Source organism: Osmerus mordax, chromosome 6, assembly GCF_038355195.1.
Source record: "Osmerus mordax isolate fOsmMor3 chromosome 6, fOsmMor3.pri, whole genome shotgun sequence".
Taxonomy (NCBI): domain Eukaryota; kingdom Metazoa; phylum Chordata; class Actinopteri; order Osmeriformes; family Osmeridae; genus Osmerus; species Osmerus mordax.
Window position 1 is genome coordinate 5,140,424 of NC_090055.1, and position 117,246 is coordinate 5,257,669.

Genomic DNA, 117,246 nt, shown 5'->3' on the forward strand with positions numbered 1-117,246 from the left:
AGCCACCAAAGGTAAAGTTTCTTAACATGAGCATATAGAGAATGGCACATTGCAGTGCCAGAGCTGAATTTCTCCAACAGAACCAAGAATATGCAGCAGGGATTACAGGAAGAGATTATGATGCTGGTCTCACTATGCAGATATTCTTACCACTGCATTATGTGGACTCTATAGCAAGTAGTCTTCCCTTAACAATTGAAAAGATAAAGTTGCAATGTAGTCCATCATAGTTGTGTGCAATTAGACAATTTGTAATTCTGTACCTAACTTTCTTGTTTTCTTATGTACTGGAGATGTTTGTTGTGTGACAATAGATGTTTCCAGAACCGTTTACATTTTTACCATTGAAAATTCTGTTGATCTGTGCTATGAGCTACAGGAAACTACATAACAGTGAGACCGATTGAAAGCAAATGTTCTGTCATTCAAAGATTGATGTTTGTGTGTTAGACACAAATCATTAATCAAGCCTCCATCTTTCAGAACACCGGATGGGAAAGGCAATCGATTATCTCCATCACCAATACAGCAAAGTCAAGTAACTATGTTGAATCTGCCGAAATAGTGTAGTTGGTGATAGACGGCAGGCGTGCTTTAGTCTGTGTTTATGTGATAGCACCTACTGTTAAACTGACATTAATATAGAGCTATAGATACTAGATTAAAGGAGACAGGCTGTTTCATTGGTTATTTTAGGGGTCTGTTAATTCACTGAGCTTCAGCGCTCCTTCCTTCTGCAGAGGCGAGTTGGGACTTGTGACAAGGCTAATCTCGGTGGCAGGCCCAGAGCACAGCCTAATCATCAAGGGGAGCAGGCAGACAATGAGAACACCAAACAGACCAGCACCTTCTCTCTCTCTCTCTCTCTCTCTCCCACCCCCCCCACCCCCTTTGATGGCTAAGTGTGGAAGCTGAAGCAGTATTTAGGAGTGATGACACTTCATGTTTAAGGGAACTTTAGAACTGATTCGTTACTTGGTATCCCTTGTTGCTGCCACAAAGACATCTTGATCCTTCACAACCCCGTCATGAAAGGTGTTGGATGTTAATGATTGATTTGTGCCACTGTACAGTGCACGGTGTATTCCAATTTGAAGGTTAATGGTAGAATGGTAAATAACTTAATCAATGAAGATAATCAGCCATAGAGAAGAGTGTCTTGGCTATATCATGTCATTCACAATGTATTCAGTCTTTGTACACAACACTTGATACAGATGGTGTGTACTGTGCACAACACCTATAGTACACAATACACACCATATGATGAGTACACTCAAGGTTACACTACAAGGAGCAATATGGCACCATCAAAGTAGACAAATAGACTATGGACTGACAAAGAAGTATGTGCATGGTTAAAGAAAACATCCTCACGAAACACTGAATAACAAGGTGGTATTGCAACAGGGCAACAGCAAAAGCTACAGCAAGTGTCTGGGAAATATGTCTCCGCCTATTGGAAACATCAACGATACCTGTCTATTTGGGAGTCTTCTCGTGGCCTAAAAAGTGCAGAAACTAATGCAGAGGTATGGTTTATTATCAAATACATGTAACTTAATACTTGAAATGCTGTGGATAAGCACAGTCCAAGATTGCAATATACATTGTACATAAGTGGACTGGGTGTAGCTAATGAGCATAATTTGTTCAATATACCAATGCAAAAAGGTTGTCTTAATACGATAGCCTAACCGTTTTCAAATAAAAAGAAGCCTAGGTCATGGGCTGCGTACGCGGGTTGACTCCTTGTTTGAGCTCATAAACACAGGCCTATAAGAATCCCATTAAATCAACCCATCCGTAAATGGATTGTAGCTTTACTTTCCCGTGGCAAGGTCATTGTGACAGAACTACGGCACCAATAGTATAAAAAGAAAAAATGAAAATAAGAAATGTTCTCGTTGAGAAATAGCCTACGATTGTCAAATGTTGGCCTAACGTCGTATGTCCCTGGTGAGTGAGAGTTCTGCAAGGTCATTTTGGCGCGTTGAAATACGCAACACAATACGCGGTCAAAACCTTATGCCACTCTCCCATTCGATGAATGTAGACTACAAAAATACCGGTGTTCAACGGTCGTCTGAGGGGTGAATATATTAGAGCAGCAGTATGAGAAAGAAGGATGAGAGTAATTTTAAACAAACGGCAAATTCCCATCAATTGAATTACAGGATCTGTGTGTAACACCTCCACTCCAAATGGTCTATTATTGCTGTAGAATCTACAGTGTCATTTAATCAGGTTATCCCTGTTTTAGAATATGGTTGTAGACTAGCCTAATGGCTGTGATGTCACTTGATGTTTCTTACGCACGAGACCCCCGGGCCACAGAAAAAAAAGACAAGGATTGTATATTGGTATATTCAGTTAATTCTTCATGTCTGTGTTTAGTTTCGACGCAGATGTGTACAGCTGATGTGTAGCATGTCTTCAATTGACATTTGTTAGGTCGATTGGTTCATTTTGAAAGGAGGGTGGTGGTCCATATTGGACCGGTCGAAGATTGCTGTATTTGTACCGCTCATAAAAGGCTACTGTATCCTCTTAACTCTCTTTTAACACTCTTGAGAATTATAAGAGCTCATAATCACATTATGTTAAAAAGAGGTAGGCCTAGTTATACCTATTAACGCAGCATACAAGGTAGACAACATTATATGAAAACGACGAATTCAAATCCTTACCTTGAGTGAAAAGAGATCAAGGTGTTTCCGGTTTTAAACCTTGATTTATATATATATATCTTTTTTTAATAGAATGGCACTCCGTCAAAAAGCAAAAGATGTAAAATCCGGTTGACTGAAAATTGGTCCGTAGTTGTTCACCCAGTCCCTGTGATGTGCACCAGGATGGCTGACGTAGTAGGCTACGAGCGCAACCTTACTACACAGCATCCTTCTTCAAGCAACCCCCTCCTCTTTACTTCCATTTCTCTTCTCGCGCACACCATTCTGGGAGAGGGGACCAGTGTTTGCTTGACGTTGGACGTTTGAATATCAAAGGACTTAGACTTTGACTCTTAAATAAAGTGGTAGTATACCCTACTTTACTTTATTGCTTTAATATTTTGAAATGGATTGTAGGCTATATAACCTGTGCATTTCTATTGATGGCAAATGGATTCGACTGTCATTTTTGCCATATGCACCAAATGGTTGGTGCAATGAGCTGTGCACGAGATGCCTCTCCCCACACGTGCTGCAGCTCGTGTCTATAATTGGCCATGAACATTTCCTAGTGTGTGTGACATTGATTTGGATGATTCAAGTAAAGTAGCAATGGCTTCAATAAGATTCTGTATGCATTACATATTTTTTATACATCCTATCAATTGTTAATCCAGCAGATCATATTTGATTAGGATGATAATATTAGGATTCACCTCAGTGCCAGACACAACATTGCTAGAGCCACCACTCCAAGATTCTGTAATATGTTTTACCCCATAGTGCTATCTAAAAACACCAACCCAACAACATGTCCTATCACCTGTCACCAAGCCAACTGCCACTCTTCTATCATGATCTGGGTCCAGATGACCCCATGCCAATTTGTCTTTAGGCTTTTAACTGCCATTGTCTATTAGAGTGATATATTGACCAGCTGCAGTTTGGACCAGTCCTGAGGCCAGTATCTGTTGGTCACAGTACCCAATTCCTTCTGTAATCTAATGCCCTGTTTTTAAACAGGAAGGAAGATAAAAGAGTGATTTAGGTTGACAGATGATTTGATGGTGATGCAGGGCAAAACTTCCAACCACCCCACAGAAGGCTACTCCTGACCTAACCTCTTTGATGTTCTAAGTCAGTAGTTATCAGTACAAAGGGTCAGTCCCTGCCTGGCATCACTTTGTTCACCAACCCAGGCAGACGTGGACTGTCATCACTTGACTTCCAATTCAGCATGGTTAGTTGGTAAGAAGTTTGAAAGGCGGTGTCAAAAGTCAACAGACATAAGCTCTCTTCATAATGTTTCACAAATGACACTGAAGTGAAATGCATGCATTTGAGATTGAAATGTGAGTCCTCGCTCGAACTGCATCACAATCCAGCTTGTATAGTACGCATTTAACGTCAGAATAGAAGTAATGCTCTGTGAGTGCTTTGATTTTTCTCCTGTTTTCATCAGGGAGGTCATGCTGTTTTTTTTTAATGACTTGCATTAAAAGAAAGAGTCCTGCTGTGAGCCTATGGTGCCAGTTCCCGCAACACAAAGAGTCTGGTCTACTCAATCCTCATGGTAATAGAATAATTCTAATCCACTATTAAATAAAAGCATAACATATACAGATATTTACACACACACTTTATAGTTTGTTCAGTAAACAGCAGAAAATTTGTGTCTGATGCCAATTCATACTCTACATTCTGAACACACACTCTGCAATTAAAGGTGCTTTAGAACATGACTAACGGGGATGAGCCATCTTGAATCGCAGGAATTTCTACAGATGGCCCAAGCTCCAGTGGAGAGAGGAGGAGAAACATATATATATAATAACCCATTGCCCTGTGAGGAACCTGTTAGGAAACTGACAGACCTGATGAACACTCCCTCACAGCTGCACAAATTGCCCCCAAACCAGTCAGCAGATGGAACGGCTTGTGGGAGATCCACAGAACTGACAGAAAAGATTACCATTCTAACAAAGAAATAAAACAATCCAGACCAGTATCTTAAATATATTAGGGGGTATTTTAGTGTTATTTATACTTTATTTTAGAAATCACTGTCCTGTATTGTATTGTCTCTACAGCAATAATGATATCTCAGACATTTTTTGGTCTCTATAAAATAATATATTTTCTGGGTAAAAGGGGACAGACACAGGATTTACTAGATGTACCTCCATGATGTTCTTATTGTGTTCCTGATGAGACCATGTGTAATATGGATCTCATTCTACTATAAGGCTACAGTTCCATCGTTGTTAAAATATATGTTTGGACTTTGGCAGTAATCACAAAATAAAATAACAAATACAAATCTGAACATTTGAAGTAAAAAAAATTGAGCCCATCCTAATAGTCGTTAATAGGTGTATATCGCCACCCTGTGCTTTAGAAAATGTAATCTCCTCTCGTTATAGCCTACCATGACCAAAAATTCCACTTAAAATCACAAACGCTGAAACATGCATGCATGTTACATGTATTTTGTGTTATGCAGTTTGTGGGTTAATTTTGAAAATGTACATGAATTAGCCAATGACCAAAATTTATTCAAACCTTATATGATCAAACCGACATGCGTCGCGTGCACACTGATTGCTACAAAGTAATTACTCCAGCTGCAAGTGTTGTAGTTTCTGATCGTGGCCATGCCACGGATAGGTATCAGGTAGGGAACTCACACAATCGAAAGCAACTGGCTTTTCTTGTTCAATAGGCTAATTTTGTTAGCTGATACCGGCGCAAGGGGACAGTACATCGCCACCTTGATAGCGGATGGCACAGTTAGCGTGGTCGAAAATTCTGGTTTGGGTTTGATGATTAGCAGGAAATAATGTAGGCTATAATATGACCAACGCGAAGAAGATGTTAAACAAAATCCAGGTTGCTGAAATATTGGCACTACCATGAGAGGCACCGGGATGGACCTTTTCTGGAGAATTTTAACCGCTCTGAGCTTCGACTGTTTGAAAGATTCGACATCTTCAAGGTATGAAATTCCCAAAATGGTTGAATATAATTTGTAAGATAATTTATGCAAATCCAGTCTCACTTTCATATGCTACCATACATTTTTGAAAAAATGGCATTTCCTTTGTTATGTTATTTTTTATTTTGCTGTCATAGTATGCAAACTATTGAAGCCGACAATAAGCTCCAATCGCAAATCACCTATTGTAGGCTATGTTGTTATGACAACAGCGTTGTGAAGCATCTAGGCAATCTTCCTTTTTGGTTGTGAAATTTAATAGAAATTTCTGAATCTTGAAGTAGTTAAATGACCTTGTAGCTAAAGTTATTTATTTATCATGTTTTAGTTTCCTAGACTAAATAGTTGGGAATTATACTTTGTACGGCTACTATAATAAATAGTTAATGCAAAAAAGCGGCCTACAAAAAATCTGTAAGAAGTGGTTGTCCAGACAGTATTCCTAGAACTCCTGGGGATTTCCCTGAAAAACGTTTAGTAGTTGGATCCTACCCTGTAAAGCATCTCATACTGTTGAGTCCCTTAACCAATCCCTCCCCACCTCATTCCTCCAGGTCTCCCACCAAGCTGAGCACCAGCCAAGCAGGCAGTATAGAAAGTAGCTCACTGACAGGCTCGCTCTCCTTGGGACCTGACCTCCCCCACTGCCAGTGCTGCATCTCTTACGAGGCCCGTCTCAAGCGCCTATCCTGTGGCCATCTCTACTGCGACCCCTGCACTGACCAGATAGTCAACCTGGCCTTTGAAGACATAGAGGGCCTCTCCGACTACCCCTGTCCCATGTGCAAGTCCCTCCGTCAGCTAGGAGAACTGGATCCTTCCTCTTCAGGGTACTTCTGTGGCCCCTTTGGCATGCTGCAGCATCAGCAAGTGGTCAAGGAGCATGGGAGTTGGTGGGGGTAGTGTTGAGGTCACCTTTTATTACTAGCGAAGTCCTGACTATGTATTAGCCTTCTCTGAGGAGAAATACGCCAATTTTTGTGTAACAAGTTCAGGTTTATGAAAATAATAATATGTTTCTCATACAGCTAAATTGTGATCAATAACATTTGAGTGCAGCAAACAGCTATTTGTTCTGTTTCAGTTCTCTCGTTTGGTTAATCTATAAACATTTTAATTGCAATAGTGAAGATAGTGGAAAATGCATGCAACTTTACAATTTGTATTGATTTTGATCTTATTTGGGCGAAAACCTTCAGAGGAAAATGCCATACCATCATGTTTTTCTATAAAATATTATTAGATGTTTGTGTCAGACCGTTTAAAACTATTCATTTGTTGTGAAAGTAAACAAAGAAAAAAAAACTTATTTCGATGTTTCTTCATGTGCGTGTACATGGAGATTATGGATTTTATCGGATAGAAGATATATTGTACACTCCCATGTTATGTGTAAAGTGCTGTTAAATCTTAATGTAAATATTTATTTTGCAGAAAAAATAAAGATGGACAGTAAGGGTGCGTCTCTTAAATGGAAACTAAGTTTATTTTTACCAAATATAAAGATGGGTTTGGAGACTTGAGAATAAATCATACACTTTATTAATAAAGATATTATAGACAAAAGCATGCAGATACAAAAAATATGTACAACTGGCAAATGAACATTTAATACATACTAAAGTATTGCAATAATGTAGACCGTTGGACTACAAGTGGTAATTGGATGCTTGAACTAGGAAGGTTTTACCTAAAGTTTTGGAATCATAAACTAAGTATTCTTGTATCTCACTACTTGTAAAGGTGTTGTAAGCTTGTGTTTTTTCCATGGAAGAACAAGGCAAAATCACTGCTATCATGTACAAAAAAAGTACATGCATAAGAAAAATGTATGAGCTGTGTTAAAATGAAGATGCATTTTCACAACCTTATGGGATGCCAATGTATTTGCTGCGTAGTAATGATATAATGCAAAATACAAAATTCCCTGGACTAAAAGACTTCGTACCGATTCCTGTTTGTAATAAAAACCGAAATGGTATTTGCATTATAAAACTAGCGGTCAGAACAAAAGATGAAAGTATATTACATGTTATTTTCTTACAGTTTAAGACAATAATTATTCCCTTACTGATAATCGGTTTCCTAACAGTACCAAATGAAAAATACTGTAAGTATAAGTATCAACCATCATACAAGCATGATTTACAAAAAGATATCCTGGTCCAAACAATTTTAAAATCTTTTTTCTTCCTTATTATTACACTGTCAAAAGTCATATAAACAAAACAGGTCAATAATACTTTCTGCATAATACTCAATAAAGATGCCACATAGAACATCTAGAAATGTAAGTTGTGTTCACACCTCATCAGTCATGGATACCAACTCAGTCATTGTGTACATAGTGCCACACACACACACACACACACACACACCGGCTAATACATTGTAACAGTTAGAACTGAATTTAGGCCTCTAGCAGACATGCAAGTAGAAGGATATGAGAGCAGTACCAAAATAGCTTTCATGCCCCAAATTCTAGATCAGATTTGCTGGACACAATGCCAAGTTAAAAATGTTTGTGGGTGACACCAATGTCTCTTCTTAGCATTTGGCCATCAGCTTTTTTGTAACACTTATGGGTTGAACTGGTATTGGACATATGTGTCAATGTATCCTCTGATGCTAAAACAAAACTTCATTATTAAGCCATCTGGTCAAAAATCTGGATTTTTTATCAAAAGCTAATTCACATGGCCTTTAAACAAATTATTATGGTTTCTGTTTGTACTTTCTGTGGCTTTATTTTGGGTTGTAGCTTGCATTTCAAAACATTTCTCATGAAAATAGTAACTACATTATTCAGTAGCCAACAGTTGAACAAAAACTGGAAAATGTTGTCTTGTGCTTTGAGCTAAACACTGCCTTACAACTGCTGTCATCCTCCCTGCCTAAAACAGACACCCTGATCTTCTTCACCTAACAGTCACTTCACTATGCTGTGACAGGCAGAGAAATCACATCTTCAGTGTCGAGGGAAGGGGGTCGTGAGTTTCAGGGTGTTCCTGTGAACGAGCTAATAACAGTTCACAGCCAATAGAAATGCGTGAGACTGGGATAGGACTATAGGTGCTAACAGATGAGGGGAGCTCAAGAACCAAGTGAAGATCCATTGCTCTTGGGAAACTTGGCATTATTAGGTGCAGGAAAGTAGCGTTGGTCTGGGCGAGCGTCTGAGGGTTGACCAAAGAGGAAGGTGTGCTTGTGGCTGCTCTCCCTGTGACCAGGCCTCAACTGTGGGGCCGTGGAGGGAGGAGGCCCCCTGGTCTGGTGGTTGGAAGTTGGGGGCACTGGTCTGGTCGTGGCTGGGCCCGGCGGTCTTGAGGCTGGAAAAAGGAATGTGCCGTTGTTGGTGTTCTGGTTGAGGTTGGTATCTGTCCTTCGGGGCTCTGGTCTCTTATGAGGTTGGTTCTCCCCGGCGGTGGAGGCTAATGTTAGCTTGTCTTGGAGTTGCTGTACCTCCCAGGCCAGCTGCTCTACAGGGTGATGTGTGTTGGAAGAGATAGGGTGGGAGAATGCCTGGGAATTACACAGTAGGGTGGGATTTGAGTAAATTCATCCATCCACAAATTAATCAATGACTTCAGTTAGTATAGTTTCAAGTCTAGCAAGGAAACATGCATGCAATCAGTTTTTATGAAACCCATTATTGTTCTATTCTGTCTTTCAGCTACCATTGAACTCGGTTCTCAACAAAATAACGAAAACACCAAAATCACCATGGTAACAAGACTTCAAGGCTTTGTGGGACACAAAGCTTTTTAAGCATGATAAACATGAATAAATGCCAATCATTGGTTTCATAAGAGCCTGCTTTATAATCAGTGCTATAAAACACAATAGCTATCTATTTTTATTTCAACAGGCCTTGAAGCTATTATTCAGAACACTGCAGAAAGACAAGGCCCATCCAACAGCACACACTTCTTCTCTATTGAAATGTTTGGAACCCAACAACATAGAGAGAAAATGGACCTGTGCATGAAGTGCCCCTCGGAGGTAGCAGTCTCTCCACACCCCAACACAGGGTCCGAGGAGCAGAGGCAGCAGGGGCTCAAATGGGTCCAGGGGCCCGGTGGTGATGGTGCTGGGGAGACTGTGGGAGAACTCTGTGAGGGCCCAAGCCTTCAGCAGCCTCTCCAGGCCAGGCAGGTTCTCAGAGGAGGGGGCTCTTCGGTGGCTCTTCCGGTAAACACCTGAGCCGCCTCCACTACGCCAGGGAAGCAGGTTGGCAGGACAGGAGAAGGAGCCTCTGGAGAGCTGGAACACAGAGCCTGGGATGGTGTCACCGAGCTGAGGGAGAAATGGGGAGGGAGAAAGAATGAGAGGGGGAGAGAGGGTGTAGGACCGGAGGGAGAGAGCAAAAGAATGTATCAGTGACTTGGCACCACTTTGGCATGGCAGTGTTTGAGGCAGCATGCTCGTGTTTTGTCTATTATTAACACATTGCGGTACTGGGTGTCTACCAGAAGGGGGTGCAGTAATTCAAGGTGCACACGTTCAGTGAGATTTTAAGCAAGCCAATTGTGTAGGGGAAAAAAGTCTATGACATGCTCAAGTTTTAAAAGCCGTATATGCCGGAAGGTTATACTTTTGAGAGTTTGAAAAACCTCACCTTATAGACATTTCTGTTTAAGACAATCCATACAACTTCTATCTTAAGAGCTGCTAAGGCTCATTTCCAACGGATATGAGACATACGATGACTAATGTGCAATAGTGTGAACCAGGGACTAAGGGTCAAGTAGCTTGGATTTCTGAGAATCAGGATGCATTCTAAATCGTTCTATTCCATCCCTACCCTGTGTGCATCTGGGTTGGTGTTAAGGTTGCCATTCAGTATGGGCGGGGGCGGTGCGGGTGGGGACCCAGGCTGGGTGAAGCGTGCCCGCCTTTGGCTGCTGTACTGAAGGCCCCAGTCCCACACGGGGGGCAGAGGGGGGTCTGAGGTCTCCTGGGAAGAGCCTCTGGGAAGCACGTCTCTCCAGCCATTGACGAGGGTGTAACTCTGGGATAGGTTCTTTGAAGGCGGAGTGGAGAAATACAATTTAAAAAAAGAGAAGGGAATTATTTGGGAATTTTTGATTCATAGGTTTGAGACATTTACTACTGAAAAATCTTTACTGGTCTGTACGAAATTCCAGGTCTTCAAATTTCCCATCACACCCCAAAATACATGTGAATGTATAAAACTCAGATTTGTGACGAACAGATTTGCAGGGACTCGCTAGACTACCTGGGTGCGTTTGCACCTCTCCCTCTGGCAGTTGGCCAGGAAGCTGCTAAAGAGGGGCAGGTGGACGCTGTCGTGGAGGGCCAGCAAGAAGTCACTGGTCAGCTGGAAGCGGGAGGGGTACTGAGACCACAGCTGCCACACACAGTCCAAAAATAGCAGGAAAACTGGAGCCTGGTGAAGGGCGGAAAGAGAATTAGAATTCCAAAAATGTTATTCATTCAAATAACAGCCATTGAAAACATGGACTTTTCTCAGCAACCTCTTCCTTGTCGCTGTCCCGGTTGTAGTTGATGCGGCTGTAAAAACGATGTCCGGCCATGACCCACTCCTTCTGCACCAGGCCCTGGAAGCCTGCCCTGGTCCTGCTGTGGGGGTCGCACATCACCTGCACCAGGCTGGACACCACACAGTTCATGTCCCGGTCCTCCGCCTCTGTACACAGACAACAACAGCATAGAAAACAGACTGTCAGCAGTCAATTCACATGTGGCGGCAGCATGGGGTTTGGATGTGTGTTTACCATACCCAGCATGGAGTTGCTGTTGCTGCTTAAAGCCAGTATGCGAGTCTGTAGAATGCAGTTTTTATGGGTGATCAAATAAAATAAAAAAATCTATCCTGTGTATTGCTTTGGAGAAAGGCGCCTGCTTAATGAATACATTTTAATTGCTATTGTTATTATTCATTCTTAGGAATACACCCAAGTGTATGATAAAATACGTATACTATCCAAGTCCAACATCCAAGTTAAGCGTATTTCAAAACAAGAAGGAAAAGGCAGGACCAGGCTGGGCCTGACTGAAAAGGCCTTCAACTGCAATAACAATATCAAAGGGAAGTAGCTACCAGCTGTCATTTCATCATTTCAGTAACGCAATAAATACGTCTCAAACATCTTCTTTTGTTTGAGTATGTAGACAGACATATGCTCACTAAATTGTTGACAGCAAATACTAAACAACTGAAGTCATAATTTAAAAAGAAGATTAGTAATTCTTACACTACGTAGGCAACATTGTTCTTTCCTAAGGACATCTTATGCTTGGGAGAAAGTCGTTTTTTTTGGCAAACAAATGCAACCACACATTGTTGCCGTGTTTGGAACAACAATAGCTCACGAAGGACAAGCAACCAGCATTCCAGACATACTCTGAATTAGCGAAGGTGTTTTCCATCATTTCAGTACAGTAAGCCACAACTGCTTGAACCCCCCCCCCCTCATGTACTACATCAGCATCACACAACCACAACAATGCAAGCGGTTGTAACAGTGTCCTAGAAAGTGCTGTAGGTGTATAGGAGAGCACTGGTATGAGACTCCTTCAGGGTAAGCCCTAATACGCTTTTAATGAGGAGAAGGATGTGAATAATGAATGGGTTGAATAATCTGAGATGGCCCCCGACACATCACGTGACACCTACCTTGCAGCACCACGGTCAGGTGACCGCCTCGGAGCAGGCAGGCCACCTCGGCTGCTTTCCTCAGACAGCACCTGGGAGGAGAGGAAGAGGGGAGGGACAGAGATGGAGAAAGAGAGAATGACAATAGAGTTTATGTTAACACCATTAATGGGTTATATTACTCCTGTTCTTCCTAAACACCGAATACACTAGACTGCATTCAGTGTCTACATGTTTAAGCCTTTAACTGCATCAATGGTACAGTTATGTATTTCTTTTACCATTTCTTAATATTCATGTACATGTATTAAGATTACTATGAAGTGAATAATATGCAGGTGTCATAGACACAGATTAATCTGTAAGAGATCGGACATCAAGGTAGTCTGAATAATTATATTCAGACTACAGGCGGAGCGACATTCAACATCAATCAAATCAATGGAGGCTTGTGGCATTCACTATGGATGATTGGCCAGACTCCAGACCAATCAATCAGCCACAGTTACCTGGTGTAGTCCAGCCAATGAGTGCTCTCCAGGGTAGACAGCCATTTGTCATCAGGCACAGACACAGATGTGGAGATGTCTTAAGAAGCACCACAAAAAAAAGAGACAGCTCAATTAGACAGCCATTTTCTGTAGAAATGCAGTTCTACCTGCTCGCTTCAAAGTATACTGTCTTGAAATGTAAAAATATTAACCTTCCTGAAAATAAGATTAATGTATCTTTACAATTGTAATAGATTTGGGAGTTGTAAAACATATAGTGTATTCTCCTACTTTTGCTGTGGTGTTGATGTGATGTTGGTTATGACAATGGATGGTGTGTGTTCTGTGTTCTTCCTGTTTGTATGTGTGTGAGAGAGTGGGAGCCAGGAAGAGGACTGTCTTGTAAATTTGACGGACAGCAGTGGGACCGACTGTGGCCTTTGTTCTACAAAGGGTATTAACCAGCTATGGAATGTGCTGTGCGAAGCTACACACAACCACAATAAAACCATCTGTCAACGCTTGTTTTGAACTGTCAAAGTATGGGAGAAGAGTCGTTCAAAACATCCCCCTTTCACCCCAAAACCACATTCCACATCCTTAATTCAAACATTCTGATTTCAGATTTTTTAGAAAGTGTGCGATGGAGTCATTAGGGAACATTTCTTAATGATTACTTTTGTATGTTGTAATAAGTCATTCACATTTTGACCTGTCTTACTACAACCTAATCACAGATTCCTGTCTGTGTTAAGAGTGTAAAGCTGTTAAAGGTTCACATCCAGCCTCTCTCTTGTCTCTGTGTCAGTAGCATTGTAATTGAAAATACATGTAATTAGATGAACACCTGTTTACGTCGTCCATAAACACTGCCTGTCACCTAACACTCAGGGTTAAGGCCGCTGCTAATGCACCGGGATTTTATGAACAGATAAGGACAAAGCACAAGGCTGGACAGAGAACAGTTCAGCTATTGTTTTTGTTTTTTTACTCAACCCTTTAGTCTAATGTTTAACTGGTGGCATGAAGACAAATGATTTTTATGGACTTGACAGGATGAGTTAAACACTGGAGTGAGACTTGTTTTAGCTTGCCTCACACATTGTGGCAAGCTGGAGAAAACCCATTTGAAAGATTTTAATAATGCTATTTTCATAATGTGAAATATGTGTGGGCAGATTTCAAGCGTGCCACTGACCTCCCAGACACAGGGCACGCAAGCGAGTGTGAGACAGCTGGATGTCTGCAGGTGAAGGCATCTCTTCACCCAGCTCCACCACCACACACAGAGACTGTCCACCGAACAGGATCAACTCCAGGTTCCTGCACGGAGGAGACAAAGGGAATAGTGTTCAAACATCTAACTTTTTTTTTGTCACAGACAGGACAACAATTTAGCAATGCTTGAACAGTCTCTGATTGCAACTGAAGAGGTACAAACGACAGGACCTGATATCATCCTTCTCGTGATAGATGTTGTTCTGGAAGCTGGCCATCCGTAGCAGGTCGCTTCCCCGAGGGTGGCGCCAACACCAGCGCTGAAACACAGTATGCCCACAGTCCACATTCACGACCGAATATAATTTTTTAACACTTGTTTGGAGATATAAATGAGCACTTAAGACCATTTATTGAAGCATGTGATTTGTTGAAAGTGGATGGTTGAATTTTGGGGGAAATTGATGGAACTCACAGGTATGCGTCCCTCGTTGAAGTGTGCAAAGGTCTTCTTTAGCTCAGTGTCTAGAACCTTCTGAGGCACTATGTTAAACCTTGGCAGACTGAAGGGAAAATTGAGAAAAGATTGTCAGTGAGTTAAATCTGTCTAATGACCTAGGCTTGCTAATTCAGCATTGGAAGGTCCTTGAGAAAAACATTTACTGCTTGGTAGATGGTTTATTCATCATAACTACACCTAAGGTTTTGTGTGTTTTGAAGACAACACCATGACAAACAAAGTAAAGAGTTTCGAATGTGGTTGTCTCTATACCTGGTGGACATCTCAAAGCGGTCGTTGACGGAGCTGACCCTCCAGCCACAGGCCCCAGTTCTCTCCAGCTCCTGCTCCCAGTCAGACGAACACTCAAACCAGTTCATGGAGGCGTCGCGCCTGCGGTTGCTTAGAAACTGCTTCATCTCTAGAGGAGGAGACATGTGTGGGCATATTTAAAAAGTGTAAGTCCAAATAGAATAAAATAGCAAGTTGATGAATTAAGATCTAGCATGGGAAACAAAAACACAAAAAGAAGGGGAACTGGATAAGACTTCAGTGCCTTATATTATTTGACAATAATAATAAAAAAAAATAAAAAAAAAATCTAAAACGCCTCCTTTCCCCTATATGTTTACTTGTGAAACACCCTTCTACCGCCAAACCATAATAACTAGGTAATTACTGTTAGTGTGTAATTAATGTTGTCACTACAGGTATTACAATGAGGTTACAATAATACAAGAGCATTTAAGATAAAATGTTACCAAGGTGTCATCCTGTACTTGCCCTGACAGTAAATCTCACAACAGATCAAAAGATTGAGCGTTCGTGGTTGTACAGTCAGCAGAGCGATGCCTATGGCGCTGACTGCACACTGACCACATCTGAACCTTTGACAAGGTTCAGCAGGGGTGGACTGGTGACATGTTTCAGCTGGCTTTACATTATTCATCTGGCTGACTGGCATCTGTGTCCTGGTTGGCCTAACATACTGTATTGTCAGTATGGCAGTGTATACAGTATAGTACAGATGTATCAAGTTTCTGTAAACGATTAACTATGTGAAACTGTATATGTTTTTTTATAGGAGAGGAAATGGTTAAAAGGGTACCGTAGTGGCATTTCAAAGGGTGGGGTTGAAGTGTCTACAACTTTAAGTTAATGAATGTACTGTAGTTGTTATTACTAAATGTCACAATACCCAATTATACTCGGGGCTGGATATTATAAACCCTTAAAATAAAACTTTCAAACATCTGGTTGCACTTTTTGATGCAAGGGGGTCGTTAAGCTTCCATTATGACTCAGTCTGAGTATGTTTTCCTATTTTGAAGAGAAGAGAAGTCAGGTTGGATATCTTGAGATCTTTATCAAAGCTAGCCAGCACACCTCAAATGTTTTTGGTCCCATGGATTTTTTTATCACAAAATGTCCTACGCGCATGCGTAATGTGTGTGTTGGTGGCTTGTGAGGACGTCTACACCATACTCGTGACATTTCTCAGAACTGTTTACATTTTCGTCCACTCAAATTATTGCGCAGCTAATCAGTTCAAGTTAGAAAGCTAAAAAGTGTGTTGGCACGTGCGGAAGAGAGACTCACCAACACTCCCCAGGGCAGCATTCTGGAAGGAGAGGACTGTCCCTGGCTTTGTAGGCTGGTAGGTCTTGGCAATGGTGTAGGTTATCTGAGGAGCAGCCAAACAAGTCATACAGCTTCTCAGCCTGAGTAAGTGCATCAGCTTTCAGAATGGAGACCCTGTCTCATATCAATGACCCAGACTCAGATCACCAGACAGATCAGCTGGATCTCTGTAATTTCATGCTAATTGCCAGCTATGTGTTATATGAACCCCAAATCAGAACCTCAGCATACACAAAACACACACATACACGCAGAGATCAACCTGTAAACAGACTAAACGGCGCACGCACCTCTATAGCCTGTGTGTCGGGGGTAAGGCGGTCGAACAGGAAGCAGAGGACTCGAAGGTCCCTACAATACAACACCAGCTCTTCCGGTGTGAACTTTAGTGAGGAGTTTGGAGTCACAAGTTTGGTTCTGGATGGGCCCACTGCAGACAAAGACACACTCACGCGGTTAATGGGATCGAACAGCAATCTGCTACGAACAGTTCAGAAAATTGAAGAGGCCTAAGAGTATCTTACCAGCTACAACTTTATCTATGGAGGCCAAAGCCACATCGTGATCTCCCAGAAGCACTGGGTCTGCGTTGTCCTAGTAAAAGTAGGTCAAAGTTTTTAGGTACTGTAAAATGATTTGTGTACTCGAAAGCACACACACACACACACCAGGACGTTATACATGTACACAAGCACACATAGAACCTTACAAAAATGTGTCAGTAAAGCCACTCACGTCAGGTTTGGGACCATCCTGGGGTACAAACGCCACCCTAAAGTGGGTACAAAAGAGCGTGCCTGCCAACCAGCCACCCCCTTCCCTGGGCGTCAGCTTCTTCCTCACCAGCACTGCCCGCTGGAGGACACACTCTCCTGGGGGACACACACAGAGAAGGTTCAACGGTTCCGTTGAGAAGTTTACGGTTTACAGTGTGTGTGTAAATGGATCCTTCAAACGCAACGGTTCATAGGTTCAGTATGGAGTTTACTGTTTGCATGGTGTGTTACAGTGTGTGTTAACACAGCATGGAATTTTATTGGAATTTAGACAGGAGGAGGAGAGGCGTTCCAGCATCTGAAGGCCTTTCCACACACCTGTAATACATTGAGGATTTTGACTTACTATAAAAAGAACACGGATTGAAAATATATTTTAAAAGATTATCCTTGCTATTCCATAATGCATTAGAGTCAGTTATACATTCTATAAATATTTTAAAATAAGATGCCTTTATAATTACTATTGTTTTCTTTGTTTAGGTCAGATAAAGAACATCTGTTTTCTTTGAGTGTGGGAATAAGCTACACAATTAAAAATTCCTTAACATGCTTTTAAAAACAACCATTTTCCCCTATAAACATTCACACTTTCATACGAACACACACACACACACACAAAGGCTCTACTGCAACAAAGCAATTGCCGTCTAGATGTGTGTTGCCATGGCAACATACTCAAGGGTAGAGTTGGGGGAAAAATGGCCGCTTTGTCTCTAAAAAGGGAAGGGCTTGGCCAACGTTGTGAGAGGAGTGTTTTGATTCGCACTTTAAGAACCAATGAAGGTTTTGTGAGGGACTGACATTTTTCCTACTCAAAATAACAAAGTAAACCAGAAATGCTGCAGTGTCTTACAAAGTACATATAATCAAAATATTTGTTATCAACCCTTGCATAAAGAAAAATGTATACCCTGATTAACAGCATGTTTTTCTGAACATAGAAACTAAATTATTGGTTCTCTCACAGCAACTAACACACCAATACTGTTCCTACGCTTTAGAAAGAGAAAGCCGATTAAGCTTTGGAAAAGCTACAAAGACATCTTCAAAGAGTTCCTCAGAAATATTGTATGTTTACACTAAGTTCCTTCTCAAAGTATTGGATCAAAGAACCTTAGCTCTCTGCAAGTTCCTCATGCACTGGTCTTATCGTGAGATTTAAACCATACCTCGTAGCTCTAAAGACGGTAAAGTTGGCACAAATAAGTCCTTGTTTTCGAGGAGTGCTCATTTCTCTGAGGACAATTGGTCTCAGTAGGAATCGCTGCTCCATTTTATGCCTCCCCGGGGTGCAACAGGGCTGAAAACATTCCTAAGACATCATGGTCTACAGATGTGAGGCAAGGGACAGGAAGTCAACTACGTTTCTGGAGTTCTTTGCGTTCATTGAGAGAGTTCTTTAGAGTCTGCAGGTAGTTAATACAGCATGGGAAGTGCCTCTCCCACTGAAGGTGTTTACTGAACTAGACCGGTCATTATGTGGTTTTAAATAGTTTTAAGCTATCTTTACTGAACTTTGACCTTTGAACCCTCCCCCCTTTCCCCCTTGAAAGGCATACAAACTCAGTTTCAAAAGCCAATTTCACTCTTTGACATACACAAACACAGAATACCATACTGACTGACAATCGCACAACTGAATGGAACTACGATACCACACATTCACAAAACAAACCGGCTCACTCACTGGACAGGGAACACTTTACATTAAGGTTACATTAGCTACCCTATAACCACAGAGCAATACATATAGTAACAACATTGTACTTCCCATTTATTACAGCTAAGCGGTTATTGCACAAGTGAAACTTGGTATGGGGGAGGTTGGGCTTTCCAGGGTTAAGTGGATGATAACATTGATTTTGTTTTGGTAACAACCTTCAACTGCCCAGACCACCCCTCCCCCATACTGTGCCTTCTCACACTTTTGTGAGAAACTATCCGCTTACATATATAATTTAAATACATATCTATCTTGTACATACAATGTTTATACTATAGGTATTTATATGTAGTTTCATGGTAGTTAGTATATCCTTAATGTGAAGCGTCGCTGTAGTTTCTGTTTGGAATAGGACGATAAAACACCCTGAGATACAAACCAACACAGCTGAATTTTATATGAACCATCTGCCTAAATTATCTTTACATTTATTTTGCTCCAAATGGTCTTCATTTCAATCCAGTGTGCATGAAGAATTGATGCTTCTGGCTGTTAGCTAACCATTGGGGGTTAAGTTTGATCGACTCATGAACTCGGAACACACACAGTGCCGGGTGCACTCAGCCAATGACTATCATCTGGGCAATAATGTACATTTCTACGGCACTTCAATACATCAGCCCTCTTCAAATTAAGATCAATGCAAGAAACGGACTGCAAGTAACAATCAGACACTACTTTAATATTCAAAACGGAAACTTTATTGACAAACTGAACCTCCTCTTTCCTTGTCAACCACTCAACAAGGCTAACCATCACTATCGCATGATTGACAACCTCCAAATCCGGTGAAACATAAGAGCGAAGACAAAGGGGACAGTGTGTTGGCTCCGAGGAGGGTCCTCTCCCTTTGGCATTGTTTCTTGATCGACCGTATAGGGCCCCTCACATTCAAAAGGTACACGATCTATCCATCTATCTACCCGCCTGTTTGCTATTTGTGCTAGCCTGACCCATTCACCTCCCAGGGCCCGATTTGGTTTCGACTGTCCTGTGTCCGGGTGTCATCTGAGAATGTAGCGGGTGCCGATCTGGTGCGGTATACGCCCGGGGAACGGGTAGCATTCTGACTGTAGGTGTGTGTTTAGGAGATGCAGCCTGCAGGTGTGTGTGCGTGTGTGCTCAAATGTGTCAGGAGAACTGGATGGAGAAAGAGAACAGGAACAGAGAGAGAGAAATAGAAAGAAAGAGAGCGAGAGAAAGAGAGACAGATAGTCACAAAAGAGAGATAAAGACGTGGGGGAAATACTGAGAGCTTGTGAGGAAGAGAAATAGAGCAAAACTGTTTTTGACAGTGACACTACAACCAAAACAACTCAATGGGCCAGCTGTACTCATCAACAAGATACAGTGTAAGGCTGGGAACTATTTTACAAGCAGCTTCAGACACTAATTAGACTGGTACAGGTCAACAGTATACAGTGGAAGTCAGCGGAAAGTGAAAGGGACAAGGGCACACACTCCCCTTCACACCCAAACACTCCCTCCCGAACACAAACACGCACCCGAGTCCCACGGAGAACGCTGTGAATAGCTGCTGATATGAAATGTTAAAGATTAGCTTGGCATCAGCAAGCCCCCGGACAGCAACATTCCTGTGTAAAGCTCCTGGCGCTGCGTACTGCTGACACAGTGCTTACGACTAGGCCCGGCAGTGGCCAGCAGCAGCGCTGCACTCCCCAGCACACTGCCACACTGTTCTCACACATGCTACAGATTAGCAGCGCATAGGCTAGCTTCTTTCGGCAGTGCATCCGTCTATCTATTGGAAGCTGAATGTAAAAACTAGTAAGAGATACGTTTCGATTCAAAACTATTTGGACGGACGGATGTTAGCTTTTTTTTGTTTTACCTGTGTACTCTGCTACTGTGGGATTAATAAAGTAATATGGGACTGTACAGACTGTTGCTTTTACTCAAAGGTATTTTCATACACATCTGGAGAACTTTTACTATCTAGTCCTCCCATTTAAGGTGTGTGTGCATGTAACAGCTGTCAATGGCTTTTCTTGATTTGTAGCTTTGTCTGTTGAGGCTGACCTGAGAACTAAGACGATAGAACATTATAGGTTTTCTTTAGTCTTAAGGTCAAAGCTGTTGAAATAGATACTGTTACAACACAAACTGGCTTTTTCGTTTTCACTGACAATGTAACCAATGATAGCAGTAATCAAATTTCAAACCCAAAAGTACAGTTATTGATTACAGAGCCAACAAAAAGTCTATGCTATCTATGTTAACTTGCCCTGACCTTAGAACAAATGGTGTGTGAAAAATATCTGACTCTGGATCAATTAGTCCAACCATGAGGGGGCCAGTGAGATTGCGAGTCCTTGTTTCTCAAAGTAACATACTGTGGTTTGGGAACAGCAGAATTGACTTGGACAATTCATCACACACACATTTCTGTGGATCATGTCAGACAAAGATTGTATTTTCTGACATACAAGCAACCAAGTATTAAATGATAACCCTCCTCACCACCTCTCACATTTAAAAGTGTGTGTGTGTGTGTCTTACCTGGTAGGCAGCGTAGACCAAACATATCTCGACCCCGAGTATTAAGACCACTCTGACTCAGCATCCTCTCCTGCAGAGGAAAAAGCAGGTGTTGTGATCGTACACACTTCTTCCATCCTAGACATCACTTCAGAAACTACAGGGAAAACTGTCACTTTTTAACACAACAGTATGGATGATACATATAACGTAGCAACCACAGAGAGACATGCTGTGAAGCCTACACTACTGGAGACTCAGAGACAGAGAACGGCCAGTAGCGCTCAAGTGTGTTTAATTCACAAAAGAAAGTCAATGTTCAAACAAAAAAGACAAGTCTTCCGGGGAGCTTGGCTCCCCTCGGGTCGGCCACTCATGTCTGTTGGCTGCTGTCCCTGGTGCTAGGAAGGCTAGGTAGGCTTAGTCTCTCTGTGGACGCTACAATAAGTAATGACTGGTGGTATTCTACCAGATGGAGTAAATTTGGTTCCAAAACAAGTTGAATACCTTTAATATACCTTCATGTTGTTAGAGTAGGCCTACATATTGTATTGAACTGGCAGCTGTGGTAGGTAATTTAGCATGTGTGCTTCTCATTCATGCTCTTACTAAAAGACGACATCAACCACAAGATGTTCCATCTGCTTTAGTTTCCATGTTTTGTTTCCTTTTGGCGTTCTCTATAATGTGATAGAGTATAGTACCATCATCGGTTCTACTAGCTGCACTACTCAGTCTCACAAACCCACAAAGTCTAGAACCAGCTAGCACATACTGTACAAAATTGCACAGTATGCAAGGACAAAAGACTGAAAAAAGCTTGTGGTTTTATCAGATATAGTCAAATATTCTTGTCTAAGAATACTTCACAGCCTTTTGACCACCCTGTCAGTAAGTGTCCTTTTGCTATAAAGCCTGACGATAAGTACTTTCTCAACACCAGTTTGGTCAGTATTGGTAATCTGCTGACTCAAGGAGTGTTTGTATAGTAAAAACATTCCAAACCTTGTTTTAAAGTGTGTAGTCATAAAACAATTCTGTATTAGCTAACACGAGAATGCTGTTTGATGTTACTGTTGCATCAGCTAACATAGAAGAAAATCTTATTGCAACAAAAGTAACATAAATATGTTTAGTGATATTTCCTGTGAATATTTCCATTTAACAACCAAAACTAAATTGTTAACTAAAATATTAAAAATTAGGTCTACAAAACCAATAAAATATATTTTTACACTTCAAACTTCATTTGAAGACATGATGCCTAATATCGCTCTTTTGATCATACAATAGCCTACTGGTGCCAAGAAAAACTAATCTGTAAAAGCTGAGTATTGTAGTGAATCCAAATGCTACAGTATCTTGTGGTCTAAATATATGAGCTTTTGTCTCAAGTCAAAAGCTGGCAAATGCATTTTCAAAAATCACTTCATATGAGTCTCTCTATAGAGTGAAATAACATTTTATAGCCAACTATAACCAACCAAATCAAACTGCTGGAGTAGAGTAATTCAGGGTCTGCACTAATCTTTCACCCTTTAAAAACAAAAGATAAAGGTCCTGTGGCTCTACCAAAACAGCATAGAAAAGGCTTTTGTTTCAGAAATTTTATTCACTGAATCTCAGCACCAAGACCTGAGTCAACAAAAAAGACTTGTTAAAAACAAGTCTATTTTAAATTGAAGGGAACACTAAAACTTAAACCTCTTGGAGTCTGCTTGAAGACTCTTACTTTTCCATTTTCTGACTTGTTTTCCTTAAGGTTCAACACCAATGCCTTGTTTCTAACTAAAACTCCTCTAGCTAAATTCCTGGTTCTTTTTTGGTACATCCAAGGTTATTTTGATTTTGTTATTTTTTTTTGCTCTGAAGAGTTCCTTGTTCCATGCAACATACTTGGGACTTCCAAAACCTTGTCCTTGAGTTTTAAGGACTTGACACAAAATCTACTGAACATATTTAAATTTTGAAAGATGGCATAACATCAAAGTAGAACATCATTGATATATCAGGTACTTGAAGAAGGCATCATCTGAATCTAAAAGAGAATTAGAACATTTCCAGGTCAGAATGAAAAACCCGCTGTCACTGTCAATGATAACAATGACCAAAAAGACTGTGGACAGTTTGCACCCAGAGACCAGAGAACCACATTTCCTGGGTCTCTTTCTGCTGAGCTTACACTCTTCCACTTCAGTTTAATTGTGTGGCATCAGCATGTACTTTATCACTTTCACTACTTCTACTTCTCTGTGCCGCCTCTCTCCCTCGCTCCTGCCCTCCTTCCCTTTCTCCTCAGGGCCAGTAGCCAAGGCCTATTGCAGTTTCCATTGCTCATGGCTTCCCCTTGCTACTGTGACCAGACGTCTGCAGTCAGCATGTGTGAGTGTGTGTGAGTGTGTGCGTCATTGGAAGACATACCTGGACTTCCATATGAAATACACAAAATCACAGTTAGGGGAATTTGCAGGGGTAAACGTGGCGGGCTAATACGATAAAACGTTTATGTTGTAGAATTGTAATAAGCATAACCAAGAAATACCGGTTTAAAAGCGTCCATATTTGGGACCGGATAGTTACCATGGGGGGAATTGTTTTCAGTATGAGCCTGTGTATTGCTGGGGAAGATTGTGGCCCGTTTGTTTGAGCTACATTGTAAACAATGCAGCTCAAACAAATAGGTCTGTTTACTCGTAAACAGTCCCATATGCAACTGTGGCTCCTGGCAGTAAAAATGAAAACAATGACATTATCTGGGCTTCTTGTCCTCTTTAAAGCGACTACTAAAACACATTTCTTTTCAAGAGATGGACTGAAATACAAAACAGATTTCTGTCTAGCCATGACCTGTGGCTGTGCTTTAATATTGGGCCCTTTCTAATGCTGTTAGGACAGTGTGGCTGTGTACTATACTTCCTATGGCAAACTAGTAGAAATAAAACAACCAAGAAGCAAATATCCCATCCAAGCAAATGTATAAGACTTGAATAAAATGGCGATAAACAACAAAAAATTGCAACAAAGAGGGCCACATGCACAATTGCTGTCAGTGGATCAAAGGTAAATGATTAATTCCTGATTATTGTGTGTGCATAAGTGTGTGTGTGTGTGTGTTTGTTTGAGAGAGAGAGCTTTTCAGTTTAGCATATAACTGTTTACTCAGACTGTGTAACAACACCACGACACCATTACTCACTCTAGTCAAAAAGCTATTCTTAAACATTCATTGTTAAACTACTGCAACCACAGACATGACCAAGTACATTCAAAAACAACGGACCAAAAAAAACAAGCTACTAATCAAAAAATGGAAGACCAATCCAGACGTTTTCACAACCACAATTCTGGTCTAGTCATCAGAGGACACATTGTTTGACTGTAGGAAGCTCAGGCCACCTCAGGAACTGAGGACTGGGTCCTGAGGGACCGGGTGTGGGGGTGTGTGCCTTTCTAACCCTCTACTATCAGTCCTGGATCTCCAGCCACACTGAATGGAGCCACACTGAGTCTGAGCCTCCATTTGACATTTTCACTTCTGTGGGAGCATTGTGCTTATACTCTGAGCAAGCTGAAAGTAGAACGATATGAAAACACAAGGGAATAGAGAGGGAAAAGGGAATGCAACCAGTCCGTTACTCAAACTGAATTATATCCTCCATGGGGTATAACACTAACTAACTACCTGAACTGTAATTCTACTGTCAATTAGGGCAGCTCTAGCTTCCGCTATCATTGTAATTTGCAAACATTTTGCAAAAAACTGCAACAATAGCAACATCTAGTTGAAATCACTGTGAGAATGATTTCAGATGCATAATGCATTTGCAAAAAAAAACTCTTGCATTGTCATTTCAACACGGGACGATTCATACACTCTCGCATTTAGCTAGTGTGTGCCGACCTGGCCTTTCCTATATGGGAGTCAAATTCCTTTGAAGATGGATAGTGGGTTGAGGGAGCTGTGATTTTTTTGGCCAGACAGGCCCTCATGTTCAGATAATCAGATTCAAAACTCCTGCGCCTCCAACTGCTGTCTCCATGGCAACAGCCAGATGTTGTGCACATGCCCCCACTCTATATGTACTGTAGGCTGTGCCTGAGGGCGGGTTATGAGACATCTGGTAACGTTTCCCCCTGCGGACTGCGGTGGCTCCAAATAACCAAGGAGGAAGATGTAATAAGCACAAAGAGAGCACCATGGTATCCTGAAGAATGGGATACACACAGGGACATATATTATACATATATATATACACTGTATGTGTATTGCTCTTTGTCTGTCCATACATTTGTACATAGGAACCTTTTAGAAATGGTGTCCTTTTCTTTCATGGCTCACTGTCAGGTGAGTGCATGTAGAGAATGTTGAATGTGTTGAGAACAAATCCTCAGAACTCACTTAGCCTACAATAATGAGCAGATTGCAAGACTTAAGTGAGTGTGTGTGTTTGTGTGTAATTATACAGACAGAAGCACCACTTGTAAAGGCAATGTCCCTCCTGGTGCGGAACACAGTTGCATCACTGTTTAATTGCCAAAATATAGAGTAAAGACCAAAATAAAAATAATGATCTGATACAAAAACTGCTACTCTTTTATTTCAGGAACTGTCATATTATCTTTAGTGGTATGTGTTTTGTAAGGGCTCATGTGTGGTGCTGAAGAGTTTCTACAGAACCGAAGACGTGTTTAGCAAGCCTATAATTATCATAGTTTGGGTAGAAACATCAATCTCTTATTAACGCAATCTCTGAACAATATTTCGTTTAAAGCAGGAGGTGAATCGTGATCCTGCAACTCATAGTGCTGATTGCAATATAGTGCTTACATTTTTCGTAAAGAAATAGCCAAATGAAAACTTGATGCTCATCTGAGACAGGCATCTTTTCTGACAATATGGTCTCCATTCTAAATTTTCCATAAAATGTAACAATTGTAGCTCAATTGTAACCCTTCCACTTAAGTTCTATGCAATGTAACCACCGTATTCAATACAGATAGTGCACATCCAAGTCCAAAACGACATAGCCTAGGTTGACTACAGTTTAGTTTCATATTATTCCACCCCAAGCAGGAGGTTCATAATTTTATATTCTACGTGAAACATTGGGAAAGGGAAACCTACCTTCATATCTGGAACCATTTGCCTTACTTTGAACGTGGTTTTAGATCCCGTTAACATGTTGGACGTCCAACAGAACTCAGTGCACTCCAATGAAAAGTCTAAATTATGAGCTCCCGATGAAAACAAGGCTATAATGACAACCGCGAAAGATTTAGTATACGCTCCATAGGCTGATCGACTAACCGAGGTCGTCTACTTTGTTCAGCAGTGTCGGTAGCTTGCTTGGCATCACCCGGTTTCAAGAAGAGAGGTAGGCTACTTATAATGTTACTAGTAAATAATTTTTGAGAAATTTAAAGCATACAGCACTGGATTCGTTTATCCATGCTTTCAATATTTAATAGGACGCCCATCATCAAAAAATAGATTTGCTCCTATTTGCGTAGTTCGTCACAACAGGGAAGAAAGTGTTCACCTCTGGAACCCGTTGCTTTCCATTTGTTTATCTCCTCGCCATAGTGAAAATGACACACTGCTGAAAACACCAAGTGCGGTAAAGCCTTCTTAAAGGGCCAGCCTTCTGTGAGTTTAACACTGATGCATTCAGTCTACAGTGGCCAGCCTTATTCAGTCTACAGTGAGAACCCAACGTGCGAGTGTACTCCTGGAACACAATCCTAAGAACAACTTTAAATAATGTTGAAGCACTCCCTGACACACTTGGTTTACAGATTAACCCTCGTGCTGCCTTCGGGTCACATGACCCAATGGTTCATAACGAACCATCGTTGTGTTTACCCAATTTTACCCAATACAAAAACAAATAAAAATAATTTTCTTTTAACCTTTGCAATGTGGGGGGTCTGAGACAGCCCGACAGTTAAAAGAAAATGCTTCACTTTGTTTTTGTATGAGGTAAATTTGTCGCAATACGAAGGTGGGTCACAATAACTGATGGGTCAGAATGACCCGAAGATAACACAAGGGTTAAGTTATAGGCTACAAAATTGGTCAGTTTATGCCGAACATAGGCCAATGACATCCAAGTTACTGGTCTGTTAGTTCGATTCCCGTCCGTGCCAAATGACGTTGTGTCCTTGGGCAAGGCACTTCACCCTACTTGCCTCGGTGGGAATGTCCCTGTACTTACTGTAAGTCGCTCTGGATAAGAGCGTCTGCTAAATGACCAAATGTAATGGTTTAGATCAAATAGAAGCATTGGTTAACAGATGCATGGTATCTAAATCATGGTATCACTATCTAAAATGCAGTCTAGGTTTCTCCATTCAATGCTGAGTCTAAAAGCATTTGAGGAACGCAGAGAAAGTAGCAACACAGTGTTAAAACAAACTGCTAATACCTTCTTGCAACCTGCACAAAATCTAGCACAAACAGAAGTTTTTCCAATCATCTGTTTGTCATTATTTAACTGGCATTGCTGCCTCTGAACTATACTTGGGAAATATCCAAATCTCAAGAAATACATTTTATTGGCATAATGACTTATTATAAACCAAAATTCACAAAGGTTTAACCACATACATAGGCTGTTTGAAAAGCATACATTTTCATATTAGTAAGTTAAATATTGAGGTAAACCAAGGTACCTGTGTGTATGGCCAGGCTGCTTTGTCATCAAATCTAAACTGTAAAAAGTGTTCCACAAATATATTGGTTAAAAATAAGGTAGAAATGTATTCCCATGAGAAAAAAAGAATGGTCCTGGATGGTCCTGAGGTACAATTTGTCCCTGTGCACAGGTGGGGAGACAATGTCCTTGTGAACTATAATAGAAAGAGGTCTGGATTTTTTACCACATGGGAAACTGTTCAATATTACATAAGGGGCTCCAATTTCTCGAATACATAAAACAGTCCCAGACACTGGCTTTTGAATCATCTGAATTAAGAGTTGGTCTGTCATTTATGCAAAGGTCATTTGCCATATTATTGTGTTCAGACTATTTTTAAAGTTTTCAATTCCTGTAAGCCGTATGTTCGACAAGTATTACGTCTTGTTTGGGTTCTTAAGGTGATGGCAATGCACCCAAATTCAAAAACAGCACATTTGCAATAGACTAGAAATGCATAATTTGTCAAATATGGATATAGAAATGATTTTATTCTTACTCATATATCAACAGCTTTTCCCTTCTCATCTAACATTACAGCCACATGATATACTGTTGGAATTGTGTTCACGACAAAAGGTAGCTCTATTGTGGTGATCCGAGTTCAATTACATCCTCTGCTTTCACCTCTTAACATTATACCCACTTACCAAGTAAAGGCGATTGATTATTTTACATTCATCCTTGAAAAGAAGAGAGACATAGACATAACATGAAAATCAAACCTGTTCAAAGAAAGAGATAGCAATAGCGTTGTTGAAATACATTTATTCAAACGGTGCAAAAAATATAACGTAAAATCAGATGTTCTTTCCATCCAGATTGCACTGTCACACAGCCTGGGCTCTAAAGATCCGAAAACCAGGACAGCCTGAAATCAGCTCAAAAGTAATGCACAAATTTGTTTAAATTGATTTGCCATTTACATGCAACAGTTCCAGTCCCATGCAACTTAAGTATCCCATGTAAATATTGTTGATGACAAATCTGTCCATCGAAATGAGAGAAATGTACAAAAAATACTGGGCTTTTTGTAACAAATTCGCAGGCATACCAATTCCCAGGGGAAAGGTTGGAGCAAGAGCATAGGTTGCATACACCAGCAATCAAGTCTTGTATTAAAGTCTTAGCATAGCTCAAATTGGTGGCGATCTGAAAGGAAAAAAGTAAACAAAACGTAAAAAACACAAACAATTAAAAGCCGGTCTGCTAGACAATTAGTCACGTACGAAAGAACATCCTAAAAATGATCAACTAAACATTCCAAAATGAAACTTCTGAAAAAATCTTACTATAAATATATACTCTCAAATCATAACTTCAGGTCAGCAATGAGGAAAGTAGTTTGCTAACGAGAAACCTTCGATTTTAACAGGCTTGCTTGGGATAACCTTTGACAGGCTTAAATGTCTCAGATAAATACTGACTGCACCCCAAACTCAGTTGAGAGCATCTCGTCCAATCTTTTTGTAGTGCCTATCAATATAGCCGACATTCTCATCTTAAAAAACACTGTAAAACATTGGGTTTACAAAAATAACTTGAAACATATTTATACAACCTCTCATTGTCCTCTCATTAAATACAAAACATGTTGCAGTCTCTTCAAGCTCAATGTTCAAGGTGTTTCTTATTAGCCATAGCGTTCTGTTGATGCGAGCGTGTGGTGCTGGTACATACAAAGGGGAGGGCTGAGCGCACGCATTCTTAAGTGTCAGCCGTCGCCATTCTACTGGAAACGACTGTTACTTGTGCCTTATTGGAGCTGCAATGCTTTTTTGCAAAAAGTTTCATAAAACATAAGCGCACCAACACACTCAAGCACGCACGCGCGCACACACACACACACACACACACCACACAGAGCATTGTTTGGGTTTTAGCATAATGTCATTAAGGGGAATGGTTGGTTCTATTTCAGTGTGCATTCCTTCTTACAGACAGTTACCCTACAAGGGTTGGTCAGATACTTTGTTTTAAATTGTTTGCTTGATGTACCTCAAGAGAATGTTACCTCAAATGTACAGCAAAAATCCCTCATCTCCATGGCTAAACATAGAAAGACTAATTACTTCAGAAATTAGTATCTATTGTTGTCTTAACAATTGATGAATCTCCCTCAATTTATTTTGGTTAAGTAGGGCAATACATGTCCTGCAATAATGACAAATAAAAGGGTGCCATCTATTGGGCAAGGCAGTGAATTGCATACAGAAATTCTCTTGTGCTTTAAGTGAAATGACTGCTCTCAGTTAACTCAGAAAATACAGTCAGGAAGAGAAGGATCTTTACCTCTATTGTTTTGTTCACTGAACATTTTTTCTTCTCATGGCTCTTTAGTAATATATTGCTAAATCAGCTCATGCCAAACATCCAAATTATGCACATCTCATTCATGTGCTTAGTGGTAATGAATAGGAATATTAGTTAAACTCGTCTACATCCCTCACATCATATCAATGCATTACGTTTCTTCTTCAAAGAAAATTTCTAGTTTTAGTCACCTTGAGCTTCTCTGTCCATAATGGCAACAACAACATGCCATAGCAACGTACAATGCATGACTGTGCAACAAAATGTAGAGTTTAATGGAAGAGGGGGGGGGGGGGGACTGCAGCAAAAACAAGTACTGTATACTTGACGTCTTCTTGTAAAATTTACAAAACAAGATTGTAATGCCACAAGGACAGAGATTGAAAAGGCAACTAGGAAATCGAGTTAGACACTGGTATGCAGCTATACCCCATCGGACAGAAGTAGTCTAAAAAGCGCCCCCGCCCATCTGCGCTCAGGCAGGTAGAGGAGGCAGTGTCTAGAGTTCTGACGAGACCTAAGGACAACGTAACAGTCAGATACCTTCAAATACGGTAACACAATGTCGCTGGACATTAGGAAAGTGCTTGAATTTGTGCAGAAGAGAGGTCAAGCAAAGGGCCAGTCATGATCCCCTTGGTACTGGGACTTCTCTTGGACCTGGGTGTGACCATCCATACTATACATGTACTTTAAATGTTTCAATTTTTCTAGTTCTTGATGTGGTGAATATTTTTTCATAAGCTGGAGGGGGAGGAGGGGGTACAATCTTAGCTCTTCACAAAGTACTACCTGTAGCATTAACCTTCCAATAAATATGATACACGAGAGTTCGGGTCCCTCAAACCTTCTTAGTCAAAGACTTGAGGAGTTAGTATTTTTAATAAATAACGATTTCAGGATAACTGTTACAGTATGAGAGTGTGTTATTGAAGAGAATGAGAGAGAGTGAGGATGAGAGAGAGAGAGAGAGAGAGAGAGAGAGAGAGAGAGAGAGAGAGAGAGAGAGAGAGAGAATCCCAAATTGAAATAACTACTCTGTGTGACTATAAAATGAGGAAGACAAGTGAGGAACAGTAAAATTCCAACAACCATAGCGAATACTACAAGTTAAGTTTCAAACAATACTGACCAGAGCATGCCACCAGGTTAGTTTTATTTTACGGTACCAGGAGAGTAAACCAAAATAAATCAGTTTATAATCGATTTATGACAGCGAAATGTTATCGGGACGCCATCAAGTCTACCCAACCAGAACATGGACAGCAAATTACAAGAGCGGGATTTGTTGAGTTCCATCTCTTGTACTCTGGAACAGTAGCACCATAGCAGCCCACAGAACTTTGACATACTTACAATAACAGATTCAGCTTGCATTATACGGATGCGTAATGACGTAATTCCTTGAACGCATCATCTTATGAACGTACCTCCCCGTAGTTTCCCAGGGAACACATGCCATGGGTGCCTGATAACAGCAATATCAGATGGCTAAGATCTGATGGTGTGAAGGGGCCTTCAAATGTTAAAACAGCAATAAAAGTAAAGAGCGAAATCGGAATTTTCCACAAACAACCGGAGATATTCAAGCAGTTTTGGGTTGTGCTTGCCTAAGTGTATTTCCGTGTCTGCGCTAGTGTGTTGTTGTTTTTTTTGTCAGAACATGTGTATTGCCTGCCATTTACATTCTCTCCAGCAGGAGGAGACAGTTGCAAGGCGAATAGGGGGACAAAGCGGGGGAGAGCCTGCTGTTCACAAACACGCACGCACACAAACCCAGCGCCCGCATAAGAGCCACAGCAAAAATGTAACAGAAGTGCAGTTAGTCCCATCGCCTCAGCAGGCGAAACGGTTCCCACTTCCATCCACCCATCCCAATCTCTCTTGTTGTGCCGAGCGCCCATCCATTGCGCTCCAATGTCGCCTTCCCGACAGGAAGGGAGGCCCTTAAAAAAAAAGGGTAAGGTAGAGCCGTGCTCTGTGTGGTTCGTTAGGAGGTCGACCTATCCCGAGCGCCTTGCAGTGCGCAAAAGCCAGTTCCGCTTCAGAACCTGTGGATGGCTGGATCGGTCTCCCTCCTCTTCAGCTCCTCGCGGTAGCAGTAGGAGCAGTAGTTGCCCGTCTCGGGGTGTCCGTAGTAGGTGCAGCTGGGTGTCCGGCAACGGCTGGACTGCAAGCTAGCCAGCCCGCCGGCGCTGCCCAGGGAGTAGTGCCTGACCGGGGGAGGCCCGCGACTGTCCAGGCTGGGGCGCACTTCCCGGAAGCCGTTGCTGTATCCGCCAGCTGTGGGCTCCGAGGTGGGGTAGTCCGGGGGGTCGAGTTCCGGAGGGTACGAGGGGGCGAAGGAGGACGAGTTGAGGCGCGACGGGCTGAGGGAGGCCGGGGCCGGCGAGGGGTTGTAGTGGGGGTGGGGCGGCCCCTGCGCCAGGGGGCAGTGGCGAGGGAGGGTGGCGTAGGAGGGAAGGCCGGGGTAGGACGAGGCCGGAGAGCCGCCGGCTAGCTGCCGCCGCGTCTCCATGTAGCCGTGCATGTGGAGGTGCTGCGTGAGGGGGGCCGGGCCGGGCGCCTGCTCCATGAACGAGGGCCGAGGGATTGGCACCACGCCCGAGTACATGGAGGGGTTGAAGGAGGACGACTTGAGGTGGTTGAAGGTGGGCGGAGAGCTCTCGGGCGGCTCCTCCTTGGCCTCGTACGGCCGGTAGCTCAGTTCGCCGCCACCGCTCTCCTTCTTGGGCTGCGGGAGGCCGTTGGGCACGCCCTTTCGCTCCGTGTCTCTCCTCTGCTGCTCCTGTTCGGCCCGGAAGCGCTCCTCGGCGTCCGCCAGGTACCGCTGGATCATCTCCTCCTGGAAGGGCTGCCGGTTGCTGGTGGTGAGCTGTCCGGCGAAGATGAACTTCCTCTCACCCTGCATGGCGGCCCGCAGGATGGCCAGGCTGGCCTTGACGTCGGCGCTGTACTTGTACGGGTCGCTCTCGCTGCTCCCGCTGCTGCTGCAGCTGCTGCCGCCCGTCCCGTTCAGGCGCTCGCTGCCCGACGAGGGCGAACCCTTCCCGGAGTCCTCGGAGGCCTGGGCCGACGGCGAGCCGTCCTTGCTTCCCTTCCGCCCCCTCAGCGAGCCCTTCTTCTTCTCCCCTCCCGCCTCCGGCTTGGCCCCGCCCGCCCCCGCGTTCTTCCCCGTCATCAGCCCGCCCACGTTCCTCTTCAGCTTGTTACCCAGGTTCTTGCCAAAGCTGCCCAGTTTGTTGGCCACCGAGTCGGCCCTCTTCTTGTCCTTCTCCTTGTCCTTCTCCTTCTTGCTCTTGTCCTTGCCGCCGGTCAGGGTCCCCGCCGAGCTGTTGCTGGACGAGCTGGACGAGGAGGAGCTGTTCTTGGCCGAGCTCCCGCCGCCGCTCGCCGCCCCCGCCGTGGTCGCGTCCCCGTTGCCGTTGGAGCTGCTGCTCACCGACTCCTTGTCTGACTCTCCGGAGTCAGGGGGGGTGCGGGCGTCTTCCCCTGCAGAGGCAGTCGGCGACTCGGGCTGCGCCAGGGGTGCCTGCTTGGGGGACACAAACACGGTTCGGTTGAGGGAGTGTACGGGTGCGGTAAGTAGACTAGGTGATTCATTTAAAAGACGAGGGGTTTGGAAGGCTATGCTATATTGTGAAATGGGAGTGACCTAGAAGGAATGATGGAATGAATCTTTACCATCTCCTACAATAAGCAGTTATATAATGATCCTCTTTGCCAAGGCCCATAATTGTGAACACTAAGAACCTAAATTAGGTTAACACCACAGTAATGTTTTCTATTGACGCAGGCTTTGACGAAGAAAATTACTTTCTGAGGAAAAACAGGGCTTTCTTTATTGCTTTCGCTCACTTGAGGTTTACTGAGAAATTACCATGGACTTGTTAGCCTTTCTAATTCATAATAATTAGATTTTGATACACAAGAGGACCATTGAAACTGTGTTGGAATGACGTCGTTTAACAGCCTATGCAACATGGGGCGGTTTGTTTTCACAGCCGGAACTCAACTGATAAAAAAGGGACCTATGTACCAACTGCCTAACTGAAAAACAGGGTTAGGTAGCCATAGGTGAAGAGTAGCTTATCTTAAGTCAATATTTCTGAACAGGTAATTTTTACATCCGCTGTAACTTGCAACGGCATGCCGGTCTTTTAGAACCTACGAGGCTATCTAGGTATCATAAAGTTGGTGTCGTAGACCCACTTCTCAGTATACGCAAAAGCCCTGTTCCCCGGCTACTAATAATAACTGGATAAATGGTGTTATTTGGTTAAAGAAGTGTTTTTAGAAGACAAAGAATGTGATAGCAGAGCAGACATTCACTGACTGACTTCAAACTGTGTTGACAGGTTTGCGAAGAACAAGCTGTGCCAAACAAGAGAGACATACTGTTCTGCAAACAAGGGTTTAGAGAATGTCACCTGTACCTCACAAGGTAGGGGCAGCCAGGTGACAGTCATGTAGCTGTGTAACAGCTGGAGCTTGGCCTCCAGGGACAGGGTCACACTGTAGAAGAGAGAAAGTGGGGGTCAAAGTTCAATCAAGACTTTATTTCCAAGTTATTTCCTCAAATGCCGGTAAAGAATGTGTGAATGCAATAATTGATGTTCACTTTGCTGTCCATTTCCTAAGTGACAAAGTGTACTATAAGCTTTCTCATCAAGGACAAAGAGAATTCATTCGAAATATTTTCGTAAAAAAAGAAAACAATATCCACTGTTAAAAAAAGAAAAAAAAGAATAAAGAGGCATCTTAATCCAGTGGAATATCCAGCTATTTTTATTCCTTTGCTATTTCCGTACTCCCCGCTGAACTCCATTCATAGCAGGCATTTAGTGCCAATCCTCACTCTCGCTGCTACCGGACATTAATCTGGAGCAGGGGTCAATCCTTGAACACTGGTGCCAGGTCCCTTTAGGCCTGCGTGCATTAGAGGGTTTCGCATAGAATAACTCATGGAGGGGTGCCTTACAAGGACACTGTAAAAAGCCTCACAGTGATCCTACCTTGCCAACATCACATTGTCCGTGTCATCTTTGCCCCACTCCCAGTCCTTCCCAGGGTCCACAGCAAAGTGCACCGGTAGCATCTTGTGCTCCGAGTCAGTCAGCGGGATCACCACTAGAGGGGTTGGAGGAAGAATCAATCAGTAAGCTTGACAGTGTTCTCTCAAAGCATTCTAGATACAACATTCCCATGCAGTCATCCGTAACACTCGAGGGGGGGGGGGGGGGGGGGGGGGAGAAAACACTGTCACGATATTTAAATTCCAAGTGAGTGAGATATAACATCTTGTGGAGGAGTTGGCAGGCAGTAATACGCAATAGCTAGGTGTGACGGGATCAAAAATAGGAGGTGTACAGTGATGAACGACGCCATCGATATTACCTTGCTCTTTGGTGCCATCTTTCTGCTCCATGGAGACCAGGGCGGAGAAGTGGGCCTGGTCGTACGCCAGGACCAGGGGAGAGCGATGACACTTGGCAGCAGGGACCTCCAGGGGCAGATAGATGCCCCCGAATGGAATGGGTGCGAACGCTGAGGACAAACGGAAGACTTATGAAATACACACCGTCGTATATATGGAATGGAATCTCTCGAGACAGGATGGCGATATTCCATTTGGAAAATTGATATCCCACAACGTTTTGCCAACGAAAAAAAAAAGAAGCTTTGTAGGTTTGAGCAATTGTGTTTTATCATCTACACTCTACAGCAATGGGTAATAAGACCAAATACATTTTTATTCAAATGTAATGACCAATATTATTAGAGCAAAACAACTGGGATGACAATTGAGCCTGGTAAGCTGTTGAGGCATAGTACTGTTGTCTCCACCGTTCTACAACAATTCCATCAGCAGCACTGAGCTGGTCTCACCCTCTCCTCCAGAGTCCCGGAGCATGGTGTCAGCCACCACCACGATCGGCCTCCGCAGCACGTGAGCCAGGACAAACACGTGGAACTCCTCCAGACTCTCGTACACCGGCTCCTCCGACGACGACTCGGCCCTAAGAGCGACGGAGGAAACGGTTCAGGCCCCGGGATGTCACATGAGCAGACGCAACCGTGGTGGTCATCGTTTTTCGGTCATGAACGAGGTCAGACCGGTTGTTGTGGTCAGTTACCCATTGGTGCCGTTGGTGCTGTAGTGTATCCTGGGCTCGCTGGACGCCAGCTTTAGCAGCTCATTCCACTCCTTCTGCCACTCCTCCTCGGTGTACACCAGGCCAGACTGTGGACGGACACGCACATAAATATTAGGGGTGGGGGTAAAAAATCGATTCACATTTGAATCGCGATTCAGTCTGCTAGCGATTCAGATCGATTCACAAATGTATGTTTTTTACTGAATTATATATTATTTATTTTTTCAACAAAAAAAAAAATCTCAGAAAAATCGTGAATCGTTTTTTTATCGAATCGAAAGGTACCAAAAGATTCCCACCCCCAATAAATATGCAGCATTGTTTCAGTTATAAAAACGCTGTGATACAGAAATAGCTATGACAGGGTCATGGCTGTTTATCTTATGAAGTGCATAGTGGTAAAACCAATCTTGCCTCAGTATCTGCACCCACCTCCTTGTTTTGTTGAGTCTGCTGCCACCTCCACCTGCGCCTGAGAGACTCCCTCTCTTGTCCGTGGTCCATCAGCGCGTACAGAGATTTCCTCAGCATCAGGTCGCGATCGTGGAAGCCCCACATACCTGCGGCGAACAGAAACGGAGCTCATCGCACTGCCAGGGAGTGTGGAGAAAACGTCGCTCAAAGCTGTTGTGTCTACGTGGGATTTTAGGTAGTCATTTAGCAGATACTTTTATCCTAATCGACGTACGGGGGGGAGAGTTGAACCTGGGAGCTGCAGTCAAATGCTTCACTACAACTCCAGTGTTCAGCATTTGGGCATATTCCATCCAAAGCTACAGTACAACACTACAAGCTCACGCCTCATTTGAATTCATTTTAATAGGCTAAGCCTCATTAGAGTAAAACTGCGGTTTCGTTTAGTCTCTTTGTCGTTGTTTGACCTGCAATTAGTCAGAGGCTTACTGGGCTGAGGACAATGTACTCATTACAAACGGTACAGAAGTGAGGGCTTGTGGGTCTTTGACTCTCCCTTTCAGAAGCAGTGATACTCACCCAGAGAAGCTGCGTGTAACAGACAGTTCCCATCTCCGCTTGTCGCTAGCGGCAAGAGGCTCTGACAGTTGGGCCCCACACGTGTCCACCAATTTAGACGACCTGACATCACACAAGGAGCAAATAGCTGCCGTTTGTAATCTGTACTTAACCTGTCCGTGCTCAAACTAGACGATGTTACAATATAGTATACACAACATCACACAATGAAAGATGGATCAGATATGGGAGGAGTGTGGAGGGCCGCTAACCCGCGTGCTCCAGGGCCACCATCATGGACTGCTCGATGAGGTCCCGCTCGATGAAGCCGCGGAAGTCGTCGCGGTACACGGTGAGGTCGGGCAGCTGGAAGGTGCACAGCGGCGTGTCCAGGAGGGGCTCGCTGCTGCTGCCCACGCCGCCCACGCCGCCCGTGCTGGAGACGTGTGAGCGCGCCAGGGACACGATGGTGGAGCTGGCGTGGGAGATGCCCCGCGACAGACGCTTCTCTGTGGCTGCGCGCCGGACGGAGGGAGGGGAGAGAAACTGAAGGTTACATTCGGGAGGAAGAACGCGCGTGAGGGAGGGATGGATGGAGGGCAACAAGTTAACACCTAGTTCGATTTCATATTAGATTCAAGGATTGTAAATTGGTAAAGCACACAAGGAAATGGAAGAGGTACCCCATGCCTTACGCGCAGAGGTGGTGGCAAGTACATACACGGGAATAAACAAACAAGTAAATAAATAAGTAAACAAACACTTGCCAGAGGTCTCACCTTGCACCACCTCATCCTGGCGGTGGAGAAGCGGCCGCCCCACCCTCGCCATTTCTTTGTCCGTGGGGGTGGGGTACAACCTCTCCTCTGCGAATGAGTACGACAGGTTCCCAGCATGCACCTGTCGCAGCTGTTCAAAGTCACTGAGGGCAGCGGTGAGGTCCCAGTTCTTGCCTGCAGACAGAGACGACAACAGCACTGTGTCAGACTTAACCAACCCCATCTGACGGGAAAGTGTCAAAACAAATTCTGTGGCTCTGCTCAACACACTTTAAATGAGGTTAAATGTTTACCACAGACCCATCGGAATTGCTATCTTACGGAAAGGGGGCTGGAACCCTCCATTGCTTGGGTCAGAATTTATATACATATCAGTATTTTGAATGTATTGGCTCACTTCTTTGCATCGAAGTGTGTATGGATATTCTTATCTGTAGCATACTTGCTACTAAGCAACAAGAGCTAGGGATATTCTGGCTACTATATAATCTGGTGAACATATGTCATAGCCCTGTAACAACCCCTTCTAGATGGGTATTCAAATTACTCCTCTTTACTACTAGCAGATGCCTATAAAACCAGAGGCATTTAAGTGGGAGTTGACTATCTGGTCCCAGAATGCTTTGCAACTTACCCTCTAGTAGGTCTCTTGCCAGTCCCGGTTCAGCTCCAGTGGAACGGACAAAGTCGGACAGGACTGCGTCCATATCCAAGGTCATGTGATCATGAATTTACGGGGCGGCGGGGGGGCATTAGGTCAGGAGAAATATCTAGGGGAACTGCCTTCCCCTACAAGACCACAGGTGCTCAAGGTCGGAGGGGAAGGGGGGGGGGGGGGGGGAGTGGTGCTGGTGGTGGTTCGTCACCTTGTGTTACCACAAGACCAGCCACGCCTGGAGAAAGACAAAAACATGATTCTGTTTTTACACATGCAAACACATGCATAAACCTTATCTGCCTTTCTTCTAGTTTGTTATTTGTTTCTGTAACATTCGGTACCTGCTTCAGGCGTTTTGCTTGAACATTTGTATCGTTTCTTCCTAGTTGTTCTGTTATTGTTTACTTTGCTTTTCAGGCACATACTCTGTATTGCTTTTAAAAACAAACACTGCACAAGATAGGCAAACGGTAAGCTGACCTCCCACTGACGCAGGGTAGGCCTGCGACACTGACGCAGGGTAGGCCTGCGACACTGACGCAGGGTAGGCCTGCGACACTGACGCAGGGTAGGCCTGCGACACTGACGCAGGGTAGGCCTGCGACACTGACGCAGGGTAGGCCTGCGACACTGACGCAGGGTAGGCCTGCGACACTGACGCAGGGTAGGCCTGTGACACTGACGCAGGGTAGGCCTGCAACTCATGCCTTTGAAACAGCACATTCATTTGGAGAGTAGCCTACCCATATTATGGTACCAATTAGACCTCACATTTTGGTGAATGAAAGATTCCCTGTTCCAGTTTTATGATCTGGAATCCCAAGTGTTAATGCATCAGGTAGTTAAAAAATGTATACGTAGAAAAAAAACCGGGGTGGAGTTCTGCAGCACTTGTTATGTTTTATTTTGTTTCCAGTTAGCCTCGTTCATGTTACAGCAGTTAACCAACATAGCAGCAAACACAACCATGTAGCTAAGCACATGGCAGCAAATGAGGGTGAAATGACTGAATGCTGGAATAGAGTCCTGTGTTACATGATTACCTAATTCACAACAATTCCACAATTAGAAGGCTTTTGAATGGCATGCACCGACGATTTGAAAATAGACATCCGTGAGCTACAGTGGAAAAACCCAAAATAGGCTTGAGAAAAAATATTATTCCATTCGACTTCACATGACTCACTCGCAGTGCACTCTTTAAAATACAGTGGTGCACACAAAAGTCACCGATTAATGAGCTAGAACGCCGAGGGCCTGGTAGGCTTCAACAACGACAGGGGATAGAGTCCGTCACCAAAGATGGCAGTGGTTTTGACAGTGCATCTCCAACAGCCAATAGGCACAAGGCAATCACAGTTTACTGGAAGCTTGGTTCCTTAAAAAGGCTGTGTTACCATGGCAACGGCCATACGTTTCCACGAATAGGCGTATCAGTGATGACCACACCGGGACAGTAGTCATCAGGGGTTGGCCACGGGGCTGTTAAAAGAAGGTGTGGAAATAATCAAACAAGCCCACACATGAATTGTAATGCTCTTGAGATAGCTACCAGGCTAATGCTTAGGCCGAACTGAAGCCACTGTCCAAATGCTGCCCTTCTGGGTCTGATCCAAAAGGAGTAATGATGAAATGTGTTGCATTATACAATTCTTTTTGTACCTCACCTCCAGTCTAAGATCACTACCCACAGCATTGTTCCAGCCTCAGTTTTGACTCTGAACTCTTCACCACTGTGCATGGTGGTGAGTCATGAGCTCTATCCCCAACACCTCCCTCTCTCTCCCCCTTTCTTTCTCGCTTGCGCCCTCCCTCTACCCGTCTCACTCTAAAAAACACACAGGAGGGCAGGCAGGAGAGAAGGCTCAAACACAAAGGGGCTTTCTCAACATGGTTTCCAGTGCCCTCTTTCCAAAGTGAGTCAACAGAAAGGGCTTACTCTGCAGGGCCCTCTTGCTGTGTGTAATCATTTAAAGAGTACACGGTTCTAGCAGTGACTCGTGGACAGCAGTCATCGTCTTTGTTGACCCATGTTCTGCAATGAAAAACACCAGTGGACGAGCTACTTCTGCCTGGCAGGTTTGAGCTTACTCTAACGGATGAAGTTAAACGTCCTCGCGCTTATGCAAAGCCCCTTCTTGTGTTAAATTTATGACATCTCGTAAAAAGGTAATTTTACGGGCAGATTAGTGTGACCGACACCGTTACTAGACTTCGCCAATAAAAAACAAAAAAGGAGAACGGCTTGCCAGAAATGACGCATCAACAAACAACACATAAAGAAAAGACGGGCCTAGCGTGCGTGACGGCACCGTGGTCGGTGGACAGAATGTACCCAAACAAACAAAGAATGAAAGAAAGGCTTATGCCATGTTATGCACAGCCTCTAACTTCAGCCATTCCTGGAGACCTACTCAGCCTCTGACGCAGCTTGAATGGCATCCATTCCTGAAGCTGCTTTACAAGAGACAAATGCCCCCCCCCCCCCAAAGTCTACCATATTGTTGCTAGTTTTTCCCGAAATTGAAAACTGGTCTTCCAGCTGCCTCTAGATCCGCAAAGGCTGGAGTGACCTTTCCCAATGTTTCCAGCAATGTCACATTCTAGGAGGTTAAAACAAGTTAAGAGACGGCTGTTGAATGTTTATGTTCCGGGAGACAAGACACCTGTGGGTTACCGCCTGACCGACACAACAGCCTAGCCCCCGCTGCCGGGGCAAAGTTGCCACTGATTTGTGCTTTGGCCGGCCAGGCTTTTGTCTGACAGGAGGGAGTTACGTAATAAGAGCGCTGCTGACAACACGTGGGTGCTGAGCCGAGCTGAGCCTGAGTGGAGACCCGGATCACTGAGGCAGACTTGGGGAGGTCACAAAGGCCTGGCCAGGTCGCTGTAGCCAGCATGATGGATAGCTTCATAGGACAGGGAGGGTAGGCTCAGACATACTCTCAGTTAAAATGCGCAGAGCTCCGAGGTGATTTCTAACTCAGCAAAAAACAGTTAAGACATGAGGAACCTGTGCAAATATATATAACTGGGTAAGTGTTTAAAGCAGAATCCGAACAGGCTAGGGGAGACATTGCTTTAGCGTCATGATTAATCAAGTCCAACCGACCTAAGAAAGATAGGATTTTTATTATGATGAAGTGGAAAGACTACTTGTACAGTAGCCTAGCTTTTGAAGTTGGTCTGTCAAATGGAAGAAAAATTGTATGAATGTAATGCTTAGTCAATATTTTGTTTGTCCACCATTAACAATTCCATTTATTTGATTAAAGATCTCTCTAAGTAAATAGACTGAATCTAACATGTAAGTGAAACTTGTCAAAGGGTACCATGTTTTTATTGATGTTGTTCAATAAAGAGCCTTGATCCCGAGTATGCCCTCCAGATAGAGCCCCTAACCTCAGACAACATGCGTGGGGAAAAACCATGACAACTGCTTTGTCACGTCTCTGTAGGCACAGTGCCTCGACGTGAAATAGCCTAAACTCTCAAGTAGGTTCAAACAAGATCTAGATGTGATCTTCGGAGAAGGCTTTTACTTCCAACTTCACTGTCCATAGCTGCCATCGGGCACAGTTTCAGTCCAGGGACGAACCTACACTGTCCATTGCCCGTTGATCCTTTTGATACCGAGACACTTCAGGAGCGGGCCTTAATTACCCTTTTCGGTTGGGGAGTTGACTGGGACTCGTGTATTTTGGATCCACTTAGTCACATAACGGGAAACACGAGCCTCGTTCCACAGTTGGCAGAGACGGCAACAAGGGTCTGAGGGTAAGTAAGTAAGTAAGTAAGACTTTATTTATATAGCACTTTTCATACATGAATTGCAGCTCAAAGTGCTTTACATAAAATCAACAAAAACAATAATACAAGTGTTGATCTAAAACGTTTAACAAACCAAACTAGCCGCACTCTATCTGCGGTCTCTCGAATCCATCTTAGATCCGAGCTGCCACTTGCAGTTTCTAATACACAAACATGACAAGGGGGTAGAGAGGACGAGCATAACATGAGGAGAGAGGAGGAGAGAAAAAGGCAACACCCAGACAATGCTCCTAGAGGAGTACAGTGTGGGAACAGACAAAAACTTCAGCACATAAGCACAACAACATTTACAAAAACACGTGGGGAAACAAGCAGGCGAAGGCGTTGGATGGGGGTGGGGGGGTGGTGATATCTGTAGTAGGTGAAAGTTAATGTGTGAGTAGGTCTGGGTTGGCTCCCTCGACCTAGGCCACAATCAGTCCGATTCTCCCTATGCAGATTGTGTTGGCCAGGAGACATCCTTGGTCATGACCCGGGCAGAGACCAAACCACAGATGTCGGTGGGGGGGGGGGGGGGGAAGGGAGGAGCAAGATAGTCTCGCTTCAGCGCTCTCCAGGGGAGAGGGTAGAAAAGGATACCGCTCGGCTTTGCTTGAGGAAGAATTTTTTTGTGATTTAGGGTCGTCAGTCTGTACGCTGTGATTCATGAGTGACATCACAGCATGCCAACCTTCATTAAGCCTCCAGCGGGCTGGACATTTGAGTTTTTCTGTTTACCTTTCATGCTCAGGTGAAGTAGATGGATTACCCACGTGTCAGTTCTATTTTTGTGTAATCACACAGGCTAAAAAAACACTTCCAATGATCTCAGTGTGCAACACTGCCAAGGTTGTAAAGTGATATGAATAATAACATAGGCCTAACCCCTGTTAAAGACGAACCATCTAAACAGGACCAATTGTAGACTTGTAGTATGATGGGCCTATTACTGACTACATCTATCAGTCGTCTAAATTGAGGGAAAGATGGCTTTGGATGTTCGGCCCAGCCACAAGCAGAGTAATCAGGTTCAATTTCAAGTGTACGCCTAGGCCTAGAAACATGGTGAATCATGCCCATTACAATCCTTTGACCTCATTGCAATCCTTTAAAAGGTAACCCTAGACATAGGAAGACATGCTGTTCCAGTGAATGCCTAACTTGTAGGTCTCTCTAAGAAGGCGGCGTTTCGCGAAGGGCTCAGTGTGAGATAGGATTAGAAGAGAAAGAAATCAAGGATGATCCGAGCGCTGGCCACCTAGAAGAGGTCAAGCTAAAAGGTGTGGCGAGTGGCATCGTCCTTCACCTTTCTGTGCTGCAGTGTGCCGTCATCGGGTTTCTGAGGGAGCTCCCACACACTGGCTCTTGCATAAGCTCAGAGCTGCAACGGAGAAGGCTGGGCGCCGTGTCTGCAGGCGGAAGGATGGGAGTTCAAACCTTAACCCAGTTCTCGCCGGGTTTCGCTGCAACTCGGCTGTGCGGAACTGTCTTCTGGTGATCTTGTATGTCAGCACTGCAGAATAGCTCAGCGCCGCTGAAGGTGTGTTACGTAGCCTAGTCGCTGGAACAAAGCCCGGCACAAGATAAAAAGGGAACATCATGATCCAAGGTTATGCTGAGCAGAACGGAACATAGAGGCAGAATGTGGCATTGCGAACACAGGATGGGATTTGTGTAAGGCGTGTGAATTCGAAGCAAGCCACGCAGCATGACAATGTTGTACGGTCAAAAACACTGATCCAGTGTACACTCAATGGGATCTCAAAGTCATAGCCTGGCGCACACCCAACGGGGAAGGAAAAACACGTTTGTGACAGAAGATCTGGAAGTATGGCTTTTCTTTATTTTTGTTGCCTGTATTCTCGCCTTCACAGGCGCATCACGTCAGGGCACCATGCTTTTGAAGGGAGGGGGAGGTTGCATAATGCCCAAGCATAAGATAAGCATCGCATCAGCATTGAGGAACAGCCCCCCCGCCCCCCCCTACCACCACTCAGGCTAGGAGAGGACTACTGCAGAGCAGGCCCAGGGTTTACATAGCACTTTACATAGCACAGGGATTACATAGGAGCCTGCACTCCCCACCTCTATGTGTGTCCGCAGCTTCTTAGCCATTACACTTGATCTGCTAGTAAACTGCTGTGTTGCTAATGGTTTTATCGATGTTTCGTCCATTTCGTTGGAAGGTTAGCATTGCGGATACAAACCAAGGTCTCACATTTTCAATGGCTTCCAGCTCAGGGGTCATTACATCTAATTGGAGTTTGCTCATTTCCTCAGGTCATGGGATATTCTAGAGAGTAGGACACTGAAGGAAAATCAATAAAACTCACTGAAGTGAACGCTGGAAAACATTTCCTGAATTACTGAAGAGAACCATAAAACGACTCCTTAAGGGCTATTAGTCCAAATTTCATTTTACACAAGTCTATGTTGTACTAGAATTAGATTAAAGCACATAGTGACCACCATCAAAGTTTGTCAAATTATTTCCAAAAACTGCAATCTCTTCTCTTGAGAAGTCCCACTCTTGGAACAGGGGCTCAAACTTTCCAGTCATCATTCAAATCCCTGCCGCTCTTACACTTCTTTACACTAGCACACACCTTTTCTGCTGGCTCTAGAACATTTAGAGGGCAATCTGACAGCCAAAACTCTTGTTTTCTCACTTTCCAAAAGGCTTCAGTTAAACAAGATACGGCTAAGGCTAAACCAAAGACTAAATGTCTTGTTTAGCATGTTCCTATATATATATATATATATATATATATTTTTTTTTTTTTTTTTTTCTTCTAAATATTGTAAGTGGGATGTGTTGATGAACTATGTTAGTATAGCAATAGGAAGACTACACGTTCACCACCTTATCTGCATGCATCCCATAATTAGAACCTTTTTCACAGCCTAAAAATAGCTTATGTTAATCATGAACTAAAGACACCACGCCACTCCCATTCAGCAGACTTCTGATGGACATAAAGACAGCTGAGGGCTCATGTCATGATTCTTACTTAGAACATAGCCTACGCTTGGCTCATCATTGGACCCAACTTGAAAATATCCACTTTCTATCTCACAGTAAGAGACAGTCCAAGGAATTAAAGAATATTAGGGAAAACCTAGAAACAGTTTAAATGTTACACGAAAAACAAGATTTAAGGGGAAAGGACATCAAAACCCTGCCACATCAACAGAAGACAAGAGATCGAAAAGCACGAGCAGCGGATGACATCCGACTCTCGGATCTTCGTCAGACAAACCACCGCTCGGTTTCTAATACTGCTGGCGACAAGGGATATTTCCTCTCTTCTCCTGTCAGTACCATGTCAGTCACTACTAAACGTGCACACAGCCTGGCCTCAGAGGTTCATGCTATGTGCCCTGGGCCTGTCTCTGGAGTCAAAACCAGTAGTCTCCACTCAAGCAGTGCTAATTAACAGCCACTCATAGCTGTTTGGAGACGGCTGCGGGGTGCCACGGTGGCAGCCAACAGTGTACGGTCCCGACTGATCCTCCCGTTCGTCTGTGTGCTTTGTGATCCCACTTTGCCGTATTTTGTGCTGAATGTCAACGTGTTGTGCATTTTTGTACAGAGAGATGTAAGATAGCTGACAGACCGGTTTCACTAGATCAATGAACGGTTTGCCTTGGTTTCAGTATTCCGGAAAACTGACAGCCTAAACTCTGTGATATTGATTTCACGCGTCTGCTAAATTAATCACATGTATTTAGCGTCTACTAAATGAATAAAATGTAAATTGACATGGGCAACCACCCAACCACCCTTGAAAGCAGTGAACTTCATACAATGTCACTGCCCTGAGATAAATCCACAGAACCTAAAAGGGTTCTGGCACGTTAATTTTATTGACATAGATGAAACACTAGGGGAATTTATTGTTGCCTCAAACTTTCCTACTCTCAACTGGCTACTGCAGGACGGTACTACATACCTTCACAATGGTGTTCAGCATTGAACACATTCTGTGTGACCCATTCAATTTCCCAGCCATTTGATTAAACAGCCCCCCACCGAAAAACAAACCAAATATGTAGCCTGTAACATCATTTGTCATGTGACAGGCCAACCAAACGTCGGCACGGCTTGTGGCTAGGCTAAAGTCAGTGGCTGAAGGAGCATAAGCCGAGGCAGGCCAGAGTGCATGTGAATCCCCATGTGCTGCAGGACTGGCAGCCAGTGCAGTAGGACGGCTTTACGTCAAACTCTGTGACATCATCCCGGGTGAAAAGCTCCCATCAGATGCGTACAGAATTACTGCCCCTCTGTTCCGGATTTACAGGTGAGAGTAGCAGGGACAGCGTTGGCACAGTGTAGGAAGAACGAGGAGGCAGTGACTCGTGTGCTCTGGGAGCCAGGCCCGTCAGACTGTGGTTTGTCCTGTTGTGACATGGACACCCTGTACCCATACACTCCCTTTCTAAAAACGCCTCATTGTCCTGTTTGTGGGAGGCTAATGTTTAAAATATGAAAGATCAGTCGCTTTAATCTATCATTAATCTATCTATCATAATCCAACCAAAAACGAGTGGACCTTGTAATAAATATGTTCTTAACAAAATCAACACCTCAATACAGCTAGTGGTTAATAGGAAAACTGGTTACAACAACACATCACAGTAGTCCCCCTTTAGAGAACTTTACACTACAGAGCCCTGTAGCCGCTCTAACACAAAGGTAGGGTGTGATCAGTGATGCTTGGCTACTGGGCCTCTCCACCCTGACACAAACAGCCCTGGGCTCTGGCTGCTGGGTCACAAGGCTGGCAGGCATCCAGCCATGCCAGGGAGGTGGAGCTCAACAGGGGTTTTTTATGAGTCGCTGTCTGGAGCACAGGCTCTCGGAGACAAGCTTCCTATTGATCCGCTCTGTGGAGGAATCATGGGGACTGGGGGCATTTTCTCATTAAAAGCACATCTGTTCCATTCTGGTATGAGATGTGTTGGGTGCTCCAGCAGACAGGGATAACGGGGGTGCATAGACTTCTCCCATTGCCCAAAGGATTCTCAAACCTTACATTCTGGGCACTTGATGCATAATTGTCCTGATTCACTTGAACCAAGAACCAGGTTAAATGTGTTTTGGCAAAAAAGTATTGGGAATAAGCCTTGTTTAATCGATGATTGAAGTAACTGGAACTGTGCATGCATGATCCTTAGTGTCCAGTATTGATGGACCCCTACTTGATCCAAATCTATTAGGAGGCCTAGAACAGGAAACTTCAGAGTTGGCTCGATTCCACCATGTGCTATACAAGCAAAACAAATCTCTATTTTCTTATGAATCTGATTATTAGCATTGACGGATCAAACAGGAAAAGCTCCACAGCAAATGGGTTTGGCCCAAGAAACTGATACAGGATACTTGGAAGGCGCACATGCACACGCTTATCCAACAGCTGTTAGGGGGAGCCCATCTCCTCTGTGTTGCTGAGGCAGCAGGGAAGCTCAGTGAAATACAATATTCACCCACACCATGATGACCATAGCAGATCAACTGGATAAAACCCCAGAGGGGTGGAGTTGGGTGACAAGAACACAATAAAACACAGTCTTGACACTGTCAAGCCTACAGTATGATACACTCAACACAACACCTAGCCTATATCTTGATGGTGGTATAAAGGCTAGGCTGTAGTTATGTGTAAATTGTGTCAGGCTAGATAGGATCATTTTAATTTTGAGAAAAATGACAACTTTGCGAGGAACTATCGCAACTATGATTGACACCAAGCTGGAGACAAACTAGCGAAGGTTCCAGAATCTCCAAATGTGTTATCTGTAACCCGTGTTACGTATAAATAATGGTGATATCACTGTCACCCACATCTGTATCTGGGTAATTTACTACCTCTGGAGTTAGACAACTTGTTGATGCTGCTGTTTATCTTTAAACATAGACCTATTACAAATAGGAATATAGTCCTGGCTGCAGAATAGTGGGCCTAGCCTAATTGTATTTTAGCATTAGCCTACATGTGTTTCCTTCGTTTGGACTGCCACTCAGTGCCTTTGGATACTCTTGAATCTGAATATCACAGAGACGTGCAAAACACACCTTCAGAGACAGCCTGAGGTGTTCTGCTCTAATGCATTAATGTGTTCCTGGTAGAGCTGGGCACTTGCATAACACGGTCTGACAGTGCAAACCTGAACTCACGCCCTTGCAGAGCCCGCTCACCGGAGAACTCTCCTAAAGCTAACAGTTCGATTTTGTATTTTGAATCTAAAAAAAACCCTGCAATGTCATTGGAATGAGGAAGGAGGGCTCAATGTATTTTATCCTCCCACAACATGGCTAAAACCTCCAGCCACATTCCACAATGTTTACAAAAGAGGACCGCATACTGTCAACACTGATAACATTAATGAGGCACAGTGACAGAGAAATGCTTGGCAACATACCAGTATTGGTCTCAATATTTATCTTTATCATTAAGTATAGCACAAATCATCACGTGAATTTGCTACGAAATAAGGCTTGTGATTTTACAGGTTGTAGAGTAGTTGCCTATGCAGTATAGGGAAAGAAACACTTGCATTAGTCAGATCCAGAAAGCCAAATCAGAGAACATTATTTGTGTCCTACTTTCTGTTGATTTGGCTGCCTGTACTGGACTCCCAGCAAACAAAAGACTTTGTTAAAAGGAACTAGCTGAATAATTCAAAGCAAAGTGTAACGCTACCCTCTCATTGTAGTGTTACTGGCATTGACACACAATAATCGTAGCCTTAGCTTAAAGAGAGCCATGCATTTACTTTACATTCTAAGTACTGTACAACGGTTTACTCACTCAGGTGTCACCAATTAAATTTAGTCCTACACAAATCTGTTAGCATAACTAGCTAGCAACTACGCGTTACGTTAGCTAGCTAGTGCTACTAGGTGGATAGCTTAATGGTTTTGGACCATGCAAGCGAGCAAGCCATACCATTTTAAAGCCAGAATGTCGAATAATAAATAACTTATACGTTATATGCCTTTGTAGCTTGGGTCTATATCGTGTACCGTACCAGTACCCAGACAGTTCGGTAGTGTGGTACTTAGACTATCTGTCTGGCTATATAGCTAGCAAGCTAACGAACTAGCCAATCATCCAAACGTTGTTACTGTGTAAGCTACTAGCGTAGCGAAGGTAGCTTAGCGTCACCTCGTTTGGTTTACCGGGGCTGCTCGGCGGTTCATACTGCCTGTGTTCCTTCAGTTGTTTGCGTTCCTTCAGTTGTTTGCGTTCATGTATAAAATATTCCCAAAAGTTTTAAAGTCCATGTATATCGCAGCCTTATTTAAACATTCCTGACAACGGATTTATCGGTACCAATAGCAACTCATTCAATTTACAGCCGTAATTTTCTCTCGTGCCCCCAACTTGTCCACTTTATACTGGGCAAGGCGATGGAATTCCAAAGCATTTCAGCAAGACCCCATCCTAACAATTCCACAAATGAATGTAAGTGGTCAGAGATGCAGGTGGGATAAAGCAGAGGCCTTATCAAAGCTACTTATACATAGTTTGTAGTAGGAAGAACATACGCAAAATCCGTCCAGTCATTGGTTGATTTGTGGCTATGAATGATTAGTTTAAAGCATACGACTGATTACAATGTAACCTGGCGGTGTAGTTTTGCCACCGCTGTGACGCACCACTCATGTTTATATAAACGAACAAACCTTATATGCTAACTGGCTAGCTAAGCTAAACTTCGTTGAGCAAAGGCTCAAGCAATCGTCAATGGAGTGCACCCTTGTCTGCTTACCTTGAGCGGCCTCGGAGATATGTCTATTATCGTCCCATAATGGTAATACATAGTGAAAGAAAATCTCCGTGGAATCCGTAACTTTATGAAGACTAGTTGTAGATAACTTCAGGGATTTTCAGAGGATGCAAGTCAAATGAATAAATCCAAAACAGGACCCCAGCGATAAAGTAATTTCTCTAGTTACAACAACAACAATGTCAACCTAGGCGCTCATGAGTCCGCCCTGCTGAGGTTAACAAATTCTATCACCAACCAATCGCTGAGGAGACTGTGGTTGACTAACGTGCCAATTGGTCAATGATCACCCTGCAATTCCTTATTGGCACAGCCTACAAAAACTGACACCGAATGAGAAAAGGAGCGTAGGCAACTTGTATTGGCTGTCGGGAACCACCGAGGTAGGAATTTGCCCGATGAACCAATGGGTAAAGTTCCTATCAAGAACTGTGTAAGACAGGCAATGCTGGACGGGGCGGAAACTATGGTGAGGTCATCTGAGATGATGTAAACATTCACGTCACTTGCAGTTGTTCTAGTCACCATTGCTCATCGTGCCGCTCACTTTCTGAACAGTATATCAACATGTAATATATAAAAATAAGTCACACATTGATCATTTTAAAAGTATTTAATTCCCCATGTGATAGCCTTGGTATAACGACACAAAACAGTAGCAGGCTGCTAAGAACATTACCCCTCAAATAGCATTGAGGGAATTCATAAAAAAAAAGAAAAATCCTCCAATTACAACAAAAAAAGGTGGGGGCTTCACTGAGCTGTATGGCTGTCTTTTTGGTGGCCTCAAGTACATTACTACGAAGCTACATACATGTTTGCTGTTGAGAAATGGACACCATACAGCTGTTAGCGAGATACATTACGTAAATACAGAACAAAAGTAATAAAATTGACTCTTCTGAGAGTGATCTGAAACTGCCTGTGGAAGTGACAGGCACGTCCTTTGCCAATTGGAGGTAACATACAGATGATCTGAGATCAGCGCCGTCTCCTGTCTGGACTTCTGCTGCGCCTCCTTCCACCACCCCTAGCATGACAATAAGAAGCAGTTTCATCAGCATTCATTATGGTTAAAATAATAATACAAATAATATGCATACACTTGGAGGTAATGCTGTTCCTTAAGGTATTAGTATACTTGTTGACAGTCAAACCCAAACTAGCACATTAATTATGGGTGCATACATACAACCAAAAGGATCATAACTAGAAAAGAATAGAGAGCGAGGGTAAGGTAGCTCTAACTCACTGGACAGTCATACAAAAAAAAGAGTATGGGAACTTTTAAACTTCAGTTGTAACCTTGCACCTCTTATGTGCTACATTTCCTGATTTCTTTCTTACAAATGTAGGATTTCATCAAAATCTAAAAAAGTTGGCATGCAAGAAGGTAATGTATGGCTAGCATTAGAATAACAAGACTCACCTCCTCTTTCCCTTGGGTGGCCCTCTGACAAAGCCCCAGTCAACACTGATTGGTTGGCCCATCATGTCCTGGGCATTTAACCCTTCCATGGCTGCCTGGGCCTCCTTGTAGGTCTCATATTCCACCAGTGCATAACCCTGTAATAAAAAAACACTTTAAAAACAAAAAAACTGCCTCATACAAGCGACACAAATTCAAATTGAATGACTTCATATTGACTTCACTGCAACTATTCCATTGTATACTTAAGGAAATATACCAGGGAGAAGGCTGTTGTCAAAGTGTCAAGTAATCCCATCACATTTTTATACACACTTGTAATACATAACCAAACATGTATTCCTTCTACTGTTAAGTGTCAAGCTAAGAAGCAGAAATAGCACTGCCATGCCTGTTTAGGGCTGCCACCTTGTGGTATGACTGAAGACAGCCGAACATGTTGCACCATAATCATCCTATTGAATATCTCTCAGCATTTGCCAGGAAAAGTAATAGTGGTCAGACAGTCCACAGAGCTGTAAGCCTAAATTCCACAACATTCATACTTTGGTACAAGATTGTAACACATAATAGCTCCTCTGCATGGTAACTGTGATTCAAAACGAAAATATTAATTGTGTGGGTGGGTGTGTGCTATATTTTTTGTGAGTACGGACTAGGTACTAGGGTTACAGCCTTTGTGAACCCCCCCCCCCGCTGTTATGTTGACTGTGAAACATCTTCAATAAGAGACAGGAGGGTCATATGAAGTGATCTCTACACCAAAAATACATACTATGTAGCTAGGTGGACACATCACTGACCTTAAGGTAACCTGTTCTGCGGTCAAGGTTAAGATGAAGGTTTTTGATCTCTCCAAACTCTGCAAACTTGTCATGGATGTCCTCCTCAGTGGCCTCCTCGTGGACCCCTGTCACAAACAGGATCCAACCCTCCACAGCTAAGGGACAAACAAAACAAGAACAGCTTCCATAAGCATTATTCTCAAATTGAGCACATTCAAAAACAAAAGGAAATGCACATTGTTCTGTAATAGGTTCTGTGCAGATACTGCCACTGTCTCCATGTCTGTATGATTTACAAACTTGTTGGTGCACAGGATTTGAAAAGCCTTCCCTACTTACTTGAACACATTAAGTTAGTCATTAAATGAGGATGATGTCGCTTTTTAAGGAACAAAAAATTGTGGTCGGCAGCTAGGGATGATTACATGGATTGTTTCTCTTTTAAAGATGAAGGTGGACAACTATATCCATTGTTGCCAAAAAGTATCAGTGGCAACCCACAGCACTGTAAAGTTAGTAAAAGAACATACATCTCTGAGGTCCGGGCTCATCGCCGTCTTGTTCTACTGTGTCATAGTCCTCTTTGACTCTGGACCGGGCTCCTTCCTCTGCAAGAAGAAAAGTTAATGACTGCTGTGCACATCACATCCAGAGACAATCCATCTAGACAATGGGTACCAGCATTAACATAACCAATGTACACCTCACCTGAACCAAAACCTCTTCCCTTTCTTCTTTTTGCCTTCTCTTTCAACTTGTGGATGCTCTCTGTGTAGAACAAAAGACCAACACCAGTCAGTTCATGCAGACGTGTAAGAAATGCAATTATATACATCACGTAGATGTGCATTAACCGATCACTTGACTGTCTAATGTTCTTATACATGACTAGTTGGACGTACATTTCGTTAAAAATCGTTTGTCATTAAAAGGTCCGACACAGGCCAAACATCAAGTTCGTACTGGAAGAAATAGAAAACACCCCAGATGAAATTAGGTATAAAAGGACACAGGGACATGTTGGATGGGCAAAAGTTGAAGTCCGATGGTCTTTAGTTAACAAACATTACACAAAGTATAAAAATGCAATTGACCTCGTGGTTTCCAAACCAATGGATCCTACTTTTAGAGGCAAAACAAATAGAAAGCCAACTAGCCAAAACTAGCAATGAAGCTAACGACAGCGTTAGCCAAGCGGATGAGTTACTACGTCGCGCAAGGCCCTGCTCATCATAAAATGGAACGGCACAGTGAATGTACAAGTTTGAAGTAACGTTACCAGTTTTGGTCACCTTAAATATTCCTTCATATTGCAGACGATTATCGAGTATTGCAAAAACATAAACAACCATAGCTTCGACCTATTTGTAGCTAATCATTCCCATTTCAGAGGGTAGCTTATAGCTACAGTACTGTAGCTGGAGTCAAACCGCCTCCCACATTACAAACAGTTTGTGATTAAAAGCCCATCAACCACTTATCTTTCATTTTGTATTTTTTTTATAGCAGATACCACATCCTACCACTCTAAAATGTAATAAATAGAACAATCACCATCCTCATCCATAGGAAAATCCTCGCCTCCCGCTTCATGAAGATCCAGTACGTCCGCCATGATGTCTGTGTTTGCAAAGAGAAGTGCGGCGTGCGTGAGAAAGGAAAGCCAGAAAGCGTACACAGGCAGTCACATTTCCGGGAGGGAAGTTGTCTTCTTCTTCTTTTATTACGGCGATTCGCATCCAGCTCGTTGGTGCATTAGTGCCACCTTCTGCCCCTAAAAAATATTGAAATGTTCTACAATGTGTTGAAATAATGTAGAATTTATTGTAATTGTGTGCAGGTTCCCACTGCATCTTGAAGTTTTACACACTACAAACGGTAAAACAGTACCAGTGTTGTTGAATGTATCCACTGCCACCAAGGTGCATCTTGCCCATCAACAGCCATGCAATTCTCTCTTGTTGCCACCTTTGTTGTTGTGTTGTGTTGGCCGTTGCCCATTGTTAGATTTCATGCAATTAAAAGCAACCAAATTATTTTGTATTCCACATTTGTTAATATATCAACAACAGGATGTCATTGAGTTGAGATGCTAATACAATAGCCACAGTGTATTTACCATAGAGACTGAAGAAAGCATTATAAAAACATATTGAATAAAAAAAATAAGCTCTTTGATTCATCATTCTCTCTGAAAACATGTAAACATGTGGATGCATCAGGGTTGTCAAAATGTAGGGAAAAGTGGGACAGACACCCAGGGCCCCAAAAACGCTTGAAATGATAATGTGTCGAATACAAAACTAACATAACCAAAATAGGGAGGGGGGCCCAAATCACAATCTCTTCATGGAGCCCAAAATTCTTAGCTGCGCCCATGCACAGCATTAACAACGAGCACACGAACAAATAGGAACACTAGTTTGACCTTCTCTCCGCATTCTTTAATATTGTTAAATAGGACATACCTTGTTGATCGCAAAGCCCTGGTTGACAACTTGGCCTCACGCAGAACCCAGCTCATGGCGGAGGTTTGCAAAATGGAGGCTAAGCTCTTGTCTCTGCTTGACACTGTGGGAAGTCTGATCTTGCTTATACTTTGCACAGAGCAGGGTCTGGTCTTACCTCTGCTTGGCAGCATGCTGGATCAGGGTGAGCCTTTGCTTGGCAACTTGCAGGGTCAGTTCAAGCCCCTTGTTGGGGACTATTAAGCCATTCTGGACCAGACCAAGCCTGTGCTACCAACCTCAGTAAACCTACTAAGCAAGCTTGTTTCTTCCCAAACCCAGGAGAGAAAGATACCACCCACCCTTTTTATACTTGTTTCATATTTGTCCTTACATTTTACTCTGTCATTTGAATACTTTAATTCCACCATTAAAGCATTGAAAGGTGGTCTTTGAGTTTGTGTGTGATTGTGTGCCTATAGCTCATGCAAACATATGACAAATTCATTCAGATTCATTCAATTTATTATTGCAGTGGTTGTGAAGTGTTTTATTGCTGGGTAAAGGTCAAAGCATGAAATTCATATGAGATGGATTGCTGGTTGGAATGGGAGGTGCTTATTGAAGTGCTTATTGAAGTGAATGTTCTGCTTCATCACTGACCTTTGGTCCTCTGGTTCTATCCCTTGCTTCTCTCCATCATACGTTGTCTAATAATGTAATGTAGGTTGGCATTGGATAGAGTTTAACTGACAGTCTGTTTACAATATGATATTGCTGAGACATATTCACCTGGTTGATTGATTGATTCATTGATTGCCAGTTTTTTTTTTTATGTACTTATTAATTGAATAATGGCAAGGACAGCTCGAACCAGTTAAACAACTAGAAATGCAGAACATTTATGAAAAAATGTCAAATGTACAATATACCAACATAGAAACAATTCAAGACAGAAATGGTCATTGGTCACGTTACAATTTGAGTTCTCCTGATTTGCACATGGGACAACGACTTGATCCAAGCCCCTCAATGTCTCAGAAGCCATTGTCCATAATCTTGTCCATGCACTCACGACAGAAGAGGTGACTGCAAAAATGATGCCAAAGTTTCCAGTTTCGAAGGAGGCCACATAGCTGACAAACCTGCATCGTGTATTTAGGCGGCCGTGACTTGAGAGGAGCATCCAACCTCAAAACTGTAGAGGGTATACAGTAATATAATTGCATACAATATAACATCATCCTAACCATAGACATACATGCATTAAAAAAAAAAAATCATCAATTGCATACACTATACTACAATATACAGAGTATTTAAAAATTATTTAGCCCAGTAATGCTTGTCATTTCAGTTTTTTTTGTAAAATTAAAGCGGACTGCCCCTTGCTCATCTGTGTTCTGGGGTTTATATAGTTGAAGCAAGGGAAGAAGGAAACCATCATCCCCCCAAAGCCCTGTGGTCTTGAACACACTCTCATTACCTTTTAACATTTATTTAAAATTTGCTAGGCGAGCGAATCTATCATGAAATAAGATGAACCGATCAACAACCGAAATTGATGTTCCAATCCAAATAGGTGATAAATTATATTCTTATAATCCAAAACGACATAAAGATGCAATGTACTGCAATGTAGTAATGATCTATTTTTGCATCACATCATGTAAGAGGGTAAAAAGCATTGTAAAGTTTATGCAAGATAGATTCAACATAATAGGGTAGCTTGAGTTAAGGAACTGTAGTATATGCTATTACTGGCATAATCCGGTGCAATTTGTCTTAAAGCAGTGAGGGAGACAATGACTTGTTGTAAATATTGACACAACAACAAAATCACTAGTCTTCCACACTGCCATAGACCCATTCTTTTTCATATAGGTAGAGTATTAGATGTTTCTTGTATAATGTTCTACAACCTGAACATTAACTCGGCTTGCCCCACAAATATTACCAGCAATTAACCCATAGAATACCTGTGTGTCTGTATTATTACTCTTTCTTTTTAACCTCTTAAAATGTAGTAACCACACTTATTTGATTTATTCATAGACTAATTAGTCTGCATGTAGAACATATGTATCCTTATGCCAGGAATTTAGCCCCATGAACAGCTGCCTCTCCTCCTGCTTTTTATGTTGCCAGGCTACAAGCTGTACTCAAGGTGGCCTCCTTGAGCTGGTTTCGTCTAATTCATACAGTTTCACCTCAAGGGGGTTTACACAAGATATTAGAGATAGTCTTTGACAGACTTATCTCTATACATCACAACAACCCTCAACCCTCTGAACAGAAAGGCAGAGGGCTTTAAAAGGGAACAGTCAGTTCCAAGTGACCTTCTCCTTGTACTCAAGGTAGTGAAGAATTGGCAAATTATCAAGGGTCCATCTTTGATATTGCTGCATTTGATCAAACAGTCACACAAGAATGTTGTTAATTTACACAGAATTTGTTCTTTTGATCGCCCTGAAATCCTGTAGTTCGTACTTTTATCAAGTCAGCCCAACTGCTCTCCTTAATGTTTGTTTTTAACCAATTTATTACAATAAAATTATAATAATTTAGTTTGGCTGGAGTTATTGCAATACATCTTATGCGAACCCAGAACAACATGGCAATGAGTATTCCAAATAGCCTTGATGTTATGTTTAATCCAGCCAGTCAATTTGTCACTGGACCAATCACAAGACCAGTATATTAATTTGCTCTGCTTGGTCTGGAAACACCCATGACAGGCAATGTTAAGGGAATGCAAAGTTTCAGAAAACGGGGAAAAATATCTACAGGTGACCATGGTGAGTTAATGTGCAGCTTGTCAGATCCTTGTCAGATCCTCGGTGTCAGTAAGCTGAAGGACGAGGCCGGGGCAATGAGGCTACGACCATGTAGACCAACAGTGAGGCTAGATAAGCAGCAGATATCAGAGGTATCTGGGCACAATCTGTATCTCCAAGTTTGGCACATCACAGGGTTTGTGCCAGGTTGGTAGGTGTCTAGATAAAGAGAATACCCGGAGATTAACTTGTTTCATGAGGGTCCACACTTTATGTGGGAGATGCAGTGAATTAAATTGAGCTTGTTCTTTCAGTACATTTTCAATGTGTTTTGCATTATAATTTTTGTTTGCAGACAAAGAACTTTAATAAAAGACTGTTTTTTGGCATCTGAGGATTAATGGCCTTTTTTTGGACTGGTATTGCACATGCAATGAAATTAAACATTATCAAATAAGATACCTGTTTATGGTGAAAAGCTTTTTAGCAACTAGATGACTTTTAGTTTGAGAACCTTTTATGTGCTTCAATTGCAAAATAGGTTCTACCATACCTGAGACTGTACATGGACTGGGAATGCTGGGAATTTGGTATTCGGATTGTTTCCTTAGTTCCTACAAGAAAAACATTTTTTATTGGTTGTTTTCTTCTAGTAGTACCATAAACTAATTTAGACTAACTTTAGTTTCAAACAATACCATATACATAGACAAAATAACATCTACTGAAGAACATAACAGCATGAATGAAATACAATGAGATATATAAAATTACCTATATACATAACCATCATCATTCCTTCTTCTAACCCCCAAGCTATTTCACTGAACTCACTCCAGGACATCCCTTTCTATTTATTTTTAGGATGGAGGATAGCATATGTGTGAGTGTGTGGGTGCATATCTGTTTGTGTGTAATTGTTAACCATTTGTGTATATGTCTGGGGGGGGAAATGCTTTGTTTGCCACACAAGCATAACGTCAGTAGAAATATACATTTAAAGTCATATTTGATGTCAGATGAATCAGACTGATGAATCAATCTAACAATAGGTATGACCTTGCATGAGGGAAAATTCATTAAACATGTTAATTAAGAATTGTAATTACTCAGAAAGATTCAGATTAGCTGTAATGCACACTCAAATAGGCAAATGTAATAAAAAAGACAAGAATTTCTTGGTACTCACCACTTTGAGAATTAAGACAGCTGGGATTGTCTGGAAAAGGCTTGAATTCAGAAGGAAAAAAGGTGTTTTTGTCTTAGACAAAAATAAAGTCTTGCCTATTATGAATGGCCTGAAAAGCATTTAATATGCTTACATTTATATTTATATTCAATCTATAAAAAATATATAAAAGAGAAGGAAATAAGAAACATAATTGATAAAATACGCCGTGCTGCTGTGGGGGCTAAAAGAAGAAGGGCCAATCCAACATCTAGAGATCCAAATGCCCTGTATTAAAGAGAAATGATAGTCAAAGTCTCTAGGGAGTATGGACACAGTCTGTCTCCGTGGTCAGTGAAGAATGATGATGGATATGTTTTTTCCTGCATGGTTGGGCTATGTTTTTACTCAGAACTGACAGACAGACAACCCCCATGCTCACAGGTGCTATTCAAGGAAATTGTGTAAAAATGACGTCACAAAAAATCTTGCCTGGAATTCTTTCAACATAAAAGTCCATCTCTATCGACTTAACAGTAGAATAAGTGTTTAGTTGCTTTAAAAATATATATTTTTAACAATACAGCATATTCCCTGATTGCTCAGACTAGAAGTCTGTAAAGCATATTAATAAGCAGCATAATTATTCAGCAATGCTTTTACTATACATTCTTATTATATTATTAAACTTTGTCCTTTCCTTTCTCGCTGTCCCTCTCTTTCACACGCACGCACGCACCACATACACAAACACACAGACATGCAAACACACACATACACAAAGATGCCCTGATAGTCAATATTTCACTGTACCTCTTCGGTGTATGTGACCTGAAAACAGTTGTTTCCTTGATGCATACAATATTATACTCTACCTAGTCTCTCCAATTAGTCCTAGTGTACGCTTGAGCCTTGTCTAATAAATCCTAGATCTTTGTTTGCATTTCATGTCAGGCTATCTCATGTGGACAAAACACTCATCACTGCTTGCATAATTTTGTAGGTAAATAGCCTAAACAAATGTAGTGTAAGAAACATCAACATGCAAACCAATGGATAAATAAGCATACCCACCCAAATTGTCAAACCCTCACAGATTTTCTAAACTCCATCTCTCTAATGCTGAAACACCACTTTGCGAAATTACAGTACAATTTTGAAAAGTAAAAACAGGCAGCATGCAATTCAGGTGCTCAGCCTCCGCAACAATGGAGTGCTGGCCTTGGTGATGGTTGCTAGGCAATGGAGGAAATACAATGGCCTCCTTGGAAACCAAAGGCCGTTAAGTGGACTAAAAGGAAAGAAAGACCACAAAAAAATTGATTGATGAAGAGAAGGGAAAGAGCAAGTGATGCTGTGTGCCTTACTGTAGCAGTTGGTACATCAAAATAATGTTGTGCCTGGATCCTATGTCTCAGTAACTGTTTGTGCGTTACAAACAGCTTGATACTAGTCAACTCCAAATCAATTCCATTTAATATTGGGCAAAACTTTACATTAAGGTTACATTAAATACCATGTAACTACTTAGCAATACCTATAGTTACAGCATTGTTACATAGTTACTAGTTACATAGTTACATAGGAACTGTTATTTAGCCTAGACATACTTAACGGTTACTAACATAACGGTTATTACACAAGTGAAACTTGGTATGGGAGAACATTGATCTGGCTTTGGTAACACAACATCCACAACATACCCTTACTCTCCCACACCTTGTCTTCTTAAAAAAAATATATAACCTATACCACTAACACTTACCATTTTAATTATATACTCATTTCTATGTACAATACCTACATTATAATGTTTTTAGTGTATGTATTGCTGTGTAGTTACAAAGTAGAATGTCATCTTAATGTAAAGTGTTCTTGTTCTCCATATTAGATTTATCACTCTAATGTGTAGATTAAATATACATTATCGGTTTAATTATCTGTTTCAATAACTATACTTTATCTGTGGCCATTTCCCAAACAAGGATGCATCCAATTAATTGTCACTCAGACTAAAATATTGCTTCGAAATTTGGGCTACTATTGACTGTGACCAAAAATCTTACGTTAATGATTCCCAAATTACTCCAATACAGGCGAAGTAGATGAACATAGCATGAAAGCTTTGTATAAAAAGGTAGGTTCAGCTGTAAAATGGAAGCAAATTAGAGAGTGGTCTTAAAAACAGCAGTAGTCCACTTGGGGGTGACAATGGAGCTTTTACTGTAAAAGATTGCTCTTTTGTGAGGATAGAATAGACAGGTGCACTTTGCAAGTAGTTGACAGTGCAAAAGGTCTTTGAGTGACAAGAAACAACAATATAACATGAAATGGGGGGAAAAAAGCTCATTCATTTCCTCCTTGAAAAGTTGGAGTGCTCTCTTGTTTAATGAATTTCTGTGCATTTGTGTAATACCCTAATTTAATTTCCCTTTGTCATAATGACAAGGCAGCTGTAGGAAGCCTATATCATGTAGACTAATTACAGCCTGAAGTTAGTGCCACTATCCTGCACATTGCAGCCTGTACTAAACTGAAAAATGTGAAGTTACTCCAAAGATCTTGTATACCTTAAGAAACCATATAGATTTCTTTGAATTTACAAAGAAACCCGGTTGTCCCTCCTACACTCACATGTTTATCTCCCTGTCTCTTTGCAGTCTGTTATGGAGAAACTGAAGCACCTACTCAAGCTGAGGCTGTTATTTTCCTCCTCTCGGGGCCTGGCCCCTGAAGTGTTCCACTCAGTTAGAGCCTCTAATGTAGATTCCATTTCAGCAGCTATTAGGCCTCCACCTATCTAGCGGGCCTGTCTGTTGGTTATTCTTCAGGCGGTTCCCTCTCTCCATCCCTCTCTCCATCCCTCTCTCTATCCCTCTCTTCATCCTCTCCACTCCATCCTCGGGCTCCACCCCTGGGGAGTCCTGCAAACTGCTTATTCAACAACTGCCGCCATAAAGATGTGTAATGACATTTCGGAAGGCAAAGAGGCCTGTGTGGTTTTTAATTCATATTTAATGGTTGTCAGGCTAAATAGCCCACTATCCTAAATGGGGGGTCTAGCTGCTCAAGCCACTCCCCTTCCACTTAGGACAGAAGGCTGTGTGCTGCCGGCCTTGGGATTGCTGGGTGTGTTCACACAAACCCTGTTCAAACCAATAGTTCCAATGATGCCATGACAGTAAGAAAAGGATGAATAAGTTCATCAGAATTTCTTACTTCTAGCAGGACATGTCAATTCAAAGTGCTGTTTATGTGCTGTGGGTGGGTGAATAGAGTATGAAAAGGTATTACTGCAATGCAGTGTAGTTTGTGGTTCTGTAACCAGGTAGCCGATATTTCCTGCTTGCCAGAATAAAGGACAGTCGTTGAACATGAGAGAGACTATCTTGACAGACAGAAAACCCCTTTCCCCAAAACAGACAAAGGCAGATCACCATAGCATCAGTTCATCTTAAAAAGTCCAATAAGAACATTAATCCATTTCACAGGATGGACCAATATAATTTCCTCTATTTGCTAAGTCCTTTATAAACAGCCAATGATAGACAGGTGCTCCATACAATGGGGCATGAGAACATATCTTAGAGCCAACAAGAGCATTAAGTCATTGTGAACAAAGAGCTGGGGGTGGGTAAAGAAGTATAATCACTCCAGCAAATATTGATGCCCTCCCTCTCTGCGTATTCTATTTTTTTTCAGTCTGGTCGTGACGCTGAAATGTAAATAAATCTATCAGGGCAAGGAGCTGGGAGCTCTTGTTACCACTCCTAGCAATCAAGAGGCTTTTCATGCTGCCCTGGAGGGCCATTCCTGTAACGTTAGCACACAGTAGATGCCACAAATCATTTCTCTCCTCTCTTTCTCTCACTGTATTTCTCTTCCACCCCTTAAATTATCTCTTTCTTCCACACTGTCTCTTCATTCTCCTGCTCTCTCAATCTTTAATATTTAATCTTTCTTTTTTTCCTCAAAATTATTTTTCTCTAATTTGTCTGCCATATTATTATTTTGTCCCTGTGGCTTTACATCTGCCTGTTATGGTTTATTTGTGTATTTTCCATGATTTTTAAATTTTCCCATCCTCTCTCCAGTTCTGCAAGTGTTTATTTGCATCTCTCACACCCATTTACAATAATTATTTGTATTTTCTAGAGTACTGTTATGTGTTTTTCTCTGGCTACATACACACGATAAAAGGTAGCTGTGAGACGGCAGACTGGTAGAGAGGGGGTGGTGGTGGGTGGGGTCTATCTCATATCTTCTTGCCATCTTATCCCCAGTAGTAACAGGCACATGTTGAAGCTCTTCTACACTGAATGATAGTGCTATCTCTGTCCCTGATCAATGGGGAGCTGTGCCTGGGGGCTGTGCGCTCATTGATTTGTCTGAATGGACCAGGAGATGGTGCTTGCCCAGAGACGGGCAAGGGTCATCTGGGTCGCAACAATGTTTGGCCCGACACTAAAGGAGGTTAATAACCATGTGCAAACAACCCAAACATGATAGTGCCAGGTTTATGCTGTGCCATTTGGAGCTATACATTTTCTTATACTCAAAAGATTCCACAAAATAGGCTGGAATATTCCATTGTCTCTTGTTATGTTGCTACTGTGCAGCCAACAATGAAAGATGGTATTTTTTGAAAAGTTTACAAATATTATGGTATTGTTAAGCATACTGCAGTCTACATACTGCATATGTAGACTGCTTTTTATCGTCAACCTGAAGATAAAAGAATTAAGTTGGATATTTAGGCGTGGCACAAATTGATTCAGTTTCACTCAAGCACATGGCCAAATGAGCAATTCCTTACACAATGGACATGGATTTCACGTGTATTGTATGTTGATATCTTAATTAATGTTTTTTGGAGGAAAAATAATAATGTTAAGGGAAATAATAAAAGGACATTTAGGGAGTGCATCATATCTTTTTTTCTCTGAATAGCATAGGAATATAAACATCTTGCTATTCTCATGCAGTGGCACACAGTTGCCGAATCATTCAGTCATTCCCCCTCTTCCGGACACTTAGCCAAGACAAAATACCCACCAATGGGTACCTATGACCTTTTCTCGGGTAGAGTTTGCCTATTGTACATGTGCATGAGTTTCAACAAACCCTTAAATTCCTTTCAGCCCCCCATATTTTGGCTTTATACCACATATTTTCATGGTTTCAAAGTGCCTTGCTGTATCCCCTTCATCAGTCAAAGGACAGGGGCTGGCGAGGTTTTGAATCTGGATCTCTAGTACCTCTAGAAGCAGGATAAGGAGGAAAGAGTCTCTCCACAATGTTAATCTCACCAAGTTTGTATCACAATCCCATTTTATCTGTTGCTGATCACCATCTGATGTGTGGAGTTTACTCAGGTCCTCCACAAGGCATCAATCTAAAATGATTAGTTTCTGGTGGGCCACTCCTCACACCCAGATGGACCCAAACCATCCATCCATTCCTAATTGGCAGCTTTATAGCCGCCTCAGGACCATTTCGGTCAATGAATGGGACAGGACAGAATTGGGAAAAGGAGTCTATTGAGTCTGACTATCAGACCACTTTGACATGTGATTTAGTCCAGTAGTGTTCTCTTCATATGCTCCAGCTCTTCTTTTGGGAGAATGTTGACAGGGCAGGGGGGAGGTTCAGGCAGTATCCAGGGGGGAGGTTCAGGCAGTATCCAGGGGGGAGGTTCAGGCAGTATCCAGGGGGGAGGTTCAGGCAGTATCCAGGGGGGAGGTTCAGGCAGTATCCAGGGGGGAGGTTCAGGCAGTATCCAGGGGGGAGGTTCAGGCAGTATCCAGGGGGGAAGTTCAGGCAGTATCCAGGGGGGAGGTTCAGGCAGTATCCAGGGGGGAGGTTCCGACAGGAGCCAGACATGAGACTGGGAAAGGAGGACTTCTGGATGTCTTGTGTCCCGGGGGAAGCCTCAGAGCCCTCTGATCATCTTGACCCCTAATCAATGGAGTGGAGCTCTGAGATTGTCCCTGTCTCAACTCTTGATCCATCATCAGCTGGTTAGATGGATGTCATATATCAGACTGAGAGAATCCATGTCAAAGCCTTCAAATAGGGTTGAACTTCTGGGATAACTAATAAATGACCAATAAGTATTAAATCCCTGATTATTTAGTACTTGTATTATTAACAACCTTGTTGAATATGTTTATTATTTATGAACATGTTTCAGTTAGGCCCTGTACACTTTTCCATCCAAACTGAATACATGTTCAGTTTTATTCCATGTCTTTTTTTGATAGGGTATCGCCATATCATTTTTCTGAACTGATTTGTGTACACTCCAGGCTAATTCAATAGTTTTACATTTACATTACATTTACATTTAGTCATTTAGCAGACGCTCTTATCCAGAGCGACTTACAGTAAGTACAGGGACATTCCCCTGAGGCAAGTAGGGTGAAGTGCCTTGCCCAAGGACACAACGTCATTTGACATGGCCAGGAATCGAACTGGCAACCTTCAGATTACTAGCCCGATTCCCTAACCGCTCAGCCACCTGACTCCCAGTTTTATGAAGTAAGGACCGAATATATCAAATTCATGGGCAAAAACACTTAACACACAGTAAAGGTTCGCAAGAGTTTATCCAAGAAAAGGAAATGTCAAAGCATATGGGCATCAGTCCCAGGGGATACCTTTCTCCTAAATACAGCTATTGAATTCTGGGTACGTGACTTGGAAAGAGCTGCACTGACTCCTCCTGGTCTCTCTAACCTCAAATGTTTCATTCTGATCACACGACCCAGCCAAGTCGTTCCACACCTTTCATACTGAACACCGAGTTGGCTGAGAATAGGTTTCCTTTACAGGAGTCCATGCAGTTCCAGTCAGTTCATGGCAGCATGAAAGATGTGTGGTGATGTGTAGAGACAAGATAATACTTTGGTGCATTTAAAAATAATTGAACATTAGGTAGGAGACGTATCGCAGAGAGGTCTGACTGTGAAAGAGAGTGTGTGTTTTTGCATCCCTTTTCGTATATGTGAGTGTGTGTGTTCATACTGTAAGTGCTGTTGGTCCGTACTTGTGTCTAATAAGGTTACACGGTGTGCTGCTTCTCACCCTAGGTCACAGTGCTCTGGCATAAACTCATTAGAACTGATGCTCTCTGAGATCTGCGCCCATGAATCAATAGACTGAGGGGAAAATTCATAACAAACTGTAAGGAAAGCACTTATGTCTTATATTGAATATACGGCAAACACTAGACTGGATTACATGATGGTTTGCAGTGAGATGCGTAAGAAAGATTAGGGAATAACAATAACAAAATCATAACTCTTTTTTTATAGCTCTATTCCAATTTGGGCATGGATTACCAACAAATTTCTGTCTTCCCATTAGACATATGACTACAATGGACAAAAATAGTCTAAAAAGACTTCCGTGTCTCTTTATGAGTTCTCGTATTTATGAGTTTCATATTCACAGTTTGCGTAATTAATATATCCAATAATACTAATAATAAGGCCTACTAATAATTATAACAATAATTATTATTTTTTTAATAGAAGTGCATTGCTGATCATACTGCTGCCATGCTCAGTCCATTGCTGAATGTACTGCGTCCATGTGAAAGAGAACTGAGAATTGCACAGAAAAAAGGCATCGAAAGAAAGTGAATGCAAACTAGCTACTTTAAAAGGAATGTGAGAGAATGAGAGCAGAGATCAGGGTGTTCATTAGTCTCTGGGCTAACTTCTCTGACAAGCTCCTCATGTTTCATTCTCATCTGCATGAGAGAGAGAGAGAGTGAGAGAGAGAGAGAAGAGAGAGAGGGGGTTTCGAGTTACACCTTATACCCCTCCCTTTACACCGCGCTCCCCTAGCTTATTGATCCTGGGTTTACCCCTGTGAGTTTCTCTCTCTCTCGTACACACACACCAGCCTGCTAGGCTGGGCTCTGGGTGTTGATGGGCTTGAGATGTAAATGGAAAATAAGACTGGGGAGAAAAAAAACAGGCTGATGAATTTGAGACAGCTACACCCTACACCCTTGTTTTGCTTGGTGGAGTATTGATTTAAGGGGGCAGGAAAGGAGGGATTGGGGTGGATTTTGGCCAGTGATAGCAATGTCCATGGTTTTGTTCCTCTAGTCCTCAGATCTGTAGATAAAAATATCAAAATAATGTTGGTCACAATATATTTTTGTGGTGAATTTCCACTTTCATAAACTAGTTTACTTTGATCCTATCTGGGAATAGGAATGGTATTTTTTTGTATATGATGGTAACAGGGATGTCGCGATTCTGCCTCAGATATCTGCAGGTAAAAGAACAACATGTTACGTGAACTGAAACTCCAGTTATGCATGCATCCATAAATCAATTGACCTGGTATGAGATTGATACTGTATGGTCATACAATATCTAAAATATGAAAGACTTATGTCCTCGAATAACCAACTTGTACACACATGATAGACCTAATAAGATACATTTTACAGAAGGAAAGGCTTTCTTTGATAAGGGGGTTACAGTAGTGCAATAGACCACACACACATTTGTCTTGCACTCTGAAACAAGTGAAAAAGATTGTAGACATTTAATAAAATTCATGTTTAGGGTAAGACGGAGAGTACTAGAGAAATTGAAAGTGGAAATGCAGTTAATGAAGTAGGCTACTGTATGAAAGGCATTTCTCTCAACCTCCTGCAACTGCAACTGCTCCAGCCTACACCACCTGTGTCTGACTATTTGCTTTGCTTCTCTATAATTAGCTTATGTTCTCTACATTGTGGCACTCTAAAGTAATTACTCTCCCTACTGCCAATCAAAACCCCCATCCCTCAACTTCTGGTTGGTAGTTTCAAGCCCTTGGTTTTCAAAAAGGAGCATACTACGTAAAGCTATTGAGCAACTGTTTGTTGTTGACATTTTGACTTTAAGACTAATTGTGAATCAACTGGAATGGAGATACCCATTATGCTAGATGTTGTTGTCCCTGAGAGCCCTAAGGTTGAAGTTATATACAGATGTCCGAGAGAGCTGTATCATGGTATCGTACGCTGTTGTATCACAAAACTGGTTGTGTGGGGAAAAAATGATCAGTCCTTGCAGTGAAATACACCGATCAGCCATGACATTATGACCCCCTGCCTATTATTGTGTAAGTCTCCCTTTTGTCGCCAAAACAGTCCTGACCCATCGAGGCATGGAGTCCTCTAGATCTCTGAAGGTGTGCTTTGGTACCTGGCACCAAGAGGTTAGTATCAGATCCTGTAAGTCCTGTAAGTTGTGAGGTGGGGCCTCCATGGATTTGACTTGTTCGTCCAGCACATCCCACAGATGCTCGATTGGATTGAGATCTGGGGAATTTTGAGGCTAATTCCGAGTTATCACTGATCATGAGATGGTTGGCTGAGGCAATGGAGCACCCATCAAGTCACGTAATATCACCGCCAACTGGACATCACGAAAGAAAAGAGAAGGAGAAAATATTCATCGAAACCTGCCAATGCCTTATGTTGCACACTTCTGTACACAAGTACCGTTCCTGGGAGACAATCATACGTGAAAAATTTAATGTACAACTTCTGCGGGGAGCTGTAGCAACGCAGCCTGTATGGACACGGGCGCTGTATGCATTAACCACTCTTAGTGTAAAAGCCTTTCCTTGTACCTGGTCCAAAAGAGCTTTTACTAGCTCTGTCTTTACTCTACTCCACATGCTCGACCGGCCTCACTCCTGATGCAGGGAATTAATATGAGGAGTATTGTTTTAATGTCAGACAGACAAGCAGCCTCTCTTAGACTAACGGTACTATCATCTCTTTTGCTTCAATGTCGTTTTAATGGGATCAGCTTACTTTGATATTCAGGAGAAATGAAGAGATTTTGAAGAATAAAGATGTATGGTCTTAATGAACATCCATTTCCATCTGTCATCGCTTTCAATTGTATTCATGGTAATGGTGATTTCTTTGATTTTGTCTATTCATTTGAAATGCAAGCCACTTAAAATATATCAGATTAAACCAGATGATTCAGTCAATCAGCTAATGCCTACAATATAAATAATCAAGGTGGTGAACAAATTCTGAATACATAGAAAAGGGCAGTACCTGAGCCAAGATGCACATCTGATGTTGTCAAGGGGTCCACTCTATTTTATATCCTTACATAATTAAACAGAGAGAGAAAGAAAGATGGTCTAATAATACGGTGGGTGGACAGGTGATTGCTGGTGTGGCCCTGTGGCCTAGCTTCATATGCCACAGAGACCAGCCATTTTCTAAATGAATGATCTTTCAACCAATGTGGTTATATCTGACCTGATGGTAGAAAGATTGATTCCTGAGAGTGAAAGCAATAATAATTGACCCTTTATTTCACTGTCAATCATGATGATGCACTGCCATAGTAATTTAATGTCAACAGTTTGGAAATATAGGTTGTATTAATAGCCTAGATGTTTTAGTCCTAGTGTTGTGTGGCCTAACTCATATCATATTTCACGAAAGATGTGTGACTTGTACGATAAGTTGCTTATTTCAGAATAAGTGGTGGACTTGTTGATGGAAGGTAGGAATGGGACACAAACTGCTTATTTACAAGTACTATGACCAAACTGCTCTTTTTCTTAAATGGTGTTTTGGAACTGAAAACTTTTCTGAAATCTAACAGGTCATTTGGTGACAATGGTTCTGAAAAGGGTTGATGATGTGTGGGGGTGGTAAGTGCATTGTACTTCATTTGATTACTCATTGTCTAAATTGGTTGCTTTGGTCAGGGTATCCTGCTCAGTCACTGATTATTGGAGACTTCCTAACTCTAATTACATCATTATAGATGTGGAACAAAAAACCCAAACACATTTTAATAAACAAATGCCTTTCTTTTTTCTCGTTCTTTTTCAATAGCCAGAACAAGTGACTATGAGTTCCACGACCTCAAAGAATGCATATGTATTCAGAACAGTTGGCCAGTGCAGATACTACATATGCTTGCATATTGCGACACAATTGTGTGGTTGAACATTAACAAATTCACTAGATTACATTCACAATTTACCCCCAAACATCATACACTTTGATTCATAAATAATGTAAATTCAGCAGGCACATATCCACACTGATGTGTGGATTTTAACCTTTCTTCTTTTGATTTACAGTCAGATGCTCTACCACTGAGTGATTCCTATACCCTTCTTATAAAATCATTTCTTGGTTGAACAGGTAAGAACATGCCACATAGCAAATGCCTCTTCACATTGCCTTGCTTCACATCAAGCTAATTGCCCTCTCCTCTTCTAGAACACTTTTGCCATGAATAGGATCCCTGTGTCTTCACTCTAGTTGCTGAGCTCAGTTGAAGTAAGAGAGTGAAGAAGTACTGAGCCATCGCTATAGCCCTGATTACTTCAGCAAAAATGGCAATTCAGCGTATGGGTCGTAATTGTGGTCAGGACCCTACGACCTTACTCGTGTGAAGCGACGGAGAGTGATAGGGGTGGGGCCAAATATTTGTCCCTAGGGTAAAATGTGCTCCACTCATATAGGCGGCAAAAGATGGATGGCAATAGGTCTCAGCAGTTAGCTAATGCTAGCATTTATATCTATATTAGCAGTTGGAGGCCGTTTCTTTCAAAAGATTAGACATCCTTGATATATATATCTTTTTTGGTACTTTTGATTCCATGAATTCCATCATGGATATAAAATTACTGTATAGACTGATATGATTCAGAGCGTATGAAGTCCTTATATTTACTGCTGCAACTAAATGACCTGTTGGAACATTCTTTTAAACTTTTGAATAGACTTTGGTTGATTATATGATTGGGTCTCTTTTTTATGTGTTAATTCATGTTTTCCTATATTGTCCTGTCATACTATGTGTCACCACCAGGAGAAGTGCAATGACAATAAAGGCATTCATTCATAATGTAATTATTTTTTTTAATGGTTATGTCAGAGACTTATGCTGAACATAAAATAAATGGAGGTATATAGAAGCTGGTAAAAATTTCTAGTATTTGGGTTATCAGGTCACTGAGTTTAATGGTAAGAACAACATATGGATGTAAGAAGCGGACATCATAAGCACTTGCTTTCTCTTTTCTCCTCATAGGTATTTACTTATTTAAGGTCAAGGAAAAACACATTAATACCCTATCTTTACCTTCATAGTCTGAACTAATTTCAACCTTGACTGCTTTGGAAATGTTTCTGAAAGCAAAAACCTTCACTACTATTCCATTAGATTGAAAGATCCTTCATAGATATGGCTATCCAAACTGTTCTCCAAGAGTCCTAACATCTTGACTTGTCCCACAATCCTAATCATTGCTGGGACAGGAGACATCTTACTCTTGTCCAGATGATACATCATCCTGTCCTATATCTCTCTTCCCTCCTCCCATCATCATCCACCCTTTCCTTCCTTCCAGCCTTTCCCTTAGGTGTCTGATAACTGTGGCTCTCAAACACAGTCAACTAATGGCCTTGCCTTGCCCCTCCCTCTGTGAGAGAGTGAGAGAACGAGAAAGACATAGGGAGGGAGGGCGGCTGCAGCCCTCCAATGTCCCCAGGGCCCCTTGCCTGCCTGCCTGCATCTCACTCCTTCTGCTCATTGCTGCTTGTGGCTCAATACCAAAACCTCCTGGCTGGAATCACAACCCTGCCAGACAGCCAAGGGAAGAGCTACTGTGTGTGGAAGCTACCATCCTGTCACTTGTATCCTATCCATACAACCACTTCTTCTACTTGACAACAACACAACTCCTTTCATTAAGAAGACCACGTTTTCCATCACGGTTATGGCATTGAGCACCTCTCCATGGACATTCCCACTGGCCTTGGCACTGCCCCTGGCCCTCACTGCACTCTGCTGGGCACCAACACCTGTCCTGGGTGGGTGCCCGTCAGCCTGCCGGTGTTCCTTTGCCATGCTGCAGTGCTTGGAGCCTGATGGCATTGCCAGCATCCCTGCACTGGCACCACAGGAGAGCGAAAACGTCACAGAGATGTGAGTGTGCTTTGTTGGTTGGTTGTACTGGTTGGTTTGTCTATTGATAAGTTCTGTCATGCCTCTTGTTAATGTGTTGATTTCTAACATGTCTTTTCTTTGATATTGTTGTACTCTTAATCTGTAAATCCTTGTATTTGTCTTTTCCGAGTATTTTACACTGGAAACGTTGATTTAGACCATTTTGTTGCTTTGATGGTGATTCAGGTTGCAACTGTATTGGTTTGTACTTGGTGTAATGGTGTAATGCTGTAATGCTTGGCACAGAACAACAAGTGTTCGGAAGTTTCACAGCAACAAACAAGTGGTTGTTATGACATAGAAAGATACAACCTCATGGCACATCTGTGGCATATTTCCATCAATTTGGTGTTTTTAATAGATTACAATTATTACCTAAAGACAATATTGATGTGGGTACATCAATATTGTATAGCATGGTGGGTTGGTTTTGAAAATTGTGACTAATAGTTTGACAACAACATGGGGTAAATGCAAACTTCAGTTAATTTGTAGGATGTCTTGCACTTATATTCCAGTAATGGAACTTGGGGAAACCTGAGAGAGAGTTATGTGTATTAGAGAGTGAGGTTTACTTTATGTTTGTTTACTGGTTCATGAAGTACTTTTATAACTAGAAGACAGGCTGTTTTGTGAGGAAACAATCTAAATTTTGAAATCTAAGGTAGATACAGACTAGATGTGGGTGGAAAGGAATTTCCGAATTATATCCCAAAAAGAGTAATCAGTCCAAGAATTTTTGGTTGTTGAGGTTGTCGTGGTCTTGTGTCAGTTGAATTAGTACAACCTGGTTTGATACACTGTAAGGAGACACTGTGCATGAGAGCAGGACTGATGGTAGTGATAGTACTGATGGTCAAAATGTGCATTATAGAGTACATGTGTAAGCTATTCTTATGTTCATCTCAGAGAACAGAACAACTTCTGTTGATTCACAGTGATTCACAGAAGCTTGCTACACTCTTAACAACATAGTACTGGTAAATGAAAAATATGTCAAGATTGAATTATGGCATAATTTCTCTGTACTGCCATGCTGTTCTGTCTTTATTGTCCTTTCTAGAAATGGGCAATTAACACTTGTTAAAAAGGAACCACATCTGTGAACAGCTATACAGAAGTCAATTTTGGTCCCCTCTGCGTCTGTCAAGTAGTCTTTCTTTCTTTCTCTCTCTCTCTCTCTCTCTCTCTCTCTCTCTCTCTCTCTCTCTCTCTCTCTCTCTCTCTCTCTCTCTCTCTCTCTCTCTCTCTCTCTCTCATTTTTGCCAGTTGTTTTTGTCGTTTTCTCTACAGCTTTCTCTTACTTTCTCTCAATCTCCCTCCCTCACTCACTTTCTCTTTCTCTGTGTTTCTTGCCTTCTCTCTCCTCACTCTTTTAACACCTTCTCTGTACCTGTATCTAAACATGAAACCCCAGACTTCAGAAGCTCTTCTACATCCACTATGAGTCACTCAATCAATAAGCAAGAAGGCTCTGTTGGCATGTGTTTACCTCTCCATGTAGTGTGCCAGTAAATGACAACACTTTACTGTGGGTGCAAAAGAACACTAGCTGATATGAGAAACAAACAAGCAGCCATTAACTGAGGAACGGGCCAGAAATTCATCATGTGCTAAGTTATAAATGCAATTGTAAGAATTGCCAAGCGAATGCCCCCCACAGGAGAACAATGGATGATATATTACCCACTTGGCTCAATCCAATAAGGGGGGGTGATGGGTGATTCTGGTTCCACCTGCCCTCTAATCACATTACTGCTGCATGGGTCAATCGTACATGCATAAATATCTGTTTGTGTGCCACACTGTAATATAAACACAGAATGTACAGACTAACTAAGAGAGACCAAGTTTTCTTACCTCAAAGAACAAAGGTTTGGTTGAGGGAAGGTTGTCTATTTATTTCATTTTCATATTCACCTGAAAAGGATGAAAATTGAGCACAAGATAGTGTCTTACTAAGTGCAGGCAATATGTTCAGTTGTACATTTGGCCATAATGTGGCCTTAATGTGGGCTTAAAAATATATATGTCTGTTATAATATATAACAGACAATGGGGCAACCTTCCATGAACTGGATTTTTTTCTCATTGTTCCATCTTCGTCCATGTCTTTGTCCCCCTCCTACTCCTTCACTCCCTCCTTACCCTGGCCCTGTTACAGTTTTTCTCGATTGGTTTTCTGAATGCCTAGCTCATACTCTCAGAACTCTACACACAAATAAAAAAAACTCACTTCTCCTGCAAAATTAAACTTAACATTCAAAACAATGTTATTTAATCTCAAAATTGTATTTTGTTTTCAAACAAAATGTTCAGGAGACAGAAGACGTTCCCGACCACCTTGTGTTGGTAATCTTTCAGTTCTGCCAAACATATAGTAAAATACTGTAAATACTGTGTAGGAATACAAAGTAGGAATACATTTTCCAAATACTTGAAACATACTTTATTTTTACAGTCCTACAGAACAGTCCACAGGCAATACTGTACTACTGTACTCATTGAGTACTGTATTGATATGCAGTAGGCCTACTGCAATTTTATAGTGAGAATAGATTTCTTACCTATTCTCATTTCGGAAAGTCCGAATGATGGATGCTACAGTGTACCTGCTCAAATTTGGCTGTACTCTTTGCCCAGCCTCCCTCATTGTTAGCCCATGGTTGACCACATGGTCAACCAAAGCGGCTCGGACCTCATCAGAGATTATGGTCCTTGGCCATCCTCGTCCTCCTCCTCTTACTCTCACTCCTCTGGCTCTGCCTCTGTTTCCAATGTTGGCATCCATTGCTCCAAAACAGAAGAGGTCACCTGTTGCCCTTTTATGCTAAAGCTCTGATTGCTAATTGTAAAACTGTGTGACAGGTGTTTGTACATGCGATGAGTCAGTGTAGGTATTTGAATGGCAGTGTGTTCCTTGTGAAAACAAAAGATTTTCTTCATGAAAATTGTGCCAAATGCAGAGAATTGTGTGTAGTGTTTTGAAAAAAGTGTGTTTTAGAACTGCAATTTGAGTGTAAAGCAGGAATTGTGCTTGTAGTTTAGCAGAATTGGTTCATGGGGTTGGTGCATGAGTTACATGTTGTGGTCATTGTGTCTCAAGTAGCAGTATTTGTGTGTAAACAATTGAGAAAAACTGTAAAAAGAGAGAAACTGTTCACACAAATGCAGCCATAAAAATCCTTGATACGTTTGTTCAACTTGGCTATTTAGTTGATGGTAAAGTTTTGTGGCCTTGTATAGAGTGAATGTTGAATTGAGTTGCATAAAATGTCTAGATGAACCCAGTAGACATCTGAAAAAATGATCTAAGACTTCTAAAGCATTGACTATTATTACTTACTATAATTCGCTCTGGATAAGAGCGTCTGCTAAATGACTAAATGTAAATGTATTGACATTCTCAAAACAAGATTGAGTTTGGATATTTCTTTTGTTGCTTTTTATAATTGGTCTTCCCTGGTCTATCAACTGTGCGACCTGTCCAGAATAAATCATGTGAATTATCCTATTAAAAAATAAAATAAACATTTAAAACGATTGTGTACAAAATGTTACTTAGCGTTTGGTTTACTGTAAGTCCAGTTTCAGAATACTACATGTTAATCGAAAGCTGTTATTGATTGGTTTAATCAGATTATTCTTTATCCAGAGTTTCATTTGGCATTAGTCAGATTAAATGAATTACTTCTAAACTCAAGTCTATGGCAACAATTGAATAGTTCTGTTTGTTTTATGAAATCATATTTTTGTTTCCTCCCCCAGTTACATCGAAAACCAGGTTACCCTGGAGAACATTACAAGACACGACCTTGACAACTACAGGGAGCTGAAGAACCTGTGAGTAACTTGGCCTTGGAGGCCGCATATAGACTTTTCTGCTTGTCTGAGTTACTTCTTCAGTTCAAACCCCAATAACTCACTGTTCTGATGTTTTTTAATGATCCAAAATTGCACTCCATACTGATGTGGCATTCATGTATCAGTTGTATCAAGCCTTCTTTAATAGCAAGTTGTGAATAGTCAGTGAATCAGTCAGTGAAATCAATCACTTACTATAAAGTGTAACTCACCTAACAAGTGTTTTTTTCGTATGTAGATTTTCTTTAGATAGACATAGTTTAGCTTGGTTTAGGTGAATATGAGAAAGAAAATGTGAAAAAGGGAGTTATTACAATTGTAATATCATTGGCTAATCTAGTCAGTGATTGTAACAGTCCTTTATTCTAAAGTGACAGCCATCAATGCAGTCTTAAACTTACAACACAAGAGTGAATTCCCTTTAAAGCTCTTTTATTAAGTGCTAAACATCTTGTGTTGAGTGTAAGTCAATATCCCAAGGAGGATTTTTAATTCAAATATTATTTGACTAATCTTTGTGGACCTGTTCAATATCTTCTGTTCAGAATTGATTATGATTACCTAGCTTTTCATGTTTATCGTGTGTGTGTGTTGTGTGTGTGTGTTGTGTATTGTGTGTGTGTTTTTGCATACCTTTCCTAGCACCATCACGTTCTGCAAACTGCAGCATATATCTGCTAATGCCTTCCAGAACAACCTCAAGCTCCAGTATGTGTAAGTGTCCTTGTTTTTACTTAAGGATTGTCTTTCCTCTTTATGTCTTCAAACATTTGTGGGTCAGTCATGCTGTGGGCAAAAATGCCCACATTTTGTTGATGCCAGAGGTCAGAGAACAATGGCCAAACTGGTTTGAGCTGATAGAAAGGCAGCAGTAACTCAAATAACCACTCATTACAACCAAGGTAAGCAGAATAGCATCTCTGAATGCACAACATGTCAAACCTTGAAGCAGATGGGTTACAGTAGCAGAAGACCACAACGGGTGCCACTCTTGTCAGCTAACAATAGAAAACTGAGGCTACAATTCACATGGGCCCACCAAAATTGGACAATAGAAAAATGAACAATAGAAAAAGATTTCAACCGCAACATTCAGATGGTAGGGTCAGAATTTGGCGTAAACAACATGAAAGCATGGATCCATCCTGCCTGGTATCAACGGTTCAGGCTGGTGGTGGTGGTGTAATGGTGTGGGGGATATTTTATGGACACACTTTGGGCCCCTTTGTACCAGCTGAGCATCGTTTAAAAGCCACAACCTACCTGGGTATTGTTGCTGATCATGTCCATCCTTTCATGACCACAGTGTACCCATCTTCAGATGGCTACTTCCAGCAGGATAATGTGCCATTTCACAAAGATCAAATCATGTCAAACTGGTTTCTTCAACATGACAATGACAAAATCAGCGGACGGTTTCCAGCACCTTGATGACTCGATGCCAACATATTGTGCCAGTTCTGAAGGCAAAAGGGTGTCCAACCCAATACTAGAAGGTATACCTAATAATGTGGCCCTTAAGTGTCAACAGTTCCACTCTTTTTTGAAAATCCCCTGTGGACCATCTGTAGATGCTCAAACCATCAAAAAAAGAACATAATTACAATTACAACTCAGAGTTAAAGTTTCAGTTGAAAGTAATTTACAATTTGTTGATGGTTTATTGAGTATATATCTACAGATTCACTTAGCAAATAGTGTTACCATATAGACACATACATTTCATGTGTTTCTATATTTTAACAATATTTTAAAGCCTAATGTAAGCATTGGTGGAAGGCACTATGACATTGGTTACTATAGTCATCGCAAAGTTACTTAAATCTAAGTAGTGCTTCTTTCAATTCTTGTGTGGCATTTGCTGTAGACACGGCAGTTATCCTATCCATCTGTAGTTGACCCTTATCGCGACCATCTTGTCCTCATTGTTTTACAGAGTGTGTGCGACATGTCCAATGTTGTTTACTAGAAAGGCCGCCCGTTTGGGTGTGGAGGAGGGGGTCTGAGACTGGGTTGGGGAGAAATCGGAGAAGACATCCAACAGTCACCTTTTACTCGCTCGCTTTGGCGGATTATTGACAACTGATGCATAATAAATCCACTCCACTAAGGGTCCATTATCACTTAATCAATATTTTACTGGAGGGGCTGTAGAGTGTAACAGATGTGTCTTATAGATTTGGGGACTTCACCCAAAGAGCACATGAACATGTGGTGATTGTTACTTTGATACTGTAAATTGTAGATGGGGTGTGTGTGTGATGGCGCGGTGGGGGAGACACACCACATCCATCTTTTTTTCCTCAATGTCTGTCACTTGTTTGCCGATAACCGCTGTTCATCTTGGATGTATGCAGAACTTATGCGAAGGCAGAGTGAAGCAACTGCTATTCCCGGCTATGCTCCTCCCCTGTGGGCTGTGGAAGAATCGAGCTTGTAATAGATAGGCCCCAATGGCTAACCCATCTGACATGAACTTTTGGGAGATGGGAAAACAAATAATTTAACCCCTGCTGGCCCCCTTTGCCCCTGCCAAAGTGAATATGTATCGTTTTGCATTAGAGCCTTCCCTGGTGTGGTCTGCTATCATCTTCTGAGGGGGTTTGATTTACCTGCTTGGTCATCTGAGGATCAGTTCAGAGCAGTCGTTCAACAGCAACTTGAGGAGAACTTCAATCTTAGTAGTTAATATATGTCTCAATTACATTACCTGCAGTATATATTTTGTGTCATGCTGTATCAACTGTATTTGAACACATTCAGATCCAAAAAGTGTATGTCAAGGCTGATTCATCAAGCTTATTGTTTGGTTCTCAGACTGTGACCAAACATTGTTTTTCTTCAGACAAGTGTTTATGACTTCAGACTAATCATCTAATGCACTGAACATTGAGAGAACATGAGAGGCCTGCCAATGGTGTGATAAGAAACACTTGCAAATGTAATTGATCAGTTTCCATTTGGAGTCATTAATGTTTTCAGGCAAAGAATAATTCAAAGCAGGTATGCATTGTACTAAAGTTATTAAGTCACTGTGGGACAGCAGTTTCTTTTCGACAGTTAGAAAAAACTGTAATGTCAGGTGAAACATGTATTGTGTACTGTATGGGCATGTAACAGTAGAATTCAGATGATTTATGCTGTTGTATGAAGTGTCAGTCCTATTTTATTTATTCTGTAGGAACCTTGCATCCAACTCTCTGGAGCATATCAGTTGGAAGGTCTTCCATTTTCTACCCCTGCTAAACTTGTGAGTAAAACACTGTACACAACTATTTGTGGATTTGTATTCAGTAGACCCAGGGCTAAAACATGTAAAAAATAGTGTCCCTTTCATTGTTTGTCAAACCATGAATCGTCTAATTGAAACCAGTCACTTTATATTAATATTATTACATGTTCTTAAGCTCATTACAGGAGGTGTATGGCCCCTTGTGTCAGTGTTATATTAGCAATGCCCGAATAGCAGTCGAAACACTCCTTTAAAGGAAGGAATGTTTTATAATGTAATGTATTTTATGACAAATAATTGTTTTCTTTTCAGGATTTTGAGGGACAACCCGCTTGTGTGTTCATGTGATATTCATTGGCTCCAGCAATGGCAGCAAAATGAACGTGGCGACTTGGACAACCAACTACTGCATTGCTCCTCTGATGGCCACAGCCTATCATTAAATTCCTTGGTGATGGAAAACTGCAGTATGTAACATGTACATAATTGTGACCCTATGGGAATCTAAGAACGTTTCTACATCTGGTTATATCTGGTAGAGAATAATATGTTTATTGAGGACTTCAATGCAAACATGGCAAACATCTTATAGTCACTGACTGTACATGGGAGTGCAAAGTTGTGTTCCTTTATAAGCGTGTAGTGGAAGCTAATGAGATCACTTCGCTCAACTTTCTTGCAGGTGTTCCTGAGGTGACCATCCTGCAATCCAATAATAAAATCCAGGAAGGTGGCAACCTCACCTTTGAGTGTCACGTGACAGGAGTTCCCATTCCCACAGTGAGATGGCGCACACACCAACTGCACTCCCACTACGACGTACAGGTAGTGGAACTTTATCCTTGTTAGACATACACGCCATCATCTTTATTAAATGAAATGATACTGACACACTAGTATCTGAGATATATTGTAAAGCTTTACTTGAATAGACTGCTGTGGTGTTTCCCCTCATCTTCAGGAACGGATCTGGGGCGCCACCCTGGAGCTCATCCTACATCTAACAAATATGTCCTCCAAAGACAACCTCCACAACTTGACCTGCGAGGCTGAGAACCAGGCTGGACCTGACGATGACATGGTTATGCTGGACATTGAATGTAAGTGCCAAACAAAATGTTCAACCAAGCTCTTGAAAGCTTACACACTGCTTTAAAGTTCTCGGCATTAATCTAAGAAATGTAAGAAAGAAATGTTAGCACATAGGGTTCTGAGTAATGATACATGACTTGAAATAGAGCACCCCCCTCCCCCGTCACTTTTCCTTACAACTTTGTGTCAGCTCTCACTCATTCTGCAAAGATGCAGTAAGGTCAAAGAAATACAGCATGAAAACAGTCCAAGAGCTTCTCGTCGTCAAATGCATGCTAATTATATCATGTAGCAACTATACACTGGAGAATTCAGATGTTGTTTACTCTTCAGCCATGCATTAGTGCTGTCTGAAAGTTCAATTTGAAATCTTAAAGTTCATTTTGAACACCATCAAAGAATGACAAGACCCACTGGGCCCAATGGAGAGAGCGTGTGATGCATTAGCAGTACATTACTGAAAATATTGTTCAAACTGTATCATTTATCATCGCCTCAGTGACACTCATTGGAAAAAAGCTTGAAAAGAGTGGAGGGGGGACTAGTCAACTGGAGCCAAAAATGCACGAGCATCAAGGGACAAATGATGAGCGTTAGAAAAATGTCCGCTGATAACCATTGTGCGATCTGATTTGAGCTTTTGGCTAATGGATTTTTCCCTCCAACTCCGGAAAAAGGCTTGGTTGGCGGTGATTGGCAGTCAGTAAGTGCGTTAGCATGGATAATCTATCAACATCAGCTCCCCTGGTGGACGGACACTCGTTAACCACCGGTCCTTTAATTACCCTTAATTACCTCCCCCGATCAGAGGGATGTTTACAGGGCTCAGTCGCTCCGTGGAGCGTCTCTTTGTACCACGGATTCATTTGATTCGTGTAGCCATTTCCCTTGGAACATAATAAAACAAAGTAGTGCTGTTGTTGGGTTTGAAATACCAAAGTTTCGCTTCTCAGAAATCATATATATGTGAATTAAATAAACGGAATGTATAAGCAGAGCAAGGACAGACTGACATTTAACCTCACAACAGGGTTTATTTTTCTTTAATGCTTAAATTGGTCCATTTGAGACAATAAGTACAACCATGTGGATTGCAAATTTTTGCTTGTGATATTGCTGACTTGAGCACACACAATGTAGTAGACCAACGGCACGCATGTCTTAGTATCTTGCTTCGCTCTGCACTTTCTCAGACAGGGTCATGGGTTAAGAGCAGTGGAATGAACGATGAAAAAAGAGGGGACTTTGTCCATCAGCTCCATCTTCGATCTAGCAGACCATTTCCTCTAGCTTCTCGTGTATTCCAGGTAGCCTTTGTGGTTAGGGGCCTTATAGGAGTCCCAGATTCATTATTCATGGCAGGTCAACAGGTTCACTACAGAAAGACAACATAGACTCATAACTCATAATGAGGAACCTACTGTAAAGGGCTCTTTAAATGACACTGCTGACATGCTGGTTTCTTGTTATTTTACGTTACCTTTTTACATTTTAGCAGTTGATTATGATTTCAACATAGAGTAACTAAAAAAATGTTCACGCTCTTTAAACTTCTACAGTCAAATCAAGAGTTTTCTCATTTTACTGTAATAATCCATGTTGAGTGAATTTCCACTATTTTCCTATCCCTCCACAGTTCCAGTCAAGATTATTTTCCTAAGAGACGCTGAGCCACAGCACCACTGGTGTTTCCCCTTTGCAGTGGACGGCAATCCGGAGCCCACCATCCGCTGGCTGTACAACGGCTCTACCCTCAATGAGACCCGTTACACCTACACACAGCTCATTCCCGACTCAGACGACGGCTCGGTCAAACATGGATGTCTGTTTCTCAACAAGCCCACCCACCTGAACAATGGCCACTATACCCTCATAGTGGAGAACAAACTGGGGAGTGACCGAGAGACAGCCACGGGCAAGTTCATGGACAACCCCTTTGACCTGTTTGATTCCCCTGAGGGAATGTTTCCGGGTGAGCATGTGGCAATTAGGATTTTGTTTTCCATTCCATTGGAAATTCAGATTATTGGAAATTCAAATCTTAAAATGTATGCTTGGAATAACTCCATGTTTCCTCTCTCAATGCCAGTCCTAAATGACGATGATCCAAGTAAGTGTTTTGAATGATTCCTGGGATTTTTATTACTCAGTAGATGGATGGATGGACTCACTGGAAAATTCCACTTCACTGTGAAGTCAAAAATGCTGTCATTCTCACCAGTATCAGTAGTCTATGTACATTACAGATTACATTTCAATATTGGTCAAATTGCAACAAATACTGTATAAAGAAGAAAAACTATTCTATTACTAACCAAAAACTATACATTAATTTTGTGTGTATGATTCATCCAGTTCCCACCAAGAAATCTCATGAGGATGTCACTGAAAACTTGGAGAGTCGAGTGTTTGGGGTAAGTGAATATTCCATTCATCTAAAATGGTAATAATATTTCAACGCATGGTACGCTTATCCACACAATGTTAATGGTAATGCAGTTAGCCGTTTTACCATGTACTATTCCTCTGATTGATACTCAACTCCTGTCTTTGAATACAGGTGTCTGTGGCAGTGGGGCTAGCAGTGTTTGTTTGCACTTTCCTTCTGATCATGGTCCTGGTCATCAACAAGTGTGGCCAACATTCCAAGTTTGGCATTCATCGTAAGTTACACTAAATGTCCAAAAGTCATGATACACAATATGAATTCAGAATATGAAGTACACAACAACAATCAAGCTTACCTGCAATTTTCCCCAGAAAGACTTGTGCATTCTTACACTTTTGTAATAAGATGCCGCTAACTCTTAATACTATTGAATTACATGGCAATTTCTACTGTATGTGGGCATAACGTTTCACCAAAAGTATTGCTGTGTAGTTACATGGTAGTTAATCTAGGTCTAATGTAAAGTGTTGCCAAGAAAACAAAGGCCATATATATCTCCTTTAAAACATTACACCACTTGCCTGAATCCAAAGGGAATATTCTGTAGTCTAACATGGTTCTAAATGAAGATTTTATAATTGATAGAATTTTGTATGTCTATATAGTCCAAGCATAATGAATCTAAAAAGACTCTGCAAAAGAACATCCACACTGGAAGGAGCTATACCCCCTATTTCTTTCCCTCCCTATCATCACTGAAATGGCCAACAGTTCCGCAGCAGGAATTGAGTTGCTTTTGGAAAGTAGTGCACAGGAGGCTGTCTAATCTAAGGTTTCCTCTGAGCTGTAACTTTGCACACTGTCAGCCCCGATCCACGGTTGGCTAGAGTGCCTTAATTACAGCATGCAAAGTGAACGGCGTCAGAAACCCTCCTGTAGCCACCGCGGTGTGGGCCATTAAAGAAGACTGATGGAGGCCGGCTGGGTGCAATATATAGGTCCTCTTGGACCCCCCGCACCTCCCCCACCCCCCATCCACATAACGCCAACTGCCCTATAAAGTGCCTAAGTGGACGTGATTGCCTAAGTGCCCCCCTCCCTTACATGTTGGTTCGTTTTCGCTCTCCCCTGCTCCCATCCTCCATTTTCTAGCAGGATGACTCTGGGGGGTTCTGTGGTTTTCCTCCTTGAGTGGGTTTTACGGTTTTAGGCACACTTGTTTGGCTTTTAATAGGCTAGCGCACCCAGAGCTGCTTACTGTTCAGACTCACTGTCCAAGGGATTTTTGATTATTGTCTTCGTTTTTGTGTTTTTTCAATATTGTACTGATTGCTGTATTGTTGATGGCTGTGATTAGTATTACTTGTTGTGAGTAGCCATAGGTTTTGAGAAAAACAGCAACATCTATTTTAAGAACTGATAATTCTATGACTAAATGTGCTTTTGATGAATTGTAAATGCCTGGATTGGAGTAGAAAGATTTGAAGCATTACATTAAAAAAACATGTATCTCCCCCTGTCTCCTTTTCTTTCTCTGTCTTTCTGTACCTCTGCCAGGCTCCTCTGTTCTGGGCACGGAGGATGACATGGCTGTCTCCCTTAGATTCATGAACTTTGGGGCCAGCCCCCCCTCCTCAGATGAGGGCATTTTGGACACAGGCATGTCCAGCTTTGTGGAGAATCCACAGTATTTCTGTGGAATCATCAAAGACAAAGATATGTGTAAGTGGAAAAAGTGTTTTTAAACCTATTTACAACTTTTATCCAAAGCTAATGGTGCGTATGGAATGTATGACAGAAGATCAATGATCTGAAGATCATTGTTGTAATCAGTTTGGGTTCTAACATTCTCAAGTAAATATTGGAAGTTTGCATGGTTGGACATATATTGGGGTTGCATATAACTGCCCATGATAATGAGCTTTCTGTTTGTCTTTGTCTGACAGCCTTTCTGTCTTTGTGTGCAGGTGTACAGCATATAAAAAGACAAGACATTGTGCTGAAGTGGGAATTGGGTGAAGGTGCGTTTGGCAAGGTCTACCTTGCAGAGTGTGCCAACCTCAGCCCTGACAGTGACAAGATGCTGGTGGCCATCAAGGTAGGAGAATGGGTTCCACAGTGTCTTGTACTTTACTGGCATTATTTAAGTTATTTCATATTAATTAAATAGACAAATAAATCTTTGTAGTGCTGCTATGAGATGTATTACAGCATTAACAAAGGAGTCAGGTGGCTGAGTGGTTAGGGAATCGGGCTAGTAATCAGAAGGTTACCGGTTCGATTCCTGGCCTTGAAAAAAAATGACGTTGCGTCCTTGGGCAAGGCATTTCACCCTACTTGACTCGGGGGAATGTCCCTGTACTTACTATAAGTCGCTCTGGATAAGAGTGTCTGCTAAATGTAATGTATTGAGTCTTTTTGTATATTTGAACGGAAATCAAGAAACAGAATTCATTGACTTCATTTCTTTGCGATGCAGACTCTCAAAGATGCAAACGAATCAACGCGGCAAGACTTCCAGAGAGAAGCCGAGCTCCTCACAGTTCTTCAGCACCAACACATTGTCCGATTCTATGGTGTTTGCACCGACGGAGAGCCACTGGCCATGGTGTTCGAATACATGAGGCATGGAGACCTCAACCGCTTTCTCCGGTACGTACTGTGTCGTGTGAAATTTACAGCACTGTTCACAGCACCTAAGTTATGAATATGTGAGCTTGTTGAGTAATAGACAGTTGACAATCAGTATAGTATGTCCTTATTGTAAATAGTTTGCTGATCTAGTCTAGGGTGAGCCTTTTCAACTAGCTAAAGGAATTCATCAGATTAAAAATGATTGCTGCAACCTTGATCAATCTTCTTTAAACAACACTGTTCCGATCCTTCTTCAACAAAGCCCCTTAATTGACTTCAACGAAGCTAAAGCCACTTGAGCGAATGTTGGTGGATTGCATGGGTCCACAGTGCCATGCAAAGGTTAGCATTCTTAGCAACTGCAAAAAAAATCAGAATAGTATTATCTTTTGGTTATGTGCATCAGTAAGGGACACCAACAAAAACTGTTCCGTCTACAACCTTGAAACAAACAGGTTTTGTTTGGAGGGAACTGAATGGATGCTATACTATAAACCATGTTGTTCGACACCACTTATTTTGCACCTGGGAAATAGTCTGGGACGCCACTGAAACAGATGTAGATGCTATACATGCCAGGTGTCCATGAGGCCAGACTGACAATGAGACTTGATGAGGAAACACACAAATACTCCCCTTTCTTTCTCTCTATCCAACACACACACACACACACACACACACACACACAATACTTGAAATATATGTTCAAGGATGGGATGGATGAAAATCACATTTCCACCGGACAGACTAGACGTGTGTGTCTAGGCCCTACATCCCAGCTGCTTTTCGACTCTACCACCTGCCTGTTAAACTAATAGTGATTGTATAGACTTCCTTTGCAAAATGGAAAGAGAGCATGTGACAAAGTGGAGAGGTTGACTATTAGGATAGATGGAGACATGTCAATGGTGATTTTTTCATTTGGTGATTGGATTCAAATACGAGTGGGTGTAAGCTGGAGACGTGAGAACAACTGTGGAGCAAGGCATGGTCGTCATACGTCTCCAAATTACATTATGGGGAAATTAATACAAGGCTTATTACAAGCCTTATGGTCCATATTAGCTTCGTCGTTAAATTGTTTTATTATGGCATGGCCTCATGCTGACCATGTATTACACTTTACAGATCTCATATATGTCCAAAGGCTTCAATTTGTAGATTGCATGGTTCAGTCATGCCCATTTCACCGATACATCATCGGGTCAAGCAGAGGTTGTACACTGAAGGGCCAATACTAGGTCAACACTGAATGTTAAACCATGCCTCACCACATCTGTCCACATAATAAGCTTGGTTTCTTCTGACAGAAGTGTCATACCGCTTGGTTATAGCATACAGCTGCATATCTTGTCATATCCCAAATGCCAGTATGATAACCTTGACCTCCTCCCTGTCCCTACCCCACCCCCCACCCCTAACAGAGCCCATGGTCCTGATGCCTGTATCCTGGAGGAAGTGAAGATAGCACCTCTGGGTCAGCTCACCATTCCTCAGATGCTTCAGATCGCTGCCCAGATTGCCTCAGGAATGGTTTATCTGGCTTCCCTTCACTTCGTACACCGAGACTTGGCCACACGCAACTGTCTGGTGGGGGAGGGTCTGGTGGTCAAGATTGGAGACTTTGGGATGTCCCGGGACATCTACAGCACAGACTACTACCGGGTATGATGGTTGAAATGGAATGAATTTCTGGGGAAACTTGTATTGACTTGAGTAGGGTTCATTTTATGGGGTTTAAGCCTAATTCAGTTCTGCTAGTTATGAGACTAGAGAGATCACAGTTGGTGTGGGTTGTGTTATGGTATTCATTATTTGATTGGACAGGTGGGTGGACGTACCATGCTTCCCATTCGCTGGATGCCTCCTGAGAGCATCATGTACAGGAAGTTCACCACTGAAAGTGATATCTGGAGCTTTGGCGTGGTTCTTTGGGAAATCTTCACCTTTGGTAAACAGCCTTGGTACCAGCTCTCCAACAGTGAGGTAGGCAAGTCAGCATACAGCTGTGGCAAAATAATGACACATTTACAGGGCATGTTGTTTACAAGAGGTTTTGCATATCATAAAGATATGACAGAATGAGATGGAAAAAAATAATGACTGTACAACATCACTGTATTAAAGTCAATGCACAGCATTTTCCAGAAAAAATCAAGTACATGATAAAATGCATTACTTTGCTGTTTGCATAGCAAGGTCTGAGCACCAGAGTTTCCAGCATTTTATTCACAGCCAATCAATAAGTTCATAGCAATTAAGTGCAGTCCAGTCCAGTTTCTTGAGGTTGTGCACCAAGAAGTGGGACTCCGTTGTGACCGCAACTGTGCCATTACAACTCAGCACCCTCTCTCCTTTCAAACAGAGGGTGGATCACTTTTCCCATCCACTCAATTGTAATCTCATTGGGCCTCATTTTCGACCAGGGCCAATGACGTTTAACCTTGTTAACCAAATCCAATGATTGACATGTGTAATTATAACTGTTGTTAGCTAAGGCAGCGATAAATCATCCCCCAACTCCACAAGTTAGATGAAGAAGGGCACCGGCCATTTTAAAAGACAGAATCAATCTTGGTTGATGGAATCTGATTGAAAGCCCATTCTTCGATGATGTAGCTCGGTGCTGACAGGTCTATTATGTTCATTGGATTAGTTCAGTAGTAAATGCATACAATTCTCCAGCTCTTTAAAGAAAGAGCCAATAGTAATCCAAGTAGACAAAACTAGATTTACCAGTCAGTGACAGTGAATAATTAATTTACTAATTGGTTTTCTATTCATAGCACCATTAAGTACTTTCTATGTCTTTCTTTTTGCAAAACTTTATTAAAGCAAAAAAAAACTACAACTTAAACGAGAATCAACGTGTAACATTGTGGTTGACATCATTATTTTACATAAGCCAATCTGACTATCAATATGTCTCTCTTTGGAGGGTTGTTTAGAGAAACATCCCCGGAAATAAACTGTGTAAACACTATAAAACATGACACTATCTGAACCTAAATCTATTGCACCCCCAATAGGCCATTGAGTGCATTACACAAGGTCGGGAGCTGGAGAGACCGCGGACCTGTCCTAAGGAGGTGCACTTGCTGATGCAGGGCTGCTGGCAGAGGGAGCCCCAGCAAAGACTGATCATCAAGGACATCCACAGTCGCCTCATGGCCCTGGTCAAGACCCCCCCAGTCTATCTTGACATCCTAGGTTAGAAAGTGTAAAGGTACTTGAAAGAGGGGGCCTGGGGAAAAGAAATGGAGCAGGGACCAGGGGAAGGGTGACCGTGAAAAGGGTGGTGTGGTAGAATGTTCGTTGTTGATGTTAATGGAATTGATCCAGAAAGATAAGTCTAAACTTCTCATCCCACCAAGGGTGAAAATGTCCACATTCCAATGTCAGGTATTGGTCATTTTCTGGAATCTTGTAAACAGTTGGAGAGAGTGAAGAGATATTGAAGGTGGTGGCGGAAAGGGGGGGATTCTTCTTCTTCTGTTGAAGCCTGAAACACTGGCGTCAACTATGCTGCTTCAACTGTCTTTAACCTGATTGGTCCAGGCTCAACCTCATCTCCACTGAGTGAGGAGGAGACTGAGCACCTAATAACTGTCAAATGTTTACTGTTTGATTGTTCTTTAATTGACTTGGATGTCAGGCTGATGAGGACTGTGCATGGCTGACATGTTGACTAAACTTAGAAGGAGTCACTGTCGCCTAAGAAAATGAACACATTTTTTTTTACATGGATTTTCAAGGATTGTGCTTCTCTGCTCATCTTTCCAGGGCATTCTTTTCAGAAGTGAATGGATTCTTGGCTGTTAAATACCCTGTTAAGTCATTTGTGTGATTGCATAAGGAGTCAGTTATTTTTGGTAGTTTGATACATATGTACTAACAAACAACAATCATCAAAAAGTGTAAAATAATAATTCAATTGTTATTTGAAGAATTGTCACTTCTAAGTTATGTAGCAGTTAACTGAATCAACAGATGTTGAGATGACCTAATCTAAACTATCTATCTATATATATGCCATCAGTGAAACAACTTAACTTTGTTTTATTGTCCTCAGCCCAGCAGATAACCAAACCTAAGCAGTCAGCATGTGTCCCTTTGGCCCCCTCCCGAAACAAGGAGAGTTGAAGCTGTCTATCCACTGCAAATTAGCATTAAAAGTCCATACCCATACAGCCCTCTGAATTGGTTAGAGGGTTTACTATGTAATTTAAAAAAATCAATTTAGCAACGACTTTACAAGGCCTTAAAAAAAGAACATGAAGCCTTAATTATATTTAACATCGAGGCGACCTGTTTCCACCTAAAAAATATGAAAATGCTTTGGGGCACAATTTTAAAAGAAGCATCGTGCAAAGCAGTTTGAAAAGAATTGATCCATTTTGAAATACTGGAACTAAGTAGTTTCAAAGTGGTGGCTATTTGAAGGGCAATTAAACAAAATACTGTAATTTTTTTAATAAATTCACTGAACGTCGTCCTTCTCAAAATGGAACAAGTTCCCAATTAATTCTATTTATAGACTCTGTACAAAGCACTGGAGTTGTAAATCCCAACCTTCATGACATGTATTGTTATTTATTTTATCAACATGTTGACTGTTTTCTTCTATTATTTTACTGTTGAAAGAAATATTTTGTAAAAGAAAGGGTTAACTTGTGTCACTGTACTCTTCATGTTTTCTGACATGTTAACTATATGTACATGGTTATGTATGTACAGTATGTGAGTACTACTTATTGTAAATATGTTGCTCTAAAAGGGTAGTTGGGTGTTTTAAAAAGTGATTCACAAAGAGAATGATTTAGCGACTGAGACATACAGTATGGTATTTAAACATACTGGCTTAGCCACAGCTACTGCTTTCATGGAAATCTAAACAGTCTTAGCAGTCACCATGCTAACCTTCGGTAACCTTTGACATCAAAATCGTGTGCAAAAATCCAGTATTGGAAAGATAGTGACAGATTCAGTGAGATAGTTTCAAATGTAACAGATGGATGAAAGGGATTGAAACTGCAGGGGGAGAGTGACAGATGGAGGTGAAATAGAAAGAGGGGTACAACCATACGACTCAAAACAAATGTATGTGCAAAACAGCAAGCTGCCTGGACCATGTTTTTCAATTCAACCTTTCACCTACAAACGAGAAATGAAAGTATGTGTGATAGAAACAAAGTAGAGTGATACCTTGGAATGTAAATATGTAAATACTGTGTCACTGTTACAGAAAAAGTCATCTTTAATCTTGTTACCTAAGCACTTTTATTATCTACTCAATTAAAGCCACCATTGGTTTAAGATATCAGCCTCTTCCCTTTAATTGATTATATACTGTATATTAATGAATAATCACTTTGAGATGGCGCTATAGAAAATGTAGTTTTACTATAATAATTTCAAGATACTTCCATATGCTTCAATATCAGTTTGCATTGTAAAACCTGAAAATTTAGGTGAAAAACTGGAGGGAACGTGCTTGTAATCATCACCTTCCCCAAAAGTACAAACATTACTTTAATGGGCTCTTTCCACGTCATATTTTCCCCTCTCACTTCTTTCTCCATAGACACTCTCTAGGGAGTGGTAATGGATTGTGAGTAATGCTATCGCTGGCTGTCTCCCTCTCTTCAGTGTACTGGAGATGAAAACATATCTCGGACCGATATCTGGACCACTGATAACTCTGAGGTCTTACACTGATACTGTCTTGATGGAAACTGTTCATAAATAGGTACAAGGAGGTTTCCTGCATGTACCTTGAAATTACTTGTGACAACCACACAAAACCACAATATATGATTCAGGTGTTATTAATTAATAAAAAATGTATGATAGTTACATGAAGATAGTTATATGTAACATACCGGTATACATGTTTCCATCAATCTAATATAATCAGGAACAAGTAACATTTCATGGAGTGAGAGCTACAATGATAAACCTTGTATTGTCCTGCCCCCTACTGCATTGACACACACATGCAATGTAGTTTGTAGTCTTGTACACTTGCAAAGCCATACAATCTAAAATCAGCAGATACAGAGAAGATCATCAGTAATACCTTTGAATTGTCTTGAGAAGGATCATAAATGTGGTAGCTCTTTATAGTGTATTGTTATATTTCAGTGCTGTAGTGACATGTAATAAGATTGCATTAGGTTTCAGTAACATCACACGTATCACCAAACAGTCTGTAATAATGCACTGCAATTACATGGGTACTGTAATTTCTATTACAGTGTATGACAATTTATTCAAGTTCAACCCATATAAATTCTCCAGAATTGAAAGTATTTATTGTGTGGCCAAGGTTCTCACTAACTAAGGTTATCCCTAAAATACACTTTAACTTGGGAAATACAATACCTAATACCTTAAGTACCTAATAGAATATAATTCTAAAGAATTCCTTCCTAATCTGGTTGAAGTGCAATGTAAATGAGACACTGTACTACAACACGTATTACATTGTTCTTTATGCAATTACACTGTTGAATAAAAATGAGAATAAAAAAATAAGTGGTAAGTCTTTTTTATTGAACAAGTATTCCAGTGAAGATTACATGTTTTTCACAAAGTTTAAGCATACAAAATAAACTATAATCTTACAAAACATTTCTCTCCAAATGGTAGTTATATTTTTTCCTGAAGCAGCATGTATTATATTTAAACAATGTCAGTGGTGCAAAAATCTACTATAACTTGGCTCCACTTTTCTTGTCTCCTTGCTTTACTCAAACTTTGTGTTTACAAAGAATCACCGATTCTTTCATTTTGATAGACTTGTGACTCCATCCTTGTTTTACTTAATTTGACAGTATGACCACTGTGTTTAGGTACATTTTGCTGTTAATACTGAAACAGTACCATGTACCAATACACTGAATGTGAGCAATGACTATAACAATACCCTCAACCAAATATGCACACCAAGTCAATCGGTTTTGACATAATTGGCAACATTTAAAATAGTGTTTTGTCTCTGAAGAAGATAGTTAATTCTTTTTAAGATCTGAACCTAGTCACAATTTGAGAGTATGTGAATTCAGATGCCATTCATAAATATGGCCCACCATGCCAAAGTCTGGTAATGACACATTTCCATAGAAAAGTGTGGTGAACACTAAATGCTGTAAAAAAAAAAAAGATTTTTAGATGATCATCCTTTATTAAAATCTAGCAAAGCATTGCCTAGATACAACATTGTAAGCCAAAAATAATTTCACTCTGGCAATAAAATATCAAGTCAGACAGGTCTGTAGGCTACACCTTTCAGGTTTGGCAGCCAACCAGCCCGTGTGTGTGTGTGTGTTTGTAAGTGTGTTTCTGCCGTTATCCTACAGTGCACATGCATTATATTCAGCATTACCTTGTCAAACTTCTGCTATACATATAACAACGTCCTGCTCCCTCACAGACCACAATATCACGTACAATTCCCTCATAACTCTCCAACGCCTCTACACATACTGCACAGAGCTGCACTACCAACAAAAATGCCCTACAGCGTGTGTGTGTGTGTCAATGAAAGGGTCTAAGAGTGTGACATATAACACTATGTTTGATCTTTAGTGTAAAAATGCTCTGTTTTCTTTCTATGATAGCTGTAATGTGACAGAACTACAGGATCTTCAGTCGTTTCACTGCTTTCCTTCCTTTCAATCATTCCCACAATGCACATCTGAATTGGAATCAATAGTATAAGGAGCACATATCCTGGAGTTAACAATCTCAACAAAATAACACAGTCTCAGGGGGAACATTGGAAACTTTGAAATATCATAATTTGGGAACTGTTATTAATGAAATACAGTCTTTTGTAGATATTCGAATAACTTAATTTTATAAAATAGGGTGCGATTATGTCACTTCCGACAGAACCCAACCATATTTTTCACTAAAGATAGTAACTGCTGATATACTACAAATAAACATATATCTAAGACAACATACAATGTCAATGATTCATGTAAACAATAGCCTCAGACTATGAAATAAATAGCGCAGAAATAGTTGTATTGTCGTAACTTTGCAATGACCACCCCAATGCTCCCACGACATAGTACCAAGATTTTTGTGAAATGCACTTAACTAATCTGTAATACTAATCTTGAAAATTTGTTGTATACATTTGTGACAAAATTGTCACCAATATGGTGACTAACATTCCTCAAGAATTGCTTCGATAATGACCATTGTGTTTCTTTCAAAAACACCATTTGCAAAATAACTGAGCAATAATTACTGTTGATATATTTTGAAATGTTATTTGCTTAGACACAACCATAAACCAAGATTCAATTAGTAATATCAGGATTGTAAGTCAAAACATCAGATGACCATTTTTTTTTAATATGTAACAGTCACAAATTAAACACTTACTGCCCACTTACTGCCCATTTACAGTATAATTTGCTGTCCAATACCAGGGGTTTAAAGGCACTTGTGGAGTTGCTATGGAAACATACCAAGAAAAAGACATGTCTTTTATTTTGTGGACACGACTCCACCCGGCCATACATTAATCCTAAATATTGCCGTAAAAGGACAGAAATCTAAGAGTGTTGCATTGGCCTGAAAATAATTTTAATCCATTATGGATGGCTATCAATTATCAATCTGGGCCTGGCAATCTAAACTGCTTTTCATTAGGTAAATGTAAATGAGAAAATGTAAATGAGATGATGATATGTGTATATTCCAACCCTGAGGAAAATAGTACTCCAGTAACATCTTCAGTTTGAAATGATACATTGTGGCCAGAACCATAAGTATAATTACCTGATAAAAGAAAGCATTACAAGAGGAGCTGGCTGGTAACTCAAAATGTATTAATTTGAGAAAATCCCTGCATTTTATCTTTCCAGTCTGATATTTTCACAATCAGGAATCCCGTGTTTAGGTAATGTTATGTCTTGTGCCTTGTGAATAATAGTGTCACTGTCAACAATAAGGCACAAAAAGGTGTCCTGTTTTAGATATCACACAGCTTCATTAAACCCAGAGCCCTTCAAGTATAGGTAAGAGGTAAGAAACATCCGTTTCTATGGTGGCTCTAAATGCTTTTCTGTTATTCGAAAGGTTTTAACAAAAGGACTGGGTCTTCAGCTTTTTCAGTAAACAGTGAAACACAATAGTATAACAATAGTTGTTAGAATAACAAGATTTAGTATCAAAACAATAGGTAGAAAAAATACATAAAAGTGACAGGATTAAACAAGCTCTACTTCTAACTGTTTTATGTTTCCTTTCCTATTAGATTAGCCAATGGGATTTAGCCATCCCTTTCCAATGAAAAGTACTGGTCAGCCTTTTTTCTAATTGGTGGTGATTGACACCCTCAAAGTTCCTTGTGTTCACATGGAAGCATGTGTGGTTGATTGGAGCTCTGACGTGGGTTCCAAAGCAGTGGGGCACTGAAGATGCCAATGATGCCCAGGTTGAGGAGGAGGCCTAGGGCCAGTGCCCCTACCGTACCCAGGAAGGAAGGAAGTGCCCCCTGGGCGATGAGCCAGGCACTGCGGGAGGTCATGTCGGCTAGTACGGCTTCCATTTGAAAGTGGGTGCCCACCACGGCACAGATATGAAAGAGCTGGTGACTGTGACCTGTTTGAGAGAAGGAGAAGACAGAGACAGAGTGAGAACAATAGAATGAAGGAAGAAGAGAGAGAAACACAGACATGAAACAGAAAACAAGGCAAAGGAGAGGGAAGGAAAGTAAAAATACCAGAAAAAGACATGCAAATGAATAAAAAAGTAATGAGTGACTTTGGAGGTGGTAACACCTGCCAAGTAAAGTAGAGGCTGCAAGCAACCACTACTTTACATCTAAATAACTAGGAACCACATTTAAAGACTGAACCCACAACACAGTCAAGCAGCTGGATTCCCGCCAACCACTACAGTTGCCATGGTAGCGCCGTGTTGCCATGGACCTACCAAAGTAGTCGAAGCGCCCGGGAGCCAGCCTCTCTGGGAGGTGGGAGGCAAACAGGAAGCAGGTGAGAACGGCGAAGAGGAGGTGGTAGCAGTGACTGGATAGAGCATCACTGTGGCTGCAGTTACCCCCACAACATAGGAGCAACTACACACACAAACACACACACACACACACAAGCATCCACACACATGTGCACATGCATACACACGCACACAGTAAGAAGATGGTAATCACACCCACACACATCAAATAAAAAAGAAACACAACTGTGGTTTGCCATAAACGTTACTTTCAACTAAACTACAAATCTGATTATCCATTATTGAGCCAATTCCCCAGACAAAAATATTATTTACGTAACAAACGCATTCTAAGAACATAATTCAATGATGTTAGGGAATATTAAGGTCAAAGTCAGTTTCTAATCATGTGACACTCACTCTGTAAAAAAGTGGTATGTTGTCAAAGATGAATGGAATGACGAATGCCCCTGTCCGTAGAATTTTACTCGTGTGTGGGTATTGCAGCTCCAGGAATCTGATAGAAAGGAGAAGGGAAAATATTTATGGGGTAAAGAACCCTACTGAAGCCAAAATAAATGTATTTCCACTATCAGGAACTATCAAGTCAACAGGTCTTTTAATTATGTTTTTTTTTGTTAAAAGGATTTTTGAGAAATTGAGGAGATTTGTGTGCTTCACTTTGTTTATTAACTGACGGTCATCTGAGAATATGCAGGCAAAATTGAGTTAGGGTATTATTTTGACTGATACAGTAGTTACATAATAATCTTGATGCAGAGTCCTCTTACTAAATTCTAAATCATATTAACCCTTGACCTTGGCATCTTCCGATGTGGTATAATAATGCCAACATTAGGGAATGAGTGATTAAACTAGTTCAACATTATGCTATTATATAACAGAAGATTTGACAGTTTTTCAGGTCAAATACATTAATTACAGGAAAGACAAGTTGGGCAATGGTTTTCAAGCTGCTGCAACTAAAGAATCATTGGTCCACATTTTCCAAATGTGATGACCCACCAATGGGATCTCTGGTACTAGAGCTTGAAATAACTCAAATCTTAAATCAGATTTAAACAATCTAACTTTTACCAAGACAGTATATTTTATGTGCAACATAAAACTAAAGGACAGAGAAAAGCATACGTTTTTTTTTACCTGGAATAGCAGGACAGACTGGTGCAGAATAGCGTGTTGCCAATAGCAATAGGCACAAAATGCTGGTGCAGCCAACTGTTGACCCAGCAGTCAGGCATCACGTAGGAGCCGTACGTTATGGCACAACCTGACCAGCAGCACACACAACACACACAAACAAACAGTGTCAGAGCCTACTGTACATGACTACAGTTAACTAAGTTCTGTCTGTCATAGAAAACTGGTTGTCAATACTGTAACAGTGTAAACAGTATGGGGCAAACCATTAAACTAAAAAATTTAATGACTTTTTGTGGCATTATCTTCTCATTCCATGAACTCCATGAACCCTATTTCATCCTTTTGTAACAAATCCACTGGCAGTTTGATGTCTTTGAAATGGAAGTTGGGACATTTGAGAAAGGGTATTTCTTGCAACTACATTTACATTTAGTCATTTAGCAGACGCTCTTATCCAGAGCGACTTACAGTAAGTACAGGGACATTCCCCCGAGGCAAGTAGGGTGAAGTGCCTTGCCCAAGGACACAACGTCAGTTGGCATGACCGGGAATCGAATTGGCAACCTTCGGATTACTAGCCCGATTCCCTCACCGCTCAGCCACCTGACTCCCTCAACTAATGAGCTTTGCGGAAGATTAGCGATTACATTGTAAGAGAACACAACAATAAAGTTATTGTCTAACTAAGTCTATTATATTTTCGACAGACAGACAACAATTCAATCACACACCCATTCAACAAAATACACACCATAAAGAATACAATATACTCAAATAGGCGGATGTCCTTACAGTATGACAAAGGATGACCAATAAACTTACAAGCTTTTGCTCATGAGCTAATAGTTGGAGAGCATCTACAGTATAAGAGCTCCATCCTCAAAGAGCAAGCATGACGTCAGCGCTGGCCACAAAAGGAAAGCATGAAGAAATGCCAGCGAGCATCCTACCCAGGCTGTACAGGCTGAGGGCTCCGTAGTCAAAGAAGTAGCAGACGTGTCGGGACTCGGGCGACATGGTGCTGAAGGTGTGGGCGCAGCTGGAGGTGAAGGGGTAGACGCAGACCAGCAGCATGTACACCAGCAGGGGCCAGGTGTAGCTGTCCGACAGGAAGCTCAGCGAGGAGCACAGGACGCTGAAACGCCACAGGAAATACCTGAGGGAAAGAGAGAGAGACTCTGTGACGGCGGTCGCGAGGTCAGAGGTGTTAGTCTGTGAGAGGCACAGACGTGCGCCGTACACAAGGGTTAGAGGATGTCCGATACGTCATACTGCAGGCTACGCTGCCATAGGTGCCTCTTCCTAATTGAACTGTTTAATGAACAATGGCAATTGTGATGTTTATGAAAGGGGGGGAATATTCCATACAGTTGTTAAGGGCCAATCACGTGTGAAGGAGTCGTTTCTTTTTCTCATCGTACACACCATGTTGGCAGGAAGTGGGTCCAGATGTTGACCGTCTCATTGGTCATCTGAAAACTGCTGAGGATGCAGTCCAGGGCTGAACTCCGGGGGTGGCGGTAGCCTGAGATAATGCCATCCTCCCGGAAAACCTGAAGTCCACACACACACACACAGAGAGAGAAAGACACACACACACTGTGACATTTGTCAGCACGGAATATGTTTCACACCAAATTTGTATATGACCACAGTTATGGTCACTTGGGAAACGAGAGGTCATGAAAGCCAGTATGCATCAACACACCCCCAGACATGTCATGTTTCTCTATTTTATGCCCAGGCATAATATAGTGTACACCAAAAATAGCTATTGCGTAAAGATGTGAAGCTTCCAATTTCGGAAATCGAAGATATAGTATTTTGGAGAAATATGATGGCCTATTCTTTCTGTACCACTGTGAGTATCCTAACTATGAGTGTCTTTGAAATCTCATCAGACAGGGCCAAGACCTACCTTGGGGACTTGGTGGATGTCGAACAGCTGAGGCAGTTTAATGCTGAGCATATCTGTTGGGAGCCGGATGGCCCCTCTCCCTCTCTGGCAGGCCTCTCGGAACTTGGCCCGCCCCCCCCGGCACAGGACACACCAGACGGGGCAGTCAAACGTCGGTGCCTTAGCCTGGACTTGGTCCTGGGCCACATCTCCCTGCCCCGCTGGCTCCCATGGCATGCAGCAGCCACAGCCTAGGCCCCAGCCCTGGCCCCAACCTCTGCTGCTGCTCCCCCCACTCCGCCACACAGGAAACACTGCACGGACACAGACACAAAGGTAGATGGAGGCGGAAAGGAAGGAAGACAATGGTTAGCGTGTACATGACAGTGTCTTATGTCATTCTTTGGAATAGGATTATATAGACAGTTGAAAACCATGTTTGTTGACATACTTTATTCATACATGTTTATTTTGCACTTGTGATGTCTATTGGAACTGAAACCCCGCTCTCAGAAAAACCCAGACGTGAACTCAGAGGGGTACAGTGGTTGTCATTGTCACAAGCTTGTGAGCTGCTAACAAAGCTAGCATCACAAAAAAGAATGTGATCTGGGGCTCAGCAGTATTGGACAGAGGGCTCCTTCAAAACCGTCTCTGTGCATCACCCACGCAACATGTTCAATATTCCAGACATTCTTTGGCTGGCAAAACAATACAATTGTTCTTCTCACAAATCTGGTGAAGAAGTAAAACATTTCTGCTAACAGCATTCTTTTTCTTTGGTGGGTCTACCTAGATAAACACATTTCTGTTGGTCACATACAATTTATGCCAAATATGAGTACTGTGCATCAGTTTTTTTTCTCTGTGTCCTTCATAGTACACACCTAAGAGAATCTGAGCGTGCAAACAGACAACCAGACATTAGGCTGTGCATGGACGACATTTAATGTACTATACATGTAATGTACAGCAGGTTATGAGATCACAAGTGGGCCCAGACTAAACAGCGAGAACAGCTTCCCATCCAAAACCCTACTGATACACTGTCCATAAAAATCGATTATTTTCACACAACTTAACTTGTGCTTTCACAACACTGTGAAAATGAACGGACCGACAAATTCCTACAAAGTAATTATATACAATTTACCTGCGACCCACCCTATATTAGTAACCCCTCTCAAATTCCAAGTTCTCTGGATAGAAAATGTTTTTAAGCGGAGAAAACTAACTGAGCTATCCACACTGCTCCACAGTACTTCCTGAAAGGAGCGTTCTTACGTCCCTCCCAGACTCCAAAACCTCTGATCCATGTGGGGATCAGCCTAGTCTGCTGGGTAGCAGGGGCGACAAATGGCCTTCCCCTTCCCCTGTCATGATCGAGGCTACCTAGGGCCTCCTGGACATTGGGTGTGAGCTGAAAGAAAGACAGAGAGAGAGAGCGAGCGAGCCCAGCTGCAAACCCTATCCTGTTTACTTGTACAATGTGTGCTTTGTAAGGCCCCATCTGAAAAGAGAAGGGCCAAGAGCTGACTGTTACACACTGGGATGGATGAAAATGAGGGGCAGTTCTTCACTTTACACACACACACACACACACCCACCCACCCTAACCCTAACACATAGCCCTAACGCACAGACTGTATGGAAAGTGTATTGTGATTCAAACATACACACAAAGACTCGCAAGTTCTCACACAGACATGCAGACCGTTACAGATATGTACACAGGCAGAAGCGCAGAACAGCGCATGCTTTCACTTACATTGACACACACACACACACACACACACAAACACACACAATGCAGAACAATGGCTTGCATTTGAGACCATGCTGGTAGAGTCACTGGGTTCGGGATGAGCAAAGTCTGTGAGGGATTCATTAGCAAATGAGGTGCACATTATTGGAACACAGGACCTGAAACAATGTGTCAGTGTGGCTTTTCGGTTGCAAATGCTGCTGATCTACATAGAGTAATGCAGATAGAGCATACTGAGGTTGAGCAAAAAGCCATACCATTGTTGGGAACAGGGACTGTACAATGTGACATCTGGATAACTTTTGATGGAGTCAGGTGGCTGAGCGGTGAGGGAATCGGGCTAGTAATCCGAAGGTTGCCAGTTCGATTCCCGGCCGTGCCAACTGACGTTGTGTCCTTGGGCAAGGCACTTCACCCTACTTGCCTCGGGGGAATGTCCCTGTACTTACTGTAAGTTGCTCTGGATAAGAGCGTCTGCTAAATGACTAAATGTAAATAACGCTGACAGGATTTTCCAGCTACCATATTTCAACTGCAGCAGAGGAAGGGTAGAAGCACTAGTCTTGGATTAAACACATGAGCTTCAAATAAAGAAGCCATCCTGCCAAAGCATCTACCAGATGCATATTTCATTTGTTTATCCTATAAACGTGATGGCCTGTCTGCAGTGTGAAACAAGTGTGAAAACACGACTCAATTTCACCCTTTTTGCTAAATGAGTCTTCAGTCCAAGTAAATAGTTTTTTTCAAAAGTAAGTTTAAGTCTTTTCATTGTTTTCCCAGCAGCCTTTCTAATTACTCTTAAACATGCATTCAGCTGACAGGACAGTTGAACACTCCCAAGACAGTTGAAAAGAAAACACCTACATTTATGAGGCTTTGGACATTACTCCCTCTGGCACATCCTTATATGAGCGTGAAAATGTTACATATGCAGAAAGTATATAATTTGAAATGCTTTCCTTTGCTCGTGATTTCATCATATGACCTGCTTCAATAGGCATCTATCACTCAAGGGCTGACAAAAAGATGTCAATATGGGGCTTGTGTCAACATGGGCTCAGGTCCGTTTTTTTTTGTTCAAACAGCCCAGGCCTAAGACTTCGCGCCACAGAACATTCCATTGATGTGTTGCGACACGATTTTGTACTGAACATCGTGTCCAAGGGTGGAAGACATCATCTACGCCTTGTACATGTGGGAGGGTACAAGTGGGAGGGTACATACACATACACAGGCAACCATACACGCCCAACACACTCTCGCACTCAAACTATTTGATGAAGAAAAACAGGATTTACTGGTTCCTGTAGGCACAGTAGAACAAGTTAAAGCCACACAATTGACTCCCTTAATTTGATCTGGAGATGGAGCAATCATGAAATATCACATTCATATTGAAAGCTATAGGTTATTTTACAAAATAACATAATGTGAAACACCGGAATGTTTGCTGTAATAGTTTACATTTTAAGTAATTCATGTAGGCTGTAATTTGAATTCTAACTTTAATTAATTGAAAGTAATCTACTGCTAAAATTGTCATTAGTGACTGGAAAAGTGTAGAGCAACCCGTCAACAATTGAATATTGAAGTTATTACTCAGGAACATACCTTCACACAAACACAACGTCCCAATTCAAGTTCATCTTAACTGTAATAGCTATATTTTTCCAAGAATATGCATTGACTTAAGAGTTCCAAGCCGTAGAAAATGGGAGAGCCCTCAGCTGTCTGCCCCTGACAGGGCTAGCCTAGCCATCTGGTAGCAGGACAAAGCATTAGTTCAACACAGTGGCACCAATTATATAGATCTTCTAATCTAAATACATCTTTAAAGTGCCACTTACCGTGCGAGTCGGGCATGCGGAGGAATTGAATACCATATAACAGAGGAGAGATGAGAAAATCCTTTGGCAAGGCCTCGCTACTGCGGTGGGAATCTAGTAGCACTCTAGGTGTACGCTCTCTAACACAACTCCTGGAAGATCGAGGGAAACCACTAAGCAACACTCCTTGCTGCTCACGTGGAATTTTGCAACAACAATAACAAGAGCCATGTGTTCTGTAGGGCAGAATGTCCTCAGCGTAGAAATGTGCTACCGTGCATTACATAGCTGCTAGCAGAGGGGATATGAAATGTCAATTTTAACGTCAAACATTTTTTTGTGGTTTCATTTAGAAACTATGCATTCATTGAAGATTTTAATGCTATAGCACAGTTTGTGCATAGTCGAGATTATAAAACTGTAGGTAAATAAGATTATCATGGTGAACTGTCAGCATTAAAATCATAATTCACATTACGAGTTTATCACACATTTAATAAAAATAATATGACTTTTGATCAAACTGCTGCAGAATAGAATCACATTGCCAACATGGACTGTTTAGAGTCCCCAATATTTAATCAATAGGTTACTATTTTTCTATCACTCTTTCCCTAACAACACTGCACGGCATGCAAAAGAAAAGGAGAGGATTAGGACCTCTTTCAAAAATCTCCATAGTTCACATTCACAAGCTGTCCAGGGATGGGAGCGCAGTGATGTCGAGAAGTTACTTCCCAGTAATTTGACAAAAATCTATAAGATTAAACCTACTCTGCCTAGTCTTTAAGTATGGACTTTTTTTGTTACACGCATGCAACACAGATGGGAATAAAACACAAACCTTACCAATTTAAATTGCAGATACGTTTTTTATCCGACTCGGAAACGATGCAGTCACCCGCTACTTTTTAGTTTTGTTATGCAACTATTCCATCACCTATAGATATGTGCAAATAGTTTTCACATGGCATTCCTTTACTAGCCAATGAAAATACAGCAGAGCTTCATGTGGACGTCCCACCCTCGGTTGGGCGACTTCATTGGACGAGGACAAGAAAGAAATCTTGTTTTTGAGAATCAGGCTATTCCTCGTTGAGCGGTAGGCTAGGGTCATTAATCAGTAAAATTTGTATTAGTGTTAATTTAACGCGCACCTCAATGCAATGCGTAAAGACATGCACGATTATAAGTTGTGAAAATAAGGCGTCAGTCGACTTATTGCTAAGTTACTTCTATCCTACTCACTCAAGATGTCAAGACAGGCTGGACACTTCATATTCCAACTCCTTAAAATACTTCTGGAGGGAGGACAGGAGGTTCCTCGATGAATGGTCAATAATTTCTCTTAAAATATGTGCTCCATTAAAGCCTATTGATCTTGCTCCCGCAAACCATCCTAAGAGTTAACGTGGGCGCAGAATAGGACTGTCCCCATTCCCCCCTAAAAGTGGGCCAATGCTTTGCCAAACATTTTTTGTTCGGGTGGCACTGACCCTGCTGCCTGGGGATTGGTCCCCCTCTCCTATGCCATGCAGCGGTGGGCACGAGGCCCAAGGCAGAATGGAGCACGAGACAGAGTGGAGGACAGCAAACAGAGACCTAGTTAGTAGACCCAGACTGCAGAATGAGACAGTCTCAAGTGAAAGGGCTTCGGTAAGGAGTTAGAGAACAGATTAAAGCCTACATGTAGATCATTTAACTATTCCTAAATTGTGTACTGGTGAAAATTTGGTGTTTGGAATAACCTACAGGTTTTATTGCTATGAGTGACTTGCTAGTGCTGAAGAGTAATATCCAGAAACATCTTTAATTTGTAAATTTTAATTTGTAATTGTTCAATGTATGGCCACACATACATTTCCTTTGCACTGTGCAAGATGGGACAGTTACTATGGTGGGATGAAGGCAGATGGTATATAGGAGATCACAGGGGTCAAAACACAAACATCTCACCCAATCTCTCAGTGACGCCACTGTGAGAGTCGCCGACCCCTCTTTCCTTAGCCACTGGCAACAGCAGAACACCGTGTCCAGCCTTTCTCTGGCTAAACTAAGCTTGACATGACAATTCTGGACTATGTGTTGTTTTAAAGAAGGATTATCCAACTGGCTTAAGGGAACAATGCAAGACAACAACCCTCATCATCTTAACCAAACGTCCAGGTGTTTTTCATTTAGCGCAGCTTACAAAAAAATAAAGTACATTTGGGTACAAAAATAAAATTCAAATTAAAACCATCAACAGGGCACAACCCATCATCTTTTACTCTTATTGTCCTTACTCACAGATACCACAATACATTAGTCACTGGTCACAAAAGTTCACAGCAAAAAAAAAAAAAAAAAAAAAAGGACTAACAGATTAGCCACAAAAGAAAACCAATCCCGTAGAAGTGTACATCTGTTGACCTCAACCCATTCTTTAGCCCTGTGAGCTAGAATACCTTGTTGTGTGGCAAGGCTGGAAGCTTGGCAAGCAAGTGATTTTGAAAACCAGGGGTCTGCTCTCACACTGGGTCTAGATTCCCCCCCTACGTAACCCTCCGCCCTCCACAAACCAGACGGCCTCTCGCCGTCTCTTGCCCTACTCTCAACAGATAAAAGGGAAGGAGGAGAACACGGAAATCCAAAAACACTATATATTTATACCAATGGATGTATCTGAGCGTGAATGTGTGTGCATTCTCTTTTGACACGTATGTACTTGCTGATATCAAACGGTATATGCCTGGTAATGATGTGAACCAGGGGGCACTTAAAGTTGTGTAGCATTTCCCCGCCTACACTCACCCTGACCTCTAGAGGTCGCTCTTTATGATTGGGGAGTTTGAAGGGAGGGGGGGGGGGGTTGGTCTGCTACTTCTTATAAAGCCCCCCTTTGCCCATATTACTCGCCCTTTCTATCCTCCGGCGTTTCACTTTCCCAACCTCTAGCTTTTCTTTCCTGACTTCTGTCCAGCTTCCTTTCGCAGAGTTGATGTTTCCTTGGAGACGCAGAGACAGACAGAGCAACGGAGTGGGAGAGAGAGAGAGGCAGTGAGTGTGTGATCAGTCGTCCGCCATGCCGACCGAGCCCCTCAAACCCTCTCAGCCAATCTCCTTCCACTGCCGGTAGAACTCCACAATGTTCTTCAGCTCCATGCCTGCTGAGGCCACTGCCTGGATGGCAGACTGTTGCCAGGGAGACGGGGAGAAAAAAAAAAAGGGTTGTTAACCCTGCCCCCGGATGAATCTCACCACTGACATCAACGGTAATTCAACCATCAGCCAATAAAACGGTCAGTTCTTTGTTAAAAAAAACGAACAAAAAAACACAACCTTGGTCTCAGATAGTATATTGAGTATCATTTTGTACAGGTAGTAGACAACATAAAATACAGTTTATGGATAGTATCTTGTCTCGGTCACGACTCACTAGTACACAAATCTTAGGACAATCGGAAAATCAAACTACTCGAACTAGGAAACCAGTCTAATACAGCCCATCTCCTGGGTCACTGACCTTCATAGGCGCAGATCTGGAACTCAGCTCCTCCACTGGGTGACCTGTGAGGATGGTCACCATGCCAGCAGTGTCCTCCTCTCCATTACTCTGGGAAACGGTCAGCTGGCGACAGCTGTCCACCATCTTATATAGATGCCTTGACAAACCAGAGATCACCGCTTTAGATGAACATAGCGACGCGCGCCACGGACGTGTCACTTAGGAGTATGCCTGAAATGAAGCTACTGACGGTAGAACATAAGAACCAGTGACATCAGTAACCTATGCTAGATCATATCGTCTCTTTCATGAGTGCACTGGCTTCCACAGCATGTTCCGCGAGTCTGCCTCGGCCTCTATGTAACGCGAGGCAGACACTCATTTGGGTCAGGGTTTTCATCCACTGAATTAAAAAAAGGGCAGTCAGAGGGCACCTGAGTTACATATTTAGGACGTATTGTTCAGGGAATGACAAGGAAGTAAGAGAGGCTGTCGAACAGGAGAGGGAGTGTGCAAAGAGACGGTCCGAACAGTCAGGTCTTACCAGGCCTCCATGTCCTGCCGTTTGAGTTTGTCTCTCTCGAAACTCCGCCCGGACTCCTTCTGACAGCGAATGTACCTGGGGTTAAGTTGTGGGGAGGGTGTGGAAAAAGAGAGGGGGGGGGGGGGGGGAGAGGGTTAGCATTCAGAGCAGTTGACTTACAGTAAAGTCTTTTGAGTGCTTCCCTAAATACCCAAGATAAGGAAAATCATTAAGCAATGCTTTTAGATGTCACTGGGAAATACCCATCAGTCTTTTATATGGGATCTAACCCTGTAACAGTCCTCTCCGACACATACCGGTTGCCCTTGCGAAACTCCGACTCCAGGAAGCGGATCCCGTCCCTTGCACCGGGGTTCTCTTTCTTCAGCACGTCCAGGCCGTCAATCACTGAAACACACAGCAAGGGGTCAACGTTGACAAATATCTAAATATGCGTAGGCCTATCTATTCCAAACAGTGGGGAAACAGCCGAGCCAGGTTGCAGCCAAGGGTGAAGGAAGCGGGTAGGCGTTCACCTGTGCGTGGGATGATGATGATGAAGCACCCGCTGCCGGCCAGCTGCCTGATGAGGTTGAGGTGCTGGCTCAGGGCGGCAGAGTCAGGCACCAGGTAGGGGGACATGGAGGACTGGGCCTTAGGCTGCTGCAGACTGCCCTCTAGCTGGGACACCTCCAACTGCAAGAGGAGAGGCGGGATGGGAGATGTTAAGGATGCGAGAGTCATCGGCCGGTTTAGAAGCTGGAGAAGCGGGGGTGGTGGGATGTCGATGGGGACGGATGTGATGCAGACCTGCAGTCGAAGCTGTGCCATGTCTCTCATCAGGCGATTTCGGCGAGCTTCCTCCTCGGCCTGGACACACACACACACACAGAGGGAAGGATGGAGGTTTTCATCTACGTTTCAGCAAGACACCTACGCTATGTCTTCATCCAGATTGAAATACTCAACGATGGCCATTATATCACAAAATAAAATATTGCAGATCCAATGTTAATCATTCCATACTTGTGGTATTACATTTCATCAATTACAAAAACGTCATACTGCCAAAACAACTTATCAAAGGTCATTGCAGGTTTTATTTCTGGTAGACTTCTACTGCAGTAATTAGTCCATGAGTGTTCCTCACCATGCGGAACTGGGCCTTGGCCTGTTGTACCAGGTTGTCCTGCTCTGATTGGCTGATGCTGGTAAAGATGCCCAACTCTGGGTTAAAGTGAAGCACGTTGCCCTGGAGACTGGTGAGGAAGTGGCCAAAACTACGGATACAACACACGCGCACGACACACTAGGAGAGGAGAGAGGAAGAGGAGAGAGAACAGCAGAGACGGTGAGTTTATCACAGAGGAATATGAACGATCTATGGTAGACCAGGGACAAGAAGCAGCCAATGGGAAGGAGAAGGTGAACAGGATGGATTGTAAAAAAATGTCTGGTCAGGTTTGACCTACAGTCCAATGACTAGGCACTTCACTACAATGTCTGCTGGAATTTCCAGCTGAATATTTAGTAATGTCCCCATCAAGTTAATCTTATCATCACTTATTAATAACATATATTCATACATCATTTATCTGAACAATAGTGTCTTCTTGATATATGATATCCTACTTTTGGAGACTAATTTATGACTACGTTACAAACCACTTACCCACTAGGGAATTTGTAATGCAATGTCTACTGCTATAAGTACTGTAAATGAAAAGCTTGACGTAGCCCACTTGTAAATCGATGTAAAGGAATCACATTTGCCAAATAATTAAAGTAATTTGTTGGCTCTAGAAACATTGGCACAGTAAGGGAGCACATTTTTTCCTATTGTTTAATTCGACCTTTGGAAGAAAAAAAACATATTCCTAAACATGAATATTAAAGTAGAAACTTTAACTCTGGGCACATTTAAGTAAGGCTTTCTGGCACTTTCATGGAAGTGGTTTCCACACTTAAAAAGAAGTTGGCTGAGGGGTTGGAGCAAATATTTCTAATTCCTAACGTGTGTGGTCCGGCATCTGTGTATGCGCCCACAACTACGGCAGACAGCATGTGGAAACGTTGGGCAAGAACGGAGACAGGTGTGTGTGCAAGTTAGGAGCCCGTGTGTTCGCACCTCTTGTACGGGGCTGAGCGAGGGTCTCTGGCGGTGGAAGTCGAGGCGGCGGTGTGCCAGGCCGAGGGCGGGCAGGTGGCGCAGAGCCAGGTCCTCGGGCAGCAGCACGCTCTGCACCAGGCCAGGCTGCTCACACTCACCCAGCAGCTCCTTCACCTCCGCGCTCAGGCCCAGCTCTACAGCCGCAACAGAGAGAGGGGGGGGAGCCAAACAAGCAACTTTGCCCTTAGAGGTGACAGGTGTATCATTTGAGTTTGGTAAAAAAGGGGGGAGAGAGATCGAAAATGAAGGAATGCTATAGAGGAAAAACACAGAGGAAAGCTTCGCTTATAGGACGAACCTGCTTCCAGCATCTTGCTCCCATCTGGCAGAAGGTTCAGCAGCACTGACAGTCTGTTCCATAGGCTTTGAGAACTCTACACGGGCAGAGAAAGAAAGGGACTTGTACAGCACCTTGGATGAAATTTACACATTATTTGAAATGAGGAGACTCTGAAATGATGGGTCCTCCTTTACCTGTGCACACATGAGTATAATATCTGTGTTTGTCCTCAGCCAATCCACAAACACCTTCACCACCTGGATGAGGCCCTGATTGGTCAAAATCTCTAGTCTCTCGGACAGGGTCTTCTCGCTAGGCACTGATTGGGTGCTGTGCTGGCTGCCTTCGGAATCCGAATCCAAGTCTGTAGTAACAAATGTAATAAAGGGTAACACTTTACATTTGTGTTTATGTTACAGTACAACTACATAATTCCTAGGGGTGGGGGGGAAAACATTTATTCACATTTGAATCACGATTCAGTCTTCTAGCGATTCACAAAATGTAAAAAATCGATTGAATGGTGAATCGTTTTTTTATTGATTCGTAACCCCAAGAATCGAAAGGTACCAAAAGATTCCCACCCCTAATAGGTCATGTGCATTGTGCAATGTAACAAAAGGAGCAACGTGTAGTTAATATGTTGTCACTTTGTGGAACAGGAAGCTGAATTACTAGGTTACCGTTGTCGTTGGTTCCGTTGGCAGTCCCAGGGCCAGCATCGCAGGGAGAGTCTCCGGGGGGAGGTGGGGTCTCCAGGGAGGGGCTAGCAGAGTGGTTGGGGTCGGCGGGGGCCGGGGCGAGGTTCGCCGAGGTGGAGCCTTGAGGGCGGACGAGCATGTTGCTGAAGGTGGGCGCCAGGCGGAAACAGCGCTTGGCCTGGAAGAGCTGCGAGGACATGGCCTGGAGGTTGCTGCTGATGCTGGGGTCGCTGCAGGGCAGCAGGGGCCCGTTGGTGGCCGGAGGGCTGTCCCCGTCCCTGCAGGGGCTCACCCGGTCCTTGGCGTCCTGCGCCTCTCGGGGCCCGTCCACGCTCTCCGTGCCGTCGGGGTTGTCCTCCATGTCTTCCAGGTCGGAGCGGGACTCCTGGCTGTTCATGTCCGAGTCCGTCTCCACGTCGAACGCCGTGCCCCCCTCCTCCTCCTCCTCGGACCCGCTCTCCCAGCTGCCCTGCTTGGGCAGGGGCTCCCTCTTGCTCTCCTTGTTGGGGGCGGAGGCCTCGGGCGGGGGGGTGCCCACGTCGGCGTGGCCCGGCCTCGGCTCCTCCTCGTCGTCCTCCTCCTCGTCGCTCTCGAAACCCTCGCTGAGGTCGCTTTCGTCCTCCTTCCGAGCGGCGCAGCGCCGGCGGCGGAGGCGCGAGAGGCGGGTGTACTTCTTCTTCTGTTTCTGCTTCTCCTCCTCGGACTTCTTCTGCTCGCCGGCTGCGCTCCCGCCCGTCGCGGGCCCGCTTCTGGGACGAGCCCTCCCCTGCTCGTCCTCCTCGTCCTCCAGCTCCAGAGAGCCATTCTGGAGAGGCTTCTCCGCAGGGGCCAGGGGCTCGGACAGGTCTCTCATCTCAGCGTCATCTAGTGGGGGGGGACGGACACCAAATATACTTAAAAGCATTTATGTTCTCCGTCAAAGTGTTAAGACACTGCATAATGCATTTCGCAAAGCTGGGTGATATTCATTTATATTTTTGAGAAACATTTCATTATATTTTAAAGGTCCTGCAGACGTTGCCAGAAATGTCAGGGTTGCCAGATTTGTCAGTGTTACCGGTGTTGTCTGTCTGCAGTGCAGGCACTTGGCTCTCGCCCTCCTCCAGCTCGGCTTGTAGCCGGATGTTGACGTGGTTGACCAGGTGGGAGAAGAGAGCCAGGGTGAAAGCTATGGACGCACTGTACTGCTTCGACCCTGTGGAGGAGTTCCGTTCAAATTGAGTCCTAATGAAAGCCAACACAATTGTGTACTTTTTCTTCTCACATGAACTCCTTTCATAACCTGAAAATGTTCTTCACCGCTGGCTCAAGAGACAGACCCCTTTATGACCATGCTCAGGAAACTTATGGTTTATACCAATATTGAACATAATCCTGCCACTGACCTCCCCTTTTGAGACTGTGCACCACCATGAGACAGGTGACCACCATCTTGAAGACCAGGGCGTCGGGCAGGAGGGCGCAGGCCGAGTCGTGCTGCTGCTGAGGCTCCTCCTCCTCCTCGCTGGGGGAGTGGCCGGCGTGGGCGTGGGGCTGGGCGGGTGGGGGCAGGTAGAACAGCACCAGGTTGAAGTCCTCCAGCACCGACTGGCACAGTGACGTCAGCTCTGTCTCCATCAGGCTACAGAGTGGTTGGTGAGGAGAGGGAGACCATGAGGAAGAGGTGGAACTCCGAATGCTGAGACACACACGCAACTAAACAGTCACGCAGAGACGCAGAAACACCCCTCCAAAAATGAGAGGCCCACAAACACCGCTTGAATTACCAATTCTCAATTGCCGTTTTGATCAACAGAAACCGGTATGTTGGGGGAGTGTTTAGGACTTGCCTGTTCTTGGGTTGCAGTAGACTCTGAAGGTACATGAAGCTCACCAGGAGTCGCTTGATGTCTTTAGACCTGGGGAAGCATAGCAGTTGAATCCACAAAAATGTATGCAACTCATGCAAGCCAATGTGATCGACTGCTATCCAGCCTGGAAAAAAAGACTAAAGGAGTTTTTCTATTTCATTTCACATTTCTTTTGAATACATTTAAGTGAACCAAAAATTGTGAGTGGCTACCTTGTTACCTCATCGGGACTCCAGTGCCCAATTAAAAATAATTGCTGCGCTATTAAGCCGAAGGGTAGAACATTTAGCAGTTTTGGACAGTGTGGGAACTCTGAGCGCTCATACGTGCATGGCTGCCACTCACCTTTGACGAGACGGTGACAGCTTCTTCATCTCCTGCTTCTTCACCTGGTGGTACATCTTGGCAGCCTTGTCAAAGAGACGCTTTAAGTTCCCATAGGCCCCTTCAAAAGGACTTTCCGACTGGATACTGTTATAGGATGGAGCAAAAGAAGTGTGAATATATTTGTGGAAACAACCACAGGAGTTCCTTCCACTCCACTGATTTTATGTAATTATTTTCTTTCATATTTCATTATATTCTCCACAAAACTGAATTAGTCTTCAAATACTGACCTAATACTTTCCTGCACTTATCAATATGTGAATGGCAATTTGTAAAACATGAACTTCTGCCATAACTGAGGTAGAGGTCAAAAGAGCAGCCAGCACATATTTCTAGTGTACTGTATTTGGTTGAATATCTAACAACGGATAGCTAACAGGTCTCTCACCAGCGAAGGTAGTAGTAGGTGGCCTCCACATTGAAGAACTTACTACCTGCTAATGTACCCAACTGATTGAAAGGCATTCCTGCAAAACAAATACATTAATTCGTGAATACATCCGGCAATATAATAAATACATAGGATTCGTTTTTTTTGTAAATAATGCATTAACATTTGTATGAATAACTAGCCTATTTCTGATCATAAAGCCCATCAACCAAAAACGAAATACAGGTATTTCTAGAGAACAGAATATAAAAAGACTGGCAGTGCCCTCTTCTGGCCCAAACAGCACTTGAACATTCAAAACCAAATCCTTTAGGCTGACTGTGCTACCTGTTTATCAAAATTTAAAGGCAGCCAATCAATCATGTAGAAGAAATAACTTGTCTTCTGATATGCATCTGATATGCACAGGTGAATCTCTAGCTGACGTGTTCGGGGAGATAAACGGGGCGCGGATCGGACAAAGGGACCGAGTAGGTTGTTGACACTCACCGACGTGCGGCGTGACGGACAGGGCCTGGTGGTAGAAGCGTTCAGCCAGCTGCTCAGACTCCACCCCAGCCAACTCATTTTGGTAGCGTGCTGCAGTGGGGGGAAGCGTTCAGACAACCTCAAACATCTGCTAGAACCCCTTCCCTTATAACAGCCAAGGTGACCTTGGGAACGCAGAGGATAGGCTCATCTAGATACATGTCAATACATACATGCTTGGGATTAAACCTAGCCTAAAAACATCTACAAGAAATCTGAAGGTCGTGTCGATGCGTCCAACATATTCTCGCTGATGAAGAGAAGTTACAATGTTTGTGTTCTACCTAGATCTCCCAGGTACACCAGACAGCGATGACAAGCCATCTGTGCCCACTCCATCTCCTTGGGGCTGGCAGACACAGGCTGCTTTCGACCTGCAGGAACAAATGCAGTCTCTTTAAATGCAAATATGTAAATTGATTTTGTTATGCATCATTCTCACTTCTAATGACACTGTGCCCACGGGTTTGCGGTGTCTGGAACGCCGCATTTTTTTGTGAGGTCTATAACCTACCTATGTGATTTTCCTTCAGGATAAATAAAGTGAACTGAATTAAAGAGCGACAGCCTGTGCTTCCTTGTGCCTTGTGTTTGTTTGCGTGTGTGTGAGCATGTGTGTGTGTGGCTCTCACCAATGAGAGGGTCGGTGACGTGAGTCCAGTCGATGCAGTCCTGCAGCTCCAGCTGGTAATGAGACTGAATGTAGAGCAGCAAGTGCTGGTAGAATCCCACTCCTGCTATCAGGTGGGTCCTGTAGGCACACTCCAGAGCACTGCGGCTGTGAATGTGCTGCAGGAGGAAACAAGGAAGAGGGGAGGGAAAAGGCACGTTCAGTGAAGAAACAGACTCGCTTGTGTAAGGGAATTGACAACCCAATGATTTGGATATGCAAAACATCTAACCCCCGGAAATAACATAGCGTAAACAGATTCAATTCACTGTACTAATCCCGAAAGAAATTCAAGATCCGATAACATCACAAATAAGAAGTCGGGATCAGTGTAGCAGCTATGGGTCCAAGTCAGTACCTTCTTGTTAGTCTTTATGACCTGAATGACCTCATAGTAGACCTTTCTCCAGAGAAGCTCCTCTGCCTTGCGGCCGTAGTCTACAGGGTGGAGGAACATCAGCTTCACACACAGCTCCCGCAACCTTAACAGACAGAACACACAATAAGTACTTGCACATCGCCTCATGAACAATAGGTATTCATCCTTTATTTACTCTCCTAAACTCCTCTACTGCTGGGATATGGCACTAACTATAATCAGCCAATTGGTGTGCAGCAACTGATTGCGTTATTGCTTTGCTACACTTCCAATCACTCCATGTATTGCATCTCAGCTTTTAAATAATTGAGAAATGGCAATAATTCTCAGATCACAGCATGTCACAGTATACTGTCGTATAGTAATTGTTATACACTTCTACAACAAAAAGCTTCTTAACTCTCATGATGATAGGTAGATTGGTAAACTGGTCATGCACATCAATATTACTGGTTCAATGTCTTTGTTATACTTACTTGTTTCGAAGGCTGATGTTCTCAGGTTTGAAAACCTCTCTGTGGGATGCTTTGCTGCCAATGATCACATCCAGCTTGTGCACAGACTCTACCACAGCCCTAATCAAGCAATAGAGAGGACATGAACATAGTCGGCTATTACTATAACCATTGGGAATTGTCTCTGACAGCTTTCCAATTGTCAACAGTACTACTGTTTCAACCTGGACTACATAACTTGTTTGCTAGACAGCCTAGGTTGTGTGGCATTGAATCGGGCGCCAATTTAGCCAATGCAACATAAGGATAGCAACATTGAAACGACTTAAGTGAGGCAGCTGCCAAGTTTACTATGCAAGCTCATTTGATTCGCTGTCCAATAACAGACTTCCCTACTATTGTTGGCTAGTTGTAGTTAATTGGTTAGCTACATACATGCTAGCTTTGCTGGCAAGCTAGTAAGCATATTGCAACCGAATGAGCGTTGAGTCATTGTCATAAGAATGTGGTCAGTCATGTATGCTAGAGAGTAATAATAGGCACATGACAGTAACCTGTCTATCTATCTAATGTTGACCAATTTAGTTCTACAAACTGGCTTGGTAGAAAGCTCGAAAAAATGAATGACAGTGTCAAATTTAATGAAACACTGGGTAGTAGCATACCGACTGAAGCAGATAGCTAGAGCTAACGCTGAAAACCTTATAGTTAGCTACCCACGACGTGAAGGGCCTTGCTAGCTAGAAGTAAGCTGGGAGGCAGCTAGAAGGGCTTCTTCTGCTAACGACGTTTAGCAGCGTTTAGCCGTTTAGGTAGCTAGCCTGCCAACCAGACGAGTTCACTTACCTGTACAGCCTCTTGATGAGAAGGACCTTCGCCTCCGGCTCATTGTCCTGTCCAGATCCACTCATGTTAGCTATTGTTAGAGTGAAGATCACACACTCCAGTCTTTCATGAGAGTCTGTTTTCAAACCCACACTTGACAGGGTTGATCAGGCTTACCCTCCCAGCAGCAGTCGCAAATTAGCACAGTGTTGATTTTCTAGCTAGCTACGCTAAAAAAGCTAATGCTAGTGTATTGGTCTAGCTTTCTTTCCCACTAGCCACCTAACCAAAATCTCTTCCGTGTCTTGTATGTCTTGGCAATACCCCCTCTACCCATCCGTTCGGAAAGCGGGTAGGAGAGGGAGTGCCTGAGTCTATCGTTAATTCCCGGTCAGCTATAATACCCCGATATGTTTCTTGTGTTCTTCCCTGTTCCTGGCATCGCTACCAGGGCGGCCATTATTCTTCTCAGGCAGTGCCAGACAGCCCGAGCAACGCGAGATTACAGCAGTGGATCTCAAGATTGACAGATTCTTCTGTTTTAATTTGGATTGGCGGATAGCATCACATTTTCACTTTTAAAATGTAGCTATGTTCATTTTTATGGAAGCAAATCAGTGACATAATATTTTGAATTTGAAAAGGTATTGAATACTTATTACTGCAAATTTAACACCACCGAAGTTGTTGTATTTGAATCTAACTACCTCTTTAAACTTAAATATAAAAGTATTTTAATGTTAAATCCAAAAATGAAAGGTTTGGAAATTCAGGTTGCTCAAATTGGAACAGTAAAATTCAGATCCCAAAAACACAATTAAAAACATAACATTTGAACCGAAAATATGTAAGCAGAAAAGATTAAGAGCCGAAGAAATTCCAGCCGAAAAAGATCAGATTGCAACATCCGGGATACCAAGGTTAAGTAAGGCAATCGAACCATCTCACTTCTCCAAAAAGGGTCCAGCTGCAGACCTCTCTCCTTGGCTCCTCTCATCCAGGTTTACCTGTAGGCAGTCATCTATGCATACATGCAGATCAGTCATAAAATCACAGCTTGGTGTCTGAGGAGAGAGGTCCGATGCAAGCAATACCTTGCTATCCCGGATGTTGCAAATGGATCCCCAAACCCAAAATGAGTAATTAATTGTAAAGAAATATATATATATTTGGTTAATTATTATTCACCACCACATTATCAAGTGTTTCAGTGAGCATCTGTTAGTGAAAATGTACATGGAACATACGTAGGCCTATGTGAAACACCAGGACACAAATATGATAAAGAAAAACACTGCATATCTTGTTAAGAATTTAATCATTTGTTTATTTATTAATGTATTTAGGTATTTCTATTTCCAAGATTCACCCACCCGAAAAATATAAATTCCGGCTATTTCAAAAAAGAACTGATGGACTTGTTATTAACCGCATCAAAATAATTAATCAACAAAATCAAGATGGCAATAATCATTATCATTATATCAATAATAATTAAATGATCAGAATATCCACATTCATAACAAATCCATATACAATTGAAATACACTCTTCAACATCACTCAATTTCCATACAACTTCCATTAATATACACAAAAATCCCCGAATATCTGTCCTTTTCAAAACATCAATAGAGAGGTTGGGGGGCTATATGGCTTGTCAAGGGATATGAATATGTGTGACCTATTATAATGTCAAAGGTAAAGGGGGGAGAGGATCTCTGGTTTGAAGGTACACTTACTTTAATAAGAACTTAATGGCAATGGCAAATATGTTATTATTATAACCAGTGTTTCTCTGCATGTAAGGATATTTTAAAAGTAACATTATAATCTGAACCAATTTTTAGCCTGACAAACGTTTAGAGGAGTCAATAAAAGGCAGAGTTCGGGGAGATAAATAGATACGGGTTGTTTGGATAAATATATAAATTTAAATGACATTGCAAACATATAATGTACTCATTTCAACTTAAAATCAGATAACCAGGAAGAATCAAAACAATTCCAGGAATTGAAAGAAACGCAGATGGTGGTCACTGGAAATACTGTCTTATTCTATTTAGCTTTATATATATTATGTACAAACATTGCTTGGTCACCCAAATGTATATTTAAAAAATGCCCCTGTTTATGAGATTATGTGAGAGAGGCATATTACGTGTAAAATATTAAAGAATGCAAGTGCTAACTGTAAGTGACAGACCACACTAAAATGTCTGCACAGAAAGTGCATCCTAGTTTTCTTAAACTTTCCATGCCTCAACATTCCTACTTTAAGGAGACATAATAGAGAGAGAGATAGAGAGAGAGAGAGATATTAGAGATAGTGAAAAACTATACACTCTGCATACAAACACACTGTATATACACCTAGACATACCATATATACACATTTATCCAGTATATACACAGAGACTGTACACACACTGTATTTACAGACACATACACAACCATTCAATCACTTAAAATATGAGTCTTTAGTATCACTCTCTCTCTCTCTAGTTTGACATGAATCATTTTCAGTGGTTACAGTAGAGATGGAAGGTGACATAAGGATTTGACTATAGGGTTGTGTGACAATGGAGTCCATTACAAAGAAATAAAAGAGAAGTTTAGCAACTGGCTCCAGAATTCTGTCACATCGCCACTGAAAAAACTTGTTTATCTCATCTGTGCTCAACTAAGCTCATGTCGTAGACTGAAATAGATAAACAAAATTCAGGTTGTCTTCATCCAGGGAATTTCAAATCGTCCATTAATGGAGAACTCCACAGCGATTATTAAGTACAAAAACAACAT

General features: G+C 42.2%; 6 protein-coding genes across 9 annotated transcripts; 1 reads left to right on the forward strand and 5 right to left on the reverse strand.

Moving 5' to 3' along the window:
- Nucleotides 1–7,133: 7,133 nt before the first annotated feature.
- Nucleotides 7,134–26,542, reverse strand: mtmr11 (myotubularin related protein 11). Its single transcript, XM_067237570.1, has 17 exons — nucleotides 26,283–26,542; nucleotides 21,179–21,248; nucleotides 16,892–17,028; nucleotides 16,681–16,750; nucleotides 16,447–16,586; nucleotides 16,115–16,199; nucleotides 14,789–14,936; nucleotides 14,492–14,579; nucleotides 14,248–14,336; nucleotides 13,997–14,121; nucleotides 12,817–12,895; nucleotides 12,329–12,399; nucleotides 11,166–11,338; nucleotides 10,907–11,077; nucleotides 10,472–10,690; nucleotides 9,646–9,963; nucleotides 7,134–9,189 (listed from the first exon to the last, which is right to left on the reverse strand). The coding sequence occupies exons 1-17, from the start codon at nucleotides 26,337–26,339 to the stop codon at nucleotides 8,761–8,763; spliced, it is 2,469 nt and encodes an 822-aa protein (XP_067093671.1). The 5' UTR covers nucleotides 26,340–26,542; the 3' UTR covers nucleotides 7,134–8,760.
- Nucleotides 26,543–31,174: 4,632 nt separating this feature from the next.
- Nucleotides 31,175–50,506, reverse strand: otud7b (OTU deubiquitinase 7B). Of its 2 annotated transcripts, none has more exons than XM_067237569.1 (12): nucleotides 50,319–50,506; nucleotides 38,709–38,967; nucleotides 38,075–38,248; nucleotides 37,568–37,810; nucleotides 37,317–37,418; nucleotides 36,756–36,883; nucleotides 36,303–36,409; nucleotides 36,055–36,185; nucleotides 35,563–35,712; nucleotides 35,181–35,295; nucleotides 34,602–34,680; nucleotides 31,175–33,697 (listed from the first exon to the last, which is right to left on the reverse strand). In XM_067237569.1, the coding sequence occupies exons 2-12, from the start codon at nucleotides 38,791–38,793 to the stop codon at nucleotides 32,210–32,212; spliced, it is 2,802 nt and encodes a 933-aa protein (XP_067093670.1). In that variant the 5' UTR covers nucleotides 38,794–38,967; nucleotides 50,319–50,506; the 3' UTR covers nucleotides 31,175–32,209. The 2 variants fall into 2 exon arrangements, with proteins under 2 accessions (XP_067093670.1, XP_067093669.1); XM_067237568.1 differs by having other exon boundaries at nucleotides 31,175–33,700.
- A 428-nt stretch (nucleotides 50,507–50,934) lies between these two features.
- rbm8a (RNA binding motif protein 8A) lies at nucleotides 50,935–54,217 on the reverse strand. Its single transcript, XM_067238028.1, has 6 exons — nucleotides 54,105–54,217; nucleotides 53,259–53,318; nucleotides 53,081–53,158; nucleotides 52,569–52,705; nucleotides 51,766–51,902; nucleotides 50,935–51,366 (listed from the first exon to the last, which is right to left on the reverse strand). The coding sequence occupies exons 1-6, from the start codon at nucleotides 54,163–54,165 to the stop codon at nucleotides 51,318–51,320; spliced, it is 522 nt and encodes a 173-aa protein (XP_067094129.1). The 5' UTR covers nucleotides 54,166–54,217; the 3' UTR covers nucleotides 50,935–51,317.
- A 17,508-nt stretch (nucleotides 54,218–71,725) lies between these two features.
- Nucleotides 71,726–90,461, forward strand: ntrk1 (neurotrophic tyrosine kinase, receptor, type 1). Its single transcript, XM_067237819.1, has 16 exons — nucleotides 71,726–71,934; nucleotides 75,724–75,798; nucleotides 76,462–76,533; nucleotides 79,001–79,069; nucleotides 79,364–79,518; nucleotides 79,734–79,876; nucleotides 80,013–80,151; nucleotides 81,780–82,253; nucleotides 82,499–82,557; nucleotides 82,704–82,806; nucleotides 84,090–84,254; nucleotides 84,479–84,630; nucleotides 85,012–85,184; nucleotides 86,591–86,831; nucleotides 86,994–87,152; nucleotides 88,196–90,461. The coding sequence occupies exons 1-16, from the start codon at nucleotides 71,726–71,728 to the stop codon at nucleotides 88,379–88,381; spliced, it is 2,574 nt and encodes an 857-aa protein (XP_067093920.1). The 3' UTR covers nucleotides 88,382–90,461.
- A 1,248-nt stretch (nucleotides 90,462–91,709) lies between these two features.
- paqr6 (progestin and adipoQ receptor family member VI) lies at nucleotides 91,710–101,927 on the reverse strand. The gene is made up of 8 exons (XM_067237820.1): nucleotides 101,821–101,927; nucleotides 98,227–98,519; nucleotides 97,734–97,861; nucleotides 97,259–97,464; nucleotides 96,309–96,435; nucleotides 95,565–95,661; nucleotides 95,124–95,268; nucleotides 91,710–94,790 (listed from the first exon to the last, which is right to left on the reverse strand). The coding sequence occupies exons 1-8, from the start codon at nucleotides 101,834–101,836 to the stop codon at nucleotides 94,525–94,527; spliced, it is 1,278 nt and encodes a 425-aa protein (XP_067093921.1). The 5' UTR covers nucleotides 101,837–101,927; the 3' UTR covers nucleotides 91,710–94,524.
- Nucleotides 101,928–103,618: 1,691 nt separating this feature from the next.
- On the reverse strand, nucleotides 103,619–114,902 carry smg5 (SMG5 nonsense mediated mRNA decay factor). Of its 3 annotated transcripts, XM_067238558.1 has the most exons (22): nucleotides 114,467–114,902; nucleotides 113,642–113,740; nucleotides 113,145–113,268; nucleotides 112,749–112,905; nucleotides 112,401–112,490; nucleotides 112,078–112,167; nucleotides 111,586–111,664; nucleotides 111,156–111,281; nucleotides 110,790–110,858; nucleotides 110,346–110,581; nucleotides 110,018–110,155; nucleotides 108,943–109,824; nucleotides 108,454–108,623; nucleotides 108,278–108,353; nucleotides 107,938–108,113; nucleotides 106,960–107,118; nucleotides 106,620–106,679; nucleotides 106,346–106,505; nucleotides 106,127–106,217; nucleotides 105,831–105,905; nucleotides 105,305–105,443; nucleotides 103,619–104,973 (listed from the first exon to the last, which is right to left on the reverse strand). In XM_067238558.1, the coding sequence occupies exons 1-22, from the start codon at nucleotides 114,529–114,531 to the stop codon at nucleotides 104,890–104,892; spliced, it is 3,345 nt and encodes a 1,114-aa protein (XP_067094659.1). In that variant the 5' UTR covers nucleotides 114,532–114,902; the 3' UTR covers nucleotides 103,619–104,889. The 3 variants fall into 3 exon arrangements, with proteins under 3 accessions (XP_067094659.1, XP_067094660.1, XP_067094661.1); XM_067238559.1 differs by lacking the exon at nucleotides 103,619–104,973 and having other exon boundaries at nucleotides 105,430–105,531; XM_067238560.1 differs by lacking the exons at nucleotides 103,619–104,973; nucleotides 105,305–105,443 and adding an exon at nucleotides 105,453–105,528.
- Nucleotides 114,903–117,246: the final 2,344 nt, after the last annotated feature.

Coding starts and splice junctions, on each gene's coding strand:
- smg5 (XM_067238558.1), bottom strand. CDS start 114,531: ATGAGTGGATCTGGACAGGACAATGAGCCGGAGGCGAAGGTCCTTCTC. Junction 113,741..114,466: donor CTCATCAAGAGGCTGTACAG/GTAAGTGAACTC, acceptor TTGCTTGATTAG/GGCTGTGGTAGAGTCTGTGC. Junction 108,114..108,277: donor GAGCAAGATGCTGGAAGCAG/GTTCGTCCTATA, acceptor TTGCGGCTGTAG/AGCTGGGCCTGAGCGCGGAG.
- otud7b (XM_067237568.1), bottom strand. CDS start 38,793: ATGACCTTGGATATGGACGCAGTCCTGTCCGACTTTGTCCGTTCCACT. Junction 38,249..38,708: donor GGCAAGAGACCTACTAGAGG/GTAAGTTGCAAA, acceptor CTCTGTCTGCAG/GCAAGAACTGGGACCTCACC. Junction 35,713..36,054: donor CCGGGACTCTGGAGGAGAGG/GTGAGACCAGCT, acceptor GTTTGTCCTCAG/CGTTCGCACCCATTCCATTC.
- paqr6 (XM_067237820.1), bottom strand. Junction 95,662..96,308: donor AGTCTGTCCTGCTATTCCAG/GTAAAAAAAAAC, acceptor CCTTTCTATCAG/ATTCCTGGAGCTGCAATACC. Junction 95,269..95,564: donor ACATACCACTTTTTTACAGA/GTGAGTGTCACA, acceptor TTGTGTGTGTAG/TTGCTCCTATGTTGTGGGGG.
- ntrk1 (XM_067237819.1), top strand. CDS start 71,726: ATGGCATTGAGCACCTCTCCATGGACATTCCCACTGGCCTTGGCACTG. Junction 82,558..82,703: donor TGGAGAGTCGAGTGTTTGGG/GTAAGTGAATAT, acceptor CTTTGAATACAG/GTGTCTGTGGCAGTGGGGCT. Junction 84,255..84,478: donor CATCAAAGACAAAGATATGT/GTAAGTGGAAAA, acceptor TTTGTCTGACAG/CCTTTCTGTCTTTGTGTGCA.
- rbm8a (XM_067238028.1), bottom strand. CDS start 54,165: ATGGCGGACGTACTGGATCTTCATGAAGCGGGAGGCGAGGATTTTCCT. Junction 52,706..53,080: donor TGAGCCCGGACCTCAGAGAT/GTATGTTCTTTT, acceptor TTTGTCCCTTAG/CTGTGGAGGGTTGGATCCTG. Junction 51,367..51,765: donor CCACCCAAGGGAAAGAGGAG/GTGAGTCTTGTT, acceptor TTGTCATGCTAG/GGGTGGTGGAAGGAGGCGCA.
- mtmr11 (XM_067237570.1), bottom strand. CDS start 26,339: ATGTTAACGGGATCTAAAACCACGTTCAAAGTAAGGCAAATGGTTCCA. Junction 17,029..21,178: donor TGGTCTACGCTGCCTACCAG/GTAAGACACACA, acceptor TGTGTCCCCCAG/GAGAGTGTGTCCTCCAGCGG. Junction 16,587..16,680: donor CATAGATAAAGTTGTAGCTG/GTAAGATACTCT, acceptor CTTTGTCTGCAG/TGGGCCCATCCAGAACCAAA.